General features: G+C 43.6%; 1 protein-coding gene across 3 annotated transcripts; it reads left to right on the forward strand.

Moving 5' to 3' along the window:
* Positions 1–32,726: 32,726 nt before the first annotated feature.
* On the forward strand, positions 32,727–110,013 carry NPR3 (natriuretic peptide receptor 3). 3 transcript variants are annotated; one of them, XM_055120265.1, is made up of 9 exons: positions 32,727–32,867; positions 34,149–34,710; positions 47,711–47,833; positions 61,554–61,720; positions 93,397–93,532; positions 99,135–99,229; positions 101,391–101,526; positions 103,073–103,160; positions 104,341–110,013. In XM_055120265.1, the coding sequence occupies exons 2-9, from the start codon at positions 34,401–34,403 to the stop codon at positions 104,450–104,452; spliced, it is 1,167 nt and encodes a 388-aa protein (XP_054976240.1). In that variant the 5' UTR covers positions 32,727–32,867; positions 34,149–34,400; the 3' UTR covers positions 104,453–110,013. The 3 variants fall into 3 exon arrangements, with proteins under 3 accessions (XP_054976240.1, XP_004605619.1, XP_004605620.1); XM_004605562.2 differs by lacking the exon at positions 32,727–32,867 and having other exon boundaries at positions 33,447–34,710; XM_004605563.2 differs by lacking the exon at positions 32,727–32,867 and having other exon boundaries at positions 33,447–34,710; positions 103,076–103,160.
* The last annotated feature ends 34,166 nt before the right edge of the window (positions 110,014–144,179 follow it).

The following is a 144,179-nucleotide window of genomic DNA, read 5'->3' on the forward strand; positions in this document are numbered from 1 at the left end:
GCATGCCCCACAGACATAAAGTTAAAGTTTTATGAGCTTTTGTGGGGGGAATGCTTTCTATTAAAGTAATAAACATGATAAATACGGAAACTTACCACTGCACCAGGAATCTTAAGACAAGCTGATCTGTGTGCTCCATTAAGGGAAGTACTTATAGGAAAATGTAAAAGAAGAAAAGTCATTTTCTGCTTGAAACACAAGAAAAGACCTTTCTTTTTAAAAAGAATTATTTATTTTTTAATTAGTGAGTCACCGTGAGGGTACAGTTACAGATTTACACAGTTTTTGTGCTTGTGTTTCCCTCACACAATGTTAGGGAGCCTATCCCTCCACCAGTGTCCATTCTCCACCACCAATGCACCCAGTATCCCTCCCACCCCCCAATCCCATCCCCCCACCCCACCCCACATCTGTGGCAGGGTATTCCCTTTTGTTCTCTCTCTCCTTTTGGGTGTTGTGGTTTGCAATAGGGGTATTGAGTGGCCATCGTGTTCAGTCTCTAGTCTACTTTCATCACATTTCTTCTCCCTTCCTGTGCGGGATCTCCAATCACATTTTACTTGGTGTTCCCTTCTCTATCTGGGCTGCCTTTCCCCCAGCATGTGAGGCCAGCTTCCAAGCCATGGAACCAATCTCCTGGTATTATATACAACTATTCTTGGGTGTTAGTCTCCTACTCTGTTATTTTATATTCCACAGATGAGTGCAATCTTTCTATGTTTGTCTCTCTCTTTCTGACTCATTTTACTTAGCATGATGCTTTCCATGTTGATCCACTTATATGCAAAGTTCATGACTTCATCCTTTCTAACTGCTGCATAGTATTCCATTGTATAGATGTACCAAAGTTTCTTTAACCAGTCATCTGTTCTTGGGCACTCGAGTTTTTTCCAAATTCTGGCTATTGTGAACAGTGCTGCGATGAACATATAAGTGCAGATATCATTTTGACTATACTTTTTTGCTTCTCTGGAATATATTCCCAGAAGTGGTATTGCTAGATCAAATGGAAGCTCAATTTCTAATTTTTTGAGAAGTTTCCATATTGTAAGAAAAAATCTTTCTTTAAAAATTTATTTTATTTTATTTTTATAAAATTGTTCACAATAATTTATTACATTCAATATTCCAACAAGACCTGTCATTTTGTAACCTAAATCTTTCTTAAGGAGGTCAAAACTGTTGTTAGAGATTACAATTTATCAATAAAAGACAGTTGAGGAGATAGGGCAGAAGGTAAGGCATTTGCTTTGGAAACAGCCTATCTGTGCTTGATCTCTGGCACCCGACATGGTCCCCCAAGACCCATCAGGAGTGACTCATAAGCACAGAGCTAGGAGTTAGTCTTGAGCAATGCTGGAGGGTGGCCCCCAAACAGAACAAAGAGCAAAAAAATATTCTACAAAAAACGTTAAAGTTAAAAAAAATTCAGGTTGGGGTAAATAAGACCAACAAAATAAAATATTGGAGTTTCAGCTATCAGACAAATTTCCTACAACATCAAATCTTTTTTCAATGTTCCTATGTAATACATTATAATGACATTTGTCTGAATTGGATGAGACAGTTTTCAGGGACAATTGTGAAATTAATTATGAGGTGATATTTTTCCTAGTTTCATCTTAACTACTGTTTGATTATAAATAGCAACTAGGCAATTAATAGGATACCTCAATATGGTTTGACTCAATATGGTTGGTTGTTATAGGAACTCAGTTCTTGTCCTCTGTCAGTCAACATTGAAAGCAGAGGCCTGGTGACAAGATGATTAAATTTAGAAGAAACTTAATTTGAGGAAAGGAAGGGCAGGACCAGGAAACTGGAACCTGGGGTCTCTGTAAATAGGATGTCCCTATCAGTGGGGTCTCATGGGCTGGGGATGGGGAGCAGTTCTCTGAAAGCAGGAAGGTATGCTTTCCAGAAGAAGTGGCCCTGAGCACTGCTATTCTGAATTTGGACACATTTAGGATCTTTTTGGATGCAATGGACTCTCTTGAGTTGCTGACTTGATTTCTGATACTAAAGCAGGTTGTGAATTTATAGCAGGGACTCTCCCCTATCAGGATACAGAAAAGGATTCTACTCTGAAGATGGAGATGCTCAACTAAGCAAGTATAAGAGCCAGTAGTACTTTGTTCTACATAGTACAAGAGGGCACTCTGTAGAAAAGTCAGAGTCTGAATAAGACCTGGTGGGCAGCTCAGGTCTCGGGCTCAGAGTCATGCCACACTGGAGGATAAATAGAACCAGGTTCCAGAATTCTGGGCACGGGTGAGACCCAACTTTGTCCTACAGCATAGATGCACTGTGATGGAAAAGAATACATCTCGAGGAGGCAATGTCCCCAGTATGATCTAAGGAAGGGGGCATAGGCAGGGGTCCTACCGGGCTGCAGGTCTAGCCTAAAGCAAGAACTGGAGGTACCAGAGGCCAGGAAGGGGGAGGGGAGAGTGGCCTGACCATAGGACATGCAGCTAGAGAGTAGAGTCAGGAGCAAGTCTGGATCCAGTGGGATCGGGGTTGACTATGGAGACAAGCAATGCCAGGAAGAATTCCTTCCACTGCTAAAAGGCAATGACAGCAACATGGCCTTTAAGGATACCCCATAGTTTGGTTCCTGGCAGGGTGGGATGCCTGGTCTCTGAGAAGAGTCAAGGGTCACTAATGATGCCCACAGCTTCAGTCCTGTCATGGCTGGTCCTGGCCTTCTAGTCAGTCAGCTTTGTTCTAGGATCTGTAAGGAGATCCTTGATTATTTTAGTCACAATCAGCTTCTGACCATGGCTGTGCCAAGACCCCAAACTTGGGGGACAACTTAAGGCAACACATACTTAGGATCTCTTGGTTCCAAATCTCCGAAGTCAAACTGGGGTTCGAACTAGACTGGTGCTGGGTAGTAAATGCTGCTCTGGGTGCCTGGGGGAGGAGTCCTTCCCGGGCTCCTTGCAGCTTCCAAAGACCTCCATTGTTTCTTGGATGTAGGCACTGTTGTCCGTCTTCCAAGGCAGCTTTGTGGCATCTTCTAGTGTGTCTCCGTAAGGAAGGGAGCTGCTCTTTCTGCTTCTTCATCAGAACCCTGGTGGTTGCATGGGCTTATGCCCCCTTCTGGCTCATGCAGGATAATCACCTCCTCTCAAGGCCCTTCTCTTCGTCAGACTGCAAAATCCCTTTGTGAGGAGCCAGAGTCTCAGGCCTCAAGCAATTGCTGTGGAAACCCTGTGGGTCATAAGCTCAACCCCCACGGTTCTGGTATTCACCCTTAGCCTCCAAATAGTTTTAGTGATTGGTCACATGCACGCTGCCTTCCCCCCCAGGCTCCCCCTGGTCTGGTCCAGCCACTGCTGGTGGGCCCGCAGCAGGGCTTGAATATCCTGGATTCTGAGCTGTCTGGGTGGAGCCTGGGGCTGGGAGGTTTCTGCCGGCGTTCTTGCTCATTAGGTCATAAGAGAGACTTTTTACTGCCATTACTTTTTTTCTCCACAGAGGGAAGACCTTGTCACCAACTTCTGTACACAGTTTTAACTCTTTAAATAAACAGATGATGGAAAAGCAAAGAAGACTCACAGATCTCTCTGGAAAAACTGTCTGTACTCCAGGAAAAAAAAATGCACTAGAATACGTGTCACAGTGTTGGAAAATAATTAATTAAATGCTCTCTGGTAATCAACATTAATGGCTTAGGTGTAGATATGGAAAAAAAAGAATGTTAATGGAAAAATATGCTATGAAATGTTATGGTTTATGTCCATATGAGGTGATAATGTGAAAATATGGAGAACAGCAGCCATACTGGTAAATTCCACTCCTCCATAAAACAAGCTGAAATGGACAAACCCAAATGAAAAGTAGAATTAAGTGGGAACAATTGTGCATTTATGAAAGCACTCTACAGTCTTCTATCTATCTTGAAATATTTGATAGTGATAAGAGTTTAAAATATAGCACAATAATATTAACATAGTTATTTTGATTATTTTTAATAGCAACGTTCCCTGTATATCTATAGTTACATATACAACATTAAAAAGAAAGTTGATAAAAAGCTTCTGCACCGCAAAAGATACAGTGACCAGAATACAAAGACTATCCACAGAATGGGAAAGGATATTTACACAATACCCATCAGATAAGGGGTTGATATCAATGGTATATAAAGCACTGGTTGAACTCTACAAGAAGAAAACATCCAACCCCATCAAAAAATGGGGTGAAGAAATGAACAGAAACTTTACCAAGGAAGAAATACGAATGGCCAAAAGGCACATGAAAAAGTGCTCTACATCACTAATCATCAGAGAGATGCAGATCAAAACAACCACGAGATACCACCTCACACCACAGATACTAGCACACATCCAAAAAAGAACAAAAGCAACCGCTGTTGGAGAGGATGTGGGGAGAAAGGGACCCTTCTTCACTGCTGGTGGGAATGCCGACTGGTTCAGCCCTTCTGGAAAACAATATGGACGATTCTCAAAAAATTAGATATTGAGCTCCCATTTGACCCAGCAATACCACTGCTGGGAATATATCCCAGAGAGGCAAAAAAGCATAGTCGAAATGACATCTGCACTTATATGTTCATCGAAGCACTGTTTACAATAGCCAGAATCTGGAAAAAACCCGAATGCCCTAGAACGGATGACTGGTTGAGGAAACTTTGGTACATCTATACAATGGAATACTATGCAGCTGTTAGAAAAAAGGAAATCATGAATTTTGCATATAAGTGGATCGGCATGGAAAGTTTCATGCTGAGTGAAATGAGTCAGAAAGAGAGAGACAGACATAGAAATATTGCACTCATCTGTGGTATATAGAATAACAGAGTGGGAGACTAACACCCAAGAATTGTAGAAATAAGTACCAGGAGGTTGACTCCATGGTTTGGAGGCTGGCCTCACATTCTGGGGAAAGGGCAACTCAGAGAAGGGATCACCAACTATAATGTAGTCGAAGGCCATGCGGGGGAAGGGTGTTGAGGGCTGAATGAGGGCTAGAGACTGAGCACAGTGGCCACTCAACACCTTTATTGCAAACCACAACAGCTAATTAGAGAGAGAGAACAGAAGGGAATGCCCTGCCACAGTGGCAGGGTAGGGTGGGGGGAGATGGGATTGGGGAGGATGGGAGGGATGCTGGGTTTACTGGTGGTGGAGAATGGGCACTGGTGAAGGGATGGGTTCCCGAACTTTGTATGAGGGAAGCATGAGCACAAAAGTGTAACTGTAACTACCTGTAACTGTACCCTCACGGTGATTCACTAATTAAAAACAAATAAATTAAAAAAAATAAAAAATAAAAAAAAGAAAGTTGAACTAATTTATGAATCAAACTGCAATCAAACTGCATACTGAGTCTGGTAGTGATTGTTTTCAGAAACATTTTCAACAGTGTATCCTAGCCTAAAAAAGAATTGGGCCCCCAAACTGTAACTTCTGCAATTTATTAGTCAATTGTCTTATCTTTCTAAGCAGAAGGGCTAATGAGAATGTATTCTTTGATTTTCCTTTTATGCAAAATTCCTCTAGAAAAGGGAATAATATCTGGCCCCAAATAGTAATGTGGATACATTACAATTTACGTGTGTAAAAATTTGCATAATGGAAACTTTTTTTTTCTTTTTTGGTCACACCCAGCGATGCACAGGGGTTATTCCTGGCTCTGCACTCAGGAATTACCCCTGGAGGTGCCCAGAGGACCATATGGGATGCTGGGAATCAAACTCGGGTCGGCCATGTGTAAGGCAAATGCCCTACCGGCTGTGCTATAGCTCCAGCACTTGGAAACTTTTTTTTGAAGGTTAGGGGTTGGGTCACACACAATGCTGCTCTGGACTTACTTCTGGCTGTGCTCAGGGATCACTCCTGGCAGTGCTTAGGAGGCCTTAGGAGGAGTCAGGGATTGTCTGATAGAAACTTTTAGGGGTCTTTTTCCTGTGCGGTAACACTGGTTATTTCCAGACAATGGTGCTGCCTTTTGCTGAGTCAGCATGCGTTAGGCTAAGCCTTTTCCTTCCTTTGGGTCTGAGTGTCCATTCAAATGGTCTGGGAGTCAGGATGGGGGCATGGCATTTCTCACTCACTGGTGCTTTCAAGTGCAGTTCCTCCACAGAATTTAAGAGCTGTGGCTGAGAGCTGTCATTCCCCGTGGGGTTCAGGCGGTCCAGGGAGAGAGAACTGCAATGGTGTTCTGCAAATCAACAGACTCCTGATCAGAATAAAGTCATGTTGAGTGCCAACAAGGTTTCATGCGGTGCCCGCATGCTCATCCTAGCAGTTGAGTCAGCTGTGCCAGGCAGCTGAAATCCTGAAATGGCATCCAACAGGGTACAGGGAACTTCCTGGGGATGGGAGAAATGATGAATTTATTTCATATGGAATAGCATCCCCATAACTTGTCAGGATTAGAAAATTCTAAAGGAGAGGCTGGAGCGATAGCACGTAGGGCATTTGCCTTGCACGTGACCAACCAGGGTTTGATTCCCAGCATCCCATATGGTCCCTGAGCACAGCCAGGAGTAATTCCTGAGTGCATGAACCAGGAGTAATCCTTGTGCATTGCCGGGTATGACACCCCCCAAAGAAAAAAGAAAATTCCAAAGGAGAGAGCTTGAAGAAAAACTAGAACTTTTGGAAGTTTTTTGGGAGTTTCTTTACATTAACGTCAATTAATGTTTCTCTCTCTCTGTTTTTTTTTTGCTTCTTGGGTCACACCCAGCGATGCACAGGGGTTACTCCTGGCTTTGCACTCAAGAATCACTCCTGGCAGTGCTCAGGGGACAATATGGGATGCTGGGAATTGAACTCGGGTCAACCGTGTGCAAGGCAAACGCCCTACCCGCTGTGCTATCACTCCAGCCCCTCTACAGGCACTATAGATTTCTATATATTTAAATATATTAATCTATTATATTTAAATATACATTATGCCTCATATATTTCTATATATACAAGATATATATGTTATAGAACTGAAACCCAATCATAAACAACCTTGTAACTGTGTATCTCACTGTGACTCAATTAAAAAATATACATGTAGGGATCTGAGAGATGATATAGGGGTTAAGACACTTGCCTTGTATGCTGCTGACCCCAGTTTGATTACGGGCACTCTAAGTGGTCCCCTGAGTCCTCTAAGTGTGAAGGAGTTTCCAAACAATAATAGTGAGTTTTTCGTTTGAATGTAAAGTAAAGAGAAAATAAAGTGAAATTTATCAGCTACACAGGCGGGGTGGGGGGCTGGGGAGGTGGGGGTGGGGGGAGGTTTACTGTGGTTCTTGGTGGTGGAATATGTGCACTCGTGAAGAGATGGGTGTTCGAGCATTATGTAACTAAGACTTAAGCCTGAAAGCTTTGTAACTTTCCACATGGTGATTCAATTAAAAAAAAAAAAAGAGACCACCGAGATGTGATCCCGGGGGCCACACATGCGTGCGGCCTCTCCGCAGCTGCACGAGTGTGAATCCAGACCCAGTAAAACCTCTTTCGACATGGGCAACTCCTCGCAGAATGTCTCCAGCCTGAGAACTAAGCCTCGGCCTCGTGCCCGCCCTGGAGGGGAAAGGTATTTCTCTCTCTCGCCTCTTTCTGTTGGGGATGAAGGGCGCGGTGTCCGCCATATTGGACCACAGATTGGATTTTCAAGCCTGCAATGATCCAATATCTGAAAGAAATCTCCCTGGACTTAGTTGTTAAAGTCCTGAAATTCAAAACCGCGCGGCCGCTAGTGTAGCCGCACGACCACATTTGTCTTCACAGTAGGTCTGAATCTAGTGGGGTACTCCTAACAACAATAGTGAGGTTTGTGTTGAAATATTGAATTTAACCAAAGTAAACAGAAAGTAAAATAAAACTTATCAGTTACAAGGCAGGGTGGTGGGGGGCGGGATGGGAGGTGTGTGTGGGTTTTTTTTTTTTTTTGGTGGTGGTATATGGGTGCTGGTGAAGGGATGGTTGTTTCAGCATTGTATAACTGAGACCTAAGCCTTAAAGCATTGTAATCTTCCACATGGTGATTTAATAAAATAAAATTTTTATTTAAAATAAAAAAAGAGTGAAGGAATTTTCCCTGAGCATAGAGCCAGGAGTAAGCCACCCTTTGGCTACCAAACCATATATATATATATATATATATATATATATATATAAATGTATGCATATACACATACACACATATATTATAATTTATTGCCAGAGAGAGAGAGCTCAATAGGATGAATGCATTCTTTGCATGCTGGAGGCCCCTATTTGATCCCTGGTACCACATAGCCCCCCCGAGCACTATTGGGAGCAACTCCTGAGCACTGCCAGATGTGACTTCAAAACCTGTAGTACTGTAGCACTGTCGTCTCATTGCTCATTGATTTGCTCGAGTGGGCACCAGTAACATCTCCATTGTGAGACTTGTTGTTACTGTTTTTGGCATATCAAATACTCCACGGTTAGCTTGCCAGGCTCTGCAAAACTTAAATAAATAAATAAAAATACCTTAAAATATAGATGAGTTTAGAAATGATCACAGGTAACAGAAAAGTTGCAAGTTGGACACAGAGAAATTGTGTGTGTGTTTTATTGTGGGGATTTTTCTTCTTTATAATAAATAAATATCTTGTGGTGTGAGATTCTGAAATAATGTAAATATCCCATATCCTCATGAAATGTAGAATTCATTGATTGTTTTAACGGGACGAGGAGGTTCAGAGATTTGGGTAGTGATCTGGTACCACCTTAATTTTTCTTACAGATTGTTCCTGTTGGACCCACCTGCCTGTCCGTTTCTGAGTCCTTCAGCAAGGTCCCCCCATTCTTTGAGCTCTTCTTGTTTTCTAGTTATGATTCCATGGGCGCATCTCATCCTTGGCTTGTAGTCAGCACTTTCTTAAGGTCCTCTGGTTCCTTGTGGAGGACAAGAGTATTCAGAACTCACCATGTGGGTGGTAGGTGTGCTTCTTGCTATTAAAATGTATTGATTTCAGGGCTGGAGCAATAGCACAGTGGGTAGGGCATTTGCCTTGCACATGGCTGACCCAGGTTCGATTCCCAGCATCCCATATGGTTCCCCAGCACCGCCAGAAGTAATTCCTGAGTGTAGAGCCAGGAGTAAGCCCTGTGCATCGCTGGGTGTGACCTGAAAAAGCAAAAATAAATAAATAAATAAATAAATAAATAAATAAAATGTGTTGATTCCTGTTTAATGTTTTTTGTTATCTTCTGTCACTTTTTTTTTACTTTTTACTTTTACTTTTATTTTTATAAAGCTGTTCACAATATTTTATTACATTCAATATTCCAATCCCACCATGACACCTTCCCACCACCAATATTTTGAATTTTCCCCTCTGCTACCCAAGCCTACCCCAACAGCAGGCCACAAATTACTAATTTTGTATTGCTTAATATGAATAATCTGCTAAAAGTGATCCAAGATTTCTTAGAAGAAAGTATGTGAAGCTTGTATCTCAGCCTGAAGCCATTAAGCCCTTGTATAAGAGATTTACTAACATGCTGTTGCAGGTTGAGTCTTGTGGTTATATATGTCACTGTCACTGTCATCCCATTGATCATTGATTTGCTCGAGTGGGTGCCAGTAACATCTCCATTCATCCTAGCCCTGAGATTTTAACAGCCTCTCTTTACCAGTTCTTCCCAGCGGTGCCTCATTGGAGGCTCTTTCAGGGTAAGGGTAATGAGACCTATCATTGTTACTGTATTTGGCATATTGAATATGTCACGGAGAGCTTGCCAGGCTCTGCCATGTGAGCAGGATGCGCTCAGTACCTTCCCAGGTTCTCTGAGAGGGAGAACTAGGCTATAAGAGGTTGCATAGCCGTGAATGCGGCTGCACGCTTCCGGGAACGTTGTTTTATGTCTCTGGGTCACTGCCAAGCTACTAGAAAATGGGGGGTCTGGGTGGAGGAGGCCCAGTCCCAATCCGAGCAGGCTTGGAGATCTCAGCCTTGGATCCCGCATACCTGGATTCCTCTGCTGGTTCCTTCATGCGTGAGTCTTGTCCAAATGTGTGGAGAGGGGCCTTGAGCATGGCTGTGGCTGGGTTCTGGAGGTTCTCTGCTGCCGGGGTTCTGTTCAGGGTGGGGAGGGAAACTCAAAACCTGCATAGCTCTGAGGGGCCTGGGTGAAGACAGCCAGGCGTGGGGGGGGGGGGGCAAGAGACTTTGCGTCGCTCTCTTCCAGGTGCGCTGTTTTATAGTCTCTGGATGTTGGCCATGGATGGAATTTCACGGCGCCAGGGGCAGCTTGTGGGTGTGGCTGCCAAGCTACTAGAAAATGGGAAGTCTGGGTGGAGGAGGCCAAGTCCTGATCCAAGCAGGCTTGGAGATCTCAGCCCCGGGTCCCACACACCTAAGTTCCTCTGCCCCCCCTCCCCCCCCACACTACTCCTTGTATATCAGCAGTGTAGAGTATGAGATGTTGAAGGGTCATGCACTCTAGAAATTATAAAATTTTAAATAGGCTGATACAGCTGGAGTTAAGTTTTTAACTGGATTGGTGACTTTGGGATCTGGAGGCATCTCTGCAGCTATTTGCTCTCTTCCGAGATTTATTTGTGAGTCTCTGGATCATGGCTGTTATTGAGCTCATATGGTGCCAGAGGCAGTTCATGGACATGACTACCAGGCTCCGGGAATAACAAGGAGATGGGAGGAAGTGGCCCATTCCCAACTCTGTGCGAGTGTGGAGATTTCAGTCACAAGAATAGCATACCTGAGTTTTTCAGCAGTTTCACTCATGGATGAGGCTTGTCTGAGACTGTGGAGACTGGCTGTGTGCATGGCAGCAATTGAATTCTGGAGGTTTTAGGCTGCCAGGATCACCATTTACTTTTCCTTCTAGTTCTGTCTATAAATGTACACTTAAAAATGTACCTTATCTCTACATCTACTTATATTTATTAAAAATCATGCTAATTTTTTACCTCCAATTCCTCCAATTCCATCCATCACTGTATAGATCACTCTTTTCTCCATATTTGTACAAGAGAAATGGCCTCCCACTGTCTTGATTTTGATCCATCTCTATGGATGGCTAATCTGTGATCTCTGCTCCTGCCCTTCGCTTGCCCAGAACCCTCCTTCCTTCTCTTATAGTGCTGATGGCTCTCCTGGAACAATAAATTTCTCACCTTTTTCCAATATCCCACCTCTCATCTCCCCCTCAGGAACACTCTTCCCCTCCTGATAGAGCTTTGACACAGCTTGGGACTGTCTCATAACCCTCTCCCCACTCCTTCAACAAACTTTGTTTTTGTGGAGTTCAGATTCTTTGCTTTGGGCCATCTAAACTTCCTACTTGTAGGATCCTTAAGAGGCTTACCTGGTGCTGCCTCATCTGGATGCCCTAGGAGCAAACTGTTTGGAGGAGGACAGAGGAGGAAGCTAGCTACGAGAAAAGATTAAGAAGAGGGATAGGAAGAAGGAAGGAGAAGGGAGCATGAAGAGGAGGGGAAAGAGATGGAGGCATGGCAAAAGAGAAGTTATTATCTACGCTTTAGAATACCTCCAACTTCCCCATCATCTAACACCAGTGAGAATAGCATACTTGAGAAAGAACTGGAAGCAACTCGTGTTGGTGAGGATGTGGTGAAAAAGGAGCCCTCATTCACTGCTGACGGAGTATGTCGTGTGTTCCAAAAACGATATGAGATTCCTCCAAAATAACAAAAATGAAAAGAATAGAGATCCCAGGTGACCCCTCAATTATATTTCTTGGTACTTGCCAGCAAAATGAACTAACAAAACAATTTGAAGTTGAGAAGATACATGCATTCTTATGTTCATTGCAGTGCTTAAGACAATAGCCAGGATATGGGAAAAGCCCAAATATCCGTGAACAGATGAATGAATAAAAAAGTTGTGGCATATATACACCATGGAATGCTATGCAGCTGCAAGAACAGATGAAAGAGTGAGCGACATTGTGAACTTGGAGTTTGCTCCAATGTGAAGAGAACTACAGGGGTTCATGTTAAACCAAGTAAGTCAGAGGAATAAGGACAAATACCTGATGATGCACTCCTCTGTGGCATAGAGACAGAAAAAGGGGAACAGAAAATACGGATCAGTCCCTGGCCTTGGATTACAAAACTGAGATTACTAACTGAAGCTATGCTGGGGCTGAGGTGGGTGATGAGGTAAACTAGAGGTGACACAGAGACAGTGGTCAAGGGTCTTGGACACTTTGGTGGTCAGTGCAGTAACTTTGTACATCAAAACCATATACATGAAATGATTGCAATCATATTTCCTAAACTATGATAAAAATAAATTACAAAAAGAATAAGAGATCTCTTAACCCTGATCAATAGTTGTTGGGCCATTTACTTTCATTTTTCAAAAAATTTATTCTTATAAAGTTGTTCATAATAATTTACTACATTCGATATTTCAACACTAATCTCATCACTATTACACCTTCCCGCCACTATTATTTTAAATTTTCCCACCACCACCCAAGCCTGTCCCAAAGACAGATGCTAAATAATTTATTGTGTATTGCTTGTTATGAATAATCAACTGAAAATGATCCAAAAAGGTTTCCTTAGGGGACAGTGTGTAAAAATTGTTGTATCTCACCTTGGAGCCATTAAGGGTTGGGCCATTTTAAAAGCAAGTATTGATTTGATGACATGATTTGCTACATTGTTGGCCTGCCCAGGTCCCTTTGCTTTTCTGCTCCACCCTGGCTGTCAAACCCTCTTATGAATGGCTTCGTTCCTTCCTTCTGTACAATCCCAGACAACCCTAAGGAAGTCCTCCTAGATTCCTTTATCTGAGGCTTCCCTGCAGAATTACTCTGTGATTTCATTTTCTGTCTTCAACAATCCCACTTCCACCCACGTTCTTCCTCTTCTAAATCTGCTTTTCAGGAAGGACTTGGCTTTACTAGAACCAAGCTTCTCACGCCTGCCAAAGAGACATATAGCAGTCTAGGTTCAGGGGTAGACTTTGTTTATCCGGAACTGGTGACTGAAATTTATATTCATGTTTATTCCTGAGACAGGAGCTTCCCCCCCCTCCACCCACCCCGCCTTTGTCATAATTTGTTTTGTTTTTAAGACAACAGTGTATGTACCCCAGTGCAGAATGGTTAGGACAGTAGGTAGTAGCAAACAACTTTGAACTTGTTATACTCCACATTGGTGAGGCCCCGAAAATGAGAAAAACGACCATATACATTTTGGAGTCTGATGTCATCTTTGTTCTGGGGGAATAAATAGGTCACCACAAGCGTTTTGGAGTGAAATGTGGGGCAAAGACCCCCTTGTGGGACCGTGAGGAGGGAGAGAAATGATGTGTCGGAATTACACACTGCGGGCGTTGCTGTGTGCTGTCCTGGGCCTGTCTCGGCTCCAGCCCGGGAGAGGCTGGGTCCTGGCTGGCCGCTCGTGTTGGTGGCTGGTGAGTGCGCTCTTGCTCCTGCCTCTCTGAAGCAGAGACCTTGAGGAGTCCAGGAACATGCAGACCACAAGCTTCTCTTCCCGACGCTGGGAAGACCCTGCCAAGGAACCGTGCTTGGAACAGAGGGACCTGGATGGGATTATGGCTGACCCCGCAGGGTGTTACTAAAGATTGAACAAACCATTTGGCGTACATTCGACTTGATATAGAAATGTGTGCTCATGTCTCTGGGGGCTAAGGAACAGCTGATAGTCCTGGGATGGAGATGGAACTTTCTCCTGATAGCATCGGACATTTCCACTCCTAGTTGAACTTCCAGTTCCAACTTCTGGAAAGAGTTCTGGCCTGGGGCAGGAGGCGGGAGTGGGTGAGGTGGAGGATTGAGTGGATAGCTGGTCGTCATCCTAGGAGGACGGAGAGCAAAGCCAGGACTAATTTTAAGGCCTGGATGCTAACAAGGGGAGGTGTGCAAAAACCCCCGGGGTCAGGATTCCCTGAACTGTATGATCTAAAGGCAGCTTGGTGGGGCCTGGGAACAAGGCTGGAACAAGGTATAGGTTTTTTTTTTTTTTGGCCAGGAATGGGGCTTGGGTGGAGAGAATGTGTCTGAGCCACACCCCAATACTCCTGGCTCTGTGCTCAGGCAACACTCATGGGCTGTGCTCAGGAGACCATAGGCAGTGTGAGGGACTGAACCAGGGTCAACTGGATACAAGGCAAACACCCTAGCCCTATTATTTCTACAACATCTGAAAAATCATTTATTTATTTACTTGTTTATATTTTTGGGGTTTAGAGCTCAAGGGCTATTCTTGGCTTAACTAAGCTCAGGAGTGATTCCTGGGGGTGCTTGGGGGACCATATATATATATATACATATATATACATACATATATATACACACATATATATATACACATATATGTGTATTGTGGGGGTTTGCAAATATCTTGTCTTTGGCCCAAAGTATAAAATTTGAATATATTCTTTATGTTGCCCATCTTCATTATTTTAGACATACATACAAATATTCAGACTAAAGGCACGCACCCAATAAACTAACCTAGACTAGAAAAGAATTCTCTGGAACTAAATTTAAGTTCTATTTTATGTAAAAAGAAGCAATAGAGAGCTCCTGTCCAGTCTGAGTGGGGAATCCTATGTTAGCAGACCTGTGACTCTACTCGTGAAATTAGAGTTTTCTTTAGCTTCTGTAAGCAGCTGCTTCCAGAACTGAAGTCATGCTGTGTCACTTAATGACCTTGAAGTCAGTGAGAACCTCACCTATGAAGGTGGTCCAGCAGATTACAGTAGATAGCGAGAAAGTCACCTAAACTGCATGGCTAAGACGACATCTCACTGTTCAATGAACTCATGACTCTTTCTAGCAAGGCCTCTGTCTCAAAACCTTATATTTGCTTTGAATTCTCCAGTCCTAAATAAAAAAGACCATATTTTTTACTCCCTAGTTCTTTATTTTGATAAACATGCTCATGTGTGGCATGGTCTGTGAATTATTGGGTTGAATGATCTGGTTTGAATTATCTGGTTCATCCAACATAATTGTAAAGCAACAATGATGTCAAAGAAAATGTTGAAATGTCAGAGGGAGACAAACTTCAGGAGGACCTGGTTTCACAATAGGGCCAAGTGGATTTTCCAGTGAAACTATTCTTTGTTGTACGGAACTGTCACGCCCATTATAGACCATATCTAGTCATCTTGATTCCCTTAGTGTTGGTGGCAATGTCTAAACTCAACTATTTCCATGTACCCCTGGGTGGGAGAAAATAGTTGTGAACCACTAAAACCTCCTTTGACTGGAAGGCAGACAAGCCTGAAGAGGTCAGAAGCGTCACAGTACTTGTCCAAACAAGAGGGTCAGAAAGGGACTCAAGTCCTTGACTGAATAGAGCTAAGGCTTTTTCTCTTTCTTCCTTGGATGGTGAGACTAAAGTTTAGGTTGTTTAGAGAAATGCCTTAGATGACACAGTTTATAAATGGCAAAGCCTTTATTCCTTGACAGATCTGGTTGGAATACCAGCTTATCTATTCTTGAATGAAAAGCCTATTCATTCTTCTCCACCACCCTAAACTCCCAAGCTACTTGAGATCCAGTTAGGAAAGGAAAATCCTGAATGGCCCTTCCTGTAGGACCCTTCCTCCGCCCTTGTATAAGATTACTGTAAAATGTGACATTCAAAGTTATAGATGATGCAGAATCTCTACATTTTCTTCATTATTACTCGACTAGTAACTCATTTTAAATTGTGCAAATAATTAAACTTACCCAACTCTACATTCTTTCAGTATGACCAGCTTCTTCATGGGAGTTTTCGTACAGAGATATAAATTGTTGTCACAACATTTCACACTAAATGTATTCCTATTAAAGGAAAAATTCTTTGAATTTGTGATGGGAACATTAGAGATAATTATATTTTGCATAAAACGAAATATTAAGAAGAGGTTTCTGAATAGCCTCCCTTCCTAAACCTTGCACAATAACTGGTTGTGTTCATCCTGTAATCAGAATCATTCTGACATTTGGAGCCAGCATATACAAGGTAGTTGTTTTTCCTATAAGGACGATATAAAAACTGTTCTTTCTTATAATATACTCAGTGCTATTTGCTGACTAGGCATAATTGTAAACTAAAGAGACTGTTTCTACCTGTGACAATCAAAATATTTTTTATTGTTTTCATGATCATGAGATAGTCACCTAGATTATCCACAAAATATTGATATTAAACTTTTGGAGATAGTTTAAGGAATTTAGAAATAAATACAAGATTTAAACAGTCTTAGAGACTCTGGCATATGGTAGTAGTTCTTCTTGGCTACCAATGTTCTTTCTTGAAATGTTCTAATTCTTTTCTCTTTTTGGAGGGGAAGGAACCTTAGACAGCGACTCTGGCTCTAGCTCAGGGGTCACTTTTGGGAGTATTCAGGGGACCCTCCAGTGCTGGGGATTGAATCAGCATTGGGTGCTAGCGAGGCAAGAGCCTTAACTCTTGTACTAGCTCTTCAGTCCCAAAATGCTGTAAAAGTTTTTGGTAACAAAATAAGTTTTACTTAAATTTTTTTCTTAGTAAAATATTAGGGGAATGTATATTTAAGAAATGTTTAAGAAAGATCAATGGAAAACAAATTATCAAATGCTTCCTTTCCAGCAGGTCTGACTCTGGGGGGTGGGGAAACTCCAAACAATAATAGTGAGTTTTTTGTTTGAATGTAATCAAAGTAAAGAGAAAGTAAACTGAAATTTATCAGCTACACAGGTGGGGTGGGGTGCTGGGAGGGTGGGGGTTTGGGGGGAAGGTTTACTGTGGTTCTTGGTGGTGGAATATATGCACTGGTGAAGGGATGGGTGTTTGAGCATTGTGTAACTTAGACTTAAGCCTGAAAGCTTTGTAACTTTTCACATGGTGATTCAATAAAAATAAATAAATAAATAAATAAAAGATGTAAAGGCTGAGAGTGCATATCTTAGGTTGAGAAGAGGTCTAATAGCAGGATGGAGAATTAACCTATAATTCTTTATTTTTATAATCAGTAATTCTTTTTTTCAAAAACTGTTTACATATTTACAGGTATATAAATTAAAAAATAGTAGCATAAATAATTATGTGCTGATACATTAAAATTTATGTAAAATATAAAAAATATATATAACTTGTATCACTTGTCATCCCGTTGCTCATCGATTTGCTTGAGAGGGCGCCAGTAACATCTCCATTCGTCTCTGTCACGTCCTAGTTTAGCCCCATGCGTCTGCTCGCTCCAGGAGCATAAAGAGCCTCAAATTCAGGGTCTTGATGAAGAAGTCTGACCATCTCATAGGTGGGTGGCCAGGCGTTTTTTGACATCCTGTGGAATCTGGTTGGTAACAGCTCTAGTCCAGTGGTCATCTCCAAATCACATTACAGGTCCGGCCCATCTGATTTTCAACGCCTTAGCAAATGAGATAGCATCCCTGATTCTCAATTGTTGATGGACATCAGAACTCTCTCACTTGAGAGTGAAACCCCCTTGATGGTTTACCACCATCGTGGCGAGGGGGTGGCAACAGTGCCAACCAGCAAAAAGTGAACAAACAGGTGATGCCTAGAGATGCAGGCAGGTGCAGGGCTGGACTCTTTGCATCAACTGTGTTGATCTGGCCAGTACTTTCTGTACGTGAGCACCACATCCATGCACAAGGTGTGTGGCATGTTTGTCAGTGTGCAGATCGTTACAACATGCCACCCAGATGGCAGAGCCTGGCAAGCTACCTGTGGCGTATTCTATATGCCAAAAATGGTAACAAAAATGGTCCTCATTCTCCTGACCCTGGGAGAGCCCCCAATACGTCAGCATTGAGAAGGATGAGCAAGGAGAGGCTACTGAAATCTCAGGGCTGAATTAGGCTGCCAAAATGAAGGACTAAAAATATATATATATATATTTATATCAAATATAAAATCCTGAAAATATATAACTAAGTGAAAGCAAGAAGAAAATTAAGTAAATTTTAAGTGAAGATCTGGATAGTTCTATATAAAAATATAAAATTATGCTTTATCATTAAGAGTGAAATACTATCTTTATGCTATAAATATTATATCAAAATAATACTTAAATAACTGTGTTAGTAAGATTGTTATGCATCTATAAATGTAAAAAAAATGACTTGAATAGGCATCGAACATTCAATACAAATGTTAATTCATTATTGAAAAAAGTATGAAATCCCTTAGCAAGCTTGAAATAAACAGACCTTTCTTAGTCTAGTACGGGGTAGCTATTAAGTGCCACAGTGAATGCCATCCATAGTGGCAAAATGCTGAAAAATTTGTCTTGTCTTTTAAAGAAGCTCCTTCAATGTTTCCTGCGAAACTGATCTCAAGACAAGAATTCCCTGATCTGTTGCCTGTCCATGAAACTCTTTATTGTTCCTTCAGATATGAATGAGAATCTAGCTGGATAGAGTGTTCTTGGTGAGGTATTTGTTTTTTAAGAAAATAAAATAAAAATTTATTAAAATTTATTTATTTATAAACAAATAAATTTATAAAATTTATTAAAATATCTTTTTAATAAAGCAAACAAATAAACAAACAAAATATGTTCTGCCTCTCTCCTTTAAGAAAAATTTTATTGTAACACCATGATTTGCTCCTGGAGCGATAGCACAGCTGTTGGGCATTCGCCTTTCACAAGGCCGACCCGAGTTCGATTCCTCCGCCCCTCTCAGAGAGCCCCGCAAGTTACCGAGAGAATCGAGCCCACGCGGCAGAGCCTGGCAAGCTACCCGTGCATATTGGATATGCCAAAAACAGTAACAATAAGTCTCTCAATGAGAGACGTTACTGGTGCCCGCTCGAACAAATCGATGAGCAACGGGATGACAGTGACCATGATTTAACAAACTGTTCATATTACGGTTGGTTTAGGCATTACCTATTCCAACACCGACTCTACTGCCCATCCCACCACCAGTGTGCCCTTGCATGTCCGTCGTCAACAATGATAGGAGGTGTTTGTGTGAGCAGTGTGAGGTGTGATGAGTAGAGCACAAGCTCCCACGTTTCAGGAGATGAAGAGGTGGGTCTGCGGAAGTGGCGGAGGGTGGCCATGGAGGCTGCTGGAACCCAGCTGGAAGGGAGTGGAATCTGCTTCCTGTTCCAAAAGGGCCCTGGGGATGTAAACCAGAAAGCTTGAGTTTACAATTCTTCATTTCACTTAGCCATGCAATTTTTGTTGGTGGTGCTGGAGATTAAACCCAGAGCCTCACACACGTGAGGCACGGGCTCTGCCACGGAGCTATGTCCTCAAGCTCTCAGTCGTATCATTTAGAATAAGTTTTAGATTTTATTTCAGAATTCAGTGCATGTGAACTTTGGTTATGTTGAGTTGCTCTTTCTAAGCAGAGCAGAATGTCGTTTAGTCTTACTGGATCAGAACTATTTCAAAATCAAGGGCCTTGTTTCACAATCAGTAGAAAGTAAAATTCCTCACATGTGCCTTGATTCAGAAAAATACTTAGATAATAATTATTAGTGATTTCATAAGTAGAGGAATGGTCTAATGACAATCTCTACCTATGAACTCAATTTTGATGCTTTTGTGTACAATTTAATGGACCGGTATTTTGTATTCATAGAAAGAGTTTACACCAGCTTAATAGAGGTTATTAAGAAGCTGCAATGTATTTTTCTTTTCGTGTATGTGTGTGAGAGAGAGAGAGAGAGAGAGAGAGCGAGAGAGAGAGAGAGAGAGAGAGAGAGAGAGAGAGAGAGAGAGAGAGAGAGAGAGAGAGAGAGAGAGATGGGCCTCACCCAGTTATACTCAGGGACTATTTCTGATTCAGTGCTCATGAGTGACTACTATTGGTGCTCAGGGGATGTATGCAGTGCTGAGGGATTGATCCAGGTTCGTCTGCACTCCCTGTACTGTCTTGCTGGCATTGTAAGGTATTTTTTTTTCTTTTTATGTATAATATGTAGACTAACGAGGACACATGAATAAAGAGAATGTAAAGTTAGATTTTCTAGCAAATAGAGATGTAAGAACTTATAGTAGTAACTGATTGTTACAACCATCAAACCACACACACACACACACACACACACACACACACCACCTCCCCCCTCCCCTGCCGCACACACAAAAGTCAAAGCCTTCATCTGAGAAGCTCACAAATTTATGTTAAAGATGATACCTCTGCTTTAAATCACCATTTCTCAGTGTGTGATGACTCTAAAGACATGATCTCAGACAACCTTGAGTTCTTTAAAAGAAAGTTTAAATGTTGTCTTTCTATTTCTAAGATAACTCCAAGCTTTCAATATCAACGTTATGGATCATCTGAGTGCCCAACTCAGAACTGAGTCCCGCCAAGAATTTTTTTTGCTTCTGTTTGTATTTGTGTTCCTGATTTATTACCATCCAATCACACACTACTCTAATTATAGTGAGTGAATCGGAAATGAACACTGATATTTTAGCATCAAATAAAGGTCAACTAATGGCCTGGCCCTGTTGTCCCAAGGTTTTATTCGGACTGAAGGGATGAAAGTGGTGGGAGAATTGAGTCATCACAAGACATGCAGCTGCATAGCCCCGTGGAGCTCCAGATAGCCTGCACCTCAAAATTAGTTCTGTATTCACAATGGGAGCAGCCGCGCAGTTTCGAAATATACCACCTGGTAACTGAAACTGAAATAAGTTACTGGTTTTATCCTTTCGTTTGAATCTTAAAAAATGTTGTAGCTTTCTAATTTAACAAGTGCTATGGCATTTAAATAAATAAAGGTCTAAGGACCTTTATCTCCAGCTTTATGTTTGTACACACCTCAGTAGTGTTGTAGTTTAAGACACTGTGGATAAGTGAGAACTGTTTTTGTAAAATATTCTTTTGGTTTGAGTGAGAGAGCTCATCTTGGGAACCAGCGCTCTAAATATTTTGGATTGTTTCTTTAGGACTGGCCTGACTAGTGTGTTTCTTTGAGTATTTTCAAGAGTATTAATCTTCCTGCTCTGGTGCTGCAAAGTACTCAAGTCACTGCCTCAGATCTCCCACGAATGCCTTCCTAGCACCTCTGCATTCTTATTCTGGTCACTTGCCCCTGTGTTTTGCTTTCTGGAATGCAGTTTTGGTGTAACTGCCAATCATAGTGCCCCATCTCTCTTCCACCCCCACCCCTGGCCTCAGACTAGACAGTGGATACAAATGATGCCAGTCAGACTCTCGTTGGAATTTGAGGCTTGAAGCAGAGTGACATAAGCCCTGAAAATAGTCGAAGCTGATTCATCTCAGTGGTAGAGGCCTAAAGACGCCTGTTAGCTCCTGATACTTTATTTGCTTGCTTTTGTCTGCATTCAATCTAGTCCAAGACTTTGCATGAAATGTTGTGGGATGACCTACCTTTTACCAATCCCTTTATTTCTGATTAATTTAGTAGGAGATGATTTTTGTTATATGCAACGATGAATGGGTCTTAAAGAGAAAACTTTGGTAAGGAGGGCTGGTAATAGTAATTTGAGGGAATTTTGTCTGGGATTAAGAAAATAAGGAGACAATAAAGTCATATAAGGTTTGTTGGGGTGTCTTGTTTGGCTGTTAGTCCTGAAGGAAGTTGAAGAAGCCTTGCAGCCTAGTGTCTTGAGTACCAACCGAATCAGGTTCTCTCACTTTCCAGCCACTCCTGACCTTGAGTCTGTTATCAAGACTCTTTAAACCGTATGGGGTAGCACAGTGGGTAGGGCATTTGCCTTGCATGCGGCCGACCCGGCTTCGATTCCCAGCATCCCAGCATCCCATATGGTCCCCTGAGCACTGACAGGGGTAATTCCTGAGTGCAGAGCCAGGAGTAACCCCTGTGTATTGCCGGGTGTGACCCAAAAAGAAAAAAAAAGAGAAAAGAAATAAAATTTATCTCTATTCTTGGAAAAATATTAAGTTTGTTTTCAAGAAATACCTTTTTATTCTACTCCAAGTGATAAACTAGGAATTAAATATCCTAAGTAAGCACTGATTTTATATCTAAGTGAGGATGGGAACAGAAATCAGCCAGGGAAAAACAGAATTTTGACTAATGTAATATGACTTAGTCTATGTAAAATGTCTGTCTAGTATTTCTGGCATTCTAGGTAGGAGTATTGAATTAAGGAAGAACCCTTAGTTGTAACTTATATTATTTGATTTATACTTGGACTGGAGCTATAGCACAGCAAGTAGGGCGTTTGCCTTGCTTGTGGCTGACCCGGGTTCAATTCCTCCATCCCTCTCAGAGAGCCTGGCAAGCTACCGAGAGTATCCCACCCGCATGGCAGAGCCTGGCAAGCTACCCATGGTGTATTCGATATGCCCAGAACAGTAACAATAAGTCTCACAATGGAGACATTACTAGTGCCCGCTTGAGCAAATCGATGAATAACAGGATGACAGTGCTACAGTGCTATTCTCAGAAAACATACTCCTGATATACATTTGGGGGTTGATTTGTGCATATGTCCAAATGTACATAAATATGAATGAATATGAATGGGATTTGATATTATATAGTAGCACACAACTACTCGCATAATCACTGTGTGGAGTCTAGAGGTGAAGTGCACATGGAGGACAAGGAGTGGAAGACTTGGTGGCTGAGGGACTTAGTAGCAGTAGTGATAGTTTACAAAGACTGAAATGACCTGGCTCCTTCAGAAACCAGTACAAGAGCAACGCAGAGCTCTGAGTGTTGGTGGAAGAAGACACCCACTAGCCCCAGGACAGTGTGGAAGAAATCCTCCATTGTCTGTCACTGCAGGGTGGATCTGGGTAGGGGGGAAGGTGAAGAGCTGACAAGAGCAGGCTAAGGACATGGGTAAAGATATGGGTGTGCTGGAGGGGTATGGAAGGTACTGCGTGTCCAGGCTGAGGATTTTGAACTTGTAAATACCCCTTGATCTTTTGATAAGGGGTAGGGGAAACCCCATTCCTCTCCCGGGGAACTAGCTTTTTTAAGACAAGGACTTAAAGGACTTTTTTAAGTTCTTTAAGACAAAACACCTTGGCCTTGCCTTTCTAACAGTTGCCTTCCAAACGAATGTCACATTTCGTTGCTTCGAGATCCTTAATAAGAGACAGAATTTGATGGAGAGGCTCAAGGGCTGGTCTGGGGAGTGAACAAAGTTAACTGATACTACTGAGAAAAGCAGGCAGGGATCTGGCAGCATCTGTGAGGGAGCGTTCCAAAGGAGCTTGCCAGACACGAACACTGAAGGTCTTAAAGCACTGCAGTACTTCTCCAGGATTTTCAGTGTTAATGTATGGGCTTTAGCATGCTAAGTGGGCTAATTAGAGTGTAGATACAGTGTGGAATGCTGTATCTTCTAATGTGTTTGGAATATGTACCCATCCTAGATGCTTAGCCTTAGGGCTAGGTCAATTATCTTGTTCTTTATCTTGGTACAGTTTGCAGAAATATGGGTCCCATAACTGATAAAATTGCACTAGTGGAACTAGGTGGTCAAAAGACAACAAACTTCTCTGAAATCTCAACCAAACACATGTATATCCTAGGATTAAAAAAAAATTAACTGCAAAAAGTTTAGGACTTTGGTCATCTCTGCGAGATTCTAGGGTGACCTGGATTGTTTGGGGCATTCTTCCTGACATGAGACACATGTTGTACATTGCCTTCTTCACCACTGAGAATGGGGTACAAAGCTTGGTGGGCCTCTTTGGACTCATATATACGCCATTTGGGCATTTTCTTTAACTCATTCACTGATTAATTAATCAGTAAGGTATAGGGTCTGAATGGGACCTGGGATAAGAATGGTTCTGAAGAAGGTTTTAGGCTCTGGTCTCAGCTGCCCTGACATTTAGAATCAACAGTAGGAAAAAAAGCTTTCTCCCTCCCTCCCTCCCTCCCTCCCTCCCTCCCTCCCTCCCTCCCTCCCTCCCTCCCTCCCTCCCTCCTTCTCTCTTTCTCTCTTTCTCTCTCTCTCCTTCCTTCCTTCCTTCCTTCCTTCCTTCCTTCCTTCCTTCCTTCCTTCCTTCCTTCCTTCCTTCCTTCCTTCCTTCCTTCCTTCCTTCCTTCCTTCTTCCTTTCTTTCTTTCTTTCTTTCTTTCTTTCTTTCTTTCTTTCTTTCTTTCTTTCTTTCTTTCTTTCTTTCTTTCTTTCTTTCTTTCTTTCTTTCTTTCTTTCTTTCTTCTTTCTTTCTTTCTTTCTTTCTTTCTTTCTTTCCTTCTTTCCTCTCTGCTTTTACTTTTTCAAAAAAAGAAAACAATCCACTATTTTGCTTTATACTTGAGTAGATATATGAAACAAGAGGTCTCCTGGATTTTGTGTGATCAAAATGTATCCATAGCCATATGTAGAGTGGCTTTTTCACAGTATCAATCTTCCCCTCAAAGACCAGTTTAACTGATCATGTAGAAGATATACCTGTAGAAGTCGATGTGGAGGTCTCGTTCTGTTCAGCCAGCAGGGAGAACCCTTCGTAGGGCGCAGCCGAAAGAACAGACGCAGAGCCCGGAGGAGGGAGAAAAGGCCTTTATTCTATGGCAGTTACAGTATTTATACCTCCCTGTTGGGAGGAGGTGGTGCCAGGACCCCCAGTAGAAATGCAGGGTGTGGCACGGGATTTAGCTAGTAATAAACAAATGCTGATAGGATAATATCAGTAAGATTAGGAGTGGTGGGGCTGGAGCAATAGCACAGCGGGTAGGGCGTTTGCCTTGCATGCGGCCTACCTGGATTCGATTCCCAGCATCCCATATGGTCCCCTGAGCACCGCCAGAAGTAATTCATGAGTGCAGAGCCAGGAGTAACCCCTGTGCATCGCCAGGTGTGACCCAAAAAGCAAAAAAAAAAAAAAAGATTAGGAGTGGCAACCTTTGCTAGGTGTGGCATGGGGTTAGCTAGCGGTTAAACAAATAGTGACAGGATAAGATCAGTAAGGTAAAATGGCTCCCTACATATACCAACCAAACTTCCACCACAGCTCTGGAAGGTCAAGATAACAGAGAAGTAGGAGAGTGCCTGTTCACAGTGAGACTGGGAAACACAGGTTGCTAGAGAAAAGGATCAGTTGCTCGGAAAGGAAAAATTGTACAGAAACAGAACCCAAGGTATTAAGTACACCATACTCTTTTCCTGTAAAACTAAGTTTTCAAATAAAAGTTTTGCTTGATAAAATGTTAAATTGAGAAAATTACGTCAAACACTAAATGACTACTGAGCATTTGTTTACATGAAATCACCATCTTTCAGGCCCAGAACAAGAATTCCAAATGATGATGTATGACAACCCCTCACTGTGTAGCACAGCCAGGACTGATGGAGCCACCATGCCCTTGTTCCTGCCTCCTCTTCATTCAGTGCCAATCAGAGTTCACTTAGCTTGCCAGGCTCACCCACATCCATGAAACACAAAGGCTAGACTGACTATGTTCTGGTAATCCCAAAATTCTAACATGCTAATTATTCTCTTAGGATTTTTTTCTATATCTGTTTTCAAGCCCATATTTACGTCTTCAAAAAGCAACCCATGGGCACCCCTTCTTTTTTTAGGGATATACAAGGTGCATAAATTTGTTCTTTATTGCAGAGTGGATGAATTAAAAATTTTTTAAATTGAATCACTATGAGATAGACCCTTACAAAATTGTCCACCATTAAGTTTCAGTCATAGAGTATTCCAACACCCATCCCTCCAGCACTCCAGTGGTGTACAGGTGTACATTTCCCTGCACCAGTGTCCCCAGTTTCCCTCCCATCATTCCTCCTCCACAATCTGCCTCTATGGCAGGCACTTTCTCTCTCTCTCTCTCTCTCTCTCTCTCTCTCTCTCTCTCCCCCCCACCATCCCTGCCCTGCTCCTCCCCCACACCGCCCCCATCTCTCTCTCCTTTTGGGCATTGTGGTTTGCAATACAGATACTGAAAAGTTATCAGGTATATTCTTTTTACATACTTTTGTCCAGCATGATTATTTTCCAGCCATTATTGTCATACTGATCCCTTCTCTATCTTACCCTCCATCCCCACCCTCCACTTGTGGTTGATTCTAACTATTGATCAGTCCTACTAGCTCCTGTTTCCCCTGGCCGTGGATATTAGCCTTCTAATATATATGTATACACGCACACTTATATAGGATAACTTTCATCCCTTATTTTTGAGTGATCATTTCTGCATTTTCAAGGTATCTTTTTTGTCTTCACATAAGCATATGTTTATCTTTTTTCTTCTTAAGGCAAAGATGATGAATTTCTTTATTTCTTTAAACCTATCTTTTTTCTTTAAACCTATCTTGCACAGGAACCTTAAAAGTATTCTTCTATTAATTTAATTAAAAATTTAATTAATTTAATTAAATTAATTGATTTAAGCTACCTTTTCCTTCATACCATTCAGTGTACACTATTATACCAATGAATCGAATGCCTAGGGCTGAAATAGTTTAAGCATACATTTGAAATAGTCTAAAGATGTTTAGCATTTTGTATCTCTAGGTGACCTCGGATGTCATAAAATATTTGATAATTGTGATGGCCTATAAGCTATTAAAGATAGCCGAGGTCCCTACAAAATTGTTTCCGGCTAGTGACCTGACAGGCACCTGAGATGACATCATACAAATGTTGTACTTTCACTGTAGGTCAAAGCAATGAAATCTGGGATTTAAAAATTTATGGTGTATGTGTGTGTGTGTGTGTGTGTGTGTTCCCATATCTGATAGTATTCAGGGGTTATTCCTGGTTTTGTGCTCAGAAGTGACCCCTGGTGGTACTCAGGGGACTCTATGCAGTGCTGGAGATTTGAACCTGGGTCAGTGGGACACAAGTCAGTATTTTTAACTCCTGTACTATCTCTCTAGTTCAAATTATATCATGTAAAAGTGCATGTAATTTTTGGGTCAGCAAGTTAAAATTTTGTATATAAAGTCTAGAACACACAGTTCTAAACTGATTCCCTTTCTACAAAGTTTTAGTGGAACACAGTCATAGCCATTCAGTCACCGTTTGTCTGTGGCTGCTTTTGTGCCACAAAGGCAGAGTTGAGTCATTGAGATGGATGTGGGGATGTGGGATGGTCCGAAAAAGGTCTAAAGCATTTACTGTCTGGTCCTTTACAGAAACATTTCCTTAACTTCAGCAATGGAGAAACAACTTGTTAAGTCAAATAATTGCATAACAAGTGCCAAGGGCTGTTTGGTTTACCCACATCTGTTTTGACAACTGCAAACACTGTCTCTACTTGATGAAACACCAAATAATTTACTGTCATTTTTCCAAGACTTATATCTTTTCCTTCCAGCTAAATTGGGCCTGCAAATGGATATGTAATAGGATTCATTCTCTTTCCCTACACATAAAAATATTTTGTGATAACTCTAATCTTTAATTCTTTAAAAATGCAAAATTGCTTTTGTTTTATTGTTTTGAAGAAGCAAGGGAACTCCAGAAGTTCTTGCCGTGATTCCAGATTAGTGAATGAGGGTGCCTGTATCAGCCAGGAGTCAGGGAAGAGACTCAATAGAAGAGAGCTAGCAAGAGATTGACTTTGTTAACTTGTGTGATTGGCCTGCAAGGCAAGTCTAAAATCTGGTGAGCAGCTTGTCAGGAACAAGTTGGGTTTATCGTGGAAAGAATTTCTTGCTCAGGAAAGTCTCCATTTGAGGTCTTTAAGCAGGCCTATCTAGATTAGCGATAATCTCCTTAAATCCATAATCTCCTTAATTAAACCCACTGGTGATATATTTTAATCACATTCACAAAATGCCTTCGTAGAAACACTCAGCTCAGTGTTTCTTTTGTTGTTACTGCTGTAATCCGGGTCATATACATGCCTAGCTATAATGCTTGTATTTTTAATTATGGTGCTTGTTGGGGTCATACATCAGACACTGGAGATCATATACTTTTGGCTACAGTACTTCAGTACTTGCCAGGGGTTAACCCTCCTTTCTTTGTACTGCATATATATATGTATATATGTATATATATATATATACATATATATACTTGCAGGGTGGCCGATGAGAAGATTATCTGGCGCCATTTTCTCTCCATTTCAGAAACAAAAAAAGAGACAGAAGTGATGGAGCTGACGGTCAGCTATTGGCTTCAGACATGTTTTTGAGGCACCAGAACATAGTGAAACCCACTGAAGACAGGGGTCCTATGCAGACCGACCTCCCTAGAAATGGAAATAAAGTCATGAGCTTGGAGACTCAGATGGGAGAAGCAACTGCTGCCAAAACTCGGGGCTACTAAAAGGCTTAAGGGAAAAAGTAGGATCCAAGAGAAGAAAAAAAGGGAAAAAAGTAGGACCCAATGATTGCTTATTTTATCCTAATAAACTTTCCCCAAATTCCATTTTATAGGGTTGGAAAGATAACATGTGGGAGGCATGTGTCTTGTACGTGGTTGACCCTGGATTGATCCCCAGCCCACGTGGTCCCCTGAGCAACTCTGGGAGTGAGTCCTGAGCACAGAGGTATGAGTTGCCCCTGAGCACACTGGGTGTGGTCTTGGCCCCTCAATCCCCTGCCCCTTCCCCCTGCCAAACCCCCAGAACCAAAACTTAGAAATTAACCACCCAAGCCCCAAACCCCATTTTATCTTTTTATGTGCCACCTTAAATCCTTTTTGGAATAGCAAAATGTACAACAAAATAAACCAATTACATGTGGTCAGTACTGGTATGCCTAACCTTGAAGCACAGTTTTTTAAAAAATGAATAATTTATAAATTAAACAAGTTGTCTGTATATTAATGATAGAATTCTTCCTTCTATTTATAAATCCTAGAAAATCTCATGTGAGAACCCCAGTGAAGTCACAGATCAGTTCTGCATTTTCCCAAAGTAATTTTTAACCTCATTTGTCTCAGAACACCTCCAAAGAGAAGAAAACAATATTGTTAACAGAAGCATGAGAGGACAGTAATACAGAAACAATTTGGACTATAAAGAAATTAAAATACTAGAGCTGTGTTTTCAAAATAAGCCTGCAGGTCACATTTAACTGCAGTGTCTGATGAAATTGAATCATAACTTTAATTAGAAGAATATGCTATTGCTATTATAACAGTGGTATTGCGCGCATGCACACACACACACATACACAAACTCATAGGTTTCTGTAATAGAAGAGAAGGGATCAATAATAGAGTCCCTGCTTTAAAAAAAAACCTAGAGGCAAAGTTGAAATTTAATTTGTTGGTGTTTATTGGACTTTTCTTTCATATTTTCAATGCTTTTTTCTAAAACATCAGCTATATGTTAAAAAAAAAAAGAGATCCCAATGCTTGCTGAATTACAGAAGCATTCTTAAATTATGTGTTTATTCTTTTATCTTTTCTGCCTCTAGGGGGAAGTGTGTTTTCAACAATTCTGTCTCAGGAAGGCATTTTCTTGGTAAGCTATAGGCTTCACAAGGGTATTTTACAGTGTGACTCCAGAGATTCTTTTCTGAAAATCTGGAATGACCCTTTTTGTAGAGCTTGTCAGGAGAAGGGGGAAGGTTACACAGATTGTAACAAGCAGTGGAGAAAACTTCTGCCTGGACGTGCTTCTAAATGTCTCTGCATATGTTGGTCTTGGAGGTAAGAAATATCAGCATTCAGGCACTGATTTTAGTTCACAGAGCTAGAAAACAAAGACTTGAATACTTTATGGAAAATTTGACACCTAATTTTAGTAAACAATCTGAAAAAAATGGTTTGTGGATATTGACAAGATCACTTCTAAATCTTACAAAAGGTCATCATATCTCTAATAGTGTTTAAGACTAACATGGTCTTTCTGCCAATTTTATTGTATTTTGCAGCAATACTCTGTCTTTTATTTTCATTCAGCAAGTAAAATAGAGAGCAAGCACTCAGTGAGAAGGTTAGCAGTCTTCTAAACGATGCTTCTTCCCTTACCCCCACTCCAGTTTTATGAAATTGAAAAGAAAAAGTATTTGAAAATTTAAGGAAGGAGTTTTTTCCTTCTGAGTTTTGAGCCACAGCTCCTGGTGCTAAGGGAACCAGGCCTGGTCTGTTCACCAGCTGACCCCTGCCTGTTGGGCCCTCTCCCAGAACAAGGCCTGAGTAATTTCTGTTTCTTCTTCTTCCTTGGTTTAACTCATTTAACTCATAAAAAATGGTTTAACTCATTTTTTAAATGTTGTAGAGATTCTGTTATAAAATATTAGCACTCTTCTGACTGTGCTGTATCCTTAAAACTTAATTACATATGAAATGAAGGTTTACTATATAACATGCTTTACTTAATGATTCACTATTCATTATAATCACTTCTTCAATCCATCCATGCGATTTTATTTTCCAAAATAATTCCCATCCAGGAAGTCTTCGCATTTTGTTTTATACAGTAGTTTAGCTGCTTTAATGAGCATATCTTCAATGTTCTAAAATATATGTTATAAAATTAAAAAGCTAAGAACACTAATATTAAAATAATTTGAACGAGAGTAGTTTCAAACAGCATCAGATCTATTAAAAATAACTGCTACAAGTATTTTTACAACTGGAAGATCTTCCGAAGTAAATATAATGAGAAAAGTTAATAAATGCAGTTAGAAAATATACAGTCAAAGCCGTGAGAAAGTATCCCACAATTCTTAACTGTGCTGGTCTTTAGTTTTGGTCTCAAAGTCTCTTTCACCTGGCATAATAGGGGGTACACACTTGATTTCTTGCCCAGTTTCTTAAAAAAGATATTCTCAGGGGATGGAGAGGTATTTAAATAACTCATTTTCTAATTGGTGGTGGTGGGGGGGGGGCTCAATTCTTCAGGCAGGCAGTGGGAATGTCTTAAAGACGGGGGTGAATTTAGAATCTATCCTAGCGGCTGGGAATGTGTTCAGTAAGCACCTGCTTCGAATGTGTGAGCCACAGGGGGGAAAATCTTTTCCAGCCCAAGATTGGAGAATGCCATTATATATATAGACTGCTTGGGTGAGGGCAAAATCTAATTGGACGGGAAGAAAACAAATTTATAGGGTTAAAACCTAGGTACTTCTATGTCTCGGTTCTTCTATTCTTCTTATAATCTTTGTTTATTTTCATTGGGAAAAAAAATCCTAACTTCTGCACATTGGGAAATTCTCAGAGGTGCTTTGAACATCACCAAGAGTCCTACTAACCCTGGCTTTTGGGGTTCAGCTGTGTAAATTGAGGGGCTCTTCCTGGTCATACTTTGTTTTTTCAGGATTCTGAATGACAAACTGGAGAGGGGGCACCCCCAGAGACTTATACTCCCACCTTAGCGCGCTGCCCTAACGGTGACCCCCGGCGGGGCCGGGCAGCGTCTTGGAGGAGGAGCGGAGCTTCTCGGTGCCCCTGAAACCCCAGACTCTCTGCATAAGCCCATGCTACACCCCCCCCCCCCCCCCCGCCAAACCCCCGTGCAGAATCCTATCGCCATTGGCCCGCATCCCCAGACACAGGGCAGAACCAGCCGTAATAGGAAACCCGGCTCCTTCTCTGTCTCCTGGCAACCAGTTTCCAAATCCATTAAGACCCTAGGAATTTAGGATTCAGTCATTGTCTGTCTCGGTCTCTGTCCCCCCTCGGGGTTCAGGGAAAAGACTTGATGGTCGTGAATACTTCAATCTCACTCCTCAGTGTGTGTGTGTGAGCTATTCCGAAGCGAAACTGTGGGCTCAAGTCTCTCTTGCTTGGTGATCAGCAGCTCTTAATAAATCAACGAAGGTTGTCGCAGGCGTTAGAAAAGTCCCGCTGAAAGATTCAGGCGCATCACTTGGGAATCTCAAGGACCGAGCGGTTGAAGGTTAAAGCGTTGCCTGTCGTGACGCAGCGGGAGGTGCCAGCAAGCAACACGAATGTGCCGTTATTCGCTGCATCTCCGGGAACCCCAGTTGGCTTTTTTTAAAAAACTGTTACAAAAGAGATTGGTGGCTCTTGTGGTCCTCGAAGTGGGGGTGGGGAGGTAGAGGAAAGACCACCCGAAACAACTAACACAAAACAAGCACAACCACAACAACAACAAAAAAACTTGAAGCCCATCAACCAACCCCAAATCAAACAGCGCTGTGGGTGCAGTGGCCACCGGGCGGCTGCCGGCGTTTGCCGAAAGAGGGCGTCGGGAGGGAGGGCTGAGACGCATCGGAATTTGTGGACTCGGACGCCCGGGCGAGGGAAAGACCACTTGAAAACACTTCCAATTTATTTTAATTTGCTGGACTTAAGTGTCCAGCAGTCTCCCGCCCCATGTGGCGAGTCCACGTTGCTAAGGGCCTCGCTGTGCCACCACGTTGCGCTGGGACCTGTCCCGCAGCGGGCGGGCCCGGGCGCGGCTCCACCGACTGAGCTTGTCTCGGCTGCCGCGGGGAACCGCGGGCCCGGGTCTCCGGGGCAGAAACAGCTCCCTGCTTGCCCCGACCCCGAGCACTGTGTGATGGTGCTCCTGGGAGGAGAGGATTTCCGGGAGCCAGGAGGGGAGCGGAGCGTGCGCCGCCACCCAGGGGACACTTGGGGGTGCTGATGGGGGGGGAGAAGGTCTCGGTGGTCACCTGGAATAGCTGGGAAAGCCCGGAGCACGTTTTGGAGATGGGTTTCAAGCTTTTTTTTTTTTTTTTTTTAACCACCCAGCAGAAGCTGAGCGGTGGTTTCCCCCTTCCCCCCGGCATGGGAAGCAACAAGTTTCGCTTTTCTGCTTGCAGCGCGCGGCTGAGGGTCTGTGCGCGCCGACGCCGGGATGCCCAACACTGCGCCAACGCGGGGATCCCCAACACTGCGCCAGCAGGGAGGAGGTCGGCGCTGCGCCGAGGCTTGGAGGTGACACTGAAGACCCGGCGTCCCAGGGCCGCCATCGGGCCGTCCGCCCCGGGACCTTGGTCTTTGTTCCCCGACCTTGAGCCGGGGTCCAGAAAGGTCCTGTGCCCACTCCGAGGGGGCGCGCCAGGAGGAATATGGACGAAATGAGAAAGAGGTGAGAGCGAGTGTGTGTGTGTGTGTGTGTGTGTGGTGGTAGGGGGAGCGGGGAGAGGGGGGTTACCTACGGATGATCTTTTGCACCGAAACCACCCATTTCCCTGCCCCCCATCCCCTTGCCTAATTACGTTTCTGTTTTTCCTCCCTTGCCTTCACTTTCTTTGTGTGTTGTCGCGCGCGGGGGGCTGCGTGCGCGCGGGCTGGCATGTGCATTTCGGAACCTGCAAACACAGATCCTTTTCCCAAGCGGGGTGCCGGAGAGGGCAGTGCCACGTGCGGGCCCGGCGGAGGCGTGCGGGGCAGCGCCGCGGGCTCCCGCGGGTGCGGTGCGGGCGCGGGCCGCTGCGGCTTTAAGGCACAGGCCCGCGGCGGGCTGGGAGCGGGGGGTTAGGGACTGGGGAGGAGGAGGTGGAGGAAGCCGAGGGGTGCGGGGAGGAGCCCTGATGTAAGAATGTTAATGAGAGGCTCCCCCAGCCCAACCCCCACCACTCCCTGTCCCCCCCCACCCCCACCCCCTGCTGGAAATACAAGCCCGCCTCGGCGCGCCTTGTGTGGTAACACGCTCCGCCGCTGCCACGCTATTTAAACGCGGGCCATGGATCCAGGAACCGGCGCGAATCAATGAGATCAAACGCGAGGGAGATGCACCGTCAATTACAAGCACTTGGACAAGTCTAACTTTTTTTTTTCCTTTTACAAATACGCTTTCAAAAGCAACCTTAGCAACGCCCAAATAAGAAGCCACCTCTAAGCAAAATAGCATATATAAAGGGAGGACGAATATATATATTTATCATCAGTGTATATAAGTATATTCCAGGCGTACAGGTTTACACCCGGTGAACTTTTTTTTTCTCTTTTTTTTTCTTTTTCTTTTCTTTTAAACTCGTGGTATCGCAGAGAAGGACTCTTGCTCTCCTCTGCCTTTCCGCGAGTTACCGAAGGTGGGGTATTCTCCTAGCACTCCTAGCACGCCCTCAGGGTGTGCAGGGACCTCGGAGAGAAGAGAGGGGAAGAAAGAGGCAGGGTGGGCGGGTGTCACCGGGCGAGTCGGCGGCGAGGGCAGGAGCGTTCGGGCGGCACCATGCGGTCCCTGCCGGTGCTCGGCTTCTCCGCGTGCGCCCTGCTCTGCTGGGCGTTGCTGGCCGGCGGCACGGGAGGCGCCGGTGGCGGGGGCGCGGGCGCGGGCGCCGGGCGCCGGGAGCGAGAGGCGCTGCCGCCGCAGAAGATCGAGGTGCTGGTGCTGTTGCCCCAGGACAACTCGTACCTGTTCTCCCAGGCCCGGGTGCGGCCGGCCATCGAGTACGCGCTCCGCAGCGTGGAGAGCAATGGGACCGGGCGGTGGCGGCTGCCGCCCGGCACCCACTTCCAGGTGACCTACGAGGACTCGGGCTGCGGCAACGGCGCGCTCTTCCGTTTAGTGGACCGCGTGGCGGCAGCTCGCGGCGCCAAGCCCGATCTCATCCTGGGGCCGGTGTGCGAGTACGCGGCGGCGCCCGTCGCCCGGCTGGCATCGCACTGGGACCTGCCCATGCTGTCGGCCGGGGCGCTGGCCGCCGGCTTCCAGCACAAGGACACGGAGTACTCGCACCTCACGCGCGTGGCGCCAGCCTACGCCAAGATGGGCGAGATGATGCTCGCTCTGTTCCGCCACCACCAGTGGAGCCGCGCCGCGCTCTTCTACAACGACGACAAACTGGAGCGGAACTGCTACTTCACCCTCGAGGGGGTCCACGAGGTCTTCCAGGAGGAGGGCTTGCACACCTCCTCCTACAGTTTCGACGAGACCAAAGACCTGGACCTGGACGACATCGTGCGCAACATCCAGGCCAATGAGCGAGGTGAGCGGGAGCGTGCCGCGGACCCCCTGCCCCGACCAGCGGCTCTCCGTACCCGGCCCTCGAACCCCACTGCCCCTTGCGGCACGGGAGAACCCAGGGCGGGCGCGCGCGGGCGCGGGAACTCGTCCGAGAGTGTGCTCTGTGCCCATGCAGACTTGGATGATCGAGCGTCCAGGTGGTGGGCTGGGAGTAGAGGGTCCCGGGGAGGTGGAGGAGCAGGGGTGGGGATGGGGGTGGGCGGGGAGGGGCGTTTAGGTTGGCTACTGGCGCGAGCCTGGGTCGGACAGGTGGTGTTTAACCGTGGGAGGATTTTCTCCTGCCCGCTCCCCCTCCTGCCGCACCCAGCTGGCCGTTTCGGGGTGCATTCTGGTGAGCGTCCTGCTCCCGGGTCTCTGAGTATGCGGAGACCCCAATAACTACCCAGTCTTTTCCTTTCCTTCCTTTTTTTCTTTCTCCCCTCCCCTTCCCCCGACGTGCGTCCTGCTTAGAGCAGCTGACGTTCTGGGGTCCGCGCGACCACTTGGCCAGCTCAGGTCCAGAGTGTCTCCGTCCGGGACCGACCCTTCCCTGGTCTCAACTTTTCTTTTGAGAGCTCATTGTGTCGCCTTTCTCAGACCTTCCGCGGGCGCGCAGTCCCCTCGGAAAGGAGCTGCTTGTGGTTGTCCGTCGCGCGTCGCGCACGTCCAGGACAATCCGATGCCCAGTCTCTTTCCCGGGTGCTGCCCAAGTCTTCCTCCCCACCTCCGCTTTTTTCTTTCTTCCTTCCCTTTTGCCCTGTAGGGGTGTGTGTGTGTGTGTGGGGGGGGTGATACAATAATAACCAAACTGTGTCAAGTGCTCAAGGCGGAGGGGGATGGATATCGCTCCAGAGAGCCTTAGGAGAGGCGGGGACTTGAGGGGGGGGCGCCGGTACCCTTACCGCGAAAGCCCGCCTGGCAGCCCACTTTACTGCCCAGTAGACTGAGGCACGGCGGGCTGAGGTCCCAGCACAGGGGCAGGTCCCTGTAGGTTGAGGTCAGGGTTGGGGTGCACAAGTCTCCCGGAATTCCGCCTCTGAGCTCCCTCGACGCTCACGCTCCTGGGTTGCCACGGGATGGGCAAATGGGAGAAGCTTCGCTGCACCAAGGTGAGAGGGGCCTAGCTCGGGGGGCTGGTCCGTGACTTGGCACTGCAGGGCACCTGGGCGCCGGCCACGGGGAACAGCGCACCCGAGGCGGGGGCACTTAGGAACAGGTGAGGGTGGACAGAGGTGCCAGGGAGGTTGGCGCTGCGGCCACCCGCTCCTCTTCCCGCACTCCCGGTGAACGCCCTTCTGAGAGTGAAGACGAGGGAGGTGTTGATGGCTGGAGGGCCAGGCCAGGTTTGGCGCATTCGAACTCCAGGCAATCCGCGCCTCTCTCTGCCAGGCGGCGGGCAGGCGGGGCAGGCTGATTAAGGAAAACAGGCGCTGGGACCCCGCTACGCACGCGCCAGACCGGGGCGAGAAACCCACGTCTCTTTTTTCCGCTCAGTCTCTGCAGATCCCCTGCAGACCTCACGCCGCCTGGACTGGGGGCGGGGGGAACCCTATTCCTTGAGGCCGGGGGAGTCAGCAGTTGATGATTTCCGGGGGCAGGCAGGGGATGGGGGTGCAGTCCCGGCGCTGCCCGTGCGCCTGCGGAGCGTCAGCTGCCGCTTCCCACAAGTCCGCAGAACAGCGGGGACCCCTGAGCCGGGATCCCTGCTCCAAGCGAGGCCGCCGAACTAAAGGGGGGGGGTGGTGGGGCGCCCGGCAGCCTGGCTGGGACGGTGGAGGCCCGGGGGACGCGCGCGCGGAGTGGGGTGGGGGTAAGGGGGCGTCCTGCAGTCGGGCCTGGGCTCTCAGAGGGCGTGATCTACACAGCCTGCTGCAGAAACGGGTTTCAGTTCCCCAAAACTCTTCCCCACAGTCTCTTCGCTGTTTAATTATTTATTTATGGTTTGGGGCCACACCCGGCGGCGGTGCTCAGGGATTACTCCTGGTTCTGCACTCAGGAATCACTCCTGGCATGCTGGGGTGAAGGACCATTAGGGAATTCCGGGGAGCCCCAAACTGGGCCGGTGAAATGTAAGGCAAGTGCCCCACCCACTACGCTATCGAGCTGCCCCCCTCCCCGCATCCCTCCGCCTTTTAAAATTTTTCCTTACCAAGTTTGAATTTGGCGTTGGAAGATTGCTCGTACGACCTTGTGTATTTTACAGGTGATAAAGTTACCTCATACTTCTTCTAAAATGTATTTTCAACAGGAACTTGGCCGATGTTCAGAAATATGGAACAAAATAGCGTCTCCTCTCAATTTACACCCCGCCCCCCTTACCCGAGAACTACTTACTCTCCAGAGAGAAAGTTGCTTGATTACAAAACTCGGGTGTTTCTTTCTTTCTTTTTTTTTTTTTTTTTTAACCATCACCTTTAGCCTTGAATGGGCTTTCAAAGGGGTTCAGTACAGGGGATCCTGGAGTTTGACTGCATGATCCAGTTCCTTGGCTGGGGGAGCTTCTTTTTTAAACCTCTCTTCCCTGCCCCCGCCTGAAGTAGGGTCCTAGGAACGCTCCTCTCTTGGGATTGCAGGGAGGATTAACTGAGCAAACAAACTGGAATGCCTTGAAATGGAGCCAAACAAGCACTAAGTACCCAGTGAACGTGAGGTTTTGTTCTTGTTATTAACACATTTATGACAGTCATCCTAGTGGAAGGAGCTGGTTGAGAGGAGAGGTTGAGTCAGTCTCTCTCCCGCCTGTGGTATGGCCTGTGGTGGTCACTGAGCTTCTTTTTGCCTGATTTCCTGGTCTCTGAATCAGGAAGGTCAGAGGAGAACCCCTCTTCTTCACAGGGATGTGTGGTGGTGCTCGTTTAGACTCACACAAGTGTTAAAATATAACTGGTGTTTGAAAATTCCAAACAGAGGAAAGTTTTACCCTTGGGGCCAGAACGATGGTACCATGGGTAGTGTGTTTGTCTTGCATTTGGTGACCTGGTTGGATCCCCAGCATCCCATAGGGTCCCCTGAGCACCTCCAGGACTGACTGATTCCTGAGTGCAGAGCCAGATGTAACCCCTGAGCACCCCCAGGTGTGTGCCTCCCCCAGGGGAAAAATGTTTTATTCTTTGGGGAATTGGGGGGGGGCTCAGTTTGTCTTTAAAACAGATCATCTTGCTTGAATCTCTCAAAGTGGAAAACACTTTTAGAGGGTGACAATGCTGGGGCCAGGGGGAGGAGAAATAGTACAGGAGTGTTGGGTATGGGGTCAAATCCTTAGACCCACATGCTCTGTCTGCCTTCAGCATTGCTTGGTGTGGCCCTGGACACCTCCTCCCAGTACTGTTGGGGTACCCTTATGAACCCCCAACACTTCAGGGCCCCTGCCCTTGAGCCTTTGCTTTGAAGCAATGACCCCGTTGGCAGAGAATCACAAGGAATGGCCCCAAGTCCCTATGAGCATCTCTTAGGAGCTCCCAAAAGTGTAAAAACTGAAAAGCTTCCACTTGAAATAGTACAATAAAAACTCATTTGACTCTGCTTTTGGAGAGAAAATGGGAGCGAAAAGGGATACCCGCCATTCTTTCATTTAGGGATTTACCATCAAAGTCAGTAACTTAAGCATTTTCTCTTAGACAACATGTATCATTGAGATAAGTACGGCTGTCTGAACAAATATAGGTAAATATCTTTATATCAAAGGGATTCAATTATAGAGTCATATATAGTCTTCAATATTCTATTCTCAATGACAAACTCACTTTTCAAATGGGTGGTTTAAAAAGAATAACACTTTTAAGCTTTTGCTTGGTTTCAGTGTGTGAACCAATGAGGTTTATCTGAGGCCTGGTTATTGCTAATGAAAAATAGTTTTTCAAGTAACAAAAGCTAGAGTTTTGTCTAAGATATAGAACTAGACGTGCCTTCATAGGATGAAGTGTGGTCTTATCCATTTAGTTATGAACATGTTATTAATCTGGGCCTGCATGACAACTGTAGCGATAACAGTATTTAATCAGTCAGAGTCATTTATTTTTAGAATAAGTCTGGGGTAAATGACACAGTGGTTGATCAGAGTTTCTAAACAGAGAACTCATAATGAGTAAATAACAAATGCAGTGGGGGTAGGAGGAGAACAGTGTATAGAAATGAAATGGAAGGGATTTTATGAACAACTGAAGTAAAGATTCAGTCTCTTTGGCAAACAACGATTAATATATAGCAAAGGAAAAAAAAACATTTTGGGGGGTGGACTGTTTGGGGCAGCCAGTTCAAGACTTGGTTCCAGTGAGGCAGTGTTGCTCAGGGCCAGTGGTTAGGAACCTCCAATAGTATATCTAGGGGTACTCAGGGTCTATAAAGTGCTAAGGATAGAGTTTGGGGCCTTGTACGTGCCAGACATACACTGCAGCCATTTGAGATATGCCTCCCACTCCTGAGTAAACACTCACCTCCAATTTTGTTAAAAAGCTGCGATTTGCAAGATGGTTTAGACATATAGTTCCAACCACCAGAGTGTCATTGTGTCTCCACCAATTTCTAAGTCCCCCCACTCCCTGCTTCCCCCCAAGCCTCCAGCATACTTGGTTTTGTAGACAGAATTTTGTGTCTGTTACCTTTGGCCATTTTTTATTCCCTTACTATGTTTCTTTGTATCCCACATACCAGAGAGATCATTTTGTATTTGTCCTTCACCCTCTGACTGACTTGAGTCCTGCGATGTCCTCTAGTTCCACCCATATAGCAGCACATTTGCCTGATGTCACCTTACTTATAGCTGAGTAGTGTTCCACTGTCTATATATGCCACCGTTTCTTTTAAAAAAATGTTATTTTTTTTGCTTTTTGGGTCACACCCGGCAATGCACAGGGGTTAATCCTGGCTCTACACTCAGGAATTACTCCTGGTGGTGCTCAGGGAACCATATGGGATGCTGGGAATCAAATCCCGGTGGGCCGCTTGCAAGGCAAATGCCCTACCTGCTGTATTGTCGCTCCAGCTTCACATCACTGTTTCTTCACCTTCTCATCTGTTCTTGGAGACTTAGATCGTTTCCAGGTCTTGGCTACTGTGAATGGTGCTGCGGTGAACATAATGCAGATATCCTTTTGAGATACTGTTGTTGAGCTCTTGGGGTAGATGCCAAGAAATAGAATTACTGGATCATGAAAGCCCAATTCTTAATTTTTGAGATGTTTCTATACTAGAGAAAATAATTTTTAAAGTTAGATTTATTAATTTTTTTAAATCAAAGTTAATTGTACAACTATTTGGCTTAAAAAGCCAGAAAGTTGCATGATATATAATAAACAAGTATTTTCTGTCTCTTACTTTCATTTCATTGCTCATTTTCCAAAGGGAATTATTTTCAAATATTACAGCTCTCCCTGTAGGTATTTGTATTCATCCCTTTAAATAACTTGTTTATTTCTATTTCTTCAATCTTAGGTCTTATCTCTTGCCAAGTTCAATTTTTCCTTCTCATCATTCAGTCAATATGATCACACCAGAATTTTTGATTAGTACAGTCTTTGGTATCATGATTGCCCTCTAAATGCTATACAGCTGGGCTATAATAACATTTCTTTTCTTGCCCTACTGTTCTCCCCACCCCCACCCCTCCAATCTCCAAAGATTAAAAAAATCTATTTTTGTCTATTTTCTGTGGACTTACCATGAACTCATTTACCAGTCATCATTTTAAACCTCATTTAAACCTCCTTGAGCTGCTCTAGTTTGGTTATTTATCCAAGGATGCCGCACAGTTGCCTCTCTACCATCCTCTGTCAGGGTCCTCCTGAGTTTCTCACCTTGGCTGGATTCTTCTGTGCTCCTGTTTCTTAGCTTATGCTCTTGTTTTGGAGGAATACATCCTGCAGAAACTTTCTGAGAAATAATGGATAAAGTTTGAGATATCTCTGGATGGAAAGTTTCTTCTTCCTATCCTATCATTGTATAATATAAAATTCTAGATTGAAAATAATTTTTCCTCAAAATAGCCTTCTATGCTGTTATTAGAAAACTTAAATGAGCTCGAATTCTTTGCCTGTTTTATTTTTATTCTTTTCTGGAAAGTTATTTATTTATTTATTTGTTTTGGGGTCAAACCTGGTGATACTCAGGGTTAAGTCCTGGCTCTGCACTCAGGAATGGTCGTGCTGGGCAGGGCCAGGGTAGGGGTCAGCTACATGCAGGACAAGTGCCCTGTCCACTGGACTATTGTTCTGGCCCCTGGAAAATTTCTTAACTCCTTCCTTCCTTCCTCATTTCCCCATTAACCCTTTAGCCCTGTTCTTAAGTTATTTCTTTTATTTCTTTCATTTTCTCTGTTTTCCTTTCTAGAGTTTATTTTATTTAGATTTTAGATTTCCTAGATTGATATTCTACTTTTTTCCTTTTTTTTTTCCTTTTTGGGTTACACCTGGCATTGCACAGGGGTTACTCCTGGTTCATGCACTCAGGAATTACTCCTGGCGGTGTGCAGGGGACCATATGGGATGCTGGGAATTGAACCCAGGTCAGCTGAGTGCCCTACCTGCTGTGTTATCGCTCCAGCCCAATATTCTACTTTTCTTACTTTTTAAAAAAATTTACACACATAAAATTTTAAGTGAGTAAATGTAAAATTTACGTGTGTGTGCGCACGCATGCGCGCGCACGCACACACACACACACACACACACACACACACACTGTGTGTTCCTCTTCGATGTTTCTTTGACTTTCCTAGAGTACTAATAGTTTAGATTTTTCATTTTTTGCCACAATTTTAATTTGTAAGACTCACACAAGGTGCCTTGCCTCCACGAAGCAGCATTTTCCCTCCTCCACCCCCTCCCCCCCCGCTTCTGCTTAAATGGAAGATAGCTTCAGGAGTAAGATGGATAATATTAAAATATTGTCTTTTTTTGGGGGGTGGCACACCTGGTGGTACCGAGGGGCTGATCCTGCGGTAGCTACTCCCAGTGGTGCTTGGGGGACCCTGTGGTGCTGGTGGTTGAACTCAGGGCTTCTGTGTGCAAAGCACGTGCTCTAGCCCTCAGGGCCAGCTTTTTGGCCCCCAAACATGATTGTTATTATAGATAAGACCTTCTGAGACCCTGGACTTAGCTCTATTTCTGAAAGGGCTTGTTTATTACTCTCCGTCCTCCTTGCCCACCTTGCCTGATCATCCACTCACTGATTGACAATTAGTGCCCATCAGCGGCAGATGCCCCTTACACATGGTGAAAGTGGGCTGCCTGCAAGCAGACATACTTCTAGGAGGAAAGAGAGAGGAAGGAGGCCAGAGTGCAGATTTCTTTCTTCCAGACTCACTGATCAGACACTTCACTCCTTTGCCTCTGGGACTGAGTAGGGGGGAGAGGAAGAGTTGAAGATACAGTGACTGACAAGGAGAGTTGCCTATCAGAGATGGTCCGAATGGAAATGGAGAAAGCATTATTCCCTAACTTGTCTGTGCCAGCAGAAAGGTTTTTGATTCTCTGAATGGATTTCTCTAGACACCCTTTTGCACTGCTTTCTCTGTGAGTGACTGCACGAATGTCCTGCAATAGTGAATGTCTGTTTAGAAGAAATGTGAATCAGATAGGTGTGTGTGTGTGTGTGTGTGTGTGTGTGTGTATGTGTGTGTGTGACCTGAGATACCCCTAAGTCTTTGGCAAGGAGGAGGAAATGGAGCAGAATGCTGTAAAATCTGTTCAGACATGTGAATTGCACTAATACCCTGTTTTAGAAGTTGTGCAATTTCACCAAATATTGCAATTTAGTTATTTAGGTTACTTAAATAATGAATTTAAAATACATTATTTAGATACTTAAATACATGAGAAAGGACTTTTAATTTTGGGGGGACACCCCCAGCTATACTCAGGGTTTCTTCCTGTCTCTGTGCTCGGGGATCACTCCTAGTGGGGCTTGAAGCTTGGGGACCATATATGGGAGAGTGCGGATTGAACCTGGCTTGGCTGTGTGCTTGCTTTCTCTCTCCTTAGCCCCATAAAGAATCTTATTTGACCTCTACTTATGCAGGTTGAAATAGGGTTGGCCATGTTGTCTTTTTCTTTCTATAAATCTTACTGACTATTAGTAATCGCTGGCAGCTGCTTTACCTCTGAGTATGACTGCAAATTTCCCACATGTGTGCATTTACTGTCTGTCCCCCAAAACTGCTTATGTCACTGTGCTTTTTATTACAAGTATGCAAAATACACTAGTGACATGAACTTATGACATGTGAGTAGAAAGCAAAGGTTACTTAAAATTTTTTTTGTTTTATTTTTAAGTTGAGGTATGCTGACATAGAGTCATATTGGTTCCAATGGTCCAAAATAATGGTTTGATATTTGTATATCGTGCAAAATGGTCACCACAGTAAGGCTGTTAAAATACATCACCAGAGGCTGGAGTGGGTAGGAAGTTTGCCTTGTACACAGCCTACCCAGGGCTCAATCCTTGGCATCCCATATGGTCCTCTTAGCACTGCTAGGAGTAATTCCTGAATGCAGAGCTAGGTGTAACCCCTGAATATTGCTGGGTATGACCCCCAAATCCCTTTTACTCCACCCGTCCAATAAATAAAATCCATCACCAAACAAAGATACTTTTTTTTTTGTGATGAGAATTTTTAAGATCTGCTTTTGGAGAAGCTTTCAGATATGCAATAAAGAATTATTGCATAATAAAGAATAATAATTCTTTATTAACTGGGGCTGGAGCAATAGCACAGTGGGTAGGGCGTTTGCCTTGCACGTGGCTGACCCGGGTTCGATTGCCAGCATCCCAAATGGTCCCCTGAGCACTGCCAGGGGTAATTCCTGAGTGCAGAGCCATGAGCATCGCTGGGTATCACCCAAAAAGAAAAAAGAAAAATAAAGAATTATTAACTAATCCCTGGGCTATGCACTGCATCCTCATAACTGAGATTTGTATCTTTTGACCTCCTTTATTCATTCCTTGGGCTGACACCTGCTGCCTTTGGAAGAGGAACCACCAATCTGTTCTCTGTATCTGTGAGCTTGGCTTAATAACCAAAACTATTGAAAACCCTCTGATAGCTTGTCTAAAGGTAGGTTGCTAAAAATACTTGTTGGATGAAACGCTTGTCAGAAATCAGGCAATATCTTACAATTCTAGGTGGATACTGCATCTGATCACTTTGCAAACCTCTGTAAGAATTTGTTCCAACTGAAATTGAAAGACTGTGGATGGTCACTCAAGAAGGATGAACTTAATAAAAGTCTGCTTAGATACACACAGTGCTGCCCTGAGTTTTCTTGCACAGTCCAGGCAGATATCGACATTTGTAAAAGAATGTGTCCTTCCAAAATAGGTTAGTACTGATGGTGATGGCTATGGAGAATCGCCTTGGTGCTTGCTTAGGGGACAGGCAGGGCTGGGCACCTTTGGAGTTCTGAATCTTCCAACAGATCTCCCTGACCCTGACTCCATCATCACTGACATCCCCTCTGCTCCTGGCGTGGCTCCCCCTGCCCAAGTGCATGCTGGCCAACACATGTTTGTGATTGGGTCAGAGTGATAGTATAGCAGGTAGGATGCTTGCCTTGCTTGTAATTGACCCTGGTTCATTCCCTGGCATCCTGTATGACCCCCTAAGTCCACCAGGAGTCATCTTTGAGCACAGAGCCAGGAGTAAGCTCTGAGCACCACTGGGTGTGGCTCAAAAACTAACAAACAATCCCCTCTCATGGAAAAGATGTGAAAAGCAACAAAAACAACCTTTCCTCCCCCATGTTTGTCATCACTGTGGTCCTCATACTATTGAGGTGACTTTCGTTTCTGAACATCTGGTATATCTGTGTTCTGGACTCCGTCCACTGGCACGGATTTGCCTCTTCCTCTGTGGGCAGCAACAGTGTGTGCTTATGGGAGTTTAGGGCCAGGCCCTGGGCTGTGATCAATGGATTAAGAAACTGAGAGCCGCCCAGCTGCACTTTCTAGGGGTGACCTGGAGTTGCCGCCTCCTTTGGAATCCACACTCTTTAAGCTGGCTCAGCCCCGGACAGTCACTTATTGGCTGTTCGGTGGGACTGTTCTAGGCTGTTTTCTTAAGCAAAGGGTCAGCATCAAATCGGAGCAAAAAGTGTGTGTGTGTGGGGGGGGGGGGTGGAGGGGTGGGGAGGCAGCGTCTAGAGGTGGTAAGGAACAGTGAGTGGCTTTGCAAGCATCTTTACGGCGGCACCTTGGAATTTGACTCTTTACCCCCCAAATAAATAAAACACATACGTAAAACTGTATGCGTCCAGGACAAATACACAACTATAGACCTTGGAGGAGTTTTGTCTCGGTCTCAAAACTCTTGTCCCACAGAGCTTTGGGGCTGTACAGCAAGCCCTTTTGTAGTAAGAAATGCCAGCGTCTCCGGGATAAAAGGTGCAGAGTGAATGCGGGCAGCAAATGGAACATCAACAAGGCGAGCGCTGCTCCGAGCAGGTTGCCAAGGCAGCCTTGGCGCAGCTCGCAGTTGGTTTGACGTCTTTCAGCACCCCTGTTTTACAAAGAGCGCACACATCTCGGAGGGCTGGCGCGCTGGGTGATAACGCGTGCGCGCACAGCGCCCAGGCCGCCAGCGGCTCCCGTCGGCTTGATGCATGCCTCTGCACAGAAGGGCCAGCCACAAGGATCCTAATAACTGGTTAGGCTGGGACACAGGACAGCGATATTCTGGAGCTGTGCAAAACCTCTAACGTCAAGGGGTGCTTTGCTCTTAGCGCCCTGGAAGGGACTGGGAACTGGCCCGTGGGCGTCAGAACAATGTCTTCACCTTAATATTGTTCCCCGCAGTCTCAGATTTGCCAGCTGGGTTATGTTTGCCCTTAAGTTATTCAGTTCACTTTTTTTTTTTTTTTGCTTTTTGGGTCACACCTGGTGATGCACAAGGGTTACTTCTGGCTTTACACTTAGTAATTACTCCTGGCGGTGCTCAGGGGACCATATGGGATGCTGGGAATCGAACCCCAGTTGGCCGCGAGCAAGGCAAACGCCCTACCCGCTGTGCTATTGCTCCAGCCCCTCAACTGACCTTTTCAGGAAACTGTTTACCGTGCATTTACTATAAAACGTGGTTGGCTTATTTTATCTTTTTTTTTTTAATAAGCAAATCTGGTGCTTTGTTTGAAGCATTTATTTATTTTTCTGTCTTTATCTTTTGTGAAGTAAAGCCATTTAATTAGAAAATATGAGGGGGGGCAGGATTTAGAGAGATTCATGTGAGGAGAGAGCAGGGGCTTCTCCAGAGAAGACAGGGACTATTTGAACATTAAAACAAAACCAGCAGCTATATTTTAAAATAATTTTATACTTTTGGAAACAATATAAGAAAGAATAAAGTCTTCACCTAGATTTTTGCCAATTGTTATTATTAGGACATACATGCTTTAGCAGTTGGGATATCTTCCTACCTTTGTCTTCCCATCCCTTTTGCTCCCCTCCCATCCTTTTTATTTCCTCCTCTTCCTTGCCCTCTTCTTCCTCGCTCTCACTGCCTCCCCTTTCCTTCCTCCCTTCTTCCCCCAAATATATCTATATCTGTATATGTATGTATAGACACACACATATAGATGGACACAAAAATATCGCTGTCTTGATAGGAACCATATGAGCATAGCTATCATGCTTCGTTATCCCAGAATACATATTCAAGGATGTTTCCTAAAAATGAGGATATTCACTCATATAACTTATATAATTATGAAAAATGACAACTTTTAACACAATTCAATGCTATGATTCAATTGACAGCCCTTATTCACATTTCTCCAGTTACCTTAATAATTCCTTTTTTTTTTCTTTTTGGGTCACACTCAGCGATGCACAGGGGTTAGTTCTGGCTCATGCACTCAGGAATCACTCCTGGCAGTGCTTGGGGGACCATATGAGATGGTGGGAATCGAACCCGGGTCGGCCGCGTGCAAGGCAAATGCCCTACCCACTGTGCTATCACTCCAGACCCTCAATAATGCCTTTTATAGCAAAACTTCTGTATTTATTTTTCCAGGTCAGGATTCAGTTGAGGGTCACCACTGAATTTAATTTTCCGGTCTTCGACCTCTTCTTCAGTCCAGCATGCTTCCTTGGCCTGTCTTATTTGTCATGAAATAGACTGCTCTCAAGAGCAGGGGCCGGCTGTTCTTTGGCCGCTCCCCAGGATGGGGCTGTGGCCGCCTTCTCTGATTGGATGCACATTTGTCCACGCTGACGTTTAGGTCCTGTTTGTGTTGCCTTAAGAAGCTTGTTTATTGTGCTTGGTGGAGGTGGCAATGATGGTTGTGGTGGTAATGGTTGTGATGGTGGTAATGGTGGTGGTGGTGGTGATGGTGGTGGTGGTGGTGGTGGTGATGGTGGTGATAATGGTGGTGGTGATGATGGTGGTGGTGGTGGTGGTAATGGTAGTGGTGGTGGTGGTAATGGTGGTGGTGATGATGGTGGTGGTGGTGGTGATGGTGGTGGTGATGGTAATGGTGGTGATGGTGATTGTACTGACAGTGATGGTGATGGCAGTGGTAGAAATGGTGGTGGTGGGGCTGGAGCAATAGTACAGCGGGTAGGGAGTTTGCCTTGCTTGTAGCCCACCTGGGCTTGATTCCCAGCATCCCATATCGTCCTCTGAGCACCCTTAGGAGTAATTCCTGAGTGCAAAGCCAGGAGTAACGCCTGTGCAATGCCAGGTGTGACCCAAAAAGAAAAATTAAAAAAAGAAATGGTGGTGGTGATGGTCGAGGCAGCTCATTCCATGATGTGGTGGGTTAGTTGGGTTTCTCCACTTGGAAGTTACCATCCTCCCTTCTGTAATTAATCAGTAATCTGCAGGCAGTTTCTTTAGGAGGATGGAGAATCTCTGCTCCTTGTCAGCCACTGCCCGCCCTCCCCCTCCCCCTCGCCGCCCCCCCCCCCCCCGGCTCCCTGCCCCCACTTCAGCTCCTGGTTGTCCTCTGTGTCTGGGCAGGGATGTTTCACCGTGTGGTTTGTTCCTCTCTCTCCAGTTGTGATCTTGTGTGCGAGCAGCGACACCGTCCGGAGCATCATGCTGGCGGCGCACAGGCATGGGATGACCAGCGGAGACTACGCCTTTTTCAACATCGAGCTCTTCAACAGTTCCTCCTACGGTAATAACTCTTTCCAGAATTTTCTGTCACAGCCATGGTGAGAAAGAGCCAATGGTGGGAGTTCTCTCAAGAGATTAGGTTTTCATAAATAAGGTTTTCGTAATTGGTGATTATGAACACTCCCATGATTTGTGGTAAGTTTTCACGCTTTTCATATTGGGGAGTTTATTTTGAGCCCAAAGATCCCAGGGGACTTACCCAGCGTTCCAGTGATCATAAATCCAGGTTGTCTTCCTTGTGTTTCCGGCTGCAGTTTTCCAGCTGATAGACTATTGCAATACTTCGTGAGGCTTAGTAAGAATGTTTTAAGAATAAAACAGACTGAAATCTCTCAGTGCAACGAAGCAGGGTATGTTGAAGAGATTGACACATGCCACATATATTCTTTCATAGAACTTTTATGTTAATAACATAATTGCATGTTTGTGAGTATATGTATATGATACATATGTTCACATATGGCGTACTATGTGAAAAAACCACAAATATTTTTGTAAACAGAGGCAAAAAGGCTTGAATCCATTACTCCTTCCTTTCTAGATCATTACACCCCATCTATGTAGAAGTTTGGGGACTATGAACATGTGTGACTAAGTGTCTTATTCCTTAAATTGTATCTGGGGAAATTTTCAGGATTCCTGTTATGGAGGATGTTTAAGGATGTGATCGAGATTACAACTCTCCCACCCTCGCCTTGTTGTGAGGGTCCCTCTAAAGTAGGCACTATACGGTTATGGGGCATTTTCCTAAATACTACACTCTGGCTACTCAAAGCTGAGCCATTGTAGGGAGTTGTAAGTAAGTGTGTGTATCACACATGGCACATGTAGCTGTGTCTGCTCCCCAGTTCTTGCTCTTGAGAGAGTCAGGATCTAAACCTTAAGCATTTACCTCAGTTTCATGTTCTGGAATCCAAGTTGACTTCAGCAATAGATGGGCTGGAGTGATAGCACAGCGGGTAGGGCATTTGCCTTGCATACAGCCAACCTGGGTTCGACTCCTTGCCCCCACAGCAGAGCCTGGCAAGCTATTCGTGGTGTATTCAATATGCCAAAAACAGTAACAAGTCTCATAATGGAAACGTTACTGGTGCCCGCTCTAGCAAATTGATGAGCAACGGATGACAGTATTGTACATAAAAAGATAATAAAATGCAACTCTCACTTGGTTGGGAAAATTTATTGGAACCATAGTTACAGTAAAACTAGTTCCTAGTACACAGTAAAACTAATGACAGTTTCCTGTGGAGACTTATGGCTTGTAGGGTAAACATTCCAAGTTCTCTTCCTCACTGTCATCTTCCCCACTCTCTTCACCAACTGAGTGCTGGCTTCACTTCTTGGCCCACTATCAGGATGTAGTTGTATGATTATTGGCTATGGTACTTTGTTCATGGAGATAGTGGTAGAGACTGGTGAAAAATTGAAAATGTTTGTTCTGTGTTATGCAAGTAGAACTTAGAGGCAATTCATGATAATGCACATGATAAATAGGCAAGTATCCTACAGATGTGAGGGAGGGACTGGAATCCCTTTGCTCTACAGGTAAACCTTGTATTGTATTTTATCTGCCAGTTACCATAGAGGTGTATTGTAGAAAATGTGGGCAACAGAAATGCAAAATGAAGAAAATAAATGACCATAATTCTACCATCTGGATGAAAATACATTGGAAAATTTAAAAAGTGTGTATGTTATTTTTGATAAAAATTTCTAAGAAAATTTTCTATTAAAATGATCACTCTATTATGTCAGAGAGAGAAATAAAGAGAGAGAGAGAAGAGAAGAGAAAAGTGCTTGCCATAGAGGTAGGCTGAGGGAGGGGGTGGTGTGAGGAAAACTGGGGACATTGGTGGTGGGAAATATACACTAGAGAAGGGATGGCTGTTGGAACATTATGCGACTGAAACCCAATAATGAACAACTTTGTAACTGTATCTCACTGTGATTCAATTAAAAAATTAGGTTATTTATTCAATAAATATGACCCAAAGTTGAAAAAAAGACAAAACGATCATGCTCATTATGGTAAAACTACATAAGCACTAAAGTTGTGATGTCATCTTAATCAATCTCTTACATTTCAGTATGTATATTATTCCCAGGTTTTTTTTTTTTTTTTTTTTTTTGCTATTAAGAACAGTTCTAGGGGCCAGAGAGATAATACAGAAGGTCGGGTGCTTGTCTCGAATGTAGCTGATCTGGCTTTGATCCCTGACACCATATAGGTCCCCTAAGCCTACCAGGAGTCATCCCTGAGTGCAGAGCCTGGAGTAAACCCTAAGCACTGCTGAGTTTGGCCTCCCAAAAGGGAACAATGCTATGTTAGCAGTCTTGCCTGTACACATGTGAACATGTGTGTTTATATATGTGAATAAGTATTATCTTTGAGAAAATTTCTAGACGTAAACTTTCTGGGTCATAGGTTATATACATTTAGGTTTGGGGAGTATTGCCAAGTTGATCCTCCAGAGGTTTCCCAGTTTATACTTTTGTAACAACTGGAAGATTGTTTTCTAATGTCCTTGTCAGCCTGTCATCTTACTTTAAATTTGATTTATTTGAATTTTTAATGTCCATAAAGAAGGATTTTTCATTTTCTTCATTTATCTTCTCTTCTGTTACTGATAACTATTTCATAATATTTCCTTATTGTTTAAATTGTAGTGGCTTTAGAGAATATGTGACTATTTGTTTTATTTAGTTTGCAAGGATTCCACACAAGTAATCCTTGTTCCAGTTGTTTTTATGACAGTTTCGAATAACAATTTTAGTATCAATTTTATATCAATTTCAATTTCTCATAAATTGTAATATCAACTTTATGTCAATTTCAAGTTACAAGCAATTTTCCCTCTATTTTGATAGTTGATTATTTTTGTTCTCTTTCTTGGCAGGAGCCTCCAGAATAATTTCTCTGTCACAGTGGTGTTACTGCATTTCTGGTGTTTTGTCTTCAAGTAGATATTAAAGTATACTTTCATTCCTAGTTTATTAGCTAGTTTGAAAAGTTGGTAATGATTATTGAACATTTTCAAACACTTCAGACATTTTCTTTAACACATTTTCTAATATTGAGCTGCAGTATACTTGGAATTACATAATTTTTAAAAAAACCTTGACATGATTTTTAAAAATAGATGTATTGCTTATCTTCAGTTTAAAAGCATTTTATTATATTCATAAATGAGAGAGGACAGTAGTTTTCTAGCCTTGAGGTGGTTATGTTAGATTTTTGAGAGCAGTTTTATATGAGCTTCGGAGACTAGTTGGTATACCTTGTTTTTAATCCTCTAGGATAGTTTATAGACCATAAAATTATTTCTTGAAAATTGGACACAATTCAAAATTATATGTGAACCCAATTCTGTTTTTGAAAATTAAAAAGAATTGAAATGATTTTTAAACTTATGGGAAGCTTGTACTGTAAAATACAAAGTCATATTCAGTTTCATTGAGGGTTAACCACTGAATCGCCAAAAGAAATTTACCATGGTTTATTCCTACTAACTAAATTATAGGCCTTATTGAAATTCACCACCTTCCCTTCTTTTTATTTATTTATTTACTTATTTTTATTGAGTCACAGTGAGATACAATTACAAAGCTTTCATGTTTGAGTTTCAGTCATACAATGATCAAACACTCATCCCTTCACCAGTGCACATTTTCCACTACCAATGTCCCCATTGTCCCCCACTATCCCATCCCTCCCCCTGCGTCTATGGCTGACAATTTCCCCCATACTCTCTCTCTCTCTCCTTTTGGACATTATGGTTTGCAATGCGGATACTGAGAGGCTATCACATTTGGTCCTTTATCTACTTTCAGCACACATCTCTCATCTGGAACTATCTCTCCAACCATTATTGACTTAGTGATCCCTTCTCTATTCCAGCTGCCTTCTCCCCCAGCTCATGAGGGAGGCTGTCAACCATGAAACAGTTTCTTGGCTCTGTCTCCACAGTCCTTGGATGTCAGTTTCATATTCTAATATTTTATATTTCACAAATGAGTGCAATCGTTCTATGTCTGTTCCTCTCTTTCTGACTCATTTCACTTAGCATGATACTCTCCAGAACCATCCACTTATAAGCAAATTTTATGACTTCATCTTTACTAACAGCTGCATAGTATCCCATTGTGTAGATGTACCAAAGTTTCTTTAACCCATCATCTGTTCTCGGGCACTTGGGTTGTTTCCAGATTCTCGATATTGGTAACATGAACATACAGGTGAGGCTGCAATGAACATATGGATGCAGATGTCATTTCTACTGTGCTTTTTTGCACCCTTGGGATATATTCCCAGAAGTGTTATTGTGGGGTCATATGGAAGCTCACCTTCTCTTCTGATCCTTTTTCTGTCCACGATCTAGCCCAGATCTACTCCACATTGCTTTCCGTTGTTGCGTCTTTGTATCTCCTCCAACTGTGAGAGCCCCTCAAGTTTTCCTTAAGTCTTGTGGCCTGACTCGTTGATACAATTATTTTGATACAATTATTATTTTTGATACAATTAACTCTCAGTTTGGACTTACCTGGCATTTTCATAGAATAAGTTTATAATTTTGGCAGAAATGCTACAAAGTTGATGCTGTGTCCTTCTCACCGTACACCAGAAATCACGTATAGGGCCCTGGAGAAAGCTCAGAATTCCAGAGCTCATGTCTGGCGTATAGAGGCCCTGACTTCCATCTCGGGCCTGGCATGGCCCTTCCAGCACCACTGGATGGCCCTGGTGGCATGAGCAGCGCTACTTCTTGGGACCTGAGCACTGAACTAGTCCAACCTTTGCAGCTGGACAGAGCTTTTCCAGGAGTGGCCTGGGGCCCTGTGAGCACTGCCAGGGGAAATGGTCCCTCTGGTATCCAAGGAAGTTACACACACATAATAATATGCATATGGGTACAAACATGCCTGTATACACATAAGCATATGGAGGCCTATGTACACAGATACATGTCACTTGAGAGGAGGCATGGATATTTTTGTGAAAGGGTTCTGTGATTTTTTTCTGCTGTTTGAAAATGCACTGTAATGCATAGAAATAGATAGTATGCTCTTATCAAACCTGTCAAGTGATCTTGAAATTTCGAATGAGGTCCTTTCTTTTAGCTTTTCATAGCACAGATGCTTAGGCTTTGGGCAACTGATACTGGTCTGCCCAGGAGGCTGTTCCGAATACTGGCTTGGGGCAGATTCACAGATCCTTACCTTTCTCAATGGGTATTGGTTTTACTGGAAGTAATAGTAGTTGTTCCATGGCATCAGGCTGAATAGCAATGAGGTGGTGTCTGTGAGACACAGAAGCATCGTGAGTATTTAATGAATGTTAACTCTGGTATTAGTTTGCTTTTGTGGTAATACTAAAAAAAAAGCTATATCAAAAAGAAGTTAAATTTGTACCTTTTCCCATGGTTATAGTTTTGTGGATAAACTTTAGGCCATGCATTATTTTTTTTTTCACCAAATTAGCAACATTTTTTTCTTCAAATTTTATTTAGGCATCCTGACTTACAATACTATTAATAATAGAGTCTTAGACATCTTCCATTACCACACCTCCTCCAATGTCGCAAGGCTTCCTTCCACCTCTTCTCCCTTAGCAGACTTAGTTCTGTAGGCAGACACTCAGAATCTGTTACCGTTGGCCATTCACTATTCCATTACTATGTTTATATTCCACATAGGAGAGATAATTATATGTTTGTCCCTCCCCCTCTGACTGACTTCACTAGCCTGACAACTCTGGTTCCATTTATGTATGAACAAATTGCATGATTTCAACTTTTCCTATAGCTTACTCATATTCCATTGTGTATATAGACGCCATCGTTTCTTTATCCACTTATATGTTTTGGGGCACTTTGTTGTTTCTAAGTCTTGAAAAGTAGCCAGTTTTTATCTAATGAATCCCGGGAACTTGAGTGCATAAGGAATTATATCTGCGTGCAAATCACCAAGACTCCCATCTATGGTGATTTAAACAATGGCAGAGGCCAATGATGATGGCTATAGTTAGTGACTCTGGGGATTCAACTTGAACTGCTTTCTCAATCTTAGTGGATGATCTGTATTCTCATAATCACAAAATTCCTAGTACAGTGTCAAGATCATGTATTAATTCTGAGCAAGAGAAAGGAGTAAGATGAGAGAGAAGCACATAAGAGAACCCGACCCCGCCCATCTCCCTCCCAGAAAAAGGGCCCCACTTAGGAATTTCTGCATTATATGCCATGGGCTCTCCTGAGTTGCACTGGATATAAGAAAATAGCATTTTTATGCTGTTCTGCTGCTCCAAATCAACTTTGGAATCTGGGACTAAGGAAGAGGGGAGAGTAGGTGTGGGAAGGAAGGCAAGTGCCCGTGTTTGCTCTCACTCTGAGACCCCTAACTCCTCGGGCTTAGAAACAAAAGATAGAATCTTCTGGCAGGCATTTCACCTAGACCAAGCACTTCATTAATAAAAGGACTTCTCTGAGATTTTGGGTTCCAGAAAGCAGACAGATGTTCACAAGAAGTACTTGCACACCCTCCTTTCCCTATGTTTTCTCATGCTCATATTCTTCCACATCCATTCCAGAATAAAGCTCTGTTTTAATGAATAACTGACATTGACGTTTAAGAGAATGTTAATAATGTGCCCATTTTATAATTGGATTGCTTTGTCTTGTTGAATGACTGAAAAAAATTGTTAAGCTAGCACAAATATTATTGCTACAGGAGTGTCACTTATATTAGGGGAAATTCAAGTGAGTAAAAATAAGATGGGCAGTATAGGTTGGAAAAAACTTAGAAGTTGGTATAGATTGCACTGGAGAATTTTACTAGCAACTATGACTTTCCTGTTATTGATTTTTTTTTTTTTAGTTTGAGTTAGGATGAAAAGGTTTTTTTTGGGCAATTTAACCTTCGATTATTAGGATTATGGAGCACTTTCCTGACATCCTGAGAACTCAGAGGGCAGTGAGGAAGGTGAGGATGGATGCATAGTAGAGCTAAGAGAATGTTCATAAATGATTCAACTATGAAAAGGGAAAGAAAAAATATGACAAGGGATTGGATTTATTCTATTTTTCTAGAAAAGTGATATCTGCACAATTAAGTCAATTTGGGAAAGGAAGAAAGATAATTTTTCACTGAACTATTCAACCATTGCAAGTTGTTAAATCATTTTTAGACATTTCCTCTTCCTTTTGTCCTCTGCTTACTTTATTTATTTATTTATTTATTTATTACATTTTTATCATTCCACGGCCTAGGCAGTTAAAAACCGGGAAACAGCCTACACTTCGATGAAATGAACAGAGTAGCCAGGGCACCAGCAACGGAGACGGGCTTGCATGGGAATATTACTTCCATGGCTTATTCACTAAGTGACTTTGTGCACAATCATCTCCCGTCTGTTTTCCTCATCCATTTGATGGGGATCCTACTTCAGTCTTCCTCAGAAGAGTCTTTACTTCTTATAAAAACTCTTCTGAGGCGTCAAGAGTAACAGGCGACAGACAATGCCTGGAAGCGATGCTGTTATTACTACACTGAGCAGCCCCATCAGCGAACCTCCTGGCAGGCATCTCACACTGATTCTCGGAGAGTGTGAGCTGAGGCCAGGAGAGCAATGCCTTTCTTTTACGAATGTGACCACCCACCCACCCACCGTCAAGAGCCAGGGCGGCATGTGGTCCGCCAGGGGAACTCCGGGCCTTTGCTTCTTGGCCGTACTCTGTGATGTCTCAGCGCATCATTCGTCTCACCTTTCTGGAAGACCCCCTTTGTTCTGTCGCTTGAATAGAATGGAAACTGGGCCTGGCACAGCTATCCCCGGGTGGGCTTCCCACACCAGTGCTTGCGGCCTGATCGCAGGAGAGCTGAGCACTGGTGGAGTGTTGAGCAAGTGATTTCCTCTTCCATAAATCTTCTTGATTAGTTTGTCTTCTTCGTTTAGTGAAAAAGCAGTGCATTATGACATTATGAAAGTTTCCCGTGGGTACCATTTTTCCTTACTCTGTGCCCTTCTCACTCTGAATGTAAGCTTGGGGCTCTGTGACATTGGAAACCAAGCCCCAAAGAGTAAAGCCAACTTCCCTTTCCCTCTTTCCTGAACCTTCTCCATCATGCTTTTCAAATGCAGACTTCAATCTCTTCTTCTTCCATTCTTGTTCGGAACCATTGTCTGGGTCTGAAATTGGTACCCGTTGTACTTCTGAAAGTGCTAGCCTCAAGGTCCCCATCCTTATTGCCAACACCAGGGATCAGACCTCAGGCTGAGCCTCTGTGCTTCCAAGTCATGCTAGTCAATGCACATTCTGCTGTGCTGGCTGTGTTCTCATTTGTGATGTCTGCGGTGGTCGTTGCTAGCTACATGTGGCTACTGAGCACGTGAAATGTGGCAAGTGACACTGAGGAGGTGAATTTGGGGTATTTTTATTTGAGTGGCATATAAGTGAGTTCCACAAAGGGCAGTGGCACCTGTAGCCAGCTGCACAATTCTAGAGCATTCCATCTTTTTCCCTCAGGAAAGCCTGTCTCTTAGTGGTGATCCTTTCTGAGTCTTCTCCCGCCCACTGATGCCCCAATTATCTGTGCTCAGCCCATCACCCTCTTGCCCCCACCCTTTGGTGTGCCTGGGTCCTGGGTTCTCACCATACCCAGGCCTCCTCTTCTGCCTTAATTTCTACCTCAGCCTACTGGTGTCTGTCCCATGGGCCTTCTGTGGACGTCACCTTGGCTCTGCTATATTCCTGATTCAGACTGATTATTTCCAAGTGGACTCAACCCTCCTCACCCCTGGCTCTGCTCTTTGCTCGAATGACGACCTTTTCTTTCCTCTTTGGCGTCAGGAGTGACGCAGCTCCCTCTGCTGTCTCTTACTCCCTCATTCTCCTAGAGTCTTGAGATTCCTCTTGCTTCCATTCTAGGGCTCCTCTGTGTGTGTGTGTGTGTGTGTGTGTGTGTGTGTGTGTGTGTGTGTGTGTGTGTGTGTAAAAGCAATAAACATGAATGGAGAGTCAATCAACTGGATTCGAATGCCACAGAGAACCATGTTAAATTTTGAAGAGCGAGAGAGAGAGCGAGAGCGAGAGAGAGCGAGAGAGAGAGAGAGAGAGAGAGAGAGAGAGAGAGAGAGAGAGAGAGAGAGAAAGAGAGAGAGAGACAGTGACTTCCCAACTTCCTGCCTATCACCTCTGTTCACCCCTTGCCTGGATTACGGTGACTGTGACCCCTCGGTGTCTCCCTGCTCTAATCCAGGACTGTTTCTCAAGCCTGATTCTGATCATGACATTCTTCCATTTCGCTCGTAAATCTCCAAAGGCACCCAGTTGTCCACTGAATTAAATTTGTCCCCACTGACAGGGAGTCGTGCCAACCAGGCCTCTGTGACATCCCCTTGGTGGGAGATGCCACTGACACTTCGTAACCAGAGACACCCACACGGGCAGGAAGTCATAGCCCCGGGTTGGGGGGGAGGGTCTTCAGCATTATTGCTTTCGTTCTTTCCTTTTCCCCTTGAAAACAAAAATGACCTTTGAGATTATGGTAGAGAAATTCATCCTACTGGATTTTCTTTCTTTTCTTTTTGGCAGCTTTATCTGCCAACTTTATCCATCTATCCATATAACTAGATGAGAAACAAATCCACAGTAAAGCATAGTAAACTAAAACCCAATAATACTGTAAATATAAAGACTTGAGATGCTGTTAAAATTTGACTCAAATTATACCATGGCAGTGAAAGCTAATATACAGTGAACTTCTTTCTAAGTTCTAAGAAATAGCTTATTTTAAAACAATACATGTAGCACTGTCATCCCGTTGTTCATCAATTTGCTCGAGTTTGCACCAGTAATGTCTCCATTATGAGACTTGTTGTTATTGTTTTTGGCATGTTGAATATGCCATGGTAGCTTGCCAGGCTCTGCTGTGCGGGCGGGATACTCTCGGTAGCTTGCTGGGCGCTCTGAGAGGGATGGAGGAATGGAACCCGGGTCAGCCATGTGCAAGGCAAACGCCCTACCTGCTATGCTATTGCTCCAAAACCAATACATAAGAACCTAAATTTAGCAGAACACAAATTACCTAAATTTGACAGAAAGATTTTATGTGTAATAAAGAACAGTCAAAACCAGCTTATAAAAAATGATCAATTTTTTTTTTTTTTTGCTTTTGGACTATATCTGGTTGTGCTCAGGGCTTACTCCTGGCTCTACACTCAGGAGTGACTCCTGGCCGGTTTGGGGAACCACATGGGGTGCTGAGGCTGGAACATGGTAGCTGTGTGCAGGGCAAGCGCCCTGCCGGCTGGACTATCACTCCAGTCCAGAGCAACTCATTTTTATCCGATTGTTCATGCTCAAGAAGAATAATACCTGAGTTAGTTTTGCTTGTATTAAAATAATATTTTGAAATTGGATTTTGTTATTCAAAAATTAAAAACAAACCAATCTGCTTGCGGGCCAGAGAGCTAGTACAGTGTGAGAGGCATTTGCGAATGAACCCAGGTTCATTCTTCGGCATCCCATACGGTTCAGTGAGTATTGCCAGAAGTGATTCCTGAGTGCAAACCCTGAACACTATCAGGTGTGGGCTGCCCTCCCCCCCAACAAAAACAAAACAAAAAGCCCAAAGAACAATAGCAAAAACCAATTTGTTTTTTTTCTGCATTAGTAACTGAAAACGCTGATATTTGCAGTTCTGTGAGTTTTTTTTTTTTCTGATGAAGTAACCCAGAGCCCTGGAGGGCCAAGTGTTTCCTTCCCTGGGCCCTTGGAGACCACTTGTTCGCAGAGCTGAGAAACTCTGGCCCTGTTGGCTGCAGCGATGCCCTTTCTGCCGAATCGCGATTCACTGAGTCTGCAAGTGAATCATAAGCGAATCAACAAACTCTGATGGCGCCTTTCAGAAACGGGCTCCTCCACGGGGCTGAAGTTGGTTCTGGCTGTTCTTGGGTTGTGGGGATCTTCCTCCCCTCCACCCTCCTAGCGGGTCTGCGCCATGAGTGCCGGCCGAGTTCCTTCTGCTGACGCAGTTCTGCACGGCTCCTGCGCCCTGGGCCCAGGCTGGTCCCCGCTCAGACGGTGGCCTCTTGGCATTTGGGAGTGTCCAGACGGGAGGAGGAGGAGGATTTGTTTGAGGGCCTGAAATTTAATCTGCTGCTCCTTGAGAGTAGCTTCTTTTTTCATTTGTTTTGTTTCCAGCCGCACTCAGTGGCACTCAGGGCTTACCCCTGTTTCTGCACCCAGGGGTCACTCCTGGTGGGGTTAGGTCAGCCACGGCAAGGCAAGCACCCTCCCCTTCCCCCCTTCCCCTTCTAGTAACACTTTTGGTTGGAGGTATTGTTTTTTTGTTTTGTTGTTGTTGTTGTTGTTTTTGTTGTTCCTTGAGAGTGGACCAGTCCTTAGTGGATTCTGTCCTCAGCTCTGTCTTACTTCTTTTACCAGCTCTTTTATTTTATTTTATTTTATTTTGCTTTTTGGGTCACACCTGATGATACACAGGGATCACTCCTGGCTCTGCACTTAGGAATTACCCCTGGCGGTGCTCAGGGGACCATATGGGATGCTGGGTTGGCCGCATGCAAGGCAAATGCCTCACCCACTGTGCTATCACTCCAGCTCCACTTTTACCAGCTCTTTGGAGCATAGGAGGTAAGGAATTCATGGTTGTCCATGTTAGAATAATGGTTCTCCAGATGCCTCCACAAATAGATCCTTTTTTTCTGCACCTTTTATTTTCTTTTTATAACAAGTCATAAGGAAATTAAATTTAAAACACGTGATTTTTCTGTGACACTAACCGGGTTACATGACCCCGCCTGAGCTTGGCCCACAGTGTAAGAAATCCCATTCTGGTGCCTGTTTCTCAGCCTTTGTTCATCCGTGGTCCCCCTTATAGACCCGTTTCCTTCCTGTGGCCTACGGCTCCTACTGGTTTGTCCCTGCCTTTTCTTCTACTTCCTACTGATGCTCGCAGATGCCATCTGATGTCATCCACCTTTGCCCCCTGGTCTGATGACTGGTTCTGCCAAGCCTGCCTTTCTGTCCCCCTTGCCTCCCAGTTAAAATCCTCTGGACCCATTTAGGACCAGATTTATGCCTCCTCCTCATCCTCCCACAAGACCCTCCCTCACTGGGGGTCCCGCTCTACTCTCTGTTGCTTCTTCGTACCATTCCCTCCAAAGCCCCCCCATAGGACTCAAAATAAAGTTTGTGGTTGTCAGGCCCTTCTTTTGGTGCCCCTCCTTTAGGTGGTGATGACTGTCCTAGACATTTCTGAGGCCGGCTGTGGAGATCAGATGACCTCGCAGGGAGGACCCAGTCACTCCATGTGGGTCTCATCGGAGCTGTGAGAGACTTGCCAGTGCCACCTGCTCTTTATCCTCACTGCTCAGCAAGGCTCCCGGGCCCTGCCTGGATCAGTGACTGCAGGCTCAGCTGCAAATGCTATTGGCAGAGCCGTCAGGGATCAGAATGACAATCCACAGATGCTGCTGTGTGTTGTCCAGAGGTAGAGGTCCTCTCTGCCTCCTGGGGCCCTGTGGGCCGCCTGTTTTATCCAAAATTAAATAATAGAGAAGGAGAATGAATGATGCTTAGTTATGTAATTTGTCTTTGCTGTTGTGACAGAGAGCAGCACAAGGTAGGAGGGAACTCAGACTCTCTGTGTCTTGATTTCATCATCTGTGAAAAAGAGGGCGATTACTCCCAGGCCACGGGATTGTGAGGAGAAGATATGCATTCAAAATGCTCAATACACAGAGATTTTATTATGATAGCACAGTGGGTCAGGCGTTTGCCTTGCACATGGCTGACCCGGGTTTGATTTCTTCGTCCCTCTCGGAGAGTCCGGCAAGCTACCGAGAGTATCCTGTGTGCACGGCAGAGCCTGGCAAGCTCCCCGTAGCATATTCGATATGCCCCAAACAGTAACAACAAGTCTCACAGTGGAGACATTACTGGTGTCTGCTTTAGCAAATCGATGAACAATGGGATGACAGTGCTACAGTGCTATTATTATTATATTTCTGAATTGTCATTTTTTGCAACCAGTGTTTGGAAGAAATTGTCCAGCAAAAGATTCGTACGATGTTGGCAACACCAGAGACATAGAAAGCCTCAAGTCCCTGCAGTGACCTTTCACTTTGAAGGGATTTAAGAAATATTTCAAGACAGAGAGAAATATTTCCAACCTTCCTTTTCATAACACCAAGTGATGATGCTGACCCCAAGCCCCTGTCACAGCAACTGTTCCATTGCTCTTGTTTCCCAGTAGCATAGGCTCACATCCAGGGGGACGGTAGATACCGACAAATAAATGTGCATCAAGGAAGACAGAACTTCTGAATCTTGCCATGCTGCCCTACCCTTCCTGGGACTGAAAACTCCAGTTATGTGGTCATTAGACGGCAATGAACTCAACAGTCTCTCTCTCTCTTTCTCTCTCTCTCTCTCTCTCTCTCTCTCTCTCTCTCTCTCTCTCTCTCTCACACACACACACACACACACACACACACACACACACTCAAAGGGACATATTTCCATAGGGCCTTCTTTGATGGTCTTAACGTTGTCCTATTACACCGTAGAGCAAACTTAGGACAATGCGTCTTCCCCCCCTGCTGCAGAAGTAACACGTCAAGACACGTTGCAGGGAAAGGGGAGAATGACTCCTTTATGGTGACTGGCTTGGAATTATAAATATTTTTATTTCTCCCGTAGGAGACGGCTCGTGGAAGAGAGGAGACAAACACGACTTTGAAGCTAAGCAAGCGTACTCATCTCTCCAGACAATTACTCTACTGAGGACAGTGAAACCTGAGTTTGAGAAGTTTTCCATGGAGGTGAAAAGTTCTGTTGAGAAACAGGGGCTCAATGAGGAGGATTACGTAAGTGCTTGATTATGAGCCTAGACCTTTAGCATCCCGAAAACACTCTTCTAATTAAATCAGAGGTGACAAAGTGTCCCATTCTCAACCATTCAAAAATTCCTGGGTTCAGGTCTGAAAGTCACTGTTGCTTTCTCTCTGTGTATGTATGTGTGGATTTTTTTTCTTTCCTGGCCAGTTTTCCTCCCTTCCTCCCTCACCACCCTCCCATCACCTCCACCCTCACTTATACTTTTCCAACTGCTGCAGGAAGGGAAAATTGCTTTTTGTGGGTACTTGTGGTCATACTGAGCAGATGTCTGTAGACTTCCATCAACTCTTCGGCTAGCGGACGGGGGGAGGGGGGAGAAAATGGATGAAGAGGTGCCAACGTTTGGCCTGCTTGGTTTTTCCGAAGTTTGGTGGCCGAAGATATTTTGGGTTTTTAGAAGGCTCTTTCTGTTGGTGATGTGTCTCATCGCTTCATGGCGCGTCTGCTTCTCCCTCGTGGCGGTGTCATGGGTCCCTTCTGTTGTAGGTCGTGTCCTGCTCAGTTGCTGTGGAGTGGCCTGCTTCTTTGCAGTTACTGCATGTGTTTTGCTAGAGTGGACTAGATTGGACAGCAGAGACGGGACCCAGGGTCAAGCTAGGAGGAATCTAGAGTAGTCAGTGGTCCTGAAGCTGCCGACCATGTCTGACATGGAGCCATTGTTTTTACTGCCTCTAGTCCATTTTTCTGTGCGACTTTTCCACATCTCTGTGTCCCTCCTGCAGATCCTTTCTCAGAATGGGATGAGCGGGAGATGCTTAGGGCTGACTGGGGAGTTTGGCTGGTTTTGGAAACTGCTCCCACCACTGATTTCAAATCAGAACAGGAGCCCCTTCTTCAGGACAGATACTTGGCTTCTGGAGTCCCTGCCTAGCTGATAATGAGCAACTTCACAGGGACAGTCACTTCGGAACAAGGCCTCTCCCCGTGTTTGAGTACTGGCTCTACACTTCCTGGCTGAGCTGTCTGGGGTTGTCTCCCTGTCCGAGTTGTTCCTCTCTCGGGAGGATTGCAGATAAACTCTCTGAAGCATTTTGGTATTTTCCCTCTCAAAACATTGGAAGTAAATAAATGAAGAAATGAAGCCCCTTTTATAATATTGGTACCATTTTCTACCTTATTTTATAGGAATTTACCATCACATGGTATATAAAAGTTCTTGTAAGCATATTACTTTATTTTATATTTTTTAATTAATTTTTTTTTTTGCTTTTTGGGTCACACCTGGCAATGCACAGGGGTCACTCCTGGCTTTGCACTCAGGAATTACTCCTGGCGGTGCTCAGAGGACCATATGGGATGCTGGGAGTCGAACCCTGGTCAGCCACGTGCAAGGCAAACGCTCTATCTGCTGTGCTATCGCTCCAGCCCAGCATATTATTTTAAATATTGTATATATATTATACACAGATAATTTAGAATGCTTTTGATTTTCAAATCAGCATTGTCTAGTATGTAATAGATACATAATTAGAGCTACATATATAATAAATATTTCAGTAGCTACATTTTAAATAATTTAAAAATATTTTTTAAAGTTTTTAAAAAGTTATAGGCGGGGCTGGAGAGATAGCACAGCGGGTAGGGCGTTTGCCTTGCACGCGGCCGACCCGGGTTCAAATCCCAGCATCCCATATGGTCCCTTGAGCATGGCCAGGGGTAATTCCTGAGTGCAGAGCCAGGAGTAACCCCTGTGCATCGCCAGGTGTGACCCAAAAAAAAAAAGCAAAAAAAAAAAAGTTATAAGTAAATTAGTTACAATGATAATATATACTAATATATTATATTTAATTTACTATATATTATTAAAATAATATATTGACAATGTAATATATACTAATAATGATATGTAGCTCAAGTTAAAAAATACTTTGGTTTATGCCTGGCAATTCTCAGAGGTTACTTCTTGCTCTGCACTCAGGAAGTATTCCTGGCTGTGCTCAAGGGACCACATGGGGTACCAGGGATCAAACCTGGGGATGGGTTTGTGCAAGTTAAGTGCCTTAACTGTTATACTTTCCATCGCCTAAAAAATATCCTAACATTCAATCAATGTAAAATTATTGGGCTGGAGCAATAGCACAGCGGGTAGGGCGTTTGCCTTGCACTCGGCCGACCCGGGTTTGATTCCCAGAATCCCATATGGTCCCCTGAGCACCGCCAGGAGTAATTCCTGAGTGCAGAGCCAGGAGTAACCCCTGTGCATTGCTGGGTGTACCCAAAAAGCAAAAAAACAAAATAAAACAAATAAAATTATGAGGGAGATTTTAAATTCTTTTTTGGGGGGAGGGGGGCGTTTAGAGCCACACCCTGCGGTGCTCAGGGCTTACTCCTGGCTTGTGCTCAGGGATCACTCCTGGTGGGACTGGGACACCATATCGAGTGCCAGTGTTGGGGACTGAACCCAGGTCAGCCATATGCCAGGCGTGCCAAACCTGTTGCACTATTATTGCTCTCTCTTGTTCCTTTATATTCTTCTTACTGTTCAATGTCTTTGAAATATACTATATATTTTACCCTAAGTGCATGTAGTTTTTGCTTTGTTCTTTTTAAATGATGTATCTTGTTTGTGTTTTGGGGGCCACATCTGTGCAGTGCTCAGGTTTTGTTTTTGGCCTGCACTCAGGGATCACTTCTGGTGGTGCTCAGGGGACCATCCGGGGTGCCAGGGATCAAATAATCCTCTTTGGCCACATGCAAGGCAAGAACCCTACCTGCTGTGCTCTCACTCCAACCCCATATTTTGCTTTTATTTTTGGACCACACCTAATAGCTCTGTGCTTTGGGGTCGCTTCTGGCAGTGCTTGGGGGACCATGTGGTGTCAGGGATCAAATCCAGATCTCCTGCACACGAAGCATGTGCTCAGTGCATTGAGCTATCTTTCTAGTCCCTTTACCACATACGCATTTGAGTTCAGGTACTCAGTCCTACTATGACTAGCACCTTGAGTGGGCCCTTTAAAAGGAAGATTATATACTCAATTTTATATCTGTTCATATCAACCTTTAGGCATGATATTTACTATTGAGGTTGGGGGAAAGAGGCTTTATTATATATGAACATTTCTTTTTATTTTTTGTTGGTAGAGTTTGTCGGAATGATGCTGTTAGGATCACAAGAGCAAACATAGTCCAACGAACACTGAGGTTTATGTAATGTAAAGAGCAGAAAGGGTGTAGAGCCAAAGAGGTAGCTGAAAGGGCTGGAGCACACGTCCTGCTTGTGGTTTGAACCCAGCACTACATGGTCACCTGAGTGTCATCAGGAACAACCCCCAAGCCTCTTATGTGTAGCACCCAGGCCCCACCTATACTGTCTGTGGCCCTAAACCCCCCCCCCCCATTGGCTCCCCCCAATAAAGGCAGGATGGGGAGAAGGATTTGGGCAATTTAAAAAATTGTAGTCATACAGTGTATGATGTATTGACTCTGAGTCTTGATGTTAGTACCATGTTCTTATTAGCATGTTAAAAATACCATGTTCTTATTTGTATGTCAGCTTCCTTAAATGGGCTTGTCATCTTCGCAAAATGCAAACATTTGAGATTTTAATTTTGAACAGTTACACGAAAACAGTGGAAGAAGGAAGTGACAATGATTTCAAAATTATTATTCTTTATTTCCAATTTAACATGTTTTAGGGGCTACACAGGGATGTGTTCAGGGCTTACTCCTGACTCTGTGTCAGGAATCATTCCTGGCAGGGCTTGAGGGACCAGTTGGGGTGCTGGGGAGAGAATCTGGGTGAGCCTGGCGTGCGAGACCAGTGCCCCTTACCTGCTGCATCTCTCTAGCACTGCCATTTACCATTTTTGGTGGATCAATGCAGTTCTCTTTCTGGAACATCACTCTCTCTTTCCTTCTCTTGCAACCTTTTTAGAAATTAACTTTTATTTTTTTATTTTTTGTTTTTTTGCTTTTTGGGTCACACCTGGCGATGCACAGGGGTTACTCCTGGCTCTGCACTCAGGAATCACTCTTGGCAGTGCTCAGGGGACCATATGGGATGCTGGGAATTGAACCCGGGTTGACCGCGTGCAAGGCAAACGCCCTACATGCTGTGCTATAGCTCCAGCCCCAGAAATTAACTTTTAAAATGGAGTTAAATGCATATTCACATACATTATAAGAGATAATGCAGAGACATCCCATGTATAGACAGCCCACTTTTCTTCCCAGTGGTCACTTTCTGGAAAAATCATCTGTGGGATTACAGCCAGACTTCTGACTTGGCTACATTGTGCTGACCTCACTCAGACTTCCTCAGTTTTCTCTGACCTTGTGTGGGTAGGTGTGTAATATGTGTAGGCCAGTCTTGTCACCTACATGGGTGTTTGAATCTTATCAAATGCCTTTTCTATATTGAATAAGGTAACGAGATGTTTTATTTACTCTGTTATAATGCAGTGAGTTGAATTACTAGGTTTTTCAAGCCCCTTCCATTTCTTTTTGAGCTATACGACGTTATATCAGTTACAACATGCATTTGATATGTGCGCATATTGTGCCACACTTACTCTAAGTATGTTAACATCCATTGCCTCACAGAGCTACATCCCCTCTTCCCTTGAGGTTAGCACTTTTCAGATCTACTCTCTAGCAACCATCAAATATTCTATTAGACAATGCTAGCTCCAATCACTGTACTATTACATTCCCAGAACTTACTTATCTGGTCACTAGAAGTTCATACCTTGGAACCACTTTCATTGATCATTTAGTCATCTCTGCACTCCTGGGATAACCTTCCTGTCCACACCTCAAGCCTGTGCGAACATCTTTATCCTCTATTTTTGAGAAAACAGCTGTGGTTCAGTCCATGCATCTTTTCCCAGGTGGCGTTTTGAGTGATTGAGCCAATCTCTGAGGCTGTGACAGGCAGCCTAAAGATTAGTGTCTCTGGGTCCATCCTCCTCTTCAATTCCATTGGTTGTGGCCAGGTGGATTGCTTGGTACCCGCATGATAGGTGATAAAAAATAAGATATCTTTTCTTCTTTTTTTAAAAAAATTAAATTAAATTTGAGCACAAAAATGTATAAATCTGTAACTGTACCCTCACGATGATTCACTAATTAAAAAAATAAATTATAAAAAAAATAAATTAAATCACCATAAGCAACAGTTCAACAGTTACAAAGCTTTCATGGTTGAGTTTGAAATTCAAACAACTCATACAATGATCGAACACCCATCCCTCCACCAGAGTACATTTTCCATTCCAAGTGTCCCCAGTATCCCCCCACCCCACCCCTCTGCCTCCATCCCTCCCCCTGCCTCTATGGCAGTTTCCCTCTTTCTCTCTGCTTATGGGAATTCTGGTTTGCAATAAAGATACTGAGAGGCTATCACGTTTGGTCCTTTATCTACTTTCAGCACACATCTCCCATCCCGAGTAATCCCTCCCACCATCACTGATTTAGTGATCCCTTCTCTATCCCAGCTGCCCCCTCCCCTAGCTCATAAGGCAGGCTTCCAACCGTGGAGCAATCTTCCTGGCCTTGTCTCTACTTTCCTTGGGTGTTAGTGAAAACAGGATTTCTTGGGGCTGTGGACATGGCATCACTATGGTCTCTTTATTGTTCATTATCTTGCATCAGTGTCTTCACCATCCCTATGGGTTATGAAGAATTATTTTGAAAAGTACTCATTTTATTCTTACTAGTAATCCTGGTGGCTAGTCAATTCCTTTAGGATCCATCACAATTTAATGGGGTCCCGTGGCCCCCCCCTTGGAAACAGTACTTGCAGGGGTCTAAGGCTTGGCTCCACTGCTCACTATCATTCTGTTAGCCATAAACAGTTTTTGTACCTGGAACTCTGTATCCTCATTGACTGATGATAAAAATGTGAAGGAATTTTGGGACAAGAGGACGTGAACTTTAAGACTTGTATACAAATTGTATTTAACACGGTGCTAGGACATAGTTCATATTCTCAGGCCTGCAGACAGGTCCCCTTTCTCTGACTTTCGTGCTTAGACTCCACATCAGTGATGGTGGTATAATACTCCTTTGGGTTGAACATTCTTCCCAGTCCTACTCAGGCTTCAGACCCTATCTCAAACCCCACTTTCTCCGGATGGTCTCTCCCATCACCTCAGACTATCTCACGATGTTCTGCAAGCTTCCGGGCACAGGCAGCCTTCCAGGTTGTAATCCCACGCCTCTGTATGGGAATTTTCTAACCGATTTTGGCCTCCTCTGCCACATCACTAATTCCAAGAGAGAGGAGCTGTGTTGGTTTCTTGCATACTCGTTCCTCTCTGACTGATGCTTAGCATGCAGGGAGCAGTCAGCTTGCTAGCTGTTATTGTTGTGCTTAGTAATTTAATTCTGATTGTGTCCGAGGACACGGACTCTAATTCCCTTTCTTTACAGTGGTGGATGGAAACTGAGGCCAAAGAGACACCCACTCTTTTGTATTCAGTAAAGCTCTGTTGGGAAGTGACTGGTGCTTAGACCTGGTCAGCCAGACAAAGCCCGGGGTTCAATTTCATGTCTATTGTGGGAGACTGTGTTGGAAGATATTAATGCTTTTTCACCACATGCCTCTGAAGACCCTCTAGGGTATCATCAGAGATCTGAAGTGAGAAATAAAGCCTCCAAGTGTTAGTGGGACTCCGACCAGTGTTTTCCAATTCCTGCCTACCCTTCTCTGGCGTTTTTTTCTGAGTCACCCACATGTCCAGAGGCTCTTTATTTTATTTTATTTTATTTATTGAATCCTTGTGAGGTACACAGTTACTAAGTTGTTCATGGCTGGATTTCAGTCATACAATGCTCCAACACCCGTCCCTTCACCAGCCTTCATTTCTCACCACCAACGTCCCCAGTTTCCCTCATGCCAATCTTCCCCCTCGGCCTGCCTCTATGGCAGGCACTTTTCTTCTCTCTCTCTTCTCTCTTCCCCTCCTCCTCTCTCTCTCTCTCTCTCTCTCTCTCTCTCTCTCTCTCTCTCTCTCTCTCCCTCTCTCTCAGAGGCTTTACATCAAGGGTGTATTAATGGAGGTGTTTGGCCTCCAACAGAGAGTAGTTCCAATTCTAGAGCCCTGGTATTTGGTTTTAGAATGCGCTATGTGGTGGCCAGACCGAGATTAGTTGCTGTCCCTGGGTCCTGGTTCAGTGACTTTCTTTTTCCACTACATCAGTCTGACCCTTTCAATAACAATGTGACCAATCTGGAGCTGAACCCATGACCTGAAGATTAAGTGTCTCAGGTCCCACAAGTGAGCCTGGCAGGCAGCGCTGGCTGAAGTATTTCCTTCCTTTCCCTGCACCCGCCTGCCCAAACACACACTTTGGAAGGTATCAGTTTCTCCTGACTCCTTCACACACTTGACCACGTCTGTCTGGGACTCTGTCCCCTTTTCATCCGCAGTGACCTGTTTTCCCTTTTTAGATGTGGTTATTGAGCGTCCCAGGGAGCACTCTCCTGGACTCCTCCGGGTCCCACGTGGGGTAGAAGCTTTATCACTTGCACATCCTTCAGCATGTATGTAAATGTCTTTGACCGTGAGTTCTGGGAGACACCCCCCCACTGTGATCTGTGCTCCGGGTTTCTGAGCGCATTGAACATCATGGTACTCAGGGTGAAGATCTCTGACTGTGTGATACTCATCCAGGTTTGCACAGCTTACGTGGAGCAAGCCAAGTCTGTCACATGTGTGAAAATGCTCTTGTTCCCAGAAAAATTAGCTCACATGCCGGAGAGTGGGCTCACGTAATCCTTTCAAATTCACCCAAGTGTCTGTGACCTTTAAGTAGATCAAGATTTCTTGACTCAATTATTCTTTATAATTATGTACATTTTTTTTACATGTAAGTGTACATGTGTGTAGTTATGGAAAGGCCCAAATGCCTCATCTGATTCTTTTAAAAATTATTATTGCAGTAATATGGCGAAGATAGTGTTTATGTTCATGCCTTTGGTGTACAAAGTTGCTGTACTTCTACCACCACCCAAGTGCCAAAGAACCCCACCACGGTCATTATGTCACTAAATCACCTCATCTCCCCACACCCCAGAACTTCCCCCAACTGTGCCATACTTTTAATTTCAGTTCTGATATCAAAGAGTTTGTTTACACTGGCCATTGTCTGCAGCTTTTCTTTTCTTTCTTTCTTTCTTTTTTAAAATATACTACACCTAAGTGAAATCATTCATATTTTATCATTCTTTCTCTGACTTATTTTGGGACCCCCCCTCTAGTTACATAAAAACCGTTGCCAAAGATAAGTTTGTACTCTTTCTTATGTAAATACCTAGCTGAGTCCTATTCTATTGTGTTTATTCTATTCTATTTAATGCCACCATTTCTTGATTCACTCATCTGGGGTTGGGCACTTGGGTTGTTTTCAGATCTTCGCTATTATTATACAGAGTGCTGCAGTGAGCATAGCAAAGCGATCTCCTTCTTTGTGGGTTTTCTTGTTTTCTTGTGTTTGGGGGTCACACCTGGCAGTGCTCAGAGCCTACTTCTGGCTCTGTGCTCAGGGATCACTGCTGTGAGGAGTGAGGGACTGGCTGGGCTGCCAAGGATTTTGCATCGGTTGGTTGTATATGCTGTACGTATATGCTCCATCCCCCCATCGTCTAAAATCTTTGTGTTCTTGGGATAGATGTAAAAGAGTAGAATTTCTGGGTTAGAAATTTTTCCTGTTTAAATTTTTTGGAGACATCTCCATGTTCTTTTCCTAGTTCCTTTCCTACCACACCCCCACCAGCACAGACTCTTTGATATGGGCCATTATCACCCTCTGACTTCCAAGGGGATTAGTATTGCAAAAAAACTAAGATTTGAATGAGACCATGGCTGATCAGCGTAACTTTGGCCACTTGTCTCAAATCCTTTTTATTTACGTGAATGGTGTGCAATATTGTACATGTAGAGCTGCAACGAAAAATTCCTCCCTGGGGAAAGACTTGAAAAACATCTAAAAGCTCTAATGTTTTTTAATGTTTCATTCTAAAGCCTTTATTTTAATCTCTGAGTGGAAAGAGATAATCACTCATTTATTAGTTCTGGACTGAACAATCAGTCCAGTCTTGCCAATTCCCAGTGTTTTCACATTACATCTGTAGGATGGAGACTTCTATTTGCCCCTGCTACTATTTCTCAGTCGAGTTAGACAGAGCCAGTGTCAGACACCTTTTCCCGTTGGCAGCTGCTCTGACTTCTTGGTCCTGTAAATCCCGCTCTTGGCCTTCACCTCGTCTCCCTATTGTTCTTGGCAATTCTCAGGCCTATTCCCTGGCTGGCCTTGGAGCAGTGGGCACTGCCCTTCGGTGAAGCTCACTTTCTTTTCCTGCTGCTGTTGTTGAAATTAAATAACACCCGACTTTCTAGATTAAAACACCTAGATACTGTGAATGTAATGATCCATATTAAAATTTTTAAAAAATTGTACTATAAGTTTCAGAGATGAACAGCAATCATCTGACCTGTACTTCTGACCACCCTCCTTAGAGGCAGTAATCCTTGCTGACATCAGTCGGTATTTACCTCCACATTTCAACAATAATTTATTCCTCTTGCCACTTTGATATTAATTTTCATATAAACTCAGTCTCCTAAAATAAAAATACTAAGCTCTCTTGACTCACTCTTCTTTTCTTCCTTCCTTATTTTTTTGGGGAGATTTTAGCCAGACCCAATGATGTGCAGGGGTACTCCTGGCTCTGTACTCAGGAATTACTTCTGGCAGCCTCAGGGAACCATAGGAGATGCTGGAGATTGAATCCTAGCTGACCGTGTACAAGGCAAGTGCCCTACCAACTTCTATCACTCTGGCCCCTCTACTAGGAAATTTAACAGGAGGAATTTAATAAGAGAAAAATAATTTTAGAAATAGGAACAGTTGAAATGCCAAACAGGAGAGTAAGACAACCAGAAAAACCATTAACACCTATAGAGTTAGAGGGATCAGGGAAGAGATGGTTTTACTGGCACCAAATAGTAAGGGCTGCTCAAGAGATCTAGTGGCATGGAGAAAGGCAGTCTCTGCTGGAGACAGTGTCTAGTAAAGAGAGAGAGGAGAGAACGCATTCATCTTGGCTCTTCCTTTAGGACGGTAGACTTCTGTTTCATGCTGTACCCAATCTCCAACTGTGCATGTTCCACTCCCAATAAATCGTCTTTGTATCTTCTGCCTGGATGGCAAAGGGCATTTTCTGTCTTTCTTTTCATTAAAAATTTTTATTTTATTTTGGGCACCATGATTTATAATACTGCTAATAAATTACCTGCATATAACATTGCAGCATCACACCTTTCTCCAAAGTCTTCTTTCTGCTACTACTATCCTTGTGAGACATTTTCCTCTCTATGAAAGGTTTGGGGTCTTGGGGCTGTGACTTCTAAGGCTCCAAATACTGATTTTCAGTTAATCTTTCTATTTAAAACCCAGTCTTCTCCAGAGTGTCCTCATTCTGAAGTCTTCGCACTGCAATTCTTCTGTGTTTTGTTGAGTTCCCTGCTTCGTTCCTGTGCAGACAATCTTTCAGTTTCTCGGTTCTCTCTGGCCAGGATGTTGGAACCCTTTTTCCAATATCCAAAATTTTGTTGATGTTGCAGCTATTTCAACTTGCAAGTTTACACTTATAATTTTCACTTGTTGTCATTTTTGGTGGGGATTTTTGAGGGGAATGTGTATTTATTTTATTTTTTGTCTTTGTTGATTTATCATTAGCTTACAACATTACAGGATCGAAGGAGTACTGCTTAACACCCTCTCCCTTTGTACACGGGAGACTCTTGCCTCCATCATTGGTGGGGGGGTGAAGGTGGGGATGCATATTTAAACGACGGGGTCTCTCTAGATTGTTGAATCTCAGTATCCTGCACATGTTCAAAGACAGTATTAGTTTTTTTTCAGTTAGTTGGGAAGGCGTAATCTTGTTTTTGTTTTTGGCTGCACCCAGTGGTGCTCAGGTCTTATTTTTGGTTCAGTGCTCAGGGATCACTCCTAGCAGTGCTCAGGGTTCTGGGAATGAAGCCTTGGTCAGCTATGTGTAAGGCAAGCGTCTTTACCTCTGTGCTATTTCTCTTGCCCTGTGAGGTAGACTCTTGTTATATAGTTAAAGCAAGAGAGGAAGAGGGAAGGGAAGATTATGTGCTTAAGAGAGAAATGTTCCGGGGCCGGAGCGATAGCACAGCGGGTAGGGCGTTTGCCTTGCACGCGGCCGACCTGGGTTCGATCCCCGGCATCCCATATGGTCCCCCAAGCACTGCCAGGAGCAATTCCTGAGTGCAAAGCCAGGAGTAACCCCTGAGCATCGCTGGGTGTGACCCAAAAAGCAAAAAAAAAAAAAAAAAAGAGAAATGTTCCCTTTGATCGCAAATACTCTAGTCTTTAGAAATTTTTGATTCCCCCCTCCCCCTTGTGGCTGATGCTCAGTGTTTACTTTTTTTTCTCACTTCCATACACAGTTGCTTTCTATGACTTTATTTATTTTTTTAAAGCAGTTATATGCAAGCAACATGCATTAACAATAACAGGTTTTTTCAGACTGGTGTATGAGAATTTTATTTTACCCTATTCCCAGGACTAAACTGTTACTTCTTTTAACACAGTTTATGTTGGATTTTTGTAAAAAAGTATTCTTTTCTACATCTATAGGGACATCATCTTGGAATTCTCTTGCAAGTCTTTGTAGAATTTTAGGCTTTAAGTAGCTTATTTATTTATGTATTTTTATTTGGGCCACACCCAACATTCCTCAGGTCTTACTTTTGATTCAGTGCTCAGGGGTCACTCCTGGTGATATTCAGGGGACCCCATGCCCTGCTGGAGATTGAAGCAGGTCAGCCATGTGCATGGCAAGTACCTTAGTCCTGTACTGCCTCTTCAGTCCTAAGGCAGCACTGTAGCACTGTAACATTGTCGTTCCGTTGTTCATCAATTTGCTCAAGCAGGCACCAGTAACGTCTCCGTTGTGAGACTTGCTGTTACTGGGGTTGGTATTGGAACATGATATGACTGAAATCTAGTTATAGACAACTTTGTCACTGTGTATCTCACTATGATTCAGTTTTAAAAAGATTTAAAAAACGTCAAGTTAGTTTGAAGCCTAAAACCTAGATGTTTCCATAAAAAATCATTGGAGCTATTTGCATGTTGGCCTGTTACTTATAAGACCTGACAGTGTAGTGATAGCCACTTGACACCATTTCTAGATCTGTTTGGGCTCTTTTATTGTCAGATAAAGCAGTTCAGAGAAAATGCTTGGAAATATTTGGAGATTGAAACTTGCTAAGAGGGTCCAGCATGGAGCCCCGTTACCTTCAGGTGCACCCATGGAGGGTAGAGCCCCGCTCTGTCAGAGGAGAGCCATCCTTGAGTCATCTGCAGTGTCACAGACAGCATCATCCCAGCGGGACAGAGACTGAAGAGAGGCAGAACTGGCCAGTCGCCGGAGCAGTGCACACGGGCTGGGGAAGACTTTGCAGGTCCCTTTTCTTTATTTGCTTCCTCTGCTGTGACGCCAGAGGCTTGGCCTACCTGCTCAGGGGACTTTTCCATTCCCAGTTTCCGTTATTCTGTGTTGAACACATTTTTTTTTTTTGCTTTTTGGCGATGCTCAGGGGTTACTCCTGGCTCTACACTCAGTAATTACTCTTGGCAGTACTCGGGGGACCATATGGGATGCTGGGAATCGAACCCGGGTAGGCCATGTGCAAGGCAAACGCCCTACCCGCTATGCTATTGCTCCAGCCCCGAACACATTTTTTTTTAAATTAAATATTGAAAACTTTGAGACACCATGATGTACAGTGCTGTTGGTGACAGGGTTTCCCGCACGCAATGTGCCAGTGCCACACCCTCGATGGGAGCGGAGAGCCATTTCCACCCACCATTGCCTTGGGGTCCCCCTCTCTACCCCGGCCTCCCGAAACTGACTTTTTGAAACGTCCCGATTAGAGACTGAGTTTCATTGTTAGCGTCACATATTGTTGTTGAAGAAAATCACAGTGGGACAATGACCACCTTGTTCACATGTTAGAGGAATTTTGTAGCAACACATTAGTCTGCAGTGTGTCATAGAGCATCAGAAAAGCCTGCTGGAAATTTTTCATTACCCCACTTTAAAACTCGAAGGATTGGGGAGATAATTCGCATGGCTGGAGCATGCCCGTGGGAGGCCCAAAGGGCATCGCGGGCACAGCCTGGCCCGAAGCCCCACTGGGGGCGACTTCTGAGCATTACTGGGTGTGGCCCATAAACAAACGCAAAACAAAAATAAAATAACCTCCAGAGGACCAGACTTTTCTTTCACTCCAAACTGGTCACCCTTTGAAGGCACGTCACCGTAAGTGCAAAACTCCCAGTGTGTACACAAATGAAGTCATTGCATCCTTCTATTCCAGTTTGCAAAGATGCGACTGCTAGTGTAGGTTTGCACACATAGGATCAGAGCCTTCATATTAAGAAAGGATTTGAAGCTACTTATTTTAAAAAAACATTTCTCCAATGTTAGAGATTTTTTTTTTCTGATAGAAAGGTGTTTCAGTTACAAAGAACGTCGCGTTCGTTTTCTAATGAAATAATGCTACATCCTTCGTACATGGACTTTCAAATTCAGTTTCGTCCTTCTTAATGCATCCTCTGTTCTTGACTTGGGGTAAAATTTGGTAAATGCTGTTTTTATTTCTAACCAGGCATTCTGAGCAGGGGTGATTTTATAACCTTGGGTATTTGCTCGTTTGAGGTTAGCGGGCCACCCATAGCTTGTTTTCTCTCCTGATTTAAAAGTTGAAAATTTAACTAATTAAACAAATATTCCGGTGGTGTTGGATGCAGGGCAGTATTGTTAAGGAGGTGGGATGTGTATTTGGGCCTTCACAGCTCTCCTCACCCCCACCTTCCCCCGATACTCAACTATGAAATGGGAGTCTGGGGAGAGAGCCATTCATCTTAGCCGAGGGATTTGAACAGAGACAGGGTTTAATAAATCATTGTTTAGATAGGCCCGACATTACAGTTTAGAAAGCCCAAAATGTGGAAAAACACTTTCCTCCCCTCGGTGAAGGGCAGACCCCGCCGGGGCGCTGTCTGTCTCCGCCAGCTGTGCTGTGACACTGGCTTTGTACAGAAATGGTGTGGGAAGTGACAGCAGTTGAAAAGTTCTCAGGTCACTGATCACATATGGGCCTGACACTTCACACCCTCTTGTTTTACAGAATAGCATTTAATCGGAGCAGCCTACCCTTGCTGCAATTTTAAAAAGGTAGTTGTGTAAAACTCATGCAAGAAGACAAGGAAAGGCAGCCAAAGCAAGCAGCATTTGTCCCACTTCTGGAGAGATTGCGTACAGACAGGCTTTTGTGCCTGCCAGGGACGCATCAGAATAGGAGACTGCCCCCCCCCCAACATTTCCCCCCTCTCTTTTGCCCTCACCCCCTTTCTTTAAAGTCAGCCAGGGAATAATTTGTCCAAATGAAAAGGCCCTTTCAGGCATTGGAGGGCCTTGCTAATTGTATTTGAAAGAATAAAAGCAAACCACAAGTTGGCTTTTGACAACAGAAAAATGAGTTCACATGCCAACATATTAATAAGATTAGTTTTATTAGGAAAATGTAATCAGGAGGCCGTGGCGCTGCAGGAGGAATGGCTCATTAAAAGCAATTCTTTTTTTTTCCCCAGCTAAAGAAGTAACAGTTGATTTTCAGAACACATTGAAATAAAGATGTGCTGAAATTGAAAACAATGCATTACTTTCATTTTCTTGAAATAAAGGGGGGATTGCTTTAAAATGTATTGCTGAGCAATAACTTTTAAATAGCTTTCAGTTGTGCTAAATTAGAATATTTTTTAAAATGGGGACTCTTTCCGTTAAAATTGTTTTTTTTGTTTGTTTTATTGTAATGCTGTAATGATTTGCCTGTGAATTTTATGTGTTGGAAGATGCAGATTTATAATTTGCAAAAAATGCCATTGAGGTGGTACAGTCTGATGATGTTCAAGGAAGAAGCAGAGAAAATGGAAAATGACTTTTCCAAGCAACAAGCTTCATTTTGACCTTTTGAAGGACTATCATTGTGTTTTGTTTCTTTTCTTCCCCCTCATTTATGTGTGGTATACTTTGTGATATAATTTCAGTTAGGAAGATATTTTGCAATAATAGTGACAATATAATCAAATATGCATCATTAAAATAGCAAGGCAATGTGGAAATCTGTTTCACAATGGAAAGGCTAAACTGTTTTACTTTTATTTATTTATTCCCCCCCGCCCCCCGCATGGCCCCTGCGTGAAGGGCATTTCAACTCACTTGACCAAGCTCTTCACAATGGAAACAGAAATAAAATTCTTTTTTAGAAGCCTGGCCACTTTAAATAAGGATCCTGGACAAGCAACCACTTGGTCTGCGTGTCCACGCTCAGCTCTGACCATCACCCCTGCTAGTGTAAGTGGGGGAACATAGACAAAAGAGTAGAGGGTGAAAGCTCAGATTTCTTTTATTTTTCTGTCTTCACCTTCCAGGGTCTGTGGGCCTTTAGGGACTTCACGCCCCCTTTTCACCTTATGGTGGGAAGTCCATTTCCACCAAGACAGCAGGGGTTCCTCCAGAGATTCACTTGACCAGGATATTGCATTTAAAAGAGGGGCTTGAGAGAGGAAGACTAAAGGGAAAGGGATGCAACAGGTGGCGTTTTGCTGTCAGGCGGAAGAGAGGAGGGAGTCTCACGTGCCGGGGACCCTTCTTTCTAGACGGGAGCTCTGTCCAGGAAACATTTCTCTAGTTGGACCATCCCGTGCACCCAGCAGCAGGGTCCTTTCAGGATGTCAGCTCCTGTCCCTGAAGTGTGGCATTTGACTTGTGGTGCAGTGGCAGGAATGATTGCATTCTGCAGCTGCTGACCGGCACCAGAGGGGAAGGTCCTGCATTCAGCCTTCCAGCTGGGAGGAAGGAAAGCCCCCCCCCTGCCCCCCCTGGGCTCCTGGCTACTGTGCTAACAGAGGATTCTGGAGTTTGTTGCTGACAGCCGCCACAGACTGTTAAGGTCTTCGGGCAGAGTTCTGCTTCATAAGGCCTGACCACGGATACTGCGGCCCGTGTGGGTGGATGTGGCGGAATAGTCCATGGTGGTGGTTCAATAAATATTAATTGATGGGTGTTAAAATAATCAATGACCCCAGAGCATGCCACCTGTGTGCCAGAGACTTGAATCTGTGAAATGGAGAAAACCACATGGAGTTGCTTTTGGAAGTTAGGAAAAATGATAAATGATTGTAAAGGGGTTTTAGAAGCTTAAGCACTTTGACCGATAGTGTCCAAAGCAAACAGCTCCAGCCGGTGAGAGCTGACCGTCTCCAGAGTGGGCAGAGGGAGTGGCCATGTTCCTGGACATTCTTCCCGGGGCCCAGCCAATTGTTAAAATAGAGGAACTAGAATATTCTAGTGATGGAGAGTCTGCCCTCCCCTGAGTTACAAAATGTGAGAGTAGCTCTAGCCTGAGGAAATTATTTTGGATTAGTTTTTATCTCCTGACAACACCCTACTCACCTTAATGAAAGGAACTTACTTCTTTTCATAAAGGTCTAAAATTCTTGCTTCCTGTGATTTGGAAGTAGGGGTAAGTGAGCAAAAGATTTTTTTTTCTTTTTGAGGGGGGATTATGTTTATGCCATTCTCAGGGGGTATACCTGGCTCTCTGCTCATGAGTGACCCCTAGTGTTGCTCAGGGGACAGCGTGAAGACCCAGAGATTAAAGCAGTCATGGTGAAAGTGGTCACATGCAAGACAAATGTCTTACCTCCTGCACTATTTCTTTAAGTCAGGGAGATTTTTGTATAATATACAATTTGGCAATTGGCCAAAATTTTGGTACCTTAGTGATTTAGTTTCCTTACTTATTTATTTCTGTGGGGGATAATTGCTTACAATTTCTGAAGTCAGGTAAACTAGGTCTAGACTATTCTAAATTTTTTTTTTCCTTTGGGCCACACCTGGCAGTACTCAGGCCTTACCTCTGGCTCTGTGCTTAGGGATTACCCCTGCAAGTATCATAAGGGATGCCAGGGATTGCACCCAGATCAGCCATGTGCAGGACAAAGGCTATACCCACTGTACTATTGTTCTGGCCCCTGTGCTAAAGATCTTAAGGAGATTGAATTTCTTCATTAGCAAGCAGCCCTGCACCAGTTCGTTATTCTAGATTTATCTTGTTGTACAAATTATATTCACTTCTATGTCTGGCTGTTTCTTTTTTTTTCTTTTCTGAATTCAGCAGTGACATTTTTATGGCAACCATGTGTGCAAAAATTTCATGGGTTCATGTAATCATAGATTACTGATGCGGTTCAGTAGCCTTCTACAGACTCACGTAATTTTGTTGACCTCCAGATCTCATGGATTACCATGCCTATAATTAAACCTGCAGCTAGGGACTGATGAATTGACCTGTATGCCTACCTTGAAGCATTTACCGAGTCCTTTCTTGGGGCTAGGCATTGTGCTGGGTCCTGAAGGACATTTCAGCCCCTGTGTGGGTGACTCTTGAGAGATAGGGTAGAAGAGATGCAACACAAAGGCGATTCCTAAATGAGGCAAATAAGGGTATCTGAGCTTAGAAGGAGAAATGTACTCGACACCTTCAGGGCACGATGGGTAAAGATCCTGCCTCTACGGGAGACTTGGTGACAGAGTGGTTTGAAAGGTCTCCCTCCCTCTTTTTGGAAATCTGCTCCACGCTTGGTTGCCAAGATACCAAGTCTCCGTCCACATCGCAGGGTTCATTTTAGTCTCTCTTTATGATGCCTCTTTTCCACTTGCTTGACAAATATTGGTGTTGCCCGTGGTGCTTCCTCTTGGCTCTTTTCTCTCTAAACACCGTTTCTGGGCAGCACATCTGCTCATTTGGGTGGGATGTGCCCTTCTCCATGGAGAACACTTACATTTGTGTCTCCAACTGTCGTTGCTCTTCTGAGTGGCAGCCCCAGCTTCTAATTTTCCCTGCCTGAAGAAGGCTGTGGTCTTTTTGCCTGTTAGGATAAAAGGACAACCTTGTATTGGCGGCTGCTCTGTGCAGAGCTTTGCTGGATGAAGCATCAAGGGAAGGCCAGGAGGACAAATGTTTGAGTCCAGAGAACTTGTTTGAGGGCCTAGAGAGGTAGTTTAGTGGGTAGGGTATTTAATGCCTCGAATGTGGCCAACCCTGGTTCAATCCTCCTCATTCCATGTGATCCTCCCTAAGCCCACCAGGAATGATCCCTGAATGCAGAGCCAGTAGTAAGCCTTGAGCACCGATGGGTGTGGCCCTAAACCCAGAGAACTTGTTAAATGTATAGAAGGAAGTGGGAAAGTGTCAATTATTATTATTATTTTTTCATGGATTTTGAGGGTCCTGATACTGATCAGATTGTATCAGCACCTGTGGCATCAGCAGCCCCTGAGATGTTGCAAGCAGACATGTCTTCCCTCCTGTTCCTGTGTAATCACAAAATAAATTTGTGATGGTCTCACCGCCAAGTGCCTCTTCCCCTACCCCTGCCTGCCGCTGCCTTCAGCAGATGCAGGAAGGAGGGAGCAGGGCCGCCAGTCTGGTTGGTGATCAGTTGCTGTCAATTCTATTCTCCCCATGCGCTGTTCCAGTCTCACTAAGCTCCCCATTCCAGTCTCACACTGCCCATCATTCCCGTCTCCTCCTGTCCCCCATGCTAGTCTCTTCGTGCCTCGTCTTGCTGCCTTGGTCTCCCTCCCAATCTCCTTGCACTGGGGGTAGCCATTACACCCAGGTCAGGTAGAACAATCAACATATGGAAGCCTTCCTTCAGAGGGAAGCTCTTCTAAGATAAGACAAAGGCCTCCTGCAGCCAGGAGATCTGCTCAAGGGCAAAATACCACCTAGGGGTGTTTTTCTCCTTTCCCCAGTCCAACAACCATTTAATAATATTAGTCATTTTGTATGGATGCAGTAAGAGATACATTAAGCTTGTAGGGTGGCTCTCCTGGGGACATCTTGCTATAAATCCCAGACTACAATGCTCAGGCCAGATTAGACTTCCCTAACCCTAGCAGGGTCCTAATCCAGTTGTTACTCTTTGAATCATGATAGAATTTGTCCATGACCATGCTCTTAACTATTAGTTAAGTATTATGGCTCTTGGCCTGCACTGTTTCGATGCCAGGGTAGCTCACAGCTTACCCTGGGTTCATCCAGTCCCTTCTCGGGACCCTAAGGGCAACTAAGGCTTAAGTCAAGAAAACAGATGCCCAATTGTGAGTGAATATTATTTGGAGTCATTTAATTCCCAAGATACAAAAGGGTAGCATTAACTGTCTTCCTGTGTCTATACAAAAAGGACATTGCTCTGAAGTAAACTATGTAAAGAACATAAGAGAAGAAGAAGAAAAGCAATATTTCACTTACAAATACAAAATCAGAGATTTCTGAGGAATTTGACTTTACAAGTCACAGGTACTTTCCCCTACTTAGAGGAAAATGGTGATTAACTGGTTGGGGAAGGGAGCACAGAGAAGAGGTTAAAGATAAACACAGAGGAATGGGAGTGCCTCGGGAGCACTGTGATTGGGTGAAATCCAACAAACCCAAACTCCCTGCTGCCAGGGAGAAAGGACAAACCAATATTATCCTCGTTCTCCCATCTTTTAAAACTGCTGATCTGGAATCTGCCTATGAACCAGGTCTCCAGGTGCATTAAAACCTGAGAAGCAATAATCTAGACTGCGTGCATGAGAGTGAGTAGGTGAGGTTGAGTGGAGATGGAGTTCATCTCCCAAAATGGTGGTCAAGGAGCCAAGAGGTTTTGGTGTGTATGAATGGATAATGCACAGCGACGCTGAAATGGCCCAGTATGAATGCAATAATGTGGGTGGGGAGCAAGAATGCGTGCTGACTGCCAAACTCCTTAATGAATTCATTATGCCCGGGAGTAAGGGAGGGTCCTTACATCAGATGACAGTGACATCTGACGGAGGATTTTTGACATCTCCGTTCTTTGAGAACAGTCTCTGATTAGTTCCCCTACATCCCTACTATATGTTCTGTGGCTCAACTCATAAAATATAGCAAGTCCTTAATAATAGATTCATGTGATGAGCAGTGGAGTGTTAAACTTCAGGACCACTTGTCTGCTTTCAAGTGAGTTTATAAATTTATTTGTTTAAGCAGTCCTCGAGCTGTCTTTAATAATCTGGTACCCAATCCATAGCATCTTTGTCCCCACTTTTGTCCTCCCTCCCACCCCCAACAGTTGATTCAAAATGTATTTGTTAGGGAAACTTTGTTCTATTTTTCTTCTTCTTAATAATTTAGGTGTCAGCTCGGAAATTTTCCATATGTTTGTGAAGTCATATCCAGGTTTTAAAAGAAGAGGTCGGTATAGCTGGTGCTTAAAAGCCTGAGTATGAGGGTAGATTTTAGGGAGGAACCTCACATGACCGTCAGAGATGCTGGGCCTGAGTCAGGAGACTTGAGGATCACATGTAGCTCTTTCCTCAATACTGTGAACTTTGAGTAGATTGAGCAACTGATGTGGGCTTCAGTTTTTCTTCATGTCATTCATACGCTCATGGGTCCATATGAGGCCAAAATTCACTTCAGATTGTAGAATTCTGGGATTCAGCCATTCTTGCAGGTTATTAAGAATTCCTAGGTGATTAAAATAATGCAAGCCTCTAAGATACAGGAGTTCTGTATTATAGTCATTACATTATTAAGCATATGCCATTCAAAAATGAATACTGTCTTCATGATTCAAAATCATGATGCCTCTGTACCTAGAAAACTTTACATAATTTGGTAACATTTTAAAGATAAAGTGTCTCCTTATATGAGTAGAGTGTGCTAGTACCAAATATTAAGAAAGAAAGAAGGAAAGAAAGAAAGAAAGAGAGAGAGAAAGAAAGCGAGCAATCTTTTATATCATAAGATGTAATCTGATCCAATCTTGTGAAGATGAGGGCATTTCTTGAAATTTATAATCTTTAACTGAATTCTTCAACTATAAACCTGAAAGGATACTATCAGGATAATTGCAGAGAATGACTGTTTTTCTGGTGGTAAGCATATGAGACTCATTATTTGCATAGTTTCCAAAGGCTGCCTTAAAACGGATTTCAGAATGATTTAGGTCAGTTCATTATGAAGGATTCCAAATGGGATTGAGAAAGTGTTGATTGGTGTGTTTCCCTGTTCTCTTAGGCTGATATTTAGGATCCATGTGTCTTTGAAAAAAAATTTTTTTTAAGTTAAACAGATTTTATTTGGAGGTTTTTTGAAAGTGTGGAGAGGAGGGAAGGAGGGGGAGATAGGTAGGTAGATAGATAGATAGATAGATAGATAGATGCACTCAAGGGAGAATGAGGGCTTCTCCGAGGGCGGAGAGAATATATACACCCCAGAATATATAGGAAAGTACACATATCAAGAGGGGAGATTCGGGCGACAAATGTGCTCAGGAAACACATGTGCTTGGCCACATGGCACAAGCAACACATGGGCTCGGGCGGCATATATTGAAAAAGAATGTTTTTAGAATTACAAGTTTTTGGTTCAGATATATAAAACATGGAGCTGAACTGGAAAAAGCATGAATGTTGATTGTATTATTGTATATATATATTTTTTTGCTTTTTTGGGTCACACCCAGCGATGCACGGTGGTTACTCCTGGCTTTTGCACTCCGGAATTACTTCTGGCGGTGCTCAGGGGACCATATGGGATGCTGGGAATTGAACCCGGGTCGACCACGTGCAAGGCAAACGCCCTACCTGCTGTGCTATCACTTCAGCCCCTGTATTTTTTAAATATGTTCTAATTGCACGGACTCTGGAAAAGTTTCTGTAATAGGTTTAACTTATCATTTTAAAAATTAAAGAGGAAAACTGTTCACTTCCTCCCACCCCTGTTTTTTTTTTTTTTTTTTTTTTTAGCTTCTCAAGCGATGCTCAAGAGACCCCTGGGCCTCTCCTGGCCTTCTGAGCAGCTGGGTGGTGGCTCACTGCAGCCTGAGGGTGTAATGCAGCTGTGGCACCATGGTGCCAGGGGCTACTTGGGTCCTCCCTCCCCATTGGCACTCAGTGGCCTCCAGGATGCACCCAGAGATACTTTGGAAACCATGGGATGCCAGGGATCAAATAGGGGCTGGCTCGTCACCTAATCTCTCTGCTCTTTCTGGTTCTAAAAAAAAATCCCTCTTATTTAAAAATATAAATAAAAAAAAGAAAGCAAACGTGGAAGCTGCATGTCCTCCGGTCCCAGTTTCTACTAGTTTTAACTAGTAGAATTTAACAATTTTCTACTAGTTTAAGTTAGAGAAGCTCACATGTGCTTGGCCTACTGCCCTCTTTTCATCAACAAAGTAAAGTCACACCTGCTGTGGAAGTTTACCTTCATTAACGGAGCGAAGAAAGCACCCTCTTACCCACTGCCCCTGACATAACGGCTGCCCCCCAGCACCCCATTAGTCATTGTCCTCCAAGGGGATTTTTTGATGTGACTTGTAGTCTCTCTCAGGGGACAGTAGCTTTATCCACTTGTGAACATGTGATAAGGATTAAATACAGTAGAAGTAAAGTGTTGGCACAGTTCCTAGTATGCTGGAAAAGAAAGGGTAGCCACGGCAATCATGACTCAGCAGTGAAGGAGAATTATTGGTTATTGGTTCCGTCCAGCATTTGCAAACCTGCTTGACCACCATCCTGCTTAGTTTGGAACCATCTGTTCGTGTTGTAAGGAATGATTCTGCTCCCTGGAATACAGTTTGGGAAACTGAACCGAGACTTGAACAGAAGGAAGCTGCTGGCTGGTCTTGGTGAGTGCAGAAAGCAGGAGGCTTCTGCCCAGCGGGGCACGGGCGCCTCGCTTCCTTCTACCTGCAGTCCCAGGTAACTCGAGAAAATCAGGGAAAGCCGTCTGTGGTCCGTGGAAGGCACACCACATTGGAAAGAGTAGAGTTCTGATTTGGGCCTGGGAAAAGAAGTCCTAGAGGGTCCAGATCCTTTGGGCTGGAGGTGAGTGGGTGGTGGCCTAGTCCCATGTGGTAGCTGTCAAGGGTAAGGACAGGTGCTGCCCCACCTGGTCATCTGTGAGCTAGGGATGAGGACCTGCTTTCCTCAGCCGAGCCTTCCAGGGTGATGGGTGATGAGGAGCTCTGCCTGGGACATACGTGCGGGACACGGTGAGAGGACAGAGATCGGCTGGCTGGATTCATGCACAGCACTGGGAAAACACAGATGAGTCATGCTCATTTGCTTGTGCTCCGTTTCCTCCAATTCCAAGAGTCCTGTTCTTGGGAAGTTCTTCCTCTCTCTCTCTCTCTCTCTCTCTCTCTCTCTCTCTCTCTCTCGTCCTTTCTAGCAGATGCCAGTGATATTCCTGGTTGAGTTTTGCCCCATCAGTGGATGCCACATGCTTGATCGGTGACACCTGTGTGTCTAGCCCACGTGGTACTTCCTCCCTCCATCCAAGGGGCACCCGGACTCCTAGGAAGTGTACGAGGGTTCCTAATGTCAGCTGCTTCCAGAACTGTGGTTTAATCTGGTCCCTTCTGTTTTAGGGTCTGGAAGACAAAAGGTCTGCTTCAGTTGGCAGACTTTATTTTTAGGACGAGAGACTGTCAACTATGAGTCAAATTGTCAGTCTAAAGCATGGTGACTGAAGTGGAACTTAGCCCAGGAAGGGGAGAGTCCTGGGGCCATCTTAGAGCCCAGCCTCACCCCAGGAACTCAGTTTGGGGGGCAAAGTCTGTCAGAGCTGCGCGAGAGGCTTCTGCCAAGTCCAGAGCTGCACCCTGCACCTGCCCGAGAATCAGGCTGACTCCTAGCAAGTCACCTACCCTTTGAGTTCCTCCGGGTTCATCTTTATCCCAGATGTCTGTTGGCAATTTGACTTTCCCCAGGGCCAACAGAAGTCAGTGACCAAGCGTGAAGTCTGGGAGGCTGAGAAGAGCAGACGTGGGGGTGCCTGTCGTTAAGAGCGAAACCCCTTTTGTCAGTGGTGAAGAGGTTGTGGTTATGGAAGTTCCTGCTGTTTTCCTAAACTGTAGACATTTAACTTCACGTCTCAGAGGGCATCTGTCAATGAGCCTTGCGGAGGGCACACATCCAGTTGCATGCATGTCTTTAGGTCTCTACATCACGTGCCCAAGCTACTGTCTTGGGCTGTTTGCTATCATGTGGGGTTCAGGAGGGCGGGCCCTTCATCTGTAGAGTCTTACAAGGTGATGTAGCCAGCTCCCTGCTACGTGAATGAAGGGCAGGTCCTGTACCCGTCTCTTCTCTCATCTCAGAATTCCCACACAGTGCCCACCGACAACATCTCTCTTTCCTAGTTTGCCCTTCAACCAAATAAGAGGTTAAAGGCTGCGTAACACCCTAATTTCCCGTTGGTCTCCTATGTGGAGACCAATGGAATCCACTGCTTTGTGGCATGGAAAATGGTTCACCCTGAGGTAGGCTTGCAGACATGTGAACGCAACATGCAAACTCTTGGAATGGCTCCCACCCCTTCCTTAATCTGAGGGTGCTTGATCTGAAGGCACCCCTCTTTCTTGATCTGAAGATCAAGCTTCCTCTCTGATATGTCGACGGTCCAGGAATGCAGTTATCCCCAAACAGCTCATGCCTACAGCCATCTTTGCTTAGTTGTTTAGAACACAAGCAGCAAGGAGTTCATCTAGGAGCTCTGTCTCCCCAGAGAGCAACCCTTTATGCTCAGTTTAAAAGCAGTGACAAGCAGATGGATCTGGAGTGTGTCATGCTGAAAAAGTCAGCCAGAAGGGACAGGGATAGAATGGCCTGTCAGGGACATGGTATAAAGGAATATAGTAAGGAGGTGGCAAATGCTCAAAGGCAATGGAATCTGAAAGCTGGTCTTCAGTAGGAAGTTTACCTATGGGGGGTTATGGGGGGGGGGGCCCTTGGCCCCATGCTGGAGGGTAGCAGGCACTCTGTTGCCGGGTGTCTACTGAAAAACTGGAATGTTTTAGGCATTATAATGTTTTTTTTTCTTTTTTGGTCACATCCACCGATGTTCAGGGCTGATGTATGACTTTGCATTCAGGAATTACTCCTGGTGATGCACAAGGGGACCATATGGGATGCCGGGGATCGAACCTGGGTCATCCATGTGCAAGGCAAGCTCTCTTCCCGCAGTAGTATTGCCAGCTCCTGTTTTATGCATGAAACCCCATTAGTAACAGTATTAATTAAAAACCAAAACAAAAACCACAGCAGGAACAAGATTTCTATTCTTTCCGATAGGATTTAAAAAACAATATAGAGGGTCTGCAGCAATAATACAGTGGGTAGGGCGCTTGCCTTTCGTGTGGCTGACCCAGGTTTAATCTCCGGCACCCTATAAGGTTCCATGAGCATTGCCAGGTGTGTCCCCGAAACCAAAACAAAAAAATATTGGTGCCTGCAGGCACTCTCAGAGATTCGAAGGCCAGATGCAAAGCTGGATTTCTTTCTCTTGCACCTGACTCTGGCCAATTGCACCGAGGAAAGCAGTTTTTCTCCTCCCGCAACTTCCCGGTCCTTGCTGGAGGACTGGAGGTTGCACACTGGCGCAGTGCTCAGACATTGTTTTTAGCCGTAGTGCCCACCAGGGGTTGCAATGTCGGCTGTGGTGCTCACTGAGGTTTACAGTCCTTCAGCCGGGGCGCTTGTGCATGCGAACAGTGGGGGTTTTGTGCGGAAACGAAGCACACAGGCCCTGTTGGGATGCTCACCAGGGTGTTCTGTGGCGCCCACGTGTCCTGGTCGTGGTGCGCATGCGCCTTTGAAGTTTCGGTGTTTGTCGCGGTGCTCCTTTTTGTCTGGGAGCCACACAGGCCTGGCTGTGGGACAGCTGGAAACTGCTTTCAGGCTGGGGCATGGTCAACAGCAGAGCTAAGCGGCTCCAACGTCAGAGCTGCCAGAACTGTTCCCTCACACGTGGGCACAGGTATTTGAACGCATGCCCTGATGCTTGGGAGGCAAGTGTACCATTTTTTAAAAATATATTTGCATTTGCTTTATTTTTAATTTATTTACTTATTTTGCCGTTTTTTTTTGTCACATCCGGCGATGCTCAGGGGTTGCTCCTGGCTCTGTACTCAGGAGTTACTCCTGGAGGTGCTCAGGGGACCATATGGGATGCCAGGGATTGAACCCTGGTCAGACATATGCAAGGTAACTGCCCTACTCACTGTACTATCTCTCTGGACCCGGCGAGTGCACTCTTATCTCTGGGCCCTGGGGTGCCTCTCACTTGTTCGGACACACTCTCCAGAATGAGCAGGAGAGAGTGACTGGTTTCCGTTACTGAGAGCATCACCTCCTGCAGCGTGTCTTGGCCACTTTCTGTAAGAGAGCAGAACGAGTTCATTTCCAGGGTCCTGAAAATGTGAGGTATTTAAGTGACACTTCATTGGATGGTGCAAAGAATGAGTAGCCTGGAGCTCGCCCCATGGAACCTTTTCAACTGCTGCCTCACGGGAAGGCTGTGTAGAACAGGGATGCTGGTTATTGGGAACGGAGACTCCCAAGCCTCAAGAACTAGATTCTTTTATTTTTATCTTTAAATATTCCCCCTTTTAAAAAAGTCGAATCACTATGAGATACAGTTACAAACAAAGCTTTCATGATTGAGTTTCAGTCATACAGTGATTGACACCCATCCCTCCACCAGTGTATATTTTCCACCACCAATGTTCCCAGTATACCCCATCCCCCCTTCCAACACTCTCCCTGCCTCTATGGCAGAAAATTTCCCCCCATACTCTCTCTCTCCTTTTGGGCATTATGGTTTGCAGTACAGATACTGAGAGGCTATCATGTTTGGTCCTTTATCTACTTCTAGCACACATCCTCATCCCAAATGATTCCTCCAACCATCACTGTCTTAGTGATCCCTTCTCTATTCCAGCTGCCTTCTCCCCCAGCTCATGGGGCAGGCTTCCAACTATGGGGCAATATTCCTGGCCCTTGTGTCTACTGTCCTTGAGTGTCAGTCTCATATTATATTATTTTATATTCCACAAATGACTGCGGTCCTTCTACATCTGTACATCTGTCCCTCTCTTTCTGACTCATTTCACTTAGCATGATGCTGTCCATCTCTATCCACTTATAAGCAAATATGAACTAGATTCTTTTCCTGTGTTTTGGGAGGGGATTTAGAGAAGGGCATACCCAGTGGTGCTGGGGACTACTCCTGACCTAGTATTCAGGACCCACCTTTGCAGTGATCAGGGGACTATGCGGTTCCAGGAATCCTGTAGTCAAAGCCCGAATGCTGGCCCTTTGAGCCATCTCTTGGGCTCTCACCATTTTTTTACCTTATTGTTTGGCATATAACCAGGGATGGCAGATTTAGGTGTTTAGTGAAGACATGTCTGATGAGAACACAGACAATTTTATTGGCTAGTGATGATCAGTAGTGAAGAGGTAGCTCAGGTGCGGGGCTGGAAGTGAATAGGAGGGTTGGGGAGGTTGGGGGGAGTTCTCTTTCCGGCCAGCAGACTGTCAGTCAAGACTTTGAAGTGTAAGTGTCCTGGGCAGAGGCTGGGCCAGAGCAGATGCCCCTGTTCCTCTCAGCCCAGGGGCCAGTGCAGTCTTCCAAAGGTTACTTAATACTTAGGGCTCTTTTTATTCCTCATTTTTTTTTGCACTTCTAATGATCAGTGTCTAATAATGTGCTAACGGGCTTTCCTCCCATTAAAAAGCACAGGTGGAAGTGAGAATGTTCTCCTCGAGAAAAGGAGGTCTCTAGGTTTTGCTTCTGACCTGAGGCCCTATGAGATAGGTGTTTTGAAACCGCCCCCGCAGCAAGTTGGGGTGCCAGTGAACGTAGGTGGGGGTCAGCAGCTTGCCTGCTAATTTTGGCAGGAAAGGGAGACACTCAGGCACTGTGCGAGGAGAGAAGGTACGATATGAGATCCCTCTGCAAACTTTCCAGACCCGGGCAGATGTTCAGAGCCTATTTTGTCTCTTTTTCCATCAAAGTCTCAGGGGAAAAAATATGCTTCAAGTTTATGACCTTATGTGATGCCGGGCACTGAACGGGGCTCAGCTGCAAGCAAGGCAAAGCCCGCACCTTAACCCTGGTGGTAGCCTATCTCTCGGTCCACATCTGACAATCCTCATCACTCCTGATCATCGCTAGACAATAAGACTCATGTCAGATGGTGGTTCTTCCTGTGCTGAGTAAAAGAAGAACTCAGAGGAATTTTAAAACGTTTATTTTTGCAGGGTGAGGTTCGCCCCCCTCCCCCCACAGTGGTGCTCAGGGGCCCCTTCCTGTTGTTCTCAGCCATTCAGTCTGGAAGTTCATTGCATTGGCTCATGGATGTGGTGCTGCTCAGGTCCTGCAGTTCTGGGGATGACCTGGGCACCCTGAGAGTGCTGGGGCCCCTAGGGCTGTGCCTCTCAATGCCTGGATTGGGGGGTCATATGGTGTTGGGGATTGAATGGGGATGACTGCGTGCAAGGCATGTGCTTTAACCACTGTACTGTCTCTCCAGCCCTGAGAAGAAATATTGAGGTGGGAAGAAGAGGAAGGGTCAGCCAGAATGTGGCCAGGACCTAAGTCCAATACTTTGGGTGGTCAGTGGCATGGAAAGCGAAAGAAGAAGAGAGGTGGAAAGGCACTGAACAGCTGGTTCTTAAGGGTTTAATGGATTGTCATCCTAGGCATCCCAGTCATAAGGAGTGTAGAGGGAACAGCCTCTTGTCACAGAGCGCCAGACCAAGGGAGAATCTCTGCTCTTTTAATCTTCAAAGTAAGGAGAAGTGGCAATATTTTTTTGTATGTTAATCTATGCATTTATGTTTTGGGCTACACTTGACATTGCGTAGAGCTTACTCCTGGCTCTTTGCTCAGGGGTCATTCCTGGTGGCACTCAGGGATCATATGTGATGCCGGACTGAACTGAGGTGAACTGCAATTGGGGCAAGCACCACACCTTCACCCTTGTATGATCTCACATCTCTGCCCTAGACTAGTACTTTTCTAAGATACCTGACAACTCCCATTTTCCTGATTCTGTGGTAACGGGCTTTATGTGGAAGGTAGTTTTAATGCCATTAAAGAGATATTTTCGAAAAGAATTCTTTTTATTCAGGCCTGCGAATGAAGTGACACCACTGAAGTCTGCCTACAGAAACTCATAAATTCATCTACATGCATACATTATTAAGGCATGATGGCTTCATAGTCTAAGTGAAACTTTTGTCTTCCTTTGGGAAATTGAATTAGCATAGCCAAATCAGCAGAAAACTGTCTTTGACTAGTAGATGTTATTTCTACCCCATTCTTCTGTGCCTAACAAAATAACCACTCAGAGACTTGGACTTCATGGTTAAAAGTAAGAGCCAATGTCTATTATTTGCTTTCCCTGTCCCGGGGACTGTTTGAGATGTTTGATGTGTGTGCACTCAAATCCCTAGAATTAAGGCACTAGAGAATGAGTCAGGATTGAAGCCCCCATGATACTAATGAGGAAGGGGAAGATTAGGGTGATGAGGCGACACATCAAGCCTAGGAGTAGACTCTGACCTAGAAGCTCCCTCCGAGCTCTCTTGTGAACCAGCCCTCTTTCTGCCTCCACCTCTCCTGGACAGTTAGTTGCCACTGCGTTACGTGCATCACTCTTGGGATGAGCTCAGGACCTGATCTGGGAACAGTCTGAGGACAGCTTGGGGTACATGATCAAGGAGCATGATCAAGGAGCCTTCGCTTCCACCAAGAGTAAGATGGGCCAATAAGATATACTATATGGGTGATTCTACTTAGAATTAGAATAGGAATTAGAAGCTAAGTAGGACTTCTAGATTTATAATTCTCTAACTCTGGACAGTAACTCGAAACAATGAGTGCTGGTGGTCGGGCACTATTGGAGTTCTTTTTTTTTCTTTTCTTTTTGGGCCACCCCCTGCAGTGCTCAGGGCTTTCTGCTGGCTCTGCACTCAGGGATCATTCCAGGCAGGCTCGGGGGACCCTTTGAGATACTGGGGATCAAATCATAGTCAACCACATGCCTTACCCACAGTACCTTCACTGTGGTACTGTAGATAAGGCATGTACCTAGCACTCGTAGTTCCCTTAAATGTAACACAATCTCCTGAAGTTTCTAGAAGGGGAAAACAAGTGACCCCGAGGGTGTAGTGGTGAAGTTAGCAACTGGCAGAGCTGGGTAGGGGGTTCAGGATTTTTGCACTATTTTCCCAAACTGCTTCTCAGCATTGGGCTTCGGCCGATCTGAAATCTTTGCTTCCATGATGCAAACAGGACTCAGCATTCTTTGGGTGGGATGACATCAAGCAGAGCTGGCTGAGCAGGGTCTTTTGAGACTGTTTGTGGGTTTGAACCAGGTTAGGCAGGCTTGCTGTGGTTCTGGCGCGGGGGGTGGGGAAGTTGCCACTGGTTTCTTTTTCCAGGATGGGGGTGGGCGTGCCCCTCACAGAGCTTCATGGGGGTCATTCATGGGACACCCAATTCATCCTATTTTACTATCCACTCTGAATACTTCTTGAAAATAAGAAGGTTCTGATTTAGGTTTTGTACTTTTACACAATGTGTCAGCTACCGAGTGTTTCCATTTGCCAATTTCACAGTGCAATGGTGTCTAAGATGGGTTTCAATGTGATGTTAGAAAGAAGGTTCACAGAGATTAAGTGAATTCCTGCACAGCTACATGGAAGTTTCTTGAGAACTAGAGCTGTGTTCCTTGAGCCAGGCCTGATTGGGATAAACCACTGGTCCAGACCTTCCCGTCCTGGAGCTTGACAGGGCCAATGGTAGGGAGTGGTTAGATGCACACTAACCACTCAATACATGATTAGAAAGAGAAAAGGAGAAATTGCTGATAGGAGATACGAATTCCTGGCACTCGGGCATTTCTCTGATCTTTAGCATCAGCCCTCTGGTAGGTGTTCAGCAGTATCTGGATATGAATCATGGAGCCTAGTTTTAGTTACATTCAGAGATTGAACTGAGCAAATCAAGGAGGTTTCAGAAGATGGAGAAGACCCCCTTCCCTGGGGAAGTTGGACTTGAGTTGCCTTGAGGTAGAGAGAAAAAACTTGGGGAGGAAGGGCTGCATGCACCTCCCAGCAAAGGTTGGTTTCTTGTTTTCTTCTGCATTTTATTTTCTTACAATAATTTAGGTACATAGTTATAACGTGCAAGAGTTACTGCTGTACAGTCTTATTGCACCTCACCCCCATCACCAAAGGCCCAAGCCCCTCTACTGTGTTACCTCTAGTGTGATGTTCGTTTCCCCTCAACTTTCCTCTCTCGGAAATTGGTTCTGTAATATAAGGCCAAGGATTGGTTTGATGTTTCTATTGTTTGACACTGTCTATTCCTTGTGTTTTTTCCCCCCCTCTATTCCAATGATGAGTGAGATCATCTGGTATTTGTCTTTCTCTCTCTGGCTTATTTTGCTTCACATGACACCTCCAATTTCCTCACACAGTGGACAGTTCGCTTGAGTTCTGCCATATGTGCCAGCTTCTTGTCTCTGTCCATGCCAGGAGAGTCGTGACACTTGATTCTTATTAGGTGCTTTCCGTCATTCTCCATCATTGTGAACAGAGCTCAAATCTGTAACTTTTCACCATTTTGCTTTATTTGCTTGCTTCTTGAATGTGAGTCTTTTGGTGTTTGAGCTCATATGGCTGGGATTTCCTTTCCAGGTAAACATGTTTGTTGAAGGATTCCATGATGCCATCCTCCTGTATGTCCTGGCTTTACATGAAGTGCTGAGAGCTGGCTACAGCAAGAAGGATGGAGGGAAAATTATCCAGCATACTTGGAACAGAACATTTGAAGGTGAGGGCTGAGTTGCTTCTCTTCTCATTCTATTTTCCTCTCTTACAACTGGATTAACTTGAGCATTTGTCATCTTTATGGTAAGGAGAGTAAGTGAAAATCAATCTGTGCTTGTTGTAAAAATTATGTGAGATTAAATTAAAAGTACATATGAAAATATTTCTCTGAAATGGGAATCCGCTGGTCTCTTTCCGATTAGTAAATAACTACGGTTCTTAAGTCTATTGCAAGCATTATTCACAATAGATAATCAGTTGAGTACTCTGGTCAGTTTTATTTATTTATTTTTGTGTTTTTGGAAACACTATTTTTAAAAAAATGTATCGAATCACCATGAGATAGACTATTACATAGTTGTTCATGATTGGGCTTCAGTCATACAATGTTCCAATGCCCATCCCTCCACCAGTGTACATTTCCCAGCACCAATGTACCTACTTCCCCTCTCCCCTGAGCACCCCCTCCCTGCCCCAGCCTCACCCTATGGCAGCACTTTTCTTCTTTCTCTCTCTCTCCCTTTCAGCATTCTGATTAACAATATAGGTACTGAGAGGTCATTGTGGAAACACTTTTTAAACATGTTTATTGACTCACTGTGAATTATAAAGTTATTCACAATTCAGTTTCAGGTGTACAATGTTCCAACAGCAGTCCCTTTATCAGTGTCCACTTCCCTCCTGTCCCCAGCATACCTTTATGGTAGATGCTTTTTTCTTTTTCTTTCCCTACTGAGCATGTGGTTTGCAATACTGTTACTGAAAGGGTCTCATGTATATCACTTGACCTTTCAGCACCCGGTTGTGTTCAGTTTTAAAAGAAATAATCCCCTTCTGAAACCTGGGTGGTTTGAGACAGAGTTGAGAGCAAGTAGTCGAGCTTTCTTCTTTAATATAGCTTTAAAATAAATACTAGCTGCTGTTTTCTTAAGAACAGAGAGGTAGAAGAACAGCAACCAAAATACAGCCCATAATCGCAACATTCAAGCAACCTCTGTGGACATTTAAACATTGTATAAGAATGAGACTGTTCTTGGCTAGAAAATTTAAGCAGTATAAAAATGTATGAAATGAAAAGTGAAAGTTTTCCTTCCCTCCCTTGTCCCCTCTTCCCAAATGTAATCACTATTAACGATTTCCTATGATTCTGCCTAAAAATATTTTGCGCCTTCTGCCAGCACATATGTGTGTGTATATCTTATCTAAAACATTTAGATGAAACAAATCATACTCTGAATGCCATTCCTCATCTTAACTTTTTAACTTAAATATCAAGGGAATGAATTTTCTCTGTGAACTCTCATGGAATCACACACAAAGTGAGAGTTTCATATTTTTCCACCTATGTTTGTGTAAAATTTCTCGCACCAATCTCCTATGAATGTTGCACTTATTTACAGTTTTGCTATTATGCAGAATGCTATACATCAGCATCTTACACATCTTGAAGAATTTTTTTGAGTCTGTCCAATAGGGAACTTTTGTCATTGTGGGTTTCTGAACTCATAGTGTGTTGGGACATTTTAAAGTCCATTATATTGCATGTATTGTTTTGATCACTCCCCAGCACAGAAAGAAATATAGAGAAAAAGGGAAAAAAATCCATTAGAGATTGCCACATAGCTTTTAGAAAGACATGCCAATCTATAATCTTGACAATAGTGCATGAATTCTAGTTTTCTTCCATCTCACTAAAATCCAAAGCAGAAGAACATGAGATTCAATGTTGGGATTATCCAGCTTCTGAAGACTTATAGATATCAACTTGATACTTGTTCATTCATTGATTCATTCATCAAATATTCATAACACCTATAGGTACTGGTGATTCTTCAGTGGAATAAAGATATTTCTTGCAACAACTGAACTTGCATGGTAGTGGGTGAATTAGAGAGAAGTTGTGGGGACCATATCATGTAGGTCTGAGAGCTGTGCTAAAAAATCTGGGTCTTACCTCAAGGGAGAAAAGAGATACCAGAGGGTTTTGTGGGTCACAAACTGTCTAGAGTCTTTAAGAGGAGTATATCATCTGTGGCTCAATGCAAAAGGTGAGTTGTAGAATAATGAGGAACATTGCTTGAGAATCCTTGACATCACACCTAGTCATTAGACCGAGGTCAGGAAACCTGCATCTTAACCACTGACTGACTACTAACCTCAGCCTTTTGGACTTATTTTTAAATCACCGGTACTTCTGGGCTTGGATGCATTGATGACTACTAAGGATCCTTGCTGTTCAGAAGCATCCACTTTTCCTTGAGTCCTTCAATGCACTTCAGGAAATAACTATATTTATTTGCAATCTAAAGACACTATGAAAAATGACATGAAAACGTCCCCCAGAATAGATTTGGGGCATCCTTTTTCCAGTTGGGATTCCTTTCCACTGCACTGTCTTGTCCTGCACCTAGTGATTGGGAAGGGCAGGGCAGTCCATAAGGTTCACTAGGACTCTTTGGGTTGTCTAAGACACCACCTTGGTATCCATGGATGGTTTTTATTTCTTCCTGGTGATTAGAATGGATAGCACATAATACTAAAACTTAGAATGACAGCTGAATTAACTTTCAATACCCCGTAAGACACAAACAATGAAATCTCCAGGGTTTATTGCTCAACCAGACTACCCCAGGTAGAAGCTGGAATTTAATAGGATAATCAGGGGACATATTAGGACAGAGGCAGTTTCCCAGAAGTTGTGCCCAGTACCTTGAGAAACCAGCATGTGTGAACACACCCTTGGTAGGAGGCCACATCCCGTTCTTAGCTATTTCTCACTGCCTGGTGTGGTCATTTGTTCTTGATCTTTCGGAGAAGGGTTGTAAAAGAGCCGGGTAAGCATCGACAATGGCCAGAATTCAGTTTTGTTTGGTGCCATGGTATGGCCTAAATTTTCCTGTAGCATCTTGATGCTTCAGTTCTGTGACCAGATCTTCACAGATAATAGGAAAATAAGTCAAAGCAATCAGTTGTTAAGTCCAGACTTAGAATCTCATTCCCCAAATGCAAAGATAGAGGAAACCAAGAAAAGTTTTAGGATGGCGCCCAGAATTTTAAGGTATCTGTACAAAGCAAAGTCCCAACTTTGCTGAAATTAAAAATAATTTTAATTTTAATGGTCACTCTAAGTGACCATTAAGTTGCCACCAGAAAACACTCTGGCTGTATTTTGTACCAAGATCTAAATTCTGGTAATAAAATTTGGATTTTATTACTATGAAACCTATGTGCAGCTCCCAAGACTTTGAAGAAATGGCCTGGGAAAAAGTTGAATTTCTTCTCTGTGTGAGAGATCTGAGTGACAAGGTAAATAGGACTGTGGCTCAAACCTTGAGCTTCACTACAGGCCAATAGAAACGGGGGTGGAAAGACTGATTCCTTATGTACAGGAAAATTCTGCTGCCAACCTGACAATCTCACCTTCTATACAATACTCTTAGGTGAAGTCTCACTTGCTAATCGGCCACCCCGAGGGTTCACACCCCATTTCTTGGCAGAATTGTAATAACTTCAAGTGTAATGAGGTCTTGAAATACTAGGGCCACCTTGTCTTATGAAATACTCTCAGCAGGACACACTGTCACAGACACCTTTGGACGGAGTGACGTGTGGTTTTGGATGGCCAATATGTTTGGAGATAAATGTATTTTTAAAAAGCATTTATCACCTAAAGGTTTTATAAGCTGTCAGAGATAAACATGGCTGAGATAGGTGTGCCCTTCGTAACTAGGCTATATTCAGAAGACCAAAAAAAAAAAATCAGGATTCATGGTTAGCTTCGTTCTGTTTCTGGCAAAGTCGACTAAAGTCTGGAAAAATCAAAGGAGCTTTCAAATCACAACCCAGAGGACAGTAAACCCAAATATCCACTCCCTCCGAACCACACTAAAGGATGGAACTTTTCCTCGGGATGCTTTTCCTCAGACATTCATTTTACTTTCGAGAGAACCAAGTCAATGGAAACACCAGTTGTGAATGACAAAGAAGCCTAACACTGTTCAAAAGAAAACAAATGAGTTCCCTAGAGGGCAACTGACACAGTCATTCTCCTAATGAGTTAATGAACAGGCCTATATAGACCTGCTTAATAAGCATTCACTCACATTCGCTGAGGAACTTCTCAGAACCACCATTGCTAGCCACAGCCGATGCAGATCCACGAGGGTTCTCCATGCTGCGCTCTAGCCTGACAACTCCCCAGAGATTTTCTGGTCCTCTAGTTCCTTTTGGCTCCTGAGCATTGGAAAAATACCCACAGGGCCAACCTAAACACACCCAATTCATGATGGCTATTTGTGCAGATTATAGACTTCCTCTGGCATCCCTAAAAAGAGCTGCTCCTCAATGAGTGCTCCTTGAGTCTCCAATCGAATATATCTGTTCCTCTAAGCCAGACAGATATGGAAAGATGTCCTCTTCTGAGAGAGAGAGAGACAGAGACAGAGACAGAGACAGAGAGACAAAGAGAGAAAAGTGCCTGCCTCTATGGTGGGGGTGGGGGTAATGGGAGGGAAGGAACCTGGGGACACTGGTGCTGGGAAATGTGCACTGGTGCAGGGATGGGTTTGGAACACTGTATGACTGAAACCCAATCATGAAGAGCTTCGCAGTGCTCTGTCTCACAGTGATTCAATAAAAAAGTTAAAGAAAAAAAAGTCCTCTTTCAGATTCTGGGCATAGTGACCACTGTAATCACCCAGGACAGAAACAACTAACTTCGCTTAAGCCAATGCTGAAAGTGCTTTACCTGTCGGCCTCATTTATTGGTCTCAGCAGATGGTGGGAATACATTTGACACGGAGGGATTTGGATATCTCTTTTACAGTCTGGGAGACTGAGTCTCTGAGACGTTATCCCAGCTTACAGAGCTAGTAACAGTGATGGCTGGCATCCAAGGGCAAGCCTTTGCAATCTGATGCCAACTTGTCTCAGCTGCAGAACAAAGTTGGTTTCACCTAGCAAACACCCAGAAAACACTTGAATGGACAATGGGTGGATGCACAAAGGATGGACAGAGGGTAAATAGATGAAGGTCAAAGGTGAGCTCATCTGTTTAGTATGGGGTTCCTGTGATCTGTGAATCAGAGCCCTGGTCTGCAACTCAAAGGAACCAGCATGGTGATTCATTAATAAAAAAAATTTTAAAAAACCAACAAAATAAAATAAAAATAAAATTAAAAATAAAAAAAGGAACCAGCAGCAAAGCATCTCAAGAAGTCCTGAATCGATGCCGGGTCCTAGAAATGTACCAGGCCATTTCTTCCCACTCTGCAGCATTTTTAAAAAATTAACATACAACTCTGGGCTAAGTATGCTGCTTGCAGTATGAGCCTTTATTTATTTATTTTTAAAACATTGTCCCCAAAGAAGGTCATTTATTTCTCTTTCTTTTCATTTTAAATGGAGAAATGTTAAGAATTTAGGAATGCAGACACAGATGAAATTACAATGTCTCTCCAAAGGCCAACAAAAATGCTCCGAGTCGGATGAGATTCCCTGTGGCATGAGTTTATTTAAAAAAAAAATCCTGTCGATTCATTTTCTTGTTTTTGTTGGCGGCGAGCAGGATCGTAACTGACTTGGAGCCTTTCACCTCTCCCCCCCAGGGATTGCTGGACAGGTCTCCATAGACGCCAACGGAGATCGGTACGGGGATTTCTCGGTGATCGCCATGACCGACACAGAAGCCGGCACCCAGGAGGTGAGCCGACAAAACTCCTGCTCCGGGTGCCCCTACTCCTAGCTGATATTCCAAGGAATGGCTCTGTCCCAGGGGCCAACAGACTGTCCCCAGATCAGCCTCCAAAGGAAAATGGCCCGAACCCCTGGCTGTTGCCAGGTTGGGGGCTCATTTCCAGTTAGAGGGGATTCTGGAAGATGTTAATTGCCACCTGTGTTTGTCCTAAGTGGGGAAAGGCTGTTTGCACGTGGCGAAGCATCACTCACACCTGCAAAGCTGGGTAGGCCCTGAGGGTGCTAGAGGGAAAGGGAAAGTGTGTGTTGATTCTCTCTGAAAATTGGCAGGTTTGTAAGGAGTGGGGAGACACTGGGGAGACACAGGTCTGCCACCTGGACCCGAGTTAGTATTTCACCACATGGATGGGGTCTCAGGGGAACCTGATGAAGAAAAAAATGGGCTCTGGTTCCAAGGACAAGTTTCTGATGCTGGGGTACAAGATTTCAGCCTCAGTGTCCTTGATTGTGACTTTGAGATCATTAAGTCTCCCTCTCTCACTGGCTCATGGGATTATTACGAGCACTGGAAAAAAATGCATCCAAGTTCAAGTCAACTTGAAATAATAAATATACAAGCAAAGACTGTACCAATAACAGCTAGTGTTTGCGGTTGAATTGTGCTGTTTCCTCTCCACTGATTCTCCCGCTAAATTGTGGCCCTATTCACTCTTTGACTTGCCATAATGGACTGGTCTTTCTTTTATGGGGCTTGGCTTTTATGGGGCTCCTTGCATGCATGTTAAAAATGACTTTTTAGGGGCTGGAGAGATAATACACTGGGCAGGGCACTTGCCTAGCTGGTGGCCAACCTGAGTTTAATCTCTGGCACCCCATATGGTCCCCTGAGCCCATCAGGAGTGATCCCTGAGTGCAGGGCTGGGAATAAACCCTGGGCACTAGTGGATATGACCCCAAACAAACAAGCAAATGAATGATATTTTAAGGGCCAGGAGAGAGTACGATGAGTAGGGCACATGTCTAGCATGGGCTTGACCTGGGTTTGATCCCTGGTACTCCCTGGTCTGCTGACCAGAGTCGGGTGCAGCCTAGGAGGCCCCCAGTACTGCCCAGGTACGCACTGCAGGACCTGAGCACCATCGCATCCTCAGCCCCTTGCATTGCATGGATGGGCTGATTCATTCAGAATTGCCAGTGGGGCTCCTGGAATTCCTGCATGTCACTTGGGGGCCCTCCCCTACCTGGGGGTGAGAGTGGGGGGCGGGGGGAGAATTATCATGGGATGACCTGAGCCTGTCACTCCTCTGCCAGGTGAGGGTGGCTCCTTCCCGGCTGCTGAGAGGATACAGAAGCGAATGCATGTGGGCTAAGTGCTTCGTCTAAACCCAAGATGGTTCTGTCTGGATGGTGATCTAGAATCCTTGACACTCTGACGTGAGGTTTCCCAGGCAGGCCTGGGCCCTATGGCGCCGGGATTACCTGGGCCACCTCTGCCATGCTGGAGGCCTCCAGGGCCACACCTGGCAGTGCTCAGAAGGCCATGTAGTGGTGGGGACTGAACCCAGGCCCGATCCCTCCACTGGACAATTTCCTGGTTCTAGAATTTGCCTTCAGTGCCTTCGTGACTCGTGCAGCTAAGTGTGGTGTGAGGCTGAGTGCCTGTGGCCCTTGCACCCCAGATTTTGAAAGGCCCCTGCCTTCTTTCACACATCCCTGAGAATACCTTGCACCTTCAGATGGCTGACCACATGCTCTACTCTGCGGCCATGGGTTGGAGCACACACTTACCACAGCCAGGGAAAGTTCATTGCTCCATGATCATGTAAACTTCCCTTTCTGCTACTGCAGATTACTGAGGGTCTATGCAGGAAAGGCCAGGGATTCAGTACAGGTACTCCTCTCTTGCACTGATTGCCCACCCCTCTGCTACCTCCCACCTCCTTCTACTTTTGTCTGTATAAACCATTTTCTCTGCCTTGGGAAGTTGTACTAAGTTATGCCTGCCTTCAGAGCACTATTAGCCATTCCAAATCTTGACTACAAAGCCAGCAGAAGCACAACCCAATACTGTGACTGATGGGGGCTCCCCAATGACTCCTTTGGGAACAGAAATTTGAGTTTCCGTTGGTATATTGTTTGCTTTTGTTTTTTTTTTGCTTTTTATTTAGGTTATTGGCGATTACTTTGGAAAAGAAGGTCGGTTTGAAATGCGGCCGAATGTCAAATATCCATGGGGGCCTTTAAAACTGAGAATAGATGAGACAAGAATCGCAGAGCACACAAACAGCTCTCCTTGCAAATCATGTAAGTTTAGAGACTTAATTTTCTGCCATGTTTGATCACCTCTAGTTTGGCACATGTTAAAGACTGGCATTATCCTGAAGCTTCTGTTTGGAAAGTTCAGATTTCTTGGCTGATGTGGTAGAACCCCAGGGAACAGGTTACTTCACCAGCACTGGAGGTTTCTACGTCTTTCTGCCTTATCCCAAGAGGTAGAAGGTATCTATTTTTATATTTCTTACCATATGTCATAGTGTTTCAGGTGCCTACTTTTAGGGATAATAAATGGTTTAAAAATCTCTTAGTAACCTCTCCCAATGAATGTTCATTTGATTACGTAGAGCAGTTGTCTTTCCATCCCTCAGACCCAAACAGATATGTTCCTTTAACACCTAAAAATTGACCAGCATTGGAGCCAGGAGCACTATACAGTGAGTAGGTTGCTTGCCTTGCATGCAGCCTACCCAGGTTCGATCCTCAGCATCCCATATGGTCTCCTGAGCCCCGCCTGGAGTAGTCCCTGGAGTGAGAGCAGAGCCAGGCGTAAGTCTCGTGCACTCCTGTTTTTCCCCCACCCCCACCCCACTCTGCCCAACTGACCTCCACAAGTAGGTATATAATCTCTTGAGTATCTTTGTCATGAATATGGAAGCAAGTAGACTGGCTTACATCTGGAAAAATTGCTGGAGATCCTTGCTTTAGAGAGACCCTTTTCTAAGCTAGTGGGGGAACCTCAACAGGCTCATGTATGCATACTAAGTTTGAGGACCAGCCTTCCAACTCTAGATACTAACATATTCGATGATAATTAGGGAAAAAGTAACTGAGGAAGAGAGCAGCACCTTTTCTGCAATTTCCAGGTTTGCCTTTGAAGTTCTACCTTGACCACTGGCTGATGTGACTCTGGGAGTGTCCTTTCATCCACTCAAGCCTCAGTATGGTCCTATGTACAATGTAGGAAAAGTACTCAGTATTTAGGGCTTTTGTGAGAATTAGAAACTTCCCATGATGCTGAATACCTAATTATCTATTTATCACTTTTAGCTAATAACTGGGCACTCCTGAACTTGATTGTTTCAAATTGCTATTCACATTTTCACAAAGCATTTGGACACAAAACCTTGGTTTTGGTGAGGGAACATCTAAGGACAGAACTGTCAGCCCAAGGAATTTCTCACTGACACTTCCAGCACCTTGAAGGGTCACCATCCACCTGTGACCCTCAGGATGGGGTCAACTCCATGCATGATCGGTCCATCTACTATGTCTCTGACAAGGAGCATCAGAGAGTGTGGCTCTCTGTGAAAATGCCAGCTTCCGGTTTTCCTCAGATATTTCTAGAACCTGTCCATGGTGCCCACACACTTGTGCATGTAGTTTCAGCATGTTCTTAGATGCTGTCTGCTGTCTTCAGGGCTGAACTTGGTAAAAAGAAAAAACAAAGTGTGGACTCTTCTAGAAAAATCATCCTTTACAAGATAGGAAACTGAGAAACACTTTCCAGTGAATGAAATGGCAGGAAATTCTGTTTCCTGAAATGGACTCTGATGATCCCTGTTTCTTTCTCAAGCAGGTGGCCTAGAAGAATCGGCAGTGACCGGAATTGTCGTGGGGGCTTTGCTGGGAGCTGGCTTGCTAATGGCCTTCTACTTTTTCAGGTTGGACTGTTTCAAATGTAAAAGCTTGAAAACCCATTCTCTTTGACCCTCTTTGCCACTTCCCTTTTCATGGATCTCCCTGTGACTTGTCCGTAGCTTTCACTTCCTCACAAAAGCATAGGGGCTAAGAGAACCAAGACATTCTCTCAGGGCCAGTCAGTCCCTGGCTTGATTGACAGTCCCTGAGTCAGCATTCAGGGAGTGGGTTAGAGCTTTTATTGCTCTCTCCTTGGAGGCCACAGACTCAATACTGTCCTTTGATCACAAATATTCAGATTCCTAGTACCCACAGGAATCAGCAAGCAGAGAGTCTAGATAGAGTGGAGTATCAATTCCTCGTTCCCAAGCCTTCTCCACTTTCTGAAACAGATGCCTGTGGGACTGGAGTGAGCTCAGTGGGTAGGATACTTGCACTGTACACAGGTGACCCAGGTTTGATCCTCAGCATCCCACATGCTCCCCTGAACACTGCCAGGAGTGATCCCTGAGTGCAGAGCCAGTGGGAATCCTTGAGCACTGCTGGGTGTGACCCAAACTCACCGTCAGAAGAGGAGTGGATAGCTCACAATATTCCAGGCTCTGAGGCTGTTCTAAGACTCAGTATTTGGAGAAGGGACATTGTCTGCTCACTGCTTACCGAGTCCCAGGCAGGTCAAGCTGCAACAATTTTGTGTGTTCAAGATATTAAAAGATTTCCACCACGAGGGAGGTCTACCCTTTTGTCATTTTTGGTGGTTGTGCTTGTGGCTTATTCTTAAATTATTAGACCAAGACCGCTGCATTTGTGCAGGGAAACATAAAACTGGGTGTTTGAGACTGTGGGAACAATTGTATTCCTGTTCCTTTAGTCACTTAATCTGATCTTTATCTAGGGCATATCCTGGGAGTTGGGGAGGCTTCCGTGGCCTGATAGACAAGAGTTAACCCGCGAGGCACCCAGGGAAGAAGGGGAAGGCTTGTTCTATGGCATTCCAGAAAGCAGGCCAATTTTGCTCCCTGAATAAGGGCATGGTGCCTGGGGGCACACCACTTTAATCTCTGACCAGGGCTTCATATTCTGTCACTTCTCATTTATCAACTGCAAGCCAGATGTCCCTCCAGGGCATTCTTTGTAAGAGAAACCATAGTATTTTGAAGCTGAGTGAGGTTTCATTCCTACATTCACTTTCCCTTTACCCAGGAAGAAATACAGAATAACCATTGAGAGACGAAACCAGCACGAAGAAAGTAACATTGGAAAACATCGCGAGTTACGGGAAGATTCCATCAGATCGCATTTTTCAGTGGCTTAAAAGGAAGGCTTTTCTTCCAGCATGAGATTCTTGGAGGAGAGAGAAGGGATGAAAGAGTTCCGTGGAACCGAAGGGTGCTCTTGAAGAACTCATTCTTTTAAGCAGTTAGTCGTTTGGTTGTTAAATTTCTTTAGAAGCTCAGGAATGATTATTGATCGCCATCTGCCTCCTGGCCGCTCATCTTATGATAAATGTAAGCGTATAACGGCACTCTGTTAAGATGTTCATACTATTTCCAGGGTGTACGATCAGATTTATGGCTTGAAAATCTGATGTCTCCACGTCCTGATGGCTTTTGGGGGCCTTCCAAACTAGGCTGTAAAATGTGGTTTTCTTAAATGAAATGTTTTATAGCTAGAGTAAAATCATTTTTACAAGTAGAATATTCTTGGAAAGAATTTAACACCTAAGAATGGGAAAATGTCTTGAAAAAAAAAAAAACTCAAGATGGAAAGAACAGCGCTCCTCTCTCTCGGGCTGGTAGTAGATTTGAGGTGGGTTGGGAAGGACTCTGTCCCAAGTAGCCATTCATGTCCTGACTTCTCTCAAGAACGGATTTCTTTTCTGTCTCCTTCGGTGTCTCATGAAGCCACTCTAGAAAGTTGTAACTAATAACAAGATGAGAGAATTTTATAAAAGAAAAAGCAAGTCTAAAATGGTTCATTCTTTAATGTAAACAAAGCACCCTCTCACTAACATTTTATTTTTAAGTATCTTAATCGTATATTTTGCTATTAGAAAATGTGTCTATTTTTTCATTTAAAGATTAAATTTTGCTTATATTTTAAAAGTATGGGTAAAGTATAAACGAATCAATAATGATGAGACTTCTTTTTCCCCCTCCTTTTCCCTCTTCCTCTTGATCATAATCAAATGCTAGTCTTTGCTTTAACTATAGAGATTCTTTCTTGTACTCAGATCACAAATCCTGTAGTAGTGCATCAGTTTACCTATTTTAAGTGCAGGTTGTTTGGGGGATTTATTCCTTCTAATTCTGACCAAATGATGATTTTCAAGATCAGGGGTGAAATGGATTAAGTAGTGATAGAATTTCACAAAAAGAGGAAACCCTTCTCCTTCAAGGAGAACCTTATAGTCAGAACTTGACCAGGAAAGATAAAATTTGCAAGCACATACATGACACTTTACCCAAATTCACAGTGATGCTTTTAGGGTAAAAGAGGGAAACTAGATAACTTGTATAGTTGCCTTTCAGTGAATTCCACAGAGCTTTTTTTAGTCCACAAGTAATTCATATAATGGAGAGCTGGGGGTAGTTAGATAAGGGATTTGAATATTTTACTGACTGTATTTTGCATCCAGTATTCTGCATACTGCCTGGTAAGCTTTCCGTGGTGTATTTGATATGCCAAATACAGTAAAATGATGGGTTTAATTCCCCTTACCCTGAAAGAGCCTCCAGTGCGGCACTGCTGGGAAGAACGAGTAAAGAACGGCTGCTAAAATCTCAGGGCTAGGATGAATGGAGATGTTACTGGCGCCCGCTCGAGCAAATCGATGATCAACGGGATGACAGTGATACAGTGATACAGTGATTCTGCATATAGGTTTAAACTCAGGTTGCCACTTCTGTATATGATTTGTGGAAAAAATAGGGAAGAATGGAAAGTTGTCCAGTCATGTATCTTCTTGTAATTATGCCAAGTAGGTTTTTTTCTCCCTTAGCCATGGTTCAGATAGCTGGAAAACAATTAGAAAGATCTGACAGTCTCTAAAAGAACACAGATGAAGGAAAACAGGGGAGTTCTATAATTCCTTGGAAGTAATGCAGGTTGTAGTTCACAGAGGAAGTGGTGGAGGTGGGTGAGTAATAGCCATTGTCCTGGACGTTGGTCTGGAAATTGCTTCTCAAGAAGTCTGCCTTTATTGCTTCTAGTTCAAAGTGAATAGATTTTTTCACTCTATCCATGAGGTACCATTTTCTGGTACTGTGTCAAAAAATGGGGTACAGGCAGTCAGTGAGCAGTGAGCATGAGAAAATTAACTTATGATCAGCAGAGAGTTTTCAATATAGATCTTCAGTTGGATTCAAAGGACGATGTGCAGAATTTAGACAAGGACTGGTGGTGTTGGGGAGAAGGTGGTTGGGTGAGATGGAAGATGCTGGGGTGGAGGACTGGAAAAAGTATGGAAGAAAACTAGATTCCAAAATTTGAATGTAGGAAGGGTATTTGGCAGAGCAAAGCATTTAATAGCTCAGGATTCCTCAAAATGAAAATAGAAGGGTTGTATCTCTTATTTCCATGAATTTGAGCATCTATTTCTCTCTCATTTTAATTTGTAAGGCTGTTTTCCGTGCATTTTACGGATACTCAATTTTCTATTGTCTTTTAAAAACATCCAAATTTCGGCCCTCTGTGCTTATTATAATCACTCTGGTTATTGCCTTTGAATTGTAAACACTTCTGATCTTTTTAGAATCTTTTGACTCTAACATTTGAAAGAACATATTTATTTGTATTTCAGGTAGTGTAATAGTTCTAAACTCAATATTATATCCTTAGATAAAAATTTTGAAATAAGTGAGAATTTAGTATTAAAAGTGATGGAATATTGTGAGGTTTCTGGTAAGTAGGTGCTGCTGTCTTGAAATCTGAAAGTGCTTCTAGGCTTCTGAAGATTGATCGCTTACTTACATGTCTGACTGTCTATTCTTTCATTCTTGAAACTCACACGACTTACAAAAACTCTGTTAAAATTTTTCAAAACTCCTTAAGTTGGAAATCTTTAATAAAAGCATAGGTGTTTGGTCCAAGCTTACCACCGAGTTTAGAATGAGATTATGCCTTGAGATTTACGTTCCTAACTGCTAACCAACATATTTGACAACTCATCATTCATATATAACACAGTAAAATAAATAGGACTTTAGTTCTTAAATAATTCTATAAACTTTTGCCCTGAAACTCAGGGTGCTCAGATTTCAAAATGGTAGGCTTTATCAGTATTTTATTATCTGGCCAAATATAAAATAACATTTATATAGGTCAAATGAGTATATGCCATAAAAATATATATGTGTATACACACATTCACATACACACACACTGATGTTATTAGAAGCAAGTATACTTTTTTATGGTCATCATTGTCACCTTCTTAAATTTTTTCTCCCCCAGACTCAAAAATTAAAGCTTTCTCGAGTTAATCACTGCTATCCAGAAATAACTTTCTGGATAGAGTGCCTATCTTACTCCAGACGGACCACGTTTCCACAAGGAAACCCCTGTAAAAATTAATATTTCTTGGAAGAACCATCAGCTTGTCTTTTCCTGAATGACAGACACAGTCCACGGGCAATAAACTAGTTCTTTACGTTTCAGCAGCCATATTTCATGGGGGAAGTGGAGAAATGCAGGGCAGGAGAAAGCTTCCTTCTGCTTTCCCCTCCGTCCAAAGACTTTTCTTTTGGGATGTCCAGACACTTCTCCTTCCTCAGAGGTTTCAAGGACCATGAACTTATTCCAGGCGTGTGTGTCCTCTTTGCCCCGACATTACCACTTTCCTCTGTGTGCTGCTGGGTGGGGCAGTGTAAGATGCGCCCTGCAGTGATACGAGGGCCACTGTTTAGACCTCACACTGAGTGACAAGAATTCTGAGAATAGGTCCCAGAGGTATCGCCACCTTCTTGTGAGAGAGTCCACAGTGTTTATTTGTGTAAGCCTCTACAAACGACAAAAGTCTCTACAAAACCACATTTGCGAGAGTGTAGTTCAAATAGAATAACACGGATAGATATTAAGGGAGTCTTTCCGAGTGGAAAGGAACACAGGCCTATGTTTGTCGGGGCACAAAGGACTCAGCTCCTAACCGGATGCAGCCCTAAAGCCAAGTGCCACTAAAGTTAGGTCCCCTGATCAATGCGTCATGGGTTTTGTTTAATTATGCTTCATGAGGAGGTGGATAATGAGCTGCATTTCTTCAATAGATAAAAAGAAAGAAACTAGCTCTCTGGAAAGGATTTAAGGGTTAACGTTTCTTTTCCACTTGATCTTTAGAATGATCAACAGTTTCATCCCTGCAGCCAGATTCAGAAAAAAAAAAAAAAGTTGGCATGCATCTAGTAAAAAGAATCAGGAACTTGATCTCCCAAAAGAAATGGAAGTGGGTAGCATAGCAAGCTGCCACCATTTTTTACCATCCCTTCTTCCTCCACATCTCCCATCTGTCATGGCCCCAAAGAGGCAGCATCTTTCGAGGGCAGGTAGGAACTTGTGACTTGGACCTCCATCGTTGCTCAGAGGCAAAGAAGACCAAATGGTGCTGGCTGGAAGGGGGCCGGCTTTTGATCCAAATCCTTGTCCTAACTTGACCACATAAACTCTCGGTGAGTTCAAGCCTGGGATGTGCATTTACTTCAAAAGCCTGAATTTCCTTTTTTTTTTTTTTGCATGTAAACCTCATACACATCTCGTGTAGGCCTATGCCCAGCTAGACTCCAGGATTAAAATGATTTTTCAAAAGGTGTTGGATTGGAGTTAGTTCAAATTTCTCATTAACCACTACTGTTGATTCGTACAAAAGGCAAAGTGCTTCTAAAGGGGCGGATGCTGTTGATGTTCATGTTTTCAGTTACTTTAAGCCCAATGGATGAGTCTCAATGGAGTTGGGTCCCAGAAGTAAAAAAGTCTCGATGTTATAATATCTTTTTGATGTTCTCAGGCATGTGATGCTTCTTTGGGGAGTGATGATTCTAAACTAGAATTCAGAGTGAGCAAAAATGGTGCATTATTTTGATTCCTGTGTTTAATCAAAACATTTAAGGACATAAATGTTTGTGCACAAGTGAGAAAGGACCCAATTCACCAAGTACAAACTACAACACAGGCTACCATTTCTCTTTTGGGGGGTGGAGTGGGGAATGCTAGGAGAACAAGTGCATCATAGCATATAATGACTGGGAAAAGAAAGTTGAGAAAGAAAAAAATTGTGTTTTGAAATCGGTGTCCTCTGGTTTGCTCACTATCAAAATTCAACAATGGCCAAAGTGGCATGTCTTACCAGAGACCCAGTGAGGTGTCTGTGACAGCCTGGAGAAAACTGTGAGCTTGCAGATTTTTTTGCTGGTTCAGGGCATCTGAGCTCTGGTCCCTGTGTGTGATGCATAATCGAAACCAAGAGAACATGTTGCAGAAATCATGGAAAATGAATTCTGCAGCCTGGTCTTCTGGACCATATTACTCATTGTTTATGCAAAAACAGGACTACCAAACAATACAGACCTACCATGATTCTGATAGAAAAGTCAAAGTCAAAGCTGCCCAAGCTTCAGACAGTTTATTATTCTAATGTAAGTAGAACTATCTGCATATAATGTGATTTAATTTATTGTTGTTTGTGTAGAAAATGAAACTTAATGACTGTGGATATAACCCCTGTTTTGTATAATATATTTTATTTCTGGTGCAAACTAGTCATTTAAAGTATCTACTTCATTTGGTATTTGGATATCAATGTGTATGTGTTCTTGTAAATGTTTCTATTAAGCAAGAATACCATATGCTCACAATATAATGTGTCCTAATTAAAATATACATCCCACAGAAGTCTGTTTTTGTTGATCATTCAACCTACAGCGCCATCTCCAGGCTCTTAGATAATTTTTTCTTCTCATAAGACGAGTTTAAGTCAAAGATCAATTAGGGACTGAGATGAACTGCAGTGTTTGAGCGGTACTCAAGACTGTCTGCCCATCAAAGGGAGATTCACAGAGATAAGAAATAACATATCCAAGTGAGGGGAAAGCTTGAACTGACACATTGGGAAAGAAGTCTTTGTAAGTCATATCATCTTGATTGTCTATGTTTGAGAATGCTCCATCATTGAGTTAACCATTGGGGTATCATTGGATTCCATGCTCACTTAAACAGGTCCTTGGTTGATTTTGTCATTTCAAAGAGCTCCTTGGGTTTTAGTGGACTAAGCAGGTAGCTTGGTATAAGTGAAGGCTGGGGCCAAGAAATCTCCAGAAATACAGTTGCCTTCATCCATTCAAGGTGACTACAAGAACACTGACTGTGGGGAGGGGACTTTCTGTGTGCACATGGGGCGTGAAGGTGGAGGGGGCCTTTGATGTCCCCTTAAAAGAACACTGAGATCTTAAAAGATCACTGAGGTCACACCGAGCCTTATTTGACCTTAATAGCTTCCTTAGAGGCTCCATCACCAAACAACATTACTTTGAGTTTTCAATGTAAGAATTTCAAGAAGAGCACAGACATTCAGTTCACACTTTGCTTTCTCACTTTGGGAAACATGCCCTCCTTGAAAATTTCCATTTTATATCTGCCTCTGCTTCCCCCACCCGCTTGCCTGCCAGGGCCTTCTCAACTTCCTGTGTATTCACCATCTCTCGAAGTCAAAGCCACCTCATGCCTACACCTTGTGGGACTACATGCCCTCTGCGGGAGTTCAAAGAAGCTCCAAGTACTATGACCCATGACTTCAGGGCCTATTCATAGCCTCAATCATGGACTTCTTGACTTAAATAGTAACTACTGTTGAGAGACTCACAATGAGAACACATCTTTGAACACTTAGAAATCGAATAAACCATCTCTGAGCACTGAGAATCAAGAAAATGACTCCTGTGCTTTGTGCTTCCCTGACCACTGGTAGCAGCAGATACTCTGGCCCTCCTGTTTCCTACTCGAGGACACTAGAGTCCATCTCTGACACTCGTGACACAGCAGCTCACATGAAAGTGGGGATTTCATAGCTTCAACAGCACTACTGCTGGAGGTCTCAATTGTTTTTTATAAGTGTTTTTTTCCCCTTTAAACTGCAGCATCATAGTTTACAATAGTACTGATACTGATGTTTTATACTTGTGTCCTGCTACACCATACCAACCACCAGTGTACCAAGATCTCTCCACCATTTCCCTGAAGTTTCCCCCTCACGCCATTAGCCCCTCCAGTTTCCAGTTCTCCTGGCCATGTGGCAGAATTTATTTCTACTCGAGGTTGTCTACTCCGTTGCTTTATTTACACTGTGTGTGTGGACGAGATCATCTGGTGTTTGTCTTTTTCTTTCTGACACAGTTTGCTTAGTGCTGGAGAACTTTAATTGGCTGGGGGTGTTGGGGTCTTGGACCACACTTGGTGGTGCTGAGAAGTTACTTCTGGCTTATTCCTGGCTCTGTGCTCAGGACTCAGTCCTGGAGGTGCTTGAGGGATCATTTGTGGTGCTGGGCATTGAACTGGGATCAGCACATGTCAAGCAAGGGCATTAACCCCTCTGCCATCTCTCCATCCCCCTGGGCTTTAAGCTTAGGGTCTTGCTTGGCTCACACTGAAGCATTCAACAATATTGTGGACTCCTGTGTCTTGAGTACAGAACCAATCTTCAGGTGGCCATTTTTGAGGCCTTTCCACACCATTGGGCATGTTGACCAGCAGCTCCACCCTCTTGGAAGCTAAAGAGAGGAGGAAGAGGTTCCTTTCCTGTGTACTGTCCCCTTCCCAAAGGACCCAGACAAAGCAAGAGGAGAATGGCGTTGGTCCTATTGCCTCCACAGCTCCCAGCAGGCCCTCTCATTCCGGTAGGCCTCGTCTTCAGAGTGGAGATGTCAGACTCTACCTGCTGCTCCCCACTCTTAGAGCAGTGGGCGGGGCCTGCTCTCCCATGTCTCATCAGGATTGGTCTAGCACCATGTCTCCCGAGAATGCTGGAATTGTGTCCTAAAGCAACAAGAGGCATCTCAACGTGTGTGTGTGTGTGTGTGTGTGTGTGTGTGTGGTCAGGTGTCAGGTGGAGCATGATGACAACAAAGGAGTGTCCACGTTCCCGGTGTTCACCGGCACCTTCTCCTCCTGCCCCAGGACCTGTAGAGCAGAAACCCTCTCTGGAAGGATCTGTAGCATTTGAGAAGGATTGTGGGAAAGGCAGGCCTGGGTGACAGTGTCCCAGACCGTGCCACCCTTCCACTTCTACATAGGTGACAAAACTGGTACCCCCTTTGCTCTGGGGAACAGCTGTGCATGGGAGCAGGGATCCCCTGTCAGTGCTTCTGAGGTGATGATAAAGATATTTTGGGCTCCCAGGAAAAACCCCAAGACTCTAAAACTAAATGGAATTGGCCCCACCTGGTCTCTTAACCCAGTACTGCTTGATGAACATTTTCAGCCTTTTGTTCAGGAGGAAAATGTGGACCAAGCAAGATGGCATGTCATCACCTTTCTCACCCAATCAGAGACACCCATCAGCTCTGCTTTTCACTGCTACTAAACAAGGCCTATCCCCTCAGCCCCTCAATTATCTCCCAACTCCGCTCCTTATTTCTTGCACTAATTTCCCACACCACCTTTGTGCAGTCTTCCTAAAAAGCTACTCATGTTACTCTTTTGCTCAATGATCTTTTACAACACTCCCATTTCTCAGGATTTGAAGGCTATCTTCTGCACCTCGGGCTCATGGTCCCCAGTCTGGCTTTATCCCCTGAGATGCTCGTTATTCCTTTGACTTAGTAAACTCCGCTGACTTGAACTCACTTAGATTGATTTATATGTCACCCACCCCCTCCACCTTTCTGTCTGCAACCTGGTAGTACCGCTGTCCTGCCAGAAAGCCGTGCCAGTTCTCTCTTCCATCAACAGTCCACATCTAGCTCCTCTGTAAGTGTCCCAGGCCACCCTGGCCTCTTACAGATTCCACTTTTATTTATTTATTTATGTTTTGCCTTTTGGGTCACACCCAGCGATGCACAAGTGTTATTCCTGGCTCATGCACTCTGGAATTACTCCTGGCAGTGCTCAGGGGACCATATGGGATGCTGGGAATCGAACCCGGGTCGGCCACATGCAAGGCAAATGTTCTACCTGCTGTGCTATTGCTCCAGATCCAGATTCTACTTTATTTTGAAGTGTTTATTGTCACAGTATGCCTAGGTAGCCTGCAGGGGTGCTTTGTTTGTTGGCCAGTCAACAAAACATTAACTTTTCATTAGGGAAAAGTAAAAAGGAATGTGAATATGTTTTTCAATTTATCAGACTCCAAATTCCTCTAAAATTTCATGATCTGAGTTCATCTTTTTTTACTAATTTATGCTATGGCTTTGGGTCTGCAAACTCTGCAGGTACATCAACCAACCATACAGTCCTTGGTATCATCTCTAAAATTGTCATGACTTCTGGGCTGTGCTTTTCAAAGAATCTGCAGACACTGGAGATCTGTCTCTTTCCCTTTGGCTTGTCCAGTACTAAGTCCAAGACAGACCTTCCCCGAAACAAGGAAATTATTACCCCAAGAATAGATTCATTTTAGTTTAAGTTTAGTATAGTTTTAGTTTAGTTTAGTTTTAGTTCAGTATAGTTTTTGCTTTGTGAAATTTTTTTAAGACGGGGATTTTCAAGCAGCTTCCTACAAGAACTCTAAGAGTAAATCCTTTCTATTTACTTGCTGTGGGGAACCCACAGGCCAGAAAGCCTGTTTTCTCCTGTGTCCAATGAAGAGAATAATAGCCACGTTGCAGCTCTCACTGGCAGTTTCTGCCATGCAACGGGCCTTCAATCGGAGCTACTGCTATTTGCATGAGGCCACTCCTGTGATACTTCAGACTCTTGGGTTCCTGTTTGTTGTCAAGACTGACCTTTAACAGCCCTGATGTTTGGGGGCAAACAACTCACAGATAAGGGCCTGGAGCATGCATGGGATTATGGGGATGAAATGCCTGATGTGCCGCCATAGCAATAGCGACCCTCCACCAGCCTCTCACATCTTCCGTGGTTCTCACCACAGTCCCGAGCTGGGCACTAGAGTCATCACTACAGCACTATGGACACAGGGTGCTTTTTTATTTCTGGTCCACACCTTGCAGTGCTCAGGGCTTATCTTGCGCTCCGGGATTTCCTGGTGATAATCGGGTATCATATGAGGTGCTGGGAACCAAACTGAGGCTGGTCACATGCAAAACAAGTGCCTCTTCCCCTGTACTATTTCTTTGGCCCTCAGACACAGACTCTAATACCATGTGTGTGGGTCATCCAGCCAGAACATGACAGACCAGGGCTGGGGTTGGAGACTCTTGCTCCCATGTTCAAGTTCTCCTCCACTCTGATTGTGGCCCTTATACCCTGAGCACAGCCCTCCCAAGCCTTCACAGACCCACCCTGTCATACCCTATTCTACAACACCCCACAGACAACAAGCAGGAACAAAGACAGTACCTGGTGCATTTACAGCAGAATTTAGGATTGTACCTCGGAGGTTTCCGGATTGCACCTGCGGACCGATGTCAATCCAGGGTGTTTTACTCAGTCATGCAGACATGAGAAAAATGAGGACAGTGATAGGCAAACATCTCCACACAAACATTGACTCAATATTTAAAGCATTCTAACTGTGATATTGTACCTGAGTTGTGAACACCATAGTGGATTTGTTTTTCTCTCCCCTGTCCCCTCCCCAATTTGATTTTTACTTGACAAAACACAAGATTGGTACATAATGGTAAAAAGTCACTAAATTAATCAGTTTAGAATATCTCTTTAGTCAGTTTTCTGATGGGATTACCTATTGTTCACTCGGTTATACAGGTAATATCTCTTTGGCCCTTTGGTATCTTGGTGGCTTAGAGATCTCTGTGAAATAAAGCCCTTTTGGCTGTCTTTTTTTTTTCCTGAAGGGCCACACCAATGTGCTCCCCAGCCCAGATTGACAGTTATCTTTGTCTTCCTTTGGAGAGATTTCTTCCATTCTGAGTAGCTGAGTGATTACCAAATTATTTTAAACTCAACACTGAACAAAAACATCTCAGTCCAAGGCCTTTGCTTTCAAATGTTTCCAAAGGAACTCAAAATCAGTTCCCCATGTTGAACTTTATTTTCTCACATTGGTTTTTACCTTAATGCTGTTGATGCTGGTGTTTCAATCTGTTTTCATTAAACTACATTTAAGTGTGAGCCACTGGTAGTACATACCAGCAGTTTAAGTCTTAAAAAACTCAACTGCTTATATGTAAGAAAAAGCAAACAGAAAAGCCTTGGCTGTCCAAATTCTGTTTATCAGTTGGTGGATGAAATTATACATTTTACTTTTCATTTATATATGTTTTAAGAGCTTATAGCATCATCATCATTTTCTCCTCCTCCTTCTCCTTCTCCTCCTCTTCCTCCTCCTCTCCCTCCTTCTCCTCTTCCTCTTCCTCCTCCTCCTCCTCCCCCTCCTACTTCTCCTTCACTTTATTTTGTGTCTTTGTGCTCAGGGATCACTCCTGGAAGGGCTCAGGTGGCCATATGGGATGCCAGGACTGAAACCCAAAGATACTATATTTCCTCCTCAGGTAAACCTTGGCCCAAATTCATTCTTAGGCTTTTATTTAAGAATGGATTGCCATTTTCTGGTTCATCTCTGTCATAATAAAGAGTCCAAAGCTGCTGGTGGTGTTGCAAGGTGAGGCTTATACTGGTTCTCAGGAAATACAGTTGCCAACATTTCAGAACTTTGTGAGCTGGTTGGTAAACAAACCATTCTTAAAAATGAAACTATAACTTACAATGAAATGTATTGCATGTATTTAAAATTAGTCCATGCTCAAGGCATTGTTTAATAATTTTGTTGCTATCTATGTTTTTGATGTGATAACACCTACTCAGTGAATTATTTGTGGGGAAACACACATTAGTGAATGGTGGGCTACCACACAGGTCTTCCCACTTCCCATTCAGTGGCAGCACCCTGGAACCTTGAGGTGGGTTTTGTTTACACAGGGTGGGGTGCCTTGTTTCTGCCAAGGGTCATTTGGTTATTTATAACATTACTCATGAGCTATACAATACAGGCAGACAGGCCAATGACAGCTGATGAGAAGAATGCTTGTCTATCCCTTCATGCAACAGCACTAGATCACGGAATCTTATATGTGTCACTTATTCTGTGGCACAAACCTGGTACTTTCCCCTCAGTTTACACCACAGTTCAGCAAATCATGGTGCATTTCCACTGGAAACCTGGTTGCTAATTGTTCAACCTCACAACACTCTCTGTCACTCTCAGTCCCAAGAGGTGAGCCCAGAACTTAATGCATCAGTGATGCTTCTGTTTCACAGACATAGAAATGAATGTTCTCACAGGTTAAGTGGGTCTATTCAAAGCTTCAGAGCTGGTAAACAGCAAGGTAGGACAATGGCACGGGGCTTCCCAAAGGTACCCAATGCTCTGTATTTATGTTGGAGAATGAAGGATGCTGTCACCCTCAAAAGAAACTAGACAATGAGGATGAACTCCACTGCTCCATAAGGCCTGGGAAAGATTCTGTCCTGGGGGTTAGCTGAGTGATCAAAGAGTTTGGTTCCTTAAAGAGAAAAGGATTCAGGGGCTGGAGCAATAGCACAGTGGTTAGGGCATTTGCCTTGCATGTGGCTGGCCCGGTTTGATTCCCAACATCCCATATGGTTCCCTGGGCACCGCCAGAAGTAATTACTGAGTGCAGAGCAAGGAATAAGCCCTGTGCAACGCCGGGGTTAAAAAAAGCAAAAAAAAAAAAAAAGCAAAAAGCAAAGAGAGAGAGAGAGAGAGAGAGAGAGAGAGAGAGAGAGAGAGAGAGAGAGAGAGAGAGAGAGAGAAGGATTCGATTTAGATTTGAAAAAGGATGTAATGACCTCTGCTCATAGTCCCAAATTGTTGTCTTTCAACACTCGAAACATTTGAGTGAGGTTCACGTTTGCTTGTGGAAGTTTTTGCTAGTTACAACTAGGAATAATGTGATGTCACCAAGGCCTCTGGCTCCCAGGAAGCTGACCATGGAGGCTTCACTGTGGAACTTGTTCCAGCCCCTCAAGTTTACTGAATTTGCCTCCTGCACTCCCCTTCATGTACACATGCATGCATAGCAAAATAAGAAACTAAAACAGAGGGAATCATGCTAAAATAGAAAGAAAAATAAAAATCCAACTCGAAACATGGTAGCCTTCCATGTAAGACTTCAGTACTTATTTAAACGCACATTTTTTTGATGGCTGGAGGAACCAGTTAGGATGGGAGATGCGTGCCGAAAGTAGATAATGGAACAAACATGATGACCTCTCAGTGTCTGTGTTGCAAGCCATAATGCCCAAAATTAGAGAGAGAGTAGAGGGAATATTGTCTGCCACGGAGGCAGGGGGAGGGTGGGAAATGGGGGGTATACCTGGGTTATTGGTGGTGGGGAATGTGCACAGGTGGAGGGATGGGTGTTTGATCATTGTGAGATTGTAACCCAATCATGAAAGCTTGTAACTATCTCATGGTGATTCAATTAAAAAAAATGCACATTTTTGTTTGTTGTGATAACACAATGTGGAAACAATTTAGGCACATGCAGAGTGAAGCAGAGGAATTTTGACATATTTTCCTAAGAGTAATGCATATCATTTCCTAAGTAGAGACCTCAACGTTAGCCTCCAGTTTGGAAACCATCATGTCAACTATAGAAACTTCTGGAGACCAATAGTCACTGTTATTCTTGATATGGCCTTGTTCAGAGATCTTATATGAAAAAGGAGACACTGAGGAAGGGAAAAGGTTTCTCTTGGGCTGGAGAGCTAGCTGAAAGGACTGACCACATGCTTTGGGTGAGGAAAGCTTGGATTCTATTCCCAGCACTGGATGGTCCTGAGCACCACTGGGAGTGACCCTGGAGCACGGAGCCAGAAGTAGGCCCTGAGCACCGCCAGGTGTGGCTCAGGAAGACAAACAAAACTAAGTCACAGAGAAAATATATACGTTTTGATATACTTAATTTTATTTCTTTAAGACTAATATAATGACTAAAAAGTTACAATAGAGGTAGAGAAGGGAACACCTAGTAGAGAATGTTGGGAGACCCACTTGGGTTGAAAACTGCGTGCCGAAAGTAGACTATGGACCGAACATGATGGCCACTCAATACCTCTATTGCAAATTACAACACCCATAGGAGTGAGACCAAAAGAGAATGCCCTGCCGCAGAGGTAGGATGGGGTGGTGGGGGTTGGGGTGAGGGTGGTGGGAGGGATACTGGGAACATTGGTGGAGGAGAATGGACACTGGTGGAGGGATGTAAACGAAAGGCAAACATGAAAGTTCATAAGTCTGTAACTGTACCTCATGGTGATTCACTAATAAAAACTAAAAAAAAGAGTTATGATAACTAAAAAGCTTCCTTCATCTCTCGGGGTAGTATTTGTGGGACTCAGCTATGTCCCAAAGGATCAGTAATTTTATCTATCTGTCCTCACTGGCCAAACTTGTCCCAGAGCCATCATATTTATGTTTCCCAAAATGATATTTCTGATCAACACTTGACTTTCAGTTTCACACCCGACCTCCCCCCTACCCAAGCTTTATCTTCTATCTTAGGAACTCAGATATATGGGTAAACATTTCCCTTGAAAACCACAATATGCAGTGTTTACAATGAATTGTTTGTCTAGGTGCAATGCAATAAATTTTAAAAGGACAGGGAGTGTTCTCTACACCATCATAGACTTGGGTATTCAAATGGCCATGGTCCCATGAAATTTCTTTAAGGTATGAATGATGCCTTATGACATATAAATAAAGGGCTGTGAATAGGCCTGAAGTGGACACTGGGCTTTCAGTGCCCCTCTGGATGAAGGTCACTTATGTGTTCCCAAGATATTGGATATTATTATATGAAATAGGACATAGAGAAGTGTTAAAAGTTTAGGCCATTAGTTTAACACAGAATGTTCAGTGAAGAAGAGAGATATGGTTAGGTAATCTTCAGAGTGTGTACACGGCTGTCTCCCAGATGAGGCACAATCTCAGAGTCCAGCCATCTTCTATTCAATTAAAGCCACTATCATTCCTTCGCTGCATTTGATGAGGAGGATTTCTGTTGCAACTTACACTTCTCATCCTTCGCCCGAGTAGCCCATGGAAAGTCCGCTGTACTTGTAGGTCCCTCAGGGTTTCATTCCTTAAATCGCTGTTGAACATGTACAGGAGACATTCCTGCAGCCTACTTAGGAAACTATTTCTTGAGGAACAGTCATCACATTTCTGAAAAATTATGGTGGCAGCTGATCCAAAATCTTGGCCTTGAATTCCAGCCAATGTTTTCTTGACTCCAAAGTGTCCTGCCAAAACAAAGTAATTGCACAGCTGACAGAACCTCTCTTGTTACCTCTTAGGAATGGCCATAATTTACAGCCTGCAATGCCAATGGGGGTCTCCCAGTGAACATACAGCCATACTGGGTGCATTTCAGTGAGTCATTGCAGAGCTATTGATCTTCTCCTATTTACCATCTTCTCAGGAAAACACAGAATTCCTTGTTTGAGGAGAGCGAGATTGCCAGTAAGAAGCTCTGGTTTCACTGCAAGTGGGTACTTCTTTTTTTCTTCTAGGTGCCCACTTGGTTTCCTGACCTTACAGTTTTCTGCCATTTCCTGGGACCTTCAATTTCTTTTTTTAATAATGTAGGAGTACTGCTATTTATTCAGCCATTGATTAAGTTGATTGAATTGGGCATGAATTTCACATTACTTTTTTTTAAAAATTCTATTCTGAATGTTAACTTTATTTTGTTATTTTATTATTATTCCCCCCCCCCTTTTTTATTTACTGTGAGATACAGCTACAAAGCTTTCATGTTTGAGCTTCGGTCATATAATCATCAAACACCCATCCCTTCGTCAGTGCACACTTTCCACCACCAAAATCCCCAGTCCCTCCCCCCAACCTATCCAACCCTTCCCCTGCTTGTGTGGCAGACAATTTCTCCCATACTTTCTCTCTACTTTAGTTACATTTGATATTTTGACACCAGTCTCACCACCACTCAAACCTGCCGAAAAGGCAATCCTAGTAGATTTGTTTTGTATTGCTTGTTATGGATAGAATACAATGGACAGGAAATTCTGTGTCATTCTCTTCCGGGAGCTTAAGTTTATAGCCTCTGGGTCTTGGCCATTGATGAGATTACATGGCACCGGGGCAGTTTGTGTGTGTGACTGCTAAGCTACTGGAAAACTGGGGACCTGGGGGGTATATAATCACAAAAAAGGGGGCAGCAGGGCTCTATCTCTCCTGCCACCCACGTTCAGTAGTCTCTTGCTGCTTCCCCCACCCTGGAGAGGTCGATGGCGATGGGCAGGTGAAGGAAGAAACAAATGGGAGCCAAGCTGGTTGGTCTCAATTGCTGTTTATTCCTATCTCCTCTCTATACACTCCTGTCTCTCTCTCTGCTTCTCCCCCCGCCCCCCAGCCCTCTTACAGCCTCATTAAACCCCCCAGCATGACGGGTTGGGGCTTACACATAGGTGTGGTCACAATCAATAGGGTAAAGTTCTTTACCTCAGTGGATGCTGCTTAAAGGACAGATTCTCTTTCAGCAGGATGACCCACCCAAGGGCGAAATCCCATGGGTGTGTTTCTCCTCTCCTTGTCCAACTAACATATAAGCATTCATAATATTAATCATTTTGTATGGACATAGTAAGAGATACATTAAGCTTATAGAATTACTCTCCTGGGGTCATCTTGATCTCGAGCTACAGTGCTCAGGCCAGATTAGTCTTTCCTATCCCTAGCAGGGTCCTAGTCTCGTTGTTGTTTTTGGATCATGACACCATTTGTCCATGATCAAACTCTTAACTTATAGTTAAGAATCGTGGCTCTTCGGCCTGGCCCATATTGATGCCAGGGTAGCTCACAGCTTGCCCTGGGTCCCTTTGGTCCCTCGTTGGGACCCTGATTTTGGGGTGCTAGAACTAAGGGCAACTGAGGCTTAAGTTGAAAAAGCAGATGCCAGAGAGTGAATAATGTTTGAAGCCAATTAAATCCCAAGTTACGAAAGCATAATTTAACTGTCTTCCTTTGTCCATACAAAAAGAACATTGCTTTAAAGTAAACTATTCAAAAGATATAAGGAGAGGAGAAAGACAGTATTAACTTATAATACAAGTTCAGTGTCCTAGAAAGATCTGACCTTACAAATTAACAGAGTCTGAGTAGGGGGAAACGCTGATTAACTGGTTGGGGAAAGAGAGCATAAAGAAGTGGTTACAGATAAACAAAGGAAGGAGAGTGACTCGGGAGCACTGTGATGGGTGTGACCCGATAAATCCAAGCTCCTTGTGAAAGGGGGAAAGGACAAAGGAATGTTATCCTACATGGGGGAGGAGGTTGAGTCCTGATCCAAGCGAGTCTGGGGTTCTCAGCCATGGGTTCCCACCTACCTCTGGGCTACAGATCCTAACTGCATTTTTTGACCTCTTTCGAGATTTATGGATCTCTGAAATAAGGCCAATAAATGAGCTTATATAGCTGAGCCGGAGGTGGTTTGTGGGTGTGTCTCCCATATACCTAACTTTTGGCCATTTAATTCTTGGTAAACTTGGCCCCAAGTTTTTGGGGTCTGGCCAAAGGCACAGCAGCAATTTTGGGGTATCTGGAAGTCTGAAGGCATCATCAAGCTGCTGATACACTCGCCCCATAGGTACAGGTTTACCTGCTGGCTGCACCATACCCCTGGATCTTCAATTTTTGCCTCAACTGTTATGGTGGTGACCATAATAACCACGGTTGTCAATATAAAGATTTGTTATGAAGAAAACTATATTTAGCCTTAAAGGAAGAAAGGTGACCTCCTTTCAAAAGGAATATTTAATATTTCTGCAAGAACATTCCAGGCTTAATTCTTCATTTGAAGGCAAGGTTATGATCTCAAGAATCTCTGACCTGTAGCCTCGGCATCTGACAGCATTAGAATGGGGCAGGTGGGAAGAGCAAAAGACTCATCCATAAATTTGTGAGCCTGGGAGAGGAGCTGAGGGGCTGAGCCCATGGGTGACAATGTTCAGGAGTTCGACAATTCTGTGGACATCTAGGATTTGTTATTGTACTTCATTGGTTTCAAGGGTATCTAGAAACTTGAAATATCCAGAAGATGCATAGAAGAAAATTCCTTATATTATTTCTCAGGACCAGTCAATGGGAAGAAAGATTTGGCCATTGATCTTGCTCAGTGCCTAGAAGTTATTCCAGGTTACCCAAGACAAACACAAAATCTAGCAAAATTTCTCAGAAATGTTTATTCTCTATTCCTGCATGGCTCTTAGTTTCCATAAATGGGCAACTCTGCATGACCTTCTTACCCAGGACCGTGACTGTGGCTCATATTCTATATTGCTCTGCTGCTCATTGAGGCCCTTTAATACTTGGGGTTCTTAAATATCCCCCCAGTCTTTTTTGGTGAACCCAGCTATGTAATTATAAGAATGTTTCTACTTATTCAGTAAGTCTAGCTGTCCCAATACTCATATCATTCATACTGCCTCAAATAAAGTTTTCAAAATCTGATGTAAAGGGGAGAGAGAGACCAACCATGAATGTCCTAATTTGGCCTTTTCTAGAAGGATTGCATACTGGGGATGTTCTGAATCAGGGTCTTCCAGGTTCATTTTTTTTCTGGGAGGAGCTTTCTGACACTGGCATCAGTTACAGTTTGCTACAGGGCTCCTGTGTCTGCTGCCTGATTGAGTCCCGAAGGCCCCCACTGAACACACTTCCTGTGTGGAAAAAGGAAGCTCCTATTTGTTTTGAAGGTGGACAATGCACTCCATTTTTAAGACTTTGACTCATTGGCTGAACCAGTTTTCTGTTCTTTATCAGCTATTCAGCTCCTCCTCCATTTTTGATGGTGTAATTTTTGTTTTTGTTGAGTTTTGTGAATATTTATGTATCTTTGAGAGTAGCCATTTGTCAGTGTATGATAAACAAATATTTTCTCTCATTCAGGAGGGTGTCTTTATTTCAGACACATTTCTCCTTCAGTACATGTGGCTACTTGGATTCATATTTACTTTGATGTTGTTCCTTATTTTGAGGTTTATTTTTGCTTTATTTTTCTCTGCTAATAGAATTGAATCATTGAAGACTATTCTGAAGTCACATATTAGATTAGGTATTCATAGAGGCCCATTTTTAAATGTATTTTATAAATTGGGGTCTGATATCAAGGTATTTAATACATTTTGAATTAACCTTCATTTAATATGAAGGTTAATTGTATCATGTATCAGAAATATTTAAAATATTAAATGGCGGAAATACTGACAGCCCAATAGCTCAGCAAATTAGATGGGAAGCACAGCATGGAAGCCCACTAAGCTCAATAAATGAAAGCAATTACAAGAAGGATCAACTAGCAACAAGCAGGTCCGTAAATCCTTAGACTTTGATAACACTCGTGTGAGATATAACAATTTTCACAAATTTTCTTTTACTGAACTATTTATTGATAATTCCATTTGCCACTTTGTTGTAACAAGCAATATAAGATAAATTATTTTGTGCTTAATAAGGGGGCACTGGGCTGGAGTGATAACACAGAGGGTAAGGCGTTTGCCTTGCACGTAGCCGACCCAGGTTCAATTCCTCTGCCCCTTTCAGAGAGCCCAGCAAGCTAACAAGAGTATCTCGCCCCCACGGCAGAGTCTGACAAGCTATCCGTGGCATATTTGATATGCCAAAAACAGTAACAACAAGTCTCACGATGGAGATGTTACTGGTGCCCGCTTGAGCAAATTGATGAGCAACAGATGACAGTGACAGTGACAGTGAAGGGGGCAGTCTTGGGAGTGGTGGGAAACTAGGGATCCAAGGGTAGCGGGAAGGTTGCAGTGATGGTGGATTGGATTTGGAACATTGAATGTATCAACTGTAGTTTGAATAACTTTATAAATCACAGTGTTTAAATAAATTCAAATAAAAATAAAAGATAAATGGTGGAAAAGAAAAATGGAAGGAAACCTGAAGATGTTCTATATCCTTTGAGAGCTACCAGGTTCAAGACTTTTTACTGAGTGACTTCATTATTTAAGTGGTTGTGTAGTTCTCTACTATTTGCGATCAAGTATTCAAAACCATGCAAACATGTGTAGGGGTTTGGTATTTAGCAAGACTAACAATGGGAAACAGCTAAGATTTTTAGCAAAACTGTGACATGGTAAGACATGGGTTGAAAAAAGATGGTGTTGGTTTTAGAGCTCCCTTACACGTGGCTAACTTGGGTTCAACCCCTGGTATCTCATATGGTTCCCTGAGCCCACCAGGAGTGATCCCTGAGTATAGAGCCAGGAATAAGTGCCAAGCACTGCCAGGTGTTATCTCAAACAAAAACAAACAAGAAGGAAAAGAAAAATACTAAAGGTGGTCTAGTTTCATCACATTGATGGAATGGGTTGTAAAAGTCTACAAATGTGCAAAGGAAAGAAGTTTGAATGGGAACTCAGTTTGAGAAGTAATATAATGAGTTACATCTTGAACATGTTGAATATAATCCACTTTTAAGTTTACCTAGAGATGCCAAGTAGGTTATGAAGTTGTGAAACTTGAAAAGAAGATCTTGATTTATAATATAATGCGCTTTATGTTACATATATAATTTGGTGATATATACAGAATAGAAGAGGATGATCTTCAAAGATAACAGAATGAAAGACAACATAGAGTATCTGAACACAGTAGACTCAGCTTCTATATTTGCACTTAAGAACCCAAGAGATAGAGAATTGGACTTGATGATTTGTGAAAATCCTCCTACATCTTGTGTTGTGGTAGTGTGAGGCTCTGTCTTCTTCTCATATTTTATTAGGTATTCATAGAGGTCAGTAATTATGTCTTGTATATTTGATTGTCTCCTCAAACTGCTCTCCTAAATTGGCAAGGTGTTTGGAATATTGTGGACATCAATACACTCCTTAGTGAATGAGTATTTGTTGAACAATTAGAAGTTCTAAAATGATTAATTTTCTGAAACAATCCTTTTATTAAATCCTTGGAGATGAATTAAAATGCTTTATTGAACTCAAGGATAAATAAAGAGTCCATCCTGAAGATATTTAAGGGTCAGGAAATATTTTCTGAAGTCCTTTACCTCATAATCATCTAGTTGTCTGTTTTAGATGATAAGATCACTACTAGTTACTGAATTCTTATTTCTGTATGATCAAAGCATACAGAAGATAAAATGATCCTTACTTTGACAAGATAGTCTCATACCCCCAATGTTTTCTCTCTCCTATAATACATGCAAAGTTGATTCTTCCTTAGTTAAGGAAAAAAATAGCATTAGGCCAAAGTAGGCTTCAAAAATGGCATCAGATTGAATATCAGAGATGGAATAATATGTAAGATGGTGATTTATTATAAAATTCAGTATGCTACAATACTGTATTGTGCTGTAGAAAATTTTTTTGGATGGGGTCAAACATGGCATGTTCAGGGCTACTCCTAGCTTGGTGCTTGGGGTTTACTCCTGGTGGTGTCATGTATCCCATGCAGTGCTAGAGATTGAATCAGGGGCTCCCATTTGCAAATCACTGGCCTCCAGCCTACTGAGATATTGCTTCAGCTTAAGTACTTAAAACACTTTCTGTCCCTCCAAAAACACTTAACTGAGTTGATTGCAATATCTAAAATCTCCTATGGGGCAACTACTCCTGTGAAGAAATAAGAACATAGAGTGAAAGATAAAACCTACATTCATTGATCCTTCTATTTGTTGGGCTCTTTATGTTGCTACCTCATTTGACATGAGGAATAAAAGCATATGTACATTTGTTTGATAAGTTTTGGTCTAAAACTATTTAAGAACTTTGAAAATTATTAGACTACTCACTGTGATCCACTTGAAAAAGAAATTAAGTTAAATGGAACCCAAATTGCAGTTTTAAAAATGAAATTTAGATGGGTTCCTCTGCTTTTCCGTACCCAACATCTTTCAAAATTCCCTCTTCTTGAGCCAGTAGTCATAAAGTTCCTCCTAAACCCACACTAAGTACTATTTAATGCAGAGAACAGAAAGCCAGATAGATCTGGGTTTGGGTATCAGTGGTGTCTTTGTTGTGGAAAGATGTCAGTTTACAAAGTCGTCACTACCCTGTACAGAACTGTGTACATCCAGCAACTTTATAGCTCAAACCCCACTCCTTGGGGACTTATAGAAACTTGTAAATCCATAGGAATTTTTCAGCAAACTTCTATTTCTTAGTTTATTCATGGATTAGACTTATAAGAGTAGATTCATTCTGAAGCTCTAATGAGCATGTTTTTTTTTTCTTCTTTACCCTGAAGAGAACACTTTGCCTCTCTTTTCCCAACATTCAGCATATGATGGTTTCAGAATTTATGTTCTCAGCTATATCCCTCATTGACTGTGAAATCTTAGAAAGTACTCACCATGGTCCTTCCCAGAATCTAGTACTATTCAAAGCCTTTCTTTATGTAGCATTAGAAAGTGGAGACCCACAAAACTGTTTCACACGAGTTTGGTTTATTTCTAAGAACATTGGCTTTGCTCTTCCAACTAACCAGAAATCTTGAAATGGTCTAAGAACGAGCATTGTCTGTGATTAAGGGTTGGAGAATTTGAAGAGGATTTTCATGTCAAATCTCATAGAGTAGGCTGACAGGTAACTCCCATTTGCTTTTCCTGGTAAAGATGTAAGCTAGAGTTAAAAACCTGTAGATGCTTTCAGAATGAAGTCCATCAGGTCAATCTGGGATGTACTAATGGCCTCAATGACTATGACCGTATGCATCAGTATCAAGTCTGAAATCCATCTGAGTCACTTCATTTCATGGATTTCTATGAAAGTGTAAAAAATTACAAAGGCGTGTGTGCAGGAGGGTGTGATGATGTGTGTGTTGTGTTCTGTTGTTCGCGGGCTCTTGGGGTGGTTCTCTCGTGCGTGTGCCACTCGATTTGGGTGCTCTCGAGCCGTTGTGTATGGACCGGATCGGGATGGCTCCTCCTTGTGCTCTGCTTCTGTGTGTGCTGCTGTGCTCTCTTCTGTCTGTCTCTCTATCTCTGACTCTGTCTCTGTAGTCTCTCCTCTGGTCTCTTCCGACCTCTCTGTCTCTGCTTCTGTGTCTTCTCTCTTGCTTCTGTGTCTTCTCTCTCCGTTTCTGTGTCTTCTCTGCCGCTTCTGTCTTGCTTCTGTCTTTCTCCCTCGAGTCTGTCTTCTCCTTGCTGTGTCTTCTTCTGTCTGTGTCCTGCTCCCTCTGTCTGTGTCCTGCTGCCTCTGTCTGTGTCCTGCTGCCTCTTCTTCTGCCTCTGCTGTCTCCCCATCTTCCCCCACAGTCTTAGTTTATATAGCAATCACATAGGGCCGTGATACAAAGGTGGGTTGACATTAACAAATCAACAAAGAGGGGTAAGATCACTCCTCCAGGAGATTAACAAAATCTCATCTAAGGAGATTACTCCAGATTACTAGAAGATCCGCTCAAGGGTGGGGTCCAAACCAAACAAGGGTGTGTCCCTTTCTTCCTTTCTCAGCTAGTAATCCACTTAAATAGTTGTAGTAAATTTACTTCAAATATTTCTAGCAATGTCATTCTGTATGAGCACAGTAAGAGATGTATCAAACTTAAAGTTTGATTCTTCCTGAGGACATCTCACTATGTTTTCTAGACCACAGTCCTCAGGTCAGGTCAGTCTTCCTAACCCCAGCAGGGTCCTAGTCTTTTGGATCATGACAGCATTTGTCTATGACCATGTTCTCAATTTACAGTTGAGTATTGTGGCACTTTGGCCTGGCCCATTTCAATGCCAGGGTAGCTCACAGCTTGCCTTGGGTCCATTCCATCCTTCGTTGGGAACCTGCTTTTGGGGTGCTAGGAGTTAAGGGCAACTGAGGTGAGAAAGCAGATGCCCAGGAGTAAATATTATTGGTATCAATCAACTCCCAAGTTACAAAGTATAATAGTAACTGTCTTCCTGTGTCCATACAGAAAGGACATTGTTTTAAGGTAAACTAAGTTCCCTGCTGCAAGGCTGAAAGGGCAAACCCAATGTTATCCTACATGAAGGTATCAGTATTTGGACTTTCCTTATTTTCTGTTCAGAGATAGATAATTTCCCCTTAGTTTCCATTCCTTGCTTATTTTTGTCTCATTGTTTTTGTTTTTTTTTAAATTTTTAAAAATTTTATTGAATCACCATGAGATACTTACAAACTTTCATGTTCGGGTTACAATCTCAAAATGATCAAACACCCATCCCTCCACCAGTGCACATTCCCCACCACCAATATCCCGGTATACCCCTTTTTTCCCACCCTCCCCCTGCCTCTATGGCAGACAATATTCCCCATACTCTCTCTACTTTGGGGCATTATGGCTTGCAACACAGACACTGAGAGGTCATCATGTTTGGTCCATTATCTACTTTCGGCATGCATCTCCCATCCCAACTGGTTCCTCCAGCCATCATTTTCTTAGTGATCCCTTCTCTATTTCATCTGCCTTCTCCCCTTCGCTCATGAAGCAGTCTTCCAGCTGTGGGGCAAACCCCTGGTCCTTGTATCTACTGTCCTTGGGTGTCAGCCTCATGTGATGCTACTCTACACTCCACAAATGAGTGTAGTCCCTCTATGTTTGTCCCTCTCTTTCTGACTCATTTCACTTAGCATGATATTCTCCATGTTTATCCATTTATAAGCAAATTTCATGACTTCATCTCTCCTAACAGCTGCATAGTATTCCATTGTGTAGATGTACCAAAGTTTCTTTAACCAGTCATCTATTTTTAGGGCACTTGGGTTCTTTCCATATTTTGGCTATTGTGAACAGTGGTACACAATATATAGGTACAGATGCCATTTCTACTGTGCTCTTTTGCATCCTCGAGATATATTCCCAGAAGTGGTATTGCAGGGTCATATGGAAGCTCAATTTCTAGTTTTTGAAGGACTGTCCATATTGCTTTCCAGAAAGGCTGGACCAGACTATATTATTTCACCATATACACTATATAAGACTGTGTATATTAACTATGTCTAACTTACCATTTCTGTGGGTCAGTACTCTAGCCAAGGGTTATCTGGATTCTCTGGATTCAGTTTTCTTTAATCAAATTATCAGTCAGGTTATCCTCTCATCTGGAGGCCTGACTAGATGTATCCTCTTTCAAGTTTTCCTCAGAGTTTTGGCAAAAATTGATTCCTTGTGGCTATAAGACCAATAACCCTATTTCCTCAGGCTCTTTGCTAGAGAATTTTCTCAGCAAGTAGAGGCTTACCTCTTTGCTATGTGGTCTTCCTAACATACTCTCTCACTTCTAAGTTAGGTAGAAAATCTCTAGCAAAAATGAATCTTACATAACTTAAAATAGTACATAAAACACAATGTATGGCCTTTTCCCTATTCCATTGGCTAATATCAACTCTCATATACTGTTCAAACTCAAGGGGAGAAGGTTTATACAAGGGCACGAATATTAGAAGATGAAATCATTGGGGCTCATCCTAGGTTCTCTTTGCAACAAGCCCAAACAAATCATTTACTTGGGTTCACATTGGAATAAATTCTAGATGAGCAACATTTTTATTGTCAATTTGCAAATACATTGCTAGTGGTGGTGTGTCTTTGAGCTCATTGTTCTCTTTCATTACTGTTCTCATTTTCATCAATAACTCCATGAAGACGCAAATGATTTCTAAGCAAATGGATGAACGAGAACAATTAGGTTTCTATTTTGTTTCTATGCTAGTGTAATGGGAATATTTTTTAAAATTTGCATCTACAATTATTTTTGTATCTGACTTTCCTTGTTTGTTACTGTCTCCTCGCCAGTCATAGGCATTCATTTGCAGGGGTCAGGTAGGGAGAATTAGCATTTTTGTACCAGGAATGCAAGGACAAAATTTAAATTCAATGCTCACATTCCAGAATAAAAGATCTGAGTTTGTAGACTGATACTATTTTTAAAAGACAGATTTGGTAAGGTAGATTTTTACAACATTCTTTAGTCCCCAGGAACTTTAAAAATTTTTTTATGATTGAGTTTTTATGTAAGAAAAAGGGCAGAGGCAATTCTGGCATAATGTTATAGTAGCTTTTGCCATTGAGGAAGGAAAACTCAGCCCTTGAAATCACAGAGGGAAGAGGGGATAGAGAAGGATATGGAGATCAGATTGTGAGGCCCATAGGGACCTTGAATAAATGAACACTTCAAGCAAGCACTGATGAGCTATCCAGATAGTTCAAATAGTTGGGATAACTATCTAGATATTCCAATACTAGATTAAAAACCTGGTCATATTTGGAGGGATGGTTAGTTTTCCTAGTGTAGATGAAAGTAACCTGAAAATCCTGGAACTGACCTAACAATGAGCTAATGTCCAATGTAGTGTATCATGTGGTAAGAAGCCTGTGATATCTTTGTATCATTCTTGAAGCCCAGACATTCTTACTTGTTCAAGAAAGACATGTATAGATACTGAGAGAGATTGGAGTGAAAATAGAAGTTCTGGGGCCAGAAAGACTGTATAGTGGGTAGGGCACTTGCATGCTGTTAACTTGGGGTCAATCCTTAGTATCCCAAGTTCCATCAGGAGGAAGCCCTGAGCACAGCCAGATCTGGCCCCCAGACCATCATCATCATCATCATCATCATCATCATCATCATCATCATCATCATCATCATCATCATCATCATAGACAGTGACAATGTTGGAATTTACCAGAGACCCAGGGGGGAAAAAAAACTCATTGCAATGAACTACCCAACAGATTGATAAGACACTCAGGTACCACTTTGTTGACCTTCAAGGTCAGACACATTCCTTCCAAATTCCCATTCTTTGCCTCATACATGATTAGTTGAATGGTCTGTGCCCAGTGATCAATAAAATGAGTGTCAAGCGTACTAAAAGCAGGAGCAGGTCGGAACTTTAGCACTCCTTCAGGTGACCCAGCTTCCTGTGCTTCTTCAGGTTTGTCACCTCGAATGCCATCCATGAATTCTGTCACCACTGCTTTGGTAACAATCAGGACTTTCAAATTTCACGACAGTGTTTGGTGAGTTTGTGAACAGGGGTGAAGGAGCAGATGCATTTGTTAAGCTGGGGACGTTGGTGTGATGGACCAAGTCTCAGATGAGGCCCAGGCACTACAGGGATGAGGCTGATGCATTGCTGCACTTTCTGGGCCCACAAGGATGTCCCCAGGCTTCTGGGCCCCTTTCTTGTCATGAAGTCCTGAGTCCCTCATTCAGTCATTCCACATCTTGGAGTAAAGGAACTAGTGCTTCAAAGGATAAAAATTTATCCAAAAAGGATTGAGCCAATTTCTTCCAGCTTAATAGTCTATTTTGAATGAGACACTATTACTGGAAAAAAATATATTTTTTGCCACCCAGGAGGGTCTTATGAGGATTGACTAGCTCTGCCACCCTAAATTTTCAAACAGATTATTATTATTATTTATTTTTTTTGGGGGGGGGGAGCACAACAGACATTGGTGTGCATAGATTGGGAGCAATTACTCTAGAATTACGGATAAATAAAACAAAATGATGTTCCCCAGTAGTAAATGTAGGCTTCTACCTTTGAATTCAAAAGCATGTGAATACAGGATACGAATATTTGGTTTAGGAATAACATGGCAGCACTCAGGAAGAAAAAATTAGGGGTTGTATTAGTCAGGAATTTGGGGTTGCAACTTACAGAAATCCAACTGGAATTAAGGCAAAAAGGCAAAATGGGAATTTATTGGCTCTCTGAATCCAAGAACAACCAGCCTGGGGGAGGCTGCTGGGTTTCAGGGTTTATCCTGAAGCAAGGACACAAAGGCCCCGGGGCTCTCCTCTGAATCCTCCTCTCTGATCTTTTTGTGTGGTATCCTCTCCTGAGGGCCTCTTCCCTTCTTGCAGACCTTGTTTCTGCTTGGCTAAATGCTTAGGAGGCTCACCTCTTAATTAGTTAATTAGACTTGAGAGTGGGTCAGAGGAATTCTGTTTAAGAATTTGGACAGGCAACCTGTGGAAAGCTCTCCTGTAGCTAATACAGAAAGGTTGCTCTCAAAACAGCCGTTTCAACGTGCTCTTTTCTTTAATTTTTCAAATGAAACCACTGTCATTTACGGAGTGATTCATGAGTTTCAGGCATACAGTGTCCAACTCACCGCCTATGTCAACTTCCCTCTACCAGTGCCCCCTACCCATGTTCCCACCTACTGCCCCCGACCTTGCCAACTTGACAGACACATTTTTTTTCAATTACACAATTTCAATTGAAAAATTAAGTTTTGAAGGGAAGGAGGGAGAGAAAGTGGGAGAGAGTGGAAAGTAACATGCTCAAGAGAGAACTTGGGCTTCTCCAAGGCGGAGAGAGCCCCTCACACATCCAGCATTAGACATGAAAGCATGAAAGTACACATCTCAAGAGGGGAGATGCGGGTGACACATGTGCTCCGCCACATGGGCGCAAGCAGCACATGGGCTTGGGCAGCATATGCGCCAGACACATGTTTTAAATTTGGTTGTTGTAGTTTGGATCATCTGCTTTCAGTGTTGTTGGCTCTGTGGTTTAGGAATATAGAGATACCACACCTCTACCCCATTGGTGTGCCACAAGAGAAGAAGAAAAAGAGGTTCTTTCCCAAATTTCACAAAGCAAAGAGTTTTTGGACAAAGAATCCTATGAAAGATGAGTATAAATGATCAGGAACCATTATTGAGAGTGAGAGCATGTTATTCAGAGGAGCTGATGTGTCTGGAGGCTGGGTCGAAGGATGAATTATTTAGGGTGAAGCTATTAGCACACACAGAGGGTAGGAGGGCTCACATTTAGAGGGCTTATAGAGCAAATGGAGGGAATTTCAAGAGAAGCAACCAGACTGCAGGGCAATGACAATCATTCCACAGTGAAGGCTGCTGCCGTGGCCTTCGAGAGGAAGCCTTTGAGCACCAAGGATATTTCATGTGGGGTGCTTAAGTCCTCAGCATCCCTGAATGCTCCTATTCTCTATGGACTCAGAGAGAGAAGCTTCAGAGCAAAGACTTTCTTGCAGTGAAGGCTCTCCACTGATAGATGGAAATGTACGAGAAAGCAATGAGAGAACAATACAATAGAAGGCTCACTTAGTCACCCTTTCTTTCATTCTTTCGAGTTCTACAGGAGCAGATCATCACTGCATTTTCCCACACCTGGCCCTACAGGGCACTATATTAATATTAGCCAAGCGAAAGAAAGAAGATATAAGTGAGAGGGTAGTCGTGGTGGTGTTCACACTGGACAGGACTAGAGGACTCTCAGGGAATTGCCTCCAGTGACTGAGAAAGCTGATCAAAGACCTAAGTGTAGTCAAGTCATCAAAACATGATGCACTTTTGCCCCCCTTTTCTGGTCCAAACAGAGACAGACTCTCTAGGTTAAGGAAACAAAGGCTAGAAGCTTATTCTTTTTACTTTCTTTCCGCTTTTATTGTACCAATACAGAATTGTGTAAATTGCTTTGTACTGGGGCTGGAGTGATAGTACAGCAGGTAGGGCATTTACCTTGTATATGGCTGACTCATGTTCTACCCCTGCCATCCCATATGGTCCCCCAAGCACTGCCAAGAATAACTTCTGAGCGCAGAGTCAGAAGTAACCCTTAAACACTGCCAGATGTGGCCCCCAAAATGCAAAACAAACAAACTGCATTGTACTGAAAAGTACCACAGACCACTGCCTGAATACAACTGTTAAGTGGAGACTGCACATATAGACCTTCTTGACTGTTTCCCTATTACCATTCTAAAAAACAACCTCCCCCATGTCATTTCTTTGCCATTTTCTGCACATTTAATGCATGATTACATATGTTCATATACTCCTCAGTTGTGACTTTTAAGTTGTTTTCTAGCTAACAAAACTTCCCTTCTTATTTTTTATTTTTGTTTTGGGCCACACTCAGAGGTGCTCAGGAATCACTCCTGGAGGTGCTTGTGGCTTGTGTGTGTGTTGAATGGCATGCACGTGTGTGAGTGTGTGTGTGTGTGTGTGTGTGTGTGTGTGTGTGTGTGTGTGTGTGTGTGTGTGTGTAGAATATGAGGTGCTGGGGGTTGAACCCAGGTCAGCCAAATGCAGGGTAAGTGCCTTGTTCATTGTACTATCTCTCCAGCCCAGTGAAGTCCTTTTTTTCCTATTCATTTGTTCTGTATGTTTTGAATGACAATCTGCTCTGATGAGCATGTATTCAAGAGTCATTTTGAGAGGACAGAGAAATGGGATTCACCAAAAGTGTTCCTGAGGCCGAGAGCAGAGGAAGCAAAACTGGAAACTTCTTACAAGGAAAAATGAGGAAGATGAAGAGGAATGGGAAAGGGAATTGTGGCATCAATTGAGCCTTCTCCTACTCCTGATTTATTCCCTTTCTGATGGGGTGGCCTTCAGGCCTGATACTCAGTGCCCTGGTTCTGACACTCCATCTCCCCACTCTTTTTTCCATTCCTGCACCCTCCCCACATACCTTCAAGAAGCCCTTCCTTCTCCCACTTTTTGGAGTGCTCATGTGTTTAGTTCCACACCTCTGTTATTCAACCTGACTGACCTTCTCTACTGTGAGGTGATGCAAAGTGATGTAATATGTTCCATATCATAAAGATGTAAATGATGGACCGGGTTTAATGGGTTACTCATTCAGGCTTCATTTCCATTGTGATGTAATGAACATTTCTAGCCAAAGAAATGGCATGCTCAATGAGAAATTTTGTCCCTCTCATTAGAAGTTAAAGAATTTAGAGGACTTATGTAAGGATTAACTTCTTTACCTTCAAGAATTTTGTTTACACTGTGATCTGGATTGTGTTATCAATTTTGTGGCTCACAGCCTACATTCTTTAAAGAACCAAAGTGAATAAAAGAAAGTATTGCCATATCATGTAGTGAGGGTCAATTATGTGCTACAAAACAATTTAGGTACACATGTATGTGTAAAATATATATACATATACATATATATATTTCTGTCTAAAATGTATTTTTGCTGTCTGTTGCAGTATAAATGATAGTTTTTTTTTTAAAAAAATGCTGCCATTTTTTGTGAGAGGACACCATACCAAGCAGTGTTCAGGGTTTGCTCCTGGCTCATGCTCAGGGATCATTCTTGACAAGGCTTAGGACACCATTTGGAGTGTTGGGGATGGAATCCACATGCAAAGTGAGCGTCCTACCTGCTCTATCAACTCTCAGCTCTCCCCCCCAACCAAATACTGCTGTAAAAGTACAGTTTGTATGAATTAGTTAGCTTATTTATTTATTTATTTACTTATTTATTACAGTGTAGGGATGTTTTGGCTATTCTATCTTGCCCCGGTGTCTAAGCAGAATATTTTTATTTCTTTACTGTCTTATATCAGAGGAGCAGGTATCTCTCCATTTTTCCAAGTCCTCTCAGAAATAAAGCAAAATGAAACACTAACAATTGTTTCCTGCCTACCTAGGCAAATGATTTGTACTTGAGGTTTTCCCAGGGACCATTCCAGGAGATGAAAACTTGACTTTTGATAATTTGAGTCATTAACAATGCAATCTGCCATCAGCAAGAGTAATTGTGAGTTTCCTACTGGACTTTCCCATTTGACCAGGCAGAAGAACCATCGTGACTTGTTTAAATTAAATGTCACTGTTTGAATAACAAATCTTAAAGAAGAAAAACAAAACCCACTTCAAGGGGAAGACAAAGCATTCCCACTTTCAAAGCAATCTGAGCCTTGAATCTGTGACTCCTGGAAGCAGAAGATGGCACACATCTGCTTTTACGAATGATTCCATCTTAGGGTAAATATGTAATGATGATGATAATCTGTTGAACCATCTCCCCGACCCCAGACTCCCAGAGAAGTCTCTTGTACTCTGAAGAGACACATGGAGAATTCCATTTCATCAAGAGGCTATTGAAAATGCCAAGTCTAAGATTCCACTGGGAATTCAGACAGACAAGCTTGAGAATTTCAGCCTCAGGGAAACCACCCAGAATTGTAAGCTGGCTGTTTATGTGATTAAATCTACCCTGAGTTGGTACCACCCAGATGAAAAAAAAAAGAAGAAGAAGAAAAAGAAGAAGGCCAGCAACAACCCACAGTGCTTTGGCCAAACTGATAATGAGTAATGATTTACAAGATGTTCTTTTCCTTGGCTATACTCCCAGTAGAGTCTTTATTTCTCCTAGGTGACTGAATAAGAAGTTTACTTTGTATTACTCTCCATGTTCCAGGAGAGAGGAAGGCAAGGATGCTACCTATCTTTCAGGTAAAAGTCTGTTTTAGTAATCTGTAGGGATCTGACTGCCTTCTAATGACATCTGGATTACAGTCATGATGAAACTAGAGGAAGCAGTGAACCAGCAAGCCTTTTCTCTGATTTAGAGCCTCCAGACCCATTGGAGTGATTACAGTGATGATGAAATATTTGAAGAGCATTAGAACACATCTTGATGGGGCCTTCCTGAAATTCCACACAGGCCAGCCCTCAAGTGAAATAAAATAAACCAAGTCACTTCTCCACCTTACTCATTATCTGTGTCTTATTAGGGTATGTTGATTTTACTTAAAAGGAATAGGTGGAGGAAAGTGGGAACTATCGATATCTATGTCGTTTCTCATACACTTGGCCCTAAATCATCTGGATGGACTTACTACATTAATGTTTATTAAAAAAAGATCAATGAACTTAAAGGTGGTCTAAAGGTGAAACTAAAATGGGTTACAGGAAATAATATTTTGGGGAGTTACAGGTCATCATGCTTAGCTGAAGTACTGTTGACAATGCCAATGAAAAAATGACAAACATAAATATTTGGGGAAAAAAAAGCTTTTCTTAGAAAGGAAAAATCTCTCAGATTCTTACAAAATTGCAGAAGTTTTATCAAAAAGGATTCAGTTTCACTGGAAATGCTTTACAATCCAGAGAGATTGATCTGGAGAGACAACAGAAGAAATTTTAGTCAAAGCTGAGAAATGTAAATGAAGTTATGGCTGAAGAGATAGAAGAGTGAGGAAAGAGCTTGTTTTTCAGCAGTACAGTGAGCAAGGAGCTCGCTTTTCATGCAGCTGACCTGAATTTGATCTCCAGCATCCCACATGGTCCTCAAGTACCACCAGGAGTGATCCCTGAGTGCAGCATCAGATGTAACCCCTGATAACACAAAAACAAAAACAAACAAAAATATAAATGAAGCTGAAAAGGCTGGAGCCTTCCTTGAGCACCAAGAAGTTTATCTAAAAGGAATTCTTCTGGAAATGTAAACATGCAGTTTGGTTTTCATCATATGCAAACTAACATGTGCATTGCTCCTCTGCAGGGAACGGACATGCAGAAATGTAACATCTTCCTTGATCCTCCCTCCATCCTTAGCATATGCACGCATTTCACAGATAAAGATGGTGCCAAAAGAAGAATAATTTTACAAAAGAAATTAATTAGAAAAAATCATAGAAAAAATAAAAGAGAGGAAAAAGGAAAATATATGAGCAAAGCAGGTGGGATAGAGGGAAAGAAAAAAGGAAGGTACAAAAAGGAAAGCAGCGGGCTGGAGTGATAGCACAGTGGGTAGGAAATTTGCCTTGCATGCAGCCGACCCAGGTTTGATTTCCAGCATACCGTATGGTCCCTCTGCCAGGAGTAATTCCTGAATGCATAAGGCAGGAGCAACCCCTGTGCAACGCCGGGTGTGACCCAAAAAGCAAAAAAAAAAAAAGAAAGCAAATCTTGTTAGAGCACAAAAATAGAATGAAGAAGACAGAAAGAGAGGTATTTTTATTTACTTGGTTTCCTAATATCCAGGCAGGACTGATGTCTGTTAGCTGGGGGCAGGGCCATCTTTAGTTTGGGTTAGAGCCAGGAATGAAGTTCTAGTTTTAAGGTTCCCCAGCCCTGATTGTGTTTTGGAGAGGTTATAGAGAGAAAACAAGGGCTTCAGAAGGCTTGATGTAAGAAGAACTGGGCTGGTGAGCTGACACACAGATACACGGCGCATGGTGTGTTGGCTGTATCAATGCAGAGTCAATGGTCTTGGCACCCTGTAAGCCATTCCAGGGGTGAATGAGCCTGACAATGGAACAATGAGCCTGACAATGGAACCCGGGAAGGCAGAGAAATAGGCAGTAAAGGCTTCAGGGGTTAAATGATGCGAAAGCATATCGGAATTATTTAATCTTTCAAACTGATGGGTCAATTATAAATCACTAAGTTTGGGAGTGGGTCATTCTTTTCTTTTTTTTGCTGTTCCACTGGAATCGTTCTGTGGACTGCTCGCTGATTCAGATTGTGGAGTCTTCTTGGGAAGTGGAGGACAAATTTATAGGATTATTGTTTCCCTGAAGGCTTCATTGTTTCTGTGGAGGGTCACATTTTCTTCTTTCTGTTTTCACACTTATACCACCTCTGCCACAGCGGAAGGTCTGGGTCTACCATGGGATCAGCATAATTAGTTGCTACTGCTGTTGAAATTCACCGAAGACCTGGACTTCTGCTGCTACCATTGTCCTAGATCCCTCCCCTAGGACCCCTCTTTATTTGCTTGGATCCCCACCTCACTGCTGAGAATTCTGCTGAATACACTGGCTGCTACTCAGAGTGAATGAAAAGGGTCCCAGCAATCCAAGTCCTGAATTGAAACTTGGGACGTTGTAATTTCAAAAGCAGTAGAAAGTGGTGGTGAGATGCCATTGTACTTTTAGTGTGGTTTCCTCCACGTGAAGGAGAATTAGCAGGTATCCAAAGCAGGCAGGCAGGTAGGTATGACCAACCCCCCACCACTCCCACCCCTCATCCCCCTGACAATGAATTTTGGGGAAGTAATACAACCAATAACCAAAAGGCTGCGAAAATCCCACTGTGGACACAGGAACTGAGGCCTGATACCTTTACCTGGCACCAGCACAGTTCCAGAGAAGACTGAACACCACCTCCCTCCACCCCCACCCTGTCACTAGAAGCTGCAGCAGGAACAAATGCCAGGAAAGGAATTCCAAAGAAGACCATCCAGTAGTCCCAACTCCTTTATAGCCACCATAGCAACAGACTTTTACCTGGATATAAAGCCTCATGTGAGGCAGAAACCTTTGGAGAAACCCTATAAAAGTCAGCTTGAACAAAGGGAGCTTATACACATGCTGCCCAAGCTCATGTACTGCCTGTGCCCTTATGTTGCTGCCGAAAACATGCAGTGCCCGAGCACATGTGTCACCCACATCTCCCCTCTTGTGATGTTTACTTTGAAACTTTCATACTTTAATGCTGGGATGTGTAGTGGGGCTCTCCATTCCAGACATATTCTCTCTCTCTCTCTCTCTCTCTCTCTCTCTCTCTCTCTCTCTCTCTCTCTCTCTCTCTCTCCACTTCCTCAAAACCTCCAAATAAAATCTGTTATACTTCACTGCTCATCTACTCCTGAAATTCTTTTCTGTGGGGGAAGGGGGAAAGACCTCAAAGGTCTGGGACTGACTTTCCTTTGCTGCAAGGAGCCAGGCTTGCAGAAGACTCTCATCAGTCCTAGATTCTCCAGCCACTTCCGTTCTCTGAGGGGCAGATGTGGATAGATAGAGAGAAAGAGTTAGGTTTCTCTGTACAGTCTGCTGCCTTTTCTACGTAAGATATACCGGGGACTCCACTGGCATCATATCTGAGGGTGGCTTAGACCCTCACCACAATATTTTTATAGCAAAATAGCTACTAATTTGCCAGTAATTAACTTATAAATTACTATTAGCAGCAAGAAATAGCCATGGAAAACCAAGGAAACTGAATATGTTCTAATAATCCCATATTTTAGATTTTGCGTCAACCCAGGTGTGGCTCTAACTTGTCTGAATTAGGACCTTCAAATAAACTATATTGAACATATCCTATTCCAGCAGCTCTGCCCTCCTTACAAGGCGATTTTCCCATAAGGAAAAAGGCAATAAAGTCTGATACTCGGGTGTATTAACACCTTCTGGATGTTTGTAGAGGGAGCAGCCTGGGGCCGAGTGAATAAGAGAAGAGGAAGTTCTGAACCACTTGCCGAGGGCTGAGGCGGAGGAGCAGATGTCTCGGCGCTGCCCAGATGTCAGCCACATGGCCCAGCAGTGCTGCTACTGCTGCCGAAAACCCCAAGTCTACAGCTCAGGGTGGTCTGGACGCGGAGGATTGTTTTCCGGAGAGTGGTTTCAAGAATGCAGCTCCTCACCTAATAAAAGGAATGTGCAATGATTAACTGGGTCTAATTTAGCATCGACAAAATAAAGAGCAACTGGGCCCACTATGAAAGAGAACAAACCTCGCACGCACCCATTGCCAGGTAAAATCTGTTCTTTTTCGGTTGTAAATCTTTCTTGGATGCCAGAGAGGTTATTTTACTTCCGTCAGAAACACGGGATAAACCCAAGAGAAAGAACATGCTGTTTTGGAGATGAAAGCATCTTGACTTTAAAGCTCTGGGTGTCATTTCTGCCTGATTCCTGGCTCCCTTTTGATGGTGTCCCGGGCTTGGTTATGTCTGGCATTGTTTTTCATGGGACGGGGCAGCGGCTGGGAAAGATGAGGAGGGGCCATTAGCTTTAGGCTTTAGATCCAATCAAAGAACTAGCATTGGACATTGAATCTCCTGATTCTCCTGGGTGGGCCTTGGTTAAAACTCCTTTGAAAAACCAAACCCTTGATAATTCTGAAGACTATATCAATAGACTCAAAGGTGTTTTCAATTCCAGAACACCACTAATTGAACTGCAAAAGTTGAAGCAACTTGTTCACCAAGTGAGGAAGCTGTTAGGTGCTTTATTAACAGTGTCGAATGCATCCTCACAAATCCCTTTGAGGTAGAGCTGCAGTTCTCAAAGTGTGGTCCTTAGAGTGTCCGCTTCACCTGTAAACTTGAAAAATGTACATGCATGAGCCCCACTCCAGGCTTACCAGGTCAACATTCTGTGTGTTTAGAAGTCTTCCAAATGTTTCTGATGCTCACTAATGTCTGGGGGGTCACTCATGCAGAAAACATGACTCCATAGAATGTATTATATGCCATCATGTTCTGGGCTCTGTTTAGACTCTCAGAGCTTGACATTTCAATGTTAAGTTCAGATTTTTGAGTATCCTCAGGACTATGCATGCAGTAGGCAGTCAATAAATATTCTCTTTCCATTCAAAGTCACTGAAGTAGTATTTATCTTTTACCTTTACCTCCTCCTCTTCTTTCTATCTTCCCCCCACTCCTTCATTCTCTCCTTTTATTCCTTCCTTCTCTTTCACTTCTTATGTATTCTCTCCAGGATTACTTTATGGAACGCTCATTTCTCTTTTACATATGCTGCAAAATGATGGGTCTGACTATCAAGTCGATTTTTACTCACCTGCCATTTCATAGTCATTTATCCCAGGTTAACCAAAATGCCTCATTCCTGGGATGCAGGAATGCATCTGTTCAAAGATCCTAGAAGGTTTCCTAGAATCTTTAAGTGGGGGAAATCAATATGAATTCTACGAAGGATACTCTCTAGTCCTGGTTGTAGCACTGAGAAAACAAGTGAACTTGAAACTTCTGGGAGGTGCCTTTTCTTATATGTGGATAGTAGGCCGGCAAAGAAGCCAATTCAGAGTAAAGCTAAATCAAGTGTTGGAATGGCAGATGGCAAGGAACTGGCGTTATTTTTGGACCATCTTTAGACTTACCATGCCTTGAAGCTACCTTGTTTCTGATAATTTAGTTAACATTGTCTATTAGTACCTTAACCTGAGATCCTGAGGTCATTTTTATTGATATGAAGATTAATTTAGTTTTGAGTTAATTAGTTAATTAATTAAAATTAAAATTTTTTATTGTATAAGGTGGTTCACAATATTTTGTTACAGTTGATTTTCAAACACCAATCCCACCACCATTCCACCTTCCAGCCATCAAATTGGGATGTTTCCATCCCAAGCCCCAATCCCTGTCCCAAAGCACAACTGAAATGATATATTTTGTATTGTCTGTTGCTTTCGTATATATATCTGAAACTACTATATATGCATATATATATATATCACTGTATCACTGCATCACTGTCATTTCGTTGTTCATTGATTTGCAGAGCTGGTACCAGTAACGTCTCCATTCATCCCTGTTGCACGCTAGTGTAGTCCGATGGCTCATGGAGGCTCTTTCAGGATCAGGGGAATGAGGACTGTCCTTGTTACTGTTTTTGGCATATGGAGTACTCCACGGGTAGCTTGCCAGGCTCTGCCATGTGGGTAGGATACTCTGGGTAGCATGCCGGGCTCTCGGAGAAGGACGGAGGCTTTTGGGGCGTCCTCTAATCACCTTTACAGGTGTTCTCAGTCTACCAAATGTAAGCTTTTGGCTGACTGGCATGTTGTAACGATCTGCACACTGACAAACACACCCACCTGCATCTCTGGGCAGCACCTGGGACATCTGTAGCCTCAGGTTGATCTCCTTGATAGAGTGCGTCCAGAGGTTGTTAAGCAGCTGGCAGATTAGGACCCTATCGCGGAGGGTCTGTGCCAGGTCAAACACCTGTGCTGAGTCCCAGGTCTCCCTGATGGTTGGCTGACAGCACCCCACAATGGATGAGCCACTACAAGCACTGCTGCCATGGCTCTATGTCTGACGGCCCTGCTGCGACTTGGCCTGGCTGGGGCAGGTGGTGATGCTCTGGCCTCCACTGTGGTTTCTTCATGCCCCGCTGATGCCATTCTGTCTGAATCTTGCAAAATAGCCAGTGATGTCCACCAGGAACGATGCGTGGAGTTCCAGCAGGGATCACACATAGAGGTCCATGCCTGGCGTGCTGAGCCACCTGTTGTCTAAGGTGAGATAGTGAGCTGGGTTCGGAAGAGTGCGAGGGGCTCGGGTGGCGTATTTTGATTTGCCTCCAATCAAATATGGTGTGATAATGATGGAAAATGAGAAGGGAGCGTCTTATGATGTGTTTAGGAATATGTTCACTCGTACGAGAAGCTCAGCCCGAGCATGTGGAAAGCGACCTGGAATGTGGCAGTGGTTGGGTAGTGGAGGTCGGCTGCTGGGGCTGGGTCCCTTGGGGCAGGCAGGGCTCTCACCCGCCCCCTTCTGGGGTACACCGAGTGAAAATAGTCTGGTGCAGAGTCTGGTGGCATGGCTATGACGGGCATCATGTAGCTCCCTTCTGGGAGAAGAAGCTGTGTGATCGAGTTAATTACTTAAAGCTTACTTTACATATTGAAATAGTACAAGAATATACTTACGAGTTTTAACTAAGCAAAGCTTTTCCCCGTAGAAACCTGAGATTCCATGTAATCAACCCACTTCCCTGAAAATTTCCATCTGAAGTTTATGCGTATTCCTTTAGATCTTTCTACCAATATACTAATGAATTGGTATGTTAATTGAGAAATTTCTTGATGTCTCAGTTTTGCTAGAGGGCTCCAAAGTCAAGAATGAAGCAACTGATGTCAGCACATATATTTTATTTTATTTTTTTTTTTTTAATTTTCTTAGCTTTTTTTTTATTTTTTTTTTACTTTTTGGGTCACACCTGGCGATGCACAGGGGTTGCTCCTGGCTCTGCACTCAGGAATTACTCCTGTCGGTGGTCAGGGGATCATATGGGATGCTGGGAATCAAACACGGGTCAGCTCCGTGCAAGGCAAACGCCCTACCCGCTAGCACATATATTTTAGAGTGAAGTTATCAGACTTCTCATGCAGGAATTGCCAAGTAAGTGAACCATGTCTGCTATTATCATCTCATGGAATAAATTATGAATAAAAGGATCATTACCGAGAGAGGACGTGGACAGAGTCATTGGAAACCTGAATCTCTGAAGACTATTTTCAGCATGGTGGGCATTATTGTCATCCTGGGTAGGCTTCAGAGAACTCTGATTCATTCTGTGTCAAACAAAAAAAAAGACTTTTAAGAAAAATCTCCCAAATGATTTTATAGACAATCACAGGAATTTGGGAGCTGTGGAGCACAGTATATTAGTT

The sequence above is a fragment of the Sorex araneus genome, chromosome 1 (assembly GCF_027595985.1).
Source record: "Sorex araneus isolate mSorAra2 chromosome 1, mSorAra2.pri, whole genome shotgun sequence".
In the NCBI taxonomy this organism is placed as follows: Eukaryota; Metazoa; Chordata; class Mammalia; order Eulipotyphla; family Soricidae; genus Sorex; species Sorex araneus.

Bases quoted from the DNA above. Each gene is read 5' to 3' on its own strand.
- NPR3 (XM_004605562.2), top strand. From the start codon at position 33,954: ATGCGGTCCCTGCCGGTGCTCGGCTTCTCCGCGTGCGCCCTGCTCTGC. The intron at 47,834-61,553 runs GTAATAACTCTT...TTTCTCCCGTAG, and splicing joins CTTCAACAGTTCCTCCTACG to GAGACGGCTCGTGGAAGAGA. The intron at 101,527-103,072 runs GTAAGTTTAGAG...TTCTTTCTCAAG, and splicing joins CAGCTCTCCTTGCAAATCAT to CAGGTGGCCTAGAAGAATCG.